This window comes from Loxodonta africana, chromosome X, assembly GCF_030014295.1.
Source record: "Loxodonta africana isolate mLoxAfr1 chromosome X, mLoxAfr1.hap2, whole genome shotgun sequence".
Taxonomy (NCBI): Eukaryota; Metazoa; Chordata; class Mammalia; order Proboscidea; family Elephantidae; genus Loxodonta; species Loxodonta africana.
Window position 1 is genome coordinate 70,662,157 of NC_087369.1, and position 144,179 is coordinate 70,806,335.

Sequence of the window (144,179 nt, forward strand, 5' to 3'; positions counted from 1 at the left end):
TTCTACTTTTATGGCTTTATGGTCAGACAAGATGCTTTGTAATATATTGGATTCTGTTAAGGCTTGCTTTTTGACCTAATATGTGGTCTAGTCTAGAGAATGTTCCATGTGTGCTAGAAAAGAAAGTATACTTGGCTGCTGTTGGGTGGAGTGTTCTGTATATGTCGTGAGGTCAAGTTTGTTGATTGTGGCATTTAGATCTTCTGTGTCTTTACTGAGCTTTTTTCTGGATGTTCTGTCCTTCAGCAACAGTGGTGTGCTGAAGTCTCCTACTATTATTGTGAAGCTATGTTGCTTTTCAATGCTGTTAGTGTTTATGTTTCTTGAAGCCCTGTCATTGGGTGCATAAATATTTAATATGGTTATATCCTCTTGGTATATTGTCCCTTTTGTTATTATATAGTGTCCTTCTTTATCCTTTGTGGTGAATTTTGCTTTAAATTTTATTTTGTCAGAAATTAATATTGCCGTTCCTTCTCTTTTTTGATTGTTGTTTGCTTGATATATTTTTTCCATCTTTTAAGTTTTAGTTTGTTTGTGTCCTTAAGTCTAAGGTGTGTCTCTCGTAGGCAGCATATAGACAGATGGTGGTTTTTTTTTTATCCATTCTGCAACTCTGTCTTTATTGGTGCATTTAGTCCATTTACATTCAGCATAATTACGGATTGGTATGAATTTGGTCCTGTCATTTTGATGTCTTTTTTAATGTGTTGTTGAGAGTTTCTTTTTCCCACTTAATTACTTGTGCTGAGTAGCTTTTCTTTATATATTGTCTTTTCCTCTTTTTTCATTTTTGTTGATTTTGTTTTTGCCTAGTCTACATGTTTTTCTTTCATTTTATTTTGATGTGTAGGATTGTTAGTCTCCTTTGTGGTTATTTTTTTTTTTTTGTGGTTACCTTAATATTTACCCCTATTTTTCTAAGTTTAAACCAAATGTTTATTTCATTATATCGCCTTGACTTCCTCTCTATATGAAAGATCTATGACTACATTTTTAGTCCCTCTTTATTGATTTAATGTTGTCATCTTTTACATTATGACATCACTGTTTCCCTGTTTTGCGCATTTTTTATCTTGATTTATTTTTGTGATTTTCCTATCTGGGTTGATATCTGTTTGCTCTGTCCTGTGTTCTAGTCTTTGGTTGATATCTGATGTTATTGATTTTCTTACCAGAGAGCTCTCTTTAGTGTGTTTTGTAGTTTTGGTTTCGTTTTTGCAAATTCCCTGAACTTCTGTTTATTTGGAAATGTCCTAATTTCACCTTCATATTTGGGAGACGGTTTTGCTGGATATATGATTCTTGGATGGCAATGATTTTTCCTTCAATGCTTTATATGTATATAATCACATTGCCTTCTTGCCTGCTTGGTTTCTGCTGAGTAGTCCACGCTTATTCGTATTGACTCTCCTTTGTAGGTGACTTTTCATTTATCCCTAGCCGCTCAAAAAATTCTTTATCTTTGGTTTTGGCAAGTTTGATTATAATATGTCTTGGTGTGACTTTCATTTGGGATCTACCTTATGTGGGGTCCAATGAGCATCTTGGATAGATATCTTCTTATCTTTCACGATAACAGGGAAGTGTTCTGCCAACAAATCTTCAACAATTCTCTCTGTATTTTCTGTTCTCCCTTCCTGTTCTGGTACTCCAATCACTTGTAGGCTATTTCTTTTGATAGAGTCCCACCTGATTCTTAGGGTTTCTTCATTGTTTTCAACTCTTTTATCTGATTTTTCTTCAAATATATTGGTGCCAAGTGTTTTATCTTCTGTCTCACTAATTCTGACTTCCATTTCCTCAATTCTGCTCTTGTCACTTTACATTGAGTTGTCTAACTCTGTAATTTTATTGTTAATCTTCTGAATTTCTGATTGCTGTCTCTCTATGGATTCTTGCACTCTTAAATTTTTCATTATACTTTTGAATAACCTTCTTAATTTCCTCCACCACTTTATCTGTATGTTCCTTGGCTTGTTCTGCATTTTGCCTGATCTCCTTCCTGATCTCTTGAAGAGTTCTGTAAATTAATCTTTTGTATTCTGCCTCTGGTAGTTCCAAGAAGATATCTTCGTCCGGAAGATTCCTTTATCCCTTGTTTTGAGAACTTGTTGAAGCGAACATGGTCTGCTTCTTTGTGTGATTTGATATTGACTGTTGTCTCTGAGCCATCTATAAGTTATTGTATCAATTTATTTTATGTTTGCTTACTGTATCCTAGCTTCTTGCTTTGTTTTGTTCTGATATGCCCAAATAGACTGCTTGAGAGAGCTAGTTTGATCATTTGCACCTTTGAAGCTCTAACATCCTGTCACCAGATGGCTAGAGCTATTATCAGGTATATGAGCCTAGAAGTCCATTCACTCTTCTTGTATGTATTCAGCTCAGGTGTCCAGGCAGCTGGTCATCAAGTGCATAGTGCCAGCTCTGTCCTACAGTCTTAGAGTGTTAGGGGTGATTCCTGTAGGTTTAGGTATCTGGATGCAGCAGGGGGTGATGCTCTGAGTAAGGCAGGGGCCTGACAACTGTCCCCTGAGTGTCTTTGAGGAAAGTGCATCCCTATTCCCTAGAGCACACAGTGGGTAGGTTCTACAGCCAGACCATTGGCACCAAATGCTTTTGGTTGTAAGGACTGGGAGGCACTACTTATTTTTGGACCCCTGTCATGGGTTGCTAGGTGGCATGGGTGGAGCCATCAGTCCTCAGGCCCCTGATATGGGTAGGTGTAGACCCTGTTTAATATGGTGTCAAACATCAAAAACCCTCCTCTTCACCACACAGCTGAAACAGTTGAAGTCAGATCTCAGGCACATACACTGTTGCAGTCTGCCAACCAGAGCCTAAGCTCCTGAAATGGGCCCACACAGGTCCATGCAGGGGTGAAAGGCATTCAGTGTCTGTGGACTGTTTGTGCCTGGACAGGAGCCAATTCTGCCCTGATTTCCTAGCTTAGGGAAGCCAGCAGATTATCTTTTCCCCCCAATTGTTAATTTATTCCTTCTCCAAGGCAAGGAGAATGGCTCAGAGCACACAGGAGGACCTATCTCAGGCCCAGGGAAATCAACCACCACTGAAGCTGGCTTGGGCCCTGGGGCCATGGTAAATTAGATGCAAGTACTCAGCTTTGGCTGAGAGTGCTGTTCTCTGATTCTGGAGGCATGAGTAGACTGTGTGGCTCGCTGTTTCTCCCCAAGGAACTCGCGTCCTGAACACTGCCAGCCCCCGCCACAGTCGTGCCAGGGATCGTGCCTCAGGGGCTCCGGTTCCCACCTAGTCAGTTCTGGCAACTCCTCACTGCTTCTGAACCGTCTCTCCCTCCCTCTCCTGCTCAGTCTGATTTCCTAACTTTGCCTTCGATGTTCAGGGCTCATAACTTGTCATGTATATAATCTTTTCACTTGTTTTTTTTTTTTTTTTTTTGGTCTTTGTTGTAAGAGGGATCACCAGAAGTGTCTGACTACTCTACCATCTTGGCCCCACTTCAGTTTTAGCTCTTATAGTTAGGTCATTTGTCCATTTTAAATTAGTTTTCATATATGGTGTAAGTTAGGGGTCTAAATTCATTCTTTTGCATGTGCAACTCTAGTTTTCCCAGCACCATTTGTTGGAGAGACTGTTCTTTCCCCACTGAATGGATTTAGCACTCATCAAAAATCAATTGGCCACAGATGTATGGGTTTACTTTTGGATTTTCAATTCTATTCTACTGATCTATATGTCTGTTCTTATACCAGTACCACATTGCTTTTAATTACTGTAACTTTGTAGTACATTTTAAAGTCAGGAATTGTGAATATTCCTACTTTGTTGTTTTTTTTCCCCCCCAGGATTGTTTTTGCTATTTGGTGTCCTATGCAATTCCATATGAATTTGAGAAATGGCTTTTCCAATTCTGTATAAAAAGACTGTTGGAATTTTAAGGAATTGAATTGTTTCTGTAGATCACTTTGGGTAGAATTAATATCTTAACAATATTAAATCTACCAATCCACGAACTTGGAAATTTTTTCCATTTATTGAAATCCCCTTTAATTGCTTTCTGTAGTGGCTTACAGTTTTCAGTTAGGCATTTTATTCTTTTAGATGTTTTTGTAAAAGGAATAGTTTTCTTAATTTCCCTTTCTGATTGTTTGTTGCTGGTGTATAGAAAACAACTGAGTTTTATGCATTGACATTGAACCCTGCAACTTGGCTGAATTCATTTATTAGCTCTAGTGGCTTTCTTGTGGATTGTCTGTGATTTTGTATATATAGTATCACACCATCAGCAACTAGAGATGGTTTTACTTCTTTTCTGATTTCAATGACTTTTATTTCTTTATCTTGCCTAATTTCTGTGGCTACAACCTCCAGTGCAATGATGAATAACAGTGGTGAAAGCAAGCATCTTTGTTTATGATCTTAGGGGGAAAGCTTTCAGTCTTTCACCATTGATTATGAGGTTACCTGTGGGTTTTTCACATGTCCCCTATCATATTGAGGAATTTCCCTTCTATTCCTAGATTGCCTTGTACCTTGTACCTTTATCATGAAGTATTTTGGATTTTACATCAGTTGAGATGATTATGTAGTTTTTTACTTCATTCTATTAATGTGGTGTATTATAGGGTAGCTATGAGTCAAAAGGAAGCCCTGGTGGTGTAGTGGTTAAGTGCTACGGCTGCTAACCAAAGGGTCGGCAGTTCAGATCTGCCAGGTGCTCCTTGGAAACTCAATGGGGCAGTTCTATTCTGCCCTACAGGGCCGCTATGAATCGGAATCGACTTGACGGCACTGGGTTTGGTTTGGTTTTGATGAGTCAGAATCGACTCGATGGCAATGGGTTTGGTTTTGGTTTATTACATTGATTTTCTAATGTTGACCCACCCTTGCATTCCTGACATAAATCCCACTTGATGATGGTGTTTAATCCTTTTAATATGCCATTGGATTTGGTTTGCTAGTATTTTGTTGAGCCATTTTTCATCTATATTCATAAGGGATATTGATCTATAGTTTTTTTTGTGTTATCCTTATCTGGCTTTGGTATCAGGGTAATGCTGGCCTCATAGAATGACATAGGAAATATTTCCCCCTCTTCTATGTTTTGGAAGAGTTTAGAAAAATTGGACCTAATTCTTCTTTAAATGTGTTTGGTAGAATACACCATTGAAGCCGTCTGGTCCTGGACTTTTCAATCTCTTAATATGGAAACCCTGGTGGCAAAGTGGTTTAGAGCTATGGCTGCTAACCAAAAGAAAAGCAGTTCAAATCCACCAGGTACTCCTTGGAAACCCTATGGGGCAGTTCTACTCTGTCCTATAGGGTTGCTATGAGTCGGAATCGACTTGACAGGAATGAGTTTGTGTTTTTACTTGTCATAGATCTGTTGAGATTTTCTATTTTTTGTTGAGTCAGTTTAGGTAGTTTGTATGTTTCTAGAAATGCATCCACTTCATCTAGATTACCTAATTTTTTGTATACAATTGTTCATAGTATTCTCTTAAAATTATTTTATTTTCTATAAGGTCAGTAGTAATGTCGCCATTTTCATTTCTGATTTTTAGTTACTAATGTCTTCTTATTTCTTTGTCAGTCTAGGTAAGGAGTTTGTGGATTTTCTTATTTTTTCAAAGGACCAACTTTGGTTTCATTGATTCTCTCTATTGTTCTTCTATTGTCTATTTTCTTTATCTCTATTCTAATCTTTATTATTTTCTTCTTTCTGGTTGCTTTGAGCTTTGTTTGTGCTACCTGTTCTAGTTTCTCAGGTGTAAATTTAGGTTATTATTTGGGTTCTTTCTTCTTTTTCAATGTAGGCATTTATAGCCATAAATCTCCCTCTGAGCACCGCTTCACTGCATCCCATAGATTTTGGTATGTTGTGCTTTCATTTTCATTCATCTCTAAGTGTTTTCTGATTTTCTTTATGATTTCTTCTTTGAATCACTGGCTGTTCAATAGTATGTTGCTTAATCAGCACATATTTGGGAAATTTGCAGTTTTCCTTCTATTACTGATTTCCAGTTTCATTCCACTATGGTTGGAAAATATACCTTGTACGATTTCGATATTTTAAAATATTGAGGACTGTTTTGTGACCTAACATATGGTATACTCTGGAGAATGATCATGTGCACTAAGAAAGAATGTGTATCCTGCTGTAGTTGGTGGGGGGAGTGTTCTATAAATATCTTTTATGTCTAGTTGGTTCATAGTGTTGTTCAGATCCTCTATTTCCTTGTTGATCTTCTGGATGCTCTACCAATTGTTAAAAGTGGTGCGTTGAAATCTCCAACTATTATTGCAGAACCCTTTATTTCTCCCTTCAATTCTGTGTTTGCTTCATATATTTTTGGGCTCTGCTATGAGGTGAATACCATATTTTTTATGCAAATGTGTATTATATATGCATATATATATATTGCCAACTGAAATATCTCAAAGATTGATCTGTCTAGCAGATTATCAAGCAGGGTCGTTATGAAGCCCCTCAGTTGAAGTCAGGTAAAGTGTTCACCAAAAGTCTGGGACAGAGAGGAAGCAGGAATAGCTGAGGTCTGGGGAGAAAAAGAAGTGAGCCATCCCTTTGGAGGAGGAGGTGAAGGAAGGTATGACCTCTCTCAGGTTGGCTGGCCCCAACTCTAAAAGGAAAGGATGCAGGGCAGAGGCTGGAATGCTTAGGGCTTGGCTGATCTATTCCCCCACTGACTTAAAGACTCAGAATGATAAAGCTGGAAGAGCCCCCAGAGACCATGGAGTCCACTTTTCATGTTACAGAGGTCAGAGAAGGGGAGAAACCTGACCACGTCTCACAGCAAATCAGTGGCAGAGCTGGAGCTAGAGCCTAGACCTTCGGGTTCCAAGTCCAGTGTTCTTTCCACAATACCAGGCTGCCCTAGCAACTCAAGGTAGGGAAAAGAAAATGTCCTACTAGCTTGGAAAGGAGTCTGGCTGAGATTCCATGTTCCACCAAAGACACATGAGACTGGGTCACTCTGGCTTCACCAAACTATCATCTCAGAAAGCATAGCCCATAACCACTAGTATTATAATTTGGGAACTGTTTGTAAAGAGCTTCAGGAAGTGTTCTGGGATATCTTGCTCTACCTCCAAAGCCACCCCTGAATGGCTTTTTCCTCATGTGGAAGTTCTACTCTGTCCTATAGGGTCGCTATGAGTTTGAAATGGATTTCACAGCAGTAGATTTGGGCTCTTTCAGTTTTGCCTCAGCTTTTTCGAATAGCTCTTCTAGAGAGCCCCAGGCATGCTGAGGTAATGAAGCTGGCTTCACCCTCCACCCAAGTCCTGCTAAATCTTCTGAGACTTGGGGGTGAATGGCCTGCCTTGAAATCTCTTGACCTGAGTTCTCATTAAGGAGAGTCCCCACCACCAAGGAAAGGCTTGGGCTCTACCCTCCTCCACCGCACTGCCTAGTCAGAAATGGTATTGAACAGGGGTCCAGAGAGCAGAAGATGTAGAGCTGTAGCCCTCAGTCTAGTGACAGAAGGCAGCCTGCTCTGACTTCCTTGCTCAAAGATGGCTCATTTCTGGCCTTTGGGAAAGAAAGTTGAGTGGGACAGAACTGATCCCAGGGTCAAGAGTCTCCTGTGAGGGAGAAGGATGACTCTTCTAACTTAACTACTATTGGTTAAGTTTCTTTTTGCTTTCCAGCAAAGGTTTTCACAGAACAGTGAACAGTCCAACCGTTTGTGCTACAAGAGGAAAGAGTGAGGCCCTACCTAAGGGAGGGTACTGGTGGGTAGCTAGCTAAGCCCAGACTGGAATCTTACCCTTCTGCTGCAGCATTATAGTATAGAGAACAGCCCTTCCAGGGCACATAGATGGGAGTTTTTCTCAGGGTCATCAGAGAGCATGCCCAAACAGCCACCAGGTACCCTTATCTTGGTGAACTTCATGGTATGCTAGAGAGAAGGAGATACAATCTTTCCAGCCTTAAGATGGCAGAGTGTTGAGACCCCACAACTGGGCAACCATGTAGAGTTAGACTGGGGCACTACTAATGACGTAGGCATTATCTCCAGAAAGATTAATATTCGGGTGGTATGCACATATACAGCTGTATGGTTACGAAAATATTTTAAAAAACCTCTGTACTGATTGGTATTGTCCTTCTCTTCCATGACTACCACCCTGACCCCTTTCTTGGGACCTCTCCTTCTTCAGACCTCCTCACAATCCAGCAACCAAAGGGTTAATGCTTGGCATAGCAGGGGGACTCTAAGACTCTGCTCTAACACTAGGGTCACCAAAGGTTACGGTTGGTCAGAGTCCCTGTCAGGCGTTAAATATCACCTGATTATCTCCATTTACCCTGGGAAGAAACAGAGGTTCAGAGAGGTAAATGACTTGCCCAAAGTCACACAGCTAGAAAATATCAGAGCCAGGAATTCATTCCAGGTCTATTTGCCTCCAAGGCTCATGCTCTGAGCAGCTCTTGCTTTCCCTGTTTGTACAGTGAAGACAGTAACCTCTTAAGATAATCCAATGAGGGAATGGACCTAAAAGGATCTTGAACAGTGTCAAGAGATATGACTCATCCAAGGTTATTCTTATTTGCCAGGAGCAATCCAAGAGTAGTGTTTTGTATACATTAAGTGCTCATGGAATGTGTGTTGAACTAAATGAGGGTGCCTCTCATCACAGAGCCTGGAAGGGGGAAATAACAAGTTTTCTAATTCTAGAGTGCCCATATTCTAGAGATTGGCACTGAAAGAAATTTGGTGGGATGTCTTAACTAAGAGATATGAAGTAAGAGGTATAACTGAGGTTGCCCAAGTAACCCCCACGAATTAATCCTCCATACACCCACACTCACATGTACCAACACATGCCCTCCCTACCCATACCCACACACACTCACCACAAACTCTAACATTCAATCTCATTCACATATAGATACTCCCAAAGCATGCATAGACTCCCATAGATATATACCCTATTCCCCAGCTTACTCTTTGACACACATATCCCCCATAGTCTTCCATCTTCCAAAAGTCTTACCACCCATATGTGTATGGAAACCCGGTTGGCGTAGCGGTTAAGTGCTACGCCTGCTAACCAAGAGGTTGGCAGTTCAAATCTACCAGGCGCTCCTTGGAAACTCTATGGGGCAGTTCTACTCTGTCTTATAGGGTCGCTATGAGTCGGAATCGACTTGACAGCAGTGGGTGGGCGGATTATGTATGTATGCATGTACACACACACAAACACATAAAACCTTCCAGGCACCACAACATTCATCCATTCACATATATTCCACTTACTCACATATCCATTACAAACTCCCATATTTTCATATATATTCACTTTGTTCACATACACACATACTCTCACATGCATATACATGAATATTTGTACATACACAGAAAATGGTGTAGCAGGCTGCACCTGAGACCATTCACCATGGTTATCCATAGGAAGTGGGTGTGAATGGTGGACATTCTATATTTACTTCAATCACTTCTCTATTGTTTGAATTTTCTTTCAATGAGCATATGTTTCTTTTGCAATTAAAAAAATAAAATGTTGAAATAACTCAGTGTAATCTAAATTCCTAGTGCAGTATTTAAGGACCTCTAAGATCAAGATCTGGCCCCCACAAGATTTAAAAATCTATCTCTCTCATCTTTCTTATCTCACTTGATCCTCACAACAGCTCTTGGAGACAGGCAGAGCAGTCCTCAAGATCACACTCAAACCTAAACTCAGTCTCTCAAATCCTCTGACTCCAATTCTCTATCCACTTTTCCTTCTCCTCCATGTTTTACCACTGCCCTGCCTTTGCTTATACTGTCCCGTTCATTTACATGGTGTGCCTTCTTCTCCATCTCCATCAGTCATAATTCTAACCATTCTTTAATGCCCACCTTAAACACTACTTCTTTCATGAAACCTTCCCTGACATTCAGAGATGGAAACTGATTTCTCCATCTTCTGTGCTGCTTCTGGCCTCTTCTACAGCACTTAGATTCTGCCTTGATTTCTAGTTATATAGGAAACAAGGCCCAGAGAGATTAAAATCACTTCCCCAAGAACACACTACTAGTAAGAGATAAACACCTGGGTGGGGGAGGTGCTTATCTCATTGAGGGTAGGGACTCCATCTGATCCATTTTTTTTTCTTTGTGCCTAGCAAGGATCCTGGTACATAGAAAGGGCTCAGTATATTTGTTGAGCGGATGGAAAGGAGGGAGGGAGGGAAGGAAGAGGAGACAAAGAGAAAAAGCAAACTTGTTTCTGAGCTTGGTGCTAGTTACCTGCCTTGCCTCCTGCTCTAGGATGGTGTAAGGCTCCAAGGGGAAAACTGGAAGACAGACTGGCATTTTGCAACAGATCATAAAATTAGACCACATAAGGCATTCCCATCATAGTCAAACTGAGGAAATTGAGGAGGAGTTGGCAGTGAAGGAAAGTGGAGGAGATTATGAGAGAAGCAGAAGGGGTCAAGGAGTGCCTGGGAACAAGAAAAAGGCAGAAAGAAGCCTGAAATGCAAAGACAGACTTGTCCAGGGGGTCCAGTAACAGGCCTGGGTGGGGGAGGGGGATGAAGAGTAGGGAAGGGCCAAGTTTCAGCCAGACTCAACACTATAGCTGAAGAGTTCCATGACAAACTTGAGAAGGGAAGCACCAGCCCGGCCTGCCTGCAGGCACCCATGGGGGAATGCAGAACTCATCCAGGGTATCAGTTGGTAAAGGTAAGAGGAGAGAGAGTGAGGGAAAAAGTAAGGTCCTGAGCCTCCCAGTATTTTAGGCCCTAATCAGGCCTATGAATCGACTCGATGGCACTGGGTTTTTTTTTAAGTGCCTTAGGCCTGACTGGTCCCCTGAAGCTAAGAAGGGCCTCACCCATCCCACTGCCATCAAGTCAATTCCAACTCAGAGCAACCCTATAGGACAGAGTAGAACTGCCCCATAGGGTTTCCAAGGGGCACCTGATGTATTCGAACTGCCGACCTTTTGGTTAGCGGCTGAACTCTTAACCACTGTGCCACCAGGGCTCCAAGAAGGGCCCCAAAACCAAAACCAAACCCAGTGCCATCAAGTCGATTCTGACTCTTAGTGACCCTATAGGACAGATTAGAACTACCCCATAGAGTTTCCAAGGAGCGCCTGGCAGATTTGAACTGCCGACCCTTTGGTTAGCAGCCGTAGCACTTAACCACCATGCCACCAGGGTTTCCAAGAAGGGCCCAGGTGTCTTTTTTTTGGAATAAATGGCAAGAAGGGCCCAGGTGTCATTTATTCCAAAAAAAAAAAAAAAACCCTCGAGATAGGCTCAGGGACATGATCAACTCTCAATTATACATATGTGAATAACCAGTGGATTATCCACAGGGCTTTTTTGTTTGTTTGTTTTGTTTTTAATTAAAACCCTAGTTTTAACTACTTCTGTACACCACCTTCTCCCTCTTCCTACCAACTCCCCCTAGGCATTCAACACCTTCTGCGAGTCTAACTGTGACTCCTCCTGGGCCAGGGAAGTCTTGCCAGGCATATACACAGGATGTACTCTACCTCACTAGAGTCAGGGTTTTCAAAGAAGAAGCCTAGGAGCCCCTTGCCCAAGTCCTCTATCATCTGCCTATACAGAACCTGGCAGGGAAGGAAGGAGAACAAGCTATGGAGTGGCTAGGGTGCCAGGCTGTCAATAGAGTGACTCTAGGTGTGGGATGGGACAAGGGCACAGAAAGAGAAAGTCCATTTCTTGAGTTTCTGCTAGATGCCATACACACATTCTCTCTTTTCAAGCTTTCCTCACAAGCCATCCTAAGAATTAGCATGTATTAACTCCATTTTTCAGGTGAGAAAATTGAGATTTTAAAAAAACCAAACCATTTGCCGTCCAATTTTGACTTATGGCAACCCCATGTGTGTCAGAGCAAAACTGTGTTCCATAGGGTTTTCTTTATTTCTTTTTTTAAATTAAAATATTTTATTGTGTTTTCAATGGAAGTTTACACAGCAAATTAGGTTCTCATTTAACAATTTTACAATTTGTTCAGTGACGTTGGTTACATTTTTTACAATGTGTCAACTTTTTCATTATTTCCATTCTGGTTGTTCTGTTTCCAGTAATCTAGTTTCCCTGCCCCTTGCCTTCTCATCTTTGCTTTTGAGTAAATGTTGACTGTTTGGTCTCATATAGATGATTTTTTAAAGGGGCACAGTACTCATGGATGACACTGTTTATATTATGAGCCAGTCTGTTATTTAGCTAAAAGATGACTTCATGATGGAATAGTTTTGGTTCAGCGTTTAAAGAGTACCTCAGGGCAGTAGTCTCGAGGAGTCCTTCAATCTTAATTGGTCCAGTAAGTCTGGACTTTTTAAAGAATTTGAGTTCTGTTCCACGTTTTGCTCCCGTTCTATCAGGATCCATCTATTGTGTCCTGATGAGGATGGTCAATAGTGGTAGTTATAGGGTTTTCAATGAATGATTTTTCAGAAGTAGATCACCAGGCCTTCCTTCCGAGTTGCCTCTGTGTCAGTTCGAACTGCCAAACTTCCAGTTAGTAGCCAAGCAATTAACCATTTGTACCACCCAGGGACTCCAAGACTTAAAAGGAGAAGTAATTTCAGCCAAGGTAATAGAGCAGTTAAGTGTGAGGTAAATTCTGAACTGAAGTTTCTCACAGTTGGTGTTCTTGCAAATACATCTGCTGCTTCTGAAAGGCCTTTGAAACCACAGAGAATCCGCTCTTTATTCATCTCAGATATCAATGTATATTCTTTCTTGTTCCCTTTATTTTCCTTTCCCTTTATTTTTTTCCTAATGAGGTGCCATTGAGTCCATTCCGACTCATGGAGACCCCATGTGTTGCAGAGTAGAACTGCGCGCCACAGGGTTTTCAAAGCTGTGACCTTTCAGGAGCAGATTGCCAAGCTTTCTTCCAAGAAGCCTCTGGGTAGGTTCAAACTGCCAACCTTTCGCTTAGTAGTTGAGCACTTAACCGTTTGTACCACATTCTACTTTTTTCTTCTTGCCTGCTTTCCATTCTCTTTCTGTCTTCTTTCTTCTTTTACTTTCCATATACACTAACTTCTACTCCAGGGTCCTACAGAGGATCCTGCTATAAGAATTCTGTGACTCAGTCAGCTCATAACATCTGTTCTCCAGCAGTTCCCAGTGTAGTGCCCACAGATACATGCCCATATGTACACAGAATCACATAAGATACAAGTAAACGCACCCCCCTGCTTCTAGCACAACATAAGCCTCTCACCAAGAACTCCCCCTTTCCTTCTCCTCACTCCCTGCCCCAGGCACAGACGACAGAAGTACCACACGGGGCTCATTAAGTCTATATTTGAGCATAAAACTGAAGCACTCCCTAGGATCCTGTCCATTTCCTCTTCTACCTCCCTGCCACCCTCACCTCAGGAAAGACCTCACAATCTCCTAAAGTCACATTTCCGTGAAACTGGTCCTTGTAAAGCCTCAGTCACAGAGACTGGGAGAATCTCTCTCTACCCCTGCAAGCATATTCCAGAGACAGCCAGGGCAAGGCCCCAAACTCCATAGGGGTCTGAAAGAGCTGGTCAGCCATTCACTCAGTCAACCCTCCCTGACTCAAAGCAAGTTTGTCAGTCATTCCTACCCTCGGTCAGCTAATTAGAGAGTTGTTTTGTTGGAGAGGTTGTTAGTTGGTTAGCCAATCAGCCAGGGTCAGTTGATCAATTTATTGGTAAATTAGTTAGGCTTGCTGAGTCAGGTTTTAGTAGGTCAGCATCAGTCAGTTAATTGGACAATAAATTTCAGCTCATCACTCTGTACTATCAGTTGTTGTTGTTGTTAGGTGCCATCGAGTCAGTTCCGACTCATAGCGACCCTATGCACAACAGAATGAAACACTGCCCGGTCCTGCACCATCCTTACAATCATTGTTATGCTTGAGCTCATTGTTGCAGTCACTGTGTCAATCCACCTCGTTGAGGGTCTTCCTCTTTTCCGCTGACCCTGTACTCTGCCAAGCATGATGTCCTTGTCCAGGGACTGATCCCTCCTGACAACATGTCCAAAGTATGTACGACGCAGTCTCATCATCCTTGCCTCTAAGGAGCGTTCTGGCCCCACTTCTTCCAAGACAGATTTGTTCGTTCTTTTGGCAGTCCATGGTATATTCAATATTCTTCGCTAACACCACAATTCAAAGGCATCAGCTCTTCTTCGGTCTTTCTTATTCACTGTCCGGCTTTCACATGCATATGATGGGATTGAAAATACCATGGCTTGGGTCAGGCGCACCTTAGTCTTCAGGGTAACATCTTTGCTCTTCAACACTTTGAAGAGGTCCTTTGCAGCAGATTTACCCAATGCAATGCGTCTTTTGATTTCTTGACTTTTTTCGCTTCCATGGCTGTTGATTGTGGATCCAAGTAAAATGAAATCCTTGACAACTTCAATCTCTTCTCCGTTTATCATGATGTTGCTCATTGGTCCAGTTGTGAGCGTTTTTGTTTTCTTTATGTTGAGGTGTAATCCATACTGAAGGCTGTGGTCTTTGATCTTCATTAGTAAGTGCTTCAAGTCCTCTTCACTTTCAGCAAGCAAGATTGTGTATCTCCATAACGCAGGTTGTTAATGAATCTTCCTCCAATCTTGATGCCCCGTTCTTCTTCATATAGTCCAGCTTCTCGTATTATTTGTTCAGCATACAGATTAAATAGGCATGGTGAAAGAATACAACCCTGACGCACACCTTTCCTGACTCTTTTTATAGTAGCAATCCAAAATTAATACTTAGGTAATTCTTCGTATTTTGTTTCTGAATGCCTTTCCAATCTTTCCAACCTCTCTCTTTCTCTCCATCCCTACTGACACTGCACTAGGCTAGACATTCATCACCTCCTAACCTACTTTCCTTCCTCCTTTCTCTTTCCAGTCCACCTTCCTTCACTGCCCTCACACTTCTCTTTTGGGAACATATATTTGATCATGTTACAACCTTGCTTAAAAACTGCCAATATGTTCATCTCTTAAAACTAAAAACCCATTACCGTCAGGTTGATTCCAACTCATAGCGACCCTATAGGACAGAGTAGAACTGCCCATAGGGTTTGCAAGGAGCTGGTGGTGGATTCAAACTGCCAACCTTTTGGTTAGCAGCCGTAGCTCTTAACCACTGTGCCACCAGCCTAGCCTAAATTACCCGACTTGCCTCATTTCCCACCAATCCCCTCCTCTACCAGGCACAAGGCTCCAGCCACAATTAGCCACTCCACATCCCCAGGCACACATGCCCACTCTGGCTTTGGAACCTTGACATCAGCTTTTCTTTCAGCTTAATTTCTCCTCCTCCCATCCCTTATCTACTGAGTCAATTTCCACTCATCTTTCTAGGTCCAGCTCAGATGTGATTTCCTCTCACAACCTTCTTAATCAGTCTCTCTCTTCTTGCCCCCAATTGAGTTATTGATCCCTCCTAGTTCTCCCACCCAAAACCAAACCCATTGCCGTTTAGCTGATTCCTACCCATAGCGACTCTATAGGACAGAGAAGAACTGCCCCATAGAGTTTCCAAGGAGTGCCTGGTGGATTTGAACTGCCGACCTCTTGGTTGGCAGCCACAGCTCTTAACCACTATGCCACCAGGGTTTCCAGTTCTCCCACAGGCACCTGAAATCCCCATTATCACATCATTTAATAACACTGCAGTTTACTTGTCTGTCTACCTTGCTACTACTGTGTGAGCTCCCTAAGGACAGGAATTGGGTCTGATTCATCCCTGTATTCCCAGGGTCTGACACAATGTTTGGCATGTGATAAGCCTCAATAAATGTTTGTTGAATTATTTTTTTTTAGTGAATGAATATGACAGCTCCAGTTTTACAAACCTGGTCTGAGAATGTGAAACCTCCTGAGACAGAGGTGCGGGTGGCCTCCATTGTATAACCAAAGCCATGGAAAGGAAGAGAGCTTTCTGGTTCAGAGTGAGCCTGGGTTGAGGTGAGTGCCCATTAGTCAAATAGAAAACCGAGTACCATAGCGGGAGACAGGTCAAAACAAGGGATTTCTGGCTCATCAATCTCCTGAAACTCAGAGGAATGGAAGTGGTAGGGTGGGGAGGGAAAGGAGAGAACTAGCCCAGTTTCTGGAAGTAAAACCCAGTGCAGGAGGCAAGGTGGTCAGTCAATGCTGAGCAGTTGTCCTGGAGGCCTGCTACCGATGTGGCCATAGCAGAACAGCAGGGTGCAGCTGGCCCATTTCTGCTAAAGATCTTTGGAGCCCTGTGGGGACAGGCCTGAGTGAAGGCTTCTGTTGTAATGTCCCCGATCTCATTTCTTATTCGGGTTATATGCTTCCTCTCTTGTTTTTCTTTTGTCAGTTTAGCCAACGGTTTGTCAATTTTACTGATCTTTTCAAAAAACCAACTTTTGGTCTTGGCAAGTCTATTTTTTTTTCCTCTATTTCATTTATTTCTGCTCTAATCTTTATTATTCCTTTCTTCCAGTACCTGTGGGCTTCTTTTGCTGTTCTCTGTTTCTTTAATTGTAGTACTATCCTTTTCATTTTTGGCCCATTCCTCTTTTTTGATGTGTGCATTTAGTGCTATAAGTTGACCTCTGAGAACTGCCTTTGCTGGTATGGTGTATCTTCATATTCATTTGATTCTAGGCATTTTTTGATTCCCCCTTGACTTCTTCTATTAACACCTTTTTAAGCAAGGTGTAATTCAGTTTCCCTGTATTTGACGATTTTTTTCTTCCTAGCTTTTCCCGTTACTGATTTCTACTTTTTGGCATTGTGATCAGAGAGAATGTTTTGTATTATTTCAACGTTTTGAATTTTATTGAGGGTTGCTTTGTGGTCTATTCTGAAGAATGTTCCATGTGCGTTGGAAAAGAATGTATAATTTGCTATTGGGTGGAGTGTTCCATATGTGTAGATGAGGTCAAGTCGGTTGATTGTGTCCTTTAGATCTTCTGTGTCTTTGTTGAGTCTCTTTCTAGATGTTCTGCCCTTTACCAAAAGTGGTATGTTGAAGTCTCCTACCATTATTGTGGAACTGTCCATTTCTCTTTTCAGTGCTGTTAGAGTTTATGTATTTTGGAGCCCTGTTGTTGTGTGTGTAGATACTTATTAAAGTTATGCCTTCTTGGTGGATTGTCCCTTTAATCATTACATAATGTTCTTGTCTTTTATGGTGGATTTTGTTTTAAGGACTATTTTGTCTGAGATTAGTATTGCCAGTCCTGCTCTTTTTTGGTTACAGTTTGCTTGATATTTTTTCTCCATCCTTTGACTTTTAATATTTTTACGTCTTTGTGTCTAAGGTGTGTCTTGTAGACATTGATGGGTTGTGTTTTTTTTAATCCATTCTGCCACTCTCTCTTTCTTTATGGGTGCATTTAAGTCATTTATATTCACTGATAGGTATGAGTTTATTGCTCTCATATTGTTGTGCCTTTTTTTTTTTATTATTTGTGTGGTTCTTTGTTCCTCTTACTTTCCTGTGCTGAGTTCCTTTTGTATGTGGATTTTCTTTTCATTTCATTATTATAGATTTTGTATTTACTGAGTCTTTATGTTTTCCTTTTTTTATTTTGATGAGTATGTTTGTTAACTTTCTTTGTGGTTACCTTGAAATTTACCCTTATTGTCCCAAGTTTGAACCAGCCTTTATTACTTGATTTTGCCTTGACTTCCTCTCCATATGCAAGTTCTATATCTACAGCATTTATTCCCCTTTTTAATGTTTTGACATTGTCATCATTTAAGGATTGACATCTCTGTTTCCCTGTTTTAAGTCTTTTAGCTTTTTTTATTATTGAGAAATCTTTACCTAGGTTGCTTTCTGGCTGATGCTGTCTTGGGTCCTAGACTCTGCTGTTGTCTGATGTTGTTGGTTCTCTAACTGATGGACTCCTTTTAGTATTACTTATAAATTTAGTTTGGTTTTTATGAATTCCCTTAATTTCTGTTTATTTGGAAATGTCCTAAATTTGCCATCATATTTGAGAGAGTTTTGCAGAATATATTACCCTTGGTTGGCAGGTTTTTTTTTTCTTTCAAGGTTTTATATATGTCACTCCATTGCCTTCCTGCCTGCATAGTTTCTGACGAGTGATCAGAGTAAACAATTAGTCTTGTTTCCCCTCTGTCGGTGGCTTTTTGTATTTCTTGAGCTGCTCTCAGGGTTCTTTCTTTACTTGGTTTTGGCAAGTGTAATTATGATATGTCCTGTTGACTTTCTTTTGGGGCCTATCCTATATGGGGTTCGTTGAGATTCTTTGATGGTCAGCTTTTTGTCTTCATGGTATTTGGGAAGTTTTCTGCCAGCAAATCTTCAACAACTTTCTCTATTTTCCATTTTCTCCCCGTTTTGCAACTCTGATCATGTATAAATTTTTGCTCTTGATTATGTCCCACATAATCCTTAGGTTTTCTTCTTTTCTGATTTTTCCTCAAAGTGATGTCCATGGAATTGTCTTCAACCTCACTGATTCTGTCTTACATTGTTTCAAATTTGCTCCTAAAACCTTCTATTGAGTTGTCTATATCTCAAATTCTATTGTTCATTTTCTGGATTTCTAGTTGCTGACTTGTATGATTTCTAATGCTTTATTTAATATGATGCTTTGTTCTTGTATTATTTTCCTGAATTCCTCTATTGCTTTGTGTTTTTCCTTAAATTTTGTTATGTTTTCATTGGTTTTGTCTGTTTTCCTTGATCTCTTTCCTAATCTCTTGGAGAGCCCTAAGTATTAGTCTTTTGAATTCCCTATCCAGTAGATCCAATGCCTTTTCTTCTATCAGAAGCTTATCTGATTATTTTGGTCACTTGCTGGAGCCAGCTTGTCCTGCTTTTTATATGTTTTCATATTGTCTGCTGTCTCCAAGACATTAAATTATTATTTTCTTTATTTATTGATTGTATGTTCATTTGTTTTGTACTGTTTTGATAATGTCACGGTGGATGGGTCAGGCATGCATTACTGCTTGCTTGTCTGTGGGCATGATAGCTCTCAATACCTTATCTGGGTGGGCAGGGCAGCAGCAGGCAGGGCGAACCCACTTCGTTGTACAGTGGTTTGGAAAGGTGGTTGAGAGTGGACTGAGCAGGTACCATTTGCCTCTTGATGTTGGTCTAGTGGTGTTGGAGTGTTCATAGCCTCTCTCCAGACAGGCAGGGGTGTTACACAGGCTCTCTTCCCAACATTCAGCAGCTGATCAAGTGGTGGGAGGGGAGGATCAGTGTGGGCCCAGTGCAGTGGTGGGCCTCAGTGCTGGAGTTACTGTAGCCATGGTGGCATGGCAGGGCTAGCAAGAAGGGGGAGAGGTGGTGTACTTGGCTTCTTGGGAAGAAGAAAGAAAGGAGAGGGAATGAAAAAAAAACACAGGAGGAAGGGTGGCATGGTGGAAGCCAGTGTGTGGGGGCTGGGAAGACCTGGGGGCTGGTGGGAAGGGGTGGGATGGCATATGGGGCTAGGTGGGAGGGAGAAAGAAAAGAAGGAAAGGAAAGGAAAAGAAAAATAGAAAAAATGGTGGCACATTGGGGGCTGGTGAGTGGGGCAGGGCTGACCAAGGGCAATGGTGGCTGGTACTCCAGTGGCACTCTATCCATGGCAGTGCTGCAGGGGTTGGCGTGGGGGGGGGAGATGGCATATGGGGCTAGGTGGGAGGGAGAAAGAAAACTAAGAAAGGAAAAAGAGAAAAAAATGGTGGCATGGTGGGGGTCAGTGTGTGAGGTCGGGGTGGACCCTGGGGCCTGTGTGAAGGGAGGAGAGGTTGTGTACAGTGCTAGGTAGGAGAAAGAAAAGAAGGAAATTAAAAAAAATAGCAGTATGGTCGGTGTTGGCGGGTTGTGATAGGGCAGACCCAGGAAGGTGGCAGACCAGTGGCTCTCTAGCCATGGCGGCATGGTGGGGGCCAGCAGGAAGGTGGAAGTGGCGTATGTGGCTAGGTGGTAGGGAGAAGGAAAAGAAGAACAAGAAAAAATGGTGGCATGGTCGGGGTTGGCAAGTGGGGGTAGGGTAGGCCCGGAGGGGGACGGTGGGGAGGGAAGGTGGCATATGGGACTAGGTGGGAGAAAGAAAAGAAAGAAAAAAAACAGCAGTGTGGAGAGAGCCAGCATGAAGGGGGGGAGTGGTGTAAGGGGCTAGGTGGGTAACAGAAAGAAAATTTTTAAAAAGTCATGTGGCAGGAGGAGGTTGAGGTGCACCTGGGGTAGACACATATTGTGAACTCCAGTGGTGGGGAGTGCTGGGATTGGGGCATTTCTTGCTTCTACTCACCAGAAAGAAGGGTGAATGATGGGAAAGTGTGTTTCTCTGGTTACCGGTTGCTCTGTCTCCTGCTGAGAGCTCCCTGAATTTGCCTTCCCATACTCCCTGTTTGGGGTCATTGCTGGCTGTGTTTCAAGATGGCAAGCCTGTGCTGTGTTAGTTGGCAGGTGACCTCCACTCTGTATCTCTCCTCATTCTCTGTCTTCCATCAGTTTCTTCTTCCATTCTTCCATTCCATTTGACCTAGTCCTTTATCCCTTCATTTGTTTCTCAGGTCTCCAGGATTGATGTTTGTATCTGTTTTACTTACTTTTTCGGATCTTTGTTGCAGAGGATCGACATGGTGCACTGTCTAGGGCACCATGTTGGCTCTGCCTCCTCTCAACTGACTTTTGAGAAGAGTACTGTCTTAGTTTTCTAATATTGCTATAACAGAAATAGCACAAGTGGGTGGCTTTAACAAATAGAAATTTATTTTCTCATAGTTTAGGAGGCTGGAAGTCCTAATTCATGGTGCTGGCTCTAGGGGAAGGCTTTCTCTCTCTCTTGGCTCTGGCAGAAGGTCCTTGTTTCTTTCAGCTTCTTCCTCAGCAATCTTCAAATGGCTTGCCACTTATCTTCCCCCATCTCCCCATGCTTGCTATGCCTAATCTGCTCTTTTTATATCTCAAAGGTGATTGGTTTAAAACACACTCTGCACTGATACAGCCTCTTAACGTAACAAAGAAAACCCATTTCCAAATGGGATTATAACCATAGGTATAGGGGTTAGGAGTTAAAATACATATTTCTTGGGGGGGCGACACGATTCAATACATAACAGGTGCTAAGTCCATTCAATGGGAAAGGAAGAGTCTCTTCAATAAATTGTGCTTGGAAAATTGGATTCCATGTGCAGAAGAATGAGCCAGGATATATGCCTCACATCATACATAAAAAAAAAAAAATCAGAATGGACAAAGGATCTAAATATGAAAACTAAAACCATAAAACTTTTAGGAGAAAATATAGGAACGAGGTTGTGAGGCCTGGTTTTTAATGACAGAGTATCAGATATGACAACAAAAGCTCAAGCAGCAAAACACAAAATAGATCAATGGGGCCTCATAAAAATTAAATACTTTCATATATCCACAGACTTTATCGACAAAGTGAGAACAACCTAAAGATTAGGAAAAATTTTTCAAAAGCCATGTATTATTAGATAAGGGTCTAATATCCAATATATATATAAAACTTTATCACTTAAAAACAAAAAGACAAGCAACCCAGTCAAAAAATGGGCAAAGGACTTGAACAAACAGTTCATCAAAGAGGATATTCAGATGGCTAACAAGCATATGAAATGATACTCAGTGTCATTAGTCATTAGAGACGGAAATCAAAACCACATTGAGATACCACCTCACACCCATTAGAATGGTAAGGATCAAAACAATGCAAAACAGATGTTGGTGAGGTTACAGAGAAATTGGAATCCTCATTTATTGCTGATACTGATGGGAATGTAAAATAGTGCAGCCACTACGGAAAACAGTTTGGCGGCTCCTCAAAAAGTTGAACATAGAACTACCATATAATCCTACCCAGAAGAAGTGAAGGCGGGAACACAAACAAATCTGTACACAAATGTTCACTGCAGCACTTTTCACAATAGCCAAAATGTGAAAACAACAGAAATGGCCATCGATAAATGAATGGTTAAACAAAATGTGGTATATGCACATTTATATGGTGCTGTAAAGAGAAATGAAATGCTGGTGCATGCCACAACATGATGAACCTTGAAAACATGCTGAGTAAAATAAGTCAGTCGTAAAGGACAAATACTGTATGATCTCACTTATATGAAATAAGCAAATATATTGAAACCAAAGGTTACTAATGGTTATCAGAGGTGGGAGAGAGGAAAAGGGGGAGTTTTTGTTTGGAGGGCATTGAGCTCATGTTCATGGCGGTGGGATGTTTTGGAAAAGAATATCAATAATGGTTGCACAACATGAAAAATGGAATCAATGTCAAAATCTGGAAGTTGTCATATTGGTGAATGTTTTGGCGTCTATATACATTTTCACCACAATAAAAAAAAAGAAGATATTTTTAAAGAAAAAAGAACCATGGGCAGACAACATCTTAGGGGAAGCTGGATGGAGAGGGAAGCAGATAAGGAGAATGGATTTGTTGCTGCAAAGTGTAACACTAGCCACTCACAGCAAGGCTACTAAGATTGCCAGCAATAACTCTCTTTTAAGTGTTAGACTGGAAAATAACTTCTATGAGAAGAAAAACAAAACAAAACCCATTGCCATTGAATCAATTCCAACTTATAGTGACCCTATAGGACAGAGTAGAACTGCCCCATTGGGTTTCCAAGGAGCGCCTGGTGGATTCGAACTGCCGACCTTTTGGTTAGCAGCTGTAGCTCTTAACCAGTATGCCACCAGGGTTTCTAGGACAGTCCTAAACACCCATGGAAGCAAAAGCAGTCAAGAAATCAAACAATGTATTGCATTGGGCAAATCTACTGCAAAAGACCTCTTTAAAGTGTTAAAAAGCAAAGCTGTCACCTTGAAGCTAAGGTGCACCTTACCCAAGCCATGGTGTTTTCAATCCCCTCATATGCATGTGAAAGCTGGATAATGAATAAGGAAGACTGAAGAAGAATTGACACCTCTGAATTATGGTGTTGGTGAAGAATATTGAATATACCATGGACTGCCAGGAACACAAACAAATCTGTCTTGGAAGAAGTACAGCCAGAAAGCTCCTTATGAGCAAAGATGGCGAGACTACGTCTCACATACTTTGGACACGTTATCAGGAGGGATCAATCCTTGAAAAAGAACATCATGCTTGGTAAAGTAGAGGATCAGCGAAAAAGAGGAAGACCCTCAACGAGATGGCTGCAACAATGGGCTAAAACATAACAATGATTGTGAGGATGGTGCAGGGTTGGGCAGTGTTTCCTTCTGTTGTGCACAGGGTCTCTGAGTCAGAACCGACTCCACGGCACCTAACAGAAACAACAACAAACACATTTTAGCCAACCTGTAAAATCAGAAGGGCTTCATAATACTGCTTTCCTCCAGAACTCTGAAATTCCAAGGAATCACTTAGAAAAACATCCTTTGTGGATGTTGAAACCAACATATAGCAGTGGGATGCTGGCAGAGTAAAATCCCACAGTTTTCAACTAGGGAAGAGAACTTACCAGACCATTCAGTCTAAGTTCCTTACTGTACAGATGGGAAAACTGAGACCCAGAGAAGGGCAGAAACTTGTCCAAAACCACACAGTTAGTGGCAGAACTCCGAGTCTTCTACGCCCAAGATGACTTTCACCCCAGTCATTCAGGCCTCAATTTGGAAGGCAAGGTCCCTGAGTACCTACCACGAAAGCAGATTTTCCAACCCGATTTGAGACACTTGGTCTATAGTCCTGCTTCAGTGTCCACTTCGTTTACTGGGTAAGGTCCTGATTCATGACAATAAAAACATTATACTTACTAGCGCGTTCCACGGACCCGCCCCGCCCCGCCCCGCCCCGCCCGCCAAGCGGCAAACTGAAATTCCTCGCGCAATTCAGGCACTCCCTTCTGAGTCTGGGAAGAAGACAAGTAGCAGCCAGGAAATTTGCGGAACCTTGAGGCTGAACATGTGCAGCTGGTACGGTTGCTTTATGACAAGAACATTTCCGGTCCCGTGAGGCCCCAGCCCCACCGGTGGTTTGGGAATCCCAGCTCTCGCGTTCCGATTGGCAGCGTAAACGCTAGGAGGTGGGCTTGCGTCGCCGTCACGCTCTACCATTGGCTGCTGTCGCGGCGGCGGTTTGGAGGATAGCACGTTGAGCTGAAGGTGTGCGGAGCGCCGCGGCAGTGGGCCTGGCGTCGAGCCCAGTGTCTGTGTGGGAGTCTGGGGCCAGGTCAGTTCTGGGGATCCCAGGGGGATGGACCGTGTGTGGAGTGCGTGGTGCGGCAAATGCGCCAAAGGGAAAGGGTCGTCGCCCCTTTGGGCTCAGCGCATCGTGGTGGCCTGGCTCAACAGAGCCGAGTGGGACCAGGTGATGGTGTATCTGTTCTGTGAGGACCATACGTTGCAGCGGTACGCGCTGAACCGTATCACCGTGTGGAGGAGCAGGTAAGCCAGTGGACGCAGCCCTCCTGCCTGCGTGCTGGTAGCATCTCACCTTCCCCTTTGTTGCGTTCCTATAAGGCCCTATTCTCCAGTCTTCCCCTAAGTTGCCAAATGATACCTTTATGAGCGGTTTGGACCTTGTTCCTCTTCCAAGTTCTGAGGGGAAAGTCGCAGCCAAGCTCTTGCAGTAATCCCATCTGTGGAAAGAAAGAGGGTGTGCCTCAACACTTGTCTATCTGCGAGCTTTAACTTCTACTTGGGAAGGGTCCTGGAGGGACCAGTGGCTTAAAGAGCAAGTTAGAAACCTGCAGTTGATTTTCAATTCGAATTTGTGGGGAGCGGTTCTTGCCGTGTTTGAATGGGGCGTCCCAGTCCAGTTCATAAGATTGAGTTGGGGGCAGACTAAGGAGGAATAAAGGTTTTCTTTAGCTGACTTTTTTGAGGGTTTCAGGGTGAAAGAAAGGCTGTGTCCACACTTAATTGTTAGTTGATCTGTCCTGTAGGGTCGCTATGAGTCGGAATCGACTTGACAGCGCTAGGTTTGGTTTTGTTTTGTTTTACCTAACAATTAGGTGTCCTGTGTATACCCAGCTAGCCCCTCATGCCCTGTATACTGTTAAGTCCCAGGGATATTACCCTCCCCTCCCACCTTCTTATTTTGTGTCTGTTATTGTGCTCTGAGCCATTATATAATGGGACTAGCCTACAACAACCTGTGTTCTGAGGTGGAGGGTGGACCATTGTAAGGGCGCATATGATGGTGCTGGACTGTGGCCTTTTAGGTTAGGCAACGACCTTCCCCTGGCAGTGGCTTCTACCGCTGACCTGGTACGCTGTAAGCTCATGGATGTGACTGGTGGCTTGGGCACTGATGAACTTAGTCTGCTCTATGGCATGGCATTGGTCAGGTAAGACCTGCATGGGGTGGGAGTGGGGTGACGGGCGGCTTTGGGGTAGGGAATAGCATGTGATAAGCAAAGCTTGGCCTCAGGTGCTACCTCCCAGTCAGCAAAAAAAAAAACAAAACAAAAACAAAAAACCCTCTGAGTCCCTGTGCGGAGGTCATCAGCCTGTGAATGTCTTACTTGATAGCTTTTGGTACCCCCTGTCAACGTGCATTCCCATTTTTCTTCCTTTTCTCAAGAACCCTGTATCTTCTATTTTTCTTTCCCTCTCTTTCTTGGACTGTGGGGTGGAGCTGGTTCCGACTAGGTAATTTCTTTGGGTCTCCTCCATCATTGACAGTCTAATTTTTTTTCTTCCCCTTTACCTCTTCTCATCTAGAGGAACTTTTCTGAATAGTTCAATGTTCTTGGCCATGATTTAATGTTCACTTTCCAACCCTACTCCCATCTAGACCTAGTGCCGCCCTTTTGCCCTTTTCTCCCCTGTGAACACTGAAAAGGTTGCTGAGTTTTGGAAATGGAGACATGGATTGGAGTTCCTGACTTACAAAGTGACTCATAGTGTTTCTGGCTGTTTCCTACACATCAGGGAAAAAGGCTAACACTGAGTTTTCTCATCTGTCAAAGCCTTTGCTCATCTCGTCACGTTCCCCTTGCCTGCCTTGAGGTCCTCCCTGGCTCTTCTTACCTTATCCGTCTTCAGCTATGCTACTCATGTCCTTTGATGTAGTCCGTTTTTCTAGCACTTATATTGTGCTCTAACATAATATGTTATGTCATGATTGTTTATCGTAGACCAAACTCTTCAAGGCCAGAACAGTGTCTTATTCATCTGTATGGCTCTAGTACTGGGCAAACTCTCAGTAAATGTTGGATTGGATAGAGCTGTCCCTGCTCTGACAGTCAGTGGAAAGGTTGTGGAAAATGCAAGTAACTCAGCAAGGTGTTTTGAAGCCCCACTGCTTTGAGTAAAACAGTTACTTGGGCTGTGCCACTTATTTCTCCCCCAACCCCAGGTTTGTGAATCTTATCTCGGAGAGGAAGACAAAGTTTGTCAAGCTCCCCCTGAAGTTCCTGGCTCAGGAGGTGCGTATGATAAAGTGGCCTTGCTCAATTATCTCTCCCCAGGAGGGCTTACTAAATGGGATAAAGTGGGCATACAGTTAGACTAGCTCATCCCATCACTACCAGCCAAGCCCAGACAGAACCCAAAAGCCTCAGCTTCCAGCTCAAAGGAAGTAGATTCACTCTCTTGCTCATGACTGGTGTCTTAGTGGACTTGGCCTGCTCAGCTTCCTTGGAGTGGCCCAGTGAAGCTGAGGAGCCTGAATGGAATGCACCACTAGGTGGGGACAGGAAAGAGGTGGCAGTCACAGCGCTTGTCCTTAGGGAGCTGACAGTTGAGGAGACAGCTCAGCCAAGCAGCACAAAAATGCCAGACATTCCTGCCGAGTGAGTGCGTGAGGTGTGTAGAGGCCCAGAGGGCAAGCATGTTCTCAGTTGTAAAGAGAAGCTTCATGGAGGAGATGTGGGAGGGAGTAGTAAAGGGTACCTAGGGAGAAGGGACTGGTGCAGACAGGTCAGAGGGAAGCTGGAAGTGATTGTTAATGCACATTCACAGAGATCTCTTTGTTGCAGGAGAATGGTTGGTTGTCTTTTCTAATTTTCAAGGCCACCTCCATAGACCCATAAAAAGAATTGGGAGAACTGGATTCTAATCTTGACTCTGCCACTAAGACTGGAACCTTCTCTTAAGACCTTAGTTTCTCTATCTGTAAAATGGGAGGAGACCAGGCAAATTCATCCCTGGTCCCTTCCAGCTTTAATATTTTCTAATTTCTGTGCCCATACTTCCCCCCAAATCAGGTGAACATTCCAGATTGGATTGTTGAACTTCGTCATGAGTTGACCCACAAGAAAATGCCCCATATAAATGACTGCCGCAGAGGTGAGTCCTCAGGTCAGAGGGTATACCTATCACAGTTAAGCTCAGGGGCCTAGGCTGGGTGGCGGTGGCACTGGGACTAGAGGGGTAGGGAGGAGGGTCTCCACCTGGGGTCAGGGCCAGAACTAGGGTGAGGCAAATGAGGCATCCACCTTGGGCACAAAATTTAAGGGAGCGCCAAAAACCCGATAATCAAGATAAATAATATTTAAAAAAATTTTAATGCAGAAAAATATAAATATCTTTTAAAAAGATAGGATTAGTATAACTGATTTTGTCTTTTGTCTCAGGCTCCCATATGGCTTGGCTAGGCACTGTTCTGATCTTGATTGTTGAGTTTTTGGGGCCCCCTTAAATTTTGTACCTGAGGCACCTACTAGCCTCACCTACCTCACACTAGTCACTGCCCTGCCTGGGGTAATCAACTCAGATGTCTACACAGCAGCAGGCAGGGTATAAGAAAAGTTATTCTTGAACACATGGCCTTAGTATAATTTTCATTTTCCCACTTTTGATAGAGGCATAAATATAAAAAACTAGTTAACTTTCCACTATAACAAAACCAACAGTGCATGCTCAATGATAAATGGCCCCTGGTTCTCTGCCCCAGTGCATGGTAGACAAATAGGGATGATGGGCAGACTTTTTTGAACTGTTAAAGGAAGCAGATGCTATTCCATTCCACTAAATGTGGACATGTGTGGGACCCTTGCTGCCAGATCTTCCAAGTATTCAAAAGAATTTGGATTTTTATATAAAATCTCTTGAATTTTAAATGTTGGCATCTACATACTTCAAGTATTTTTTCAAATACCTGGGAGTTAAACCTCAGGGCCAGAAAAAGCACATCTAGGGACCTGATTTGGCCAGTAGGCCTCTAGTTTACAATTCCTGCTTTCGAGAGAGATTCTTTCCCTACTTCATGTTGGAATCCCTCTGGAGTTGGGGGATCAAATACAATATTGCCAGAGGAGAGAGTTTAAAGGTAGGTTTATTTAGAACTCCCGGCCTAGTTTTCCTCTCTTGTCAGGACATGAGGTGGATGAAACAAGGGTAGGTTGATTAAGGTAATAAAGTCTACCTTTTACTGAATGTTTACTCTGTCCCAGACACTGTTCTAAGAGCTTCACGTGTATTTACTGTTTTGAATCTCACAACAACCTTTGAAGAAGGAGGCTCAGATAGGTTAAGTAACCTTCCTCAGGTTACACAGCTAGTAAATCTTAGAGACACGTTGTTAACCCAGGTGGTCTGACTGGTTTGGACCTGCGCCCTCTTCCTTCACCTTCCTGTAACTTTTCAATTAGGCAAAGCAAGAAAACCTGAGAATTTCTCGTTTGACCTCCTGGGGTGGGGGACAAAAAGTGTAGCAAGAAGAATGCATGTTATTTCATTCAGTCAGTCAGCAAACAATGACTGAGGCCTTGTGTTAGGTGCTGGGGATTCAGATGTGAAAGACACAGTCTCTGGTCTTAAAGACCTCACAGACGTGTAAGAAGGGGAAACTAAGAATTGTCACGTGATGTGTTTTGGGATATGTCCTAGGTGTCTTGATGGCATGAAGGGGAGTCGGAGGAGGCTTCACAGAGGAGGTAGTGTTTGTGCTGAGCGTTAAGAAGTAGTTCACTAGCTCCTTGAGTGGGGCAAGAAGGGTATTCCAGGCAGAAGAACTAGGAAGTGCAAAAGTGTGGGTGGAAGACAGGGAAGGAATGGGACTTGTAAAACAGCGTGGCAGCCTCAAGGAACTGGAAGCAGATTATCAGGGCTTGAACCGCAGGAGCCTGGGTGGCAGTAGCTAAGGATAAGTTTGGGGCGGTAGCCTGAGGTCAGATCATGGGCGTGTATAGGGTATACACAGGAGTCATCTTCATGGAGGAGTGGCTAGATCCTAAAGTAAGCATGTTAGACTGAGATTATATTTGGTTAGCATTTCCCTGGAATTACATGTAGTGAGTGAAAAGGCTTACAGTCTTAGGAGTACTTGGGAACTGAGGATTTCCTAGAATCCATTGAGAGAACAGCAGATTCACGTTTCCTATCTCATACACCTTCTAGAACATGTTTTCAGGTCAGAACCACTTACGTTATTGAAGTACCTACACAGTTAATTTTTTTCCCACCCAAAGCACAGGTCAAATTTGTGTTTAATTTCAAAGTTCAGTTATTAAGGATTCATAGTGTACTTAGAAGTTTTGAAGGACTCTAGCAGGTAGTGAGCTCAGCAGAAAGCTCTAGGCAGGAGGTACCAAGTGGTAGTAAAAGTTCAGAGTACAGGTGAAATGTTCTCAGTGTATATGTGCGGAGTGGGAAAGCAGAATGTTGAGGACAGACCCTAGGAAAACCCCAGGATTTGAGGGGCAGGCAGAGGGGTAAGAAGACAGGTAGGAAGAGTGGTGGTGTCTTCGGAGCCAAGGGAGAGGAGTTTGAGAGGTGTGAGCATCAGCAGTATCATGATGTAAAGATGGCAAAAATGATGAAGAGTGAGGATAGCTCATTAATTTGGGCAATTGAGAGGTTATTAATAAGGCTCTGTAGATTTACTTAAGGTCCCTGGGTGGCGCTAATGGTTTATGCTCAGCTACTAACCTAAAGGTTAGCAGTCCAACCCACCCGGCAGTACCACAGAAGAAAGGCCTGGTGAAATGCTTCCATGAAGATTACAGCCAAAAAGACCCTATGGAACAGTTGTACTCTGTAACACATGTGGTCGCCGTGAGTCAGAATTGATTCAATGGCACCGGGCTTGGGCTTGGTAGGTTTAGTTGGGTTATCTATCTCCTTACTTTGCTTCTTTCATTTTTTCTCCATAGCACTTTTCACTGTCTGACATATTTGTTTTTGTCTTTCTCCTGCACCAGAACGTAAGCTTCATGAACACAGGAACATTGTTTTGATCACTGTTGTGTTTCCAGTGTTTTAAATAATGCCTGACACATACTAGATTCTAAATAGAGATTTGTTGACTGACTAAAGAGCTGCTGGATTAGATACTCCATGGCCCCTTGTTAAAAAGAAATGCCTATGTGTAAGATTTACAAGCTTCTTGACACCCAGAAGTTCTTTGGACACCCAGGCCGTACTAATAAAGAACCTTCCATTTATCCTAGCCCCTTCATGATAGGGAAACTGAGATCTAGAAAAGGAAAGAGACTTGTCCAGGGCCATGTAACTAGCTAATGGGTCTGGATCCCAGTTCTCCCACTGCCAGCTCCTTACCGTCTTCAGCATCCCATCTCCAACTAGTTCTTTCTAGAAACGTGCTGGTGAGTGAGAGGAGAGGCAGAGAACAGGTGAGAGAGGCTCTCTCTGGATATTTGAAATTCGATCCTGCTTATAGCCAAGCCTCTTCCCTGGGGCTTTCCCATAATGCTCACAAGATGAGGATGGTGGCCAAGAGGAGATATGGGCCTGTTACGAGATGCCTGCCTGTGGCTGCTCCTATGGCACTGCCTTCCTTCCTTCCTTCAGGCTGCTACTTTGTCCTGGATTGGCTTCAGAAGACCTATTGGTGCCGCCAGTTGGAAAACAGCCTGAGAGAGTCCTGGGAGTTGGAGGAGGACAGGGAAGAAACAGATGAAGAAGACCAGGAGGAAGATAAAAACATTGTTGTTGATGACATCACAGAACAGAGACCGGAGCCTAAGGAAGATGTGAAAGGTGCAGAGCTGGATGTCCAGGCTGATGGAGACAGCAAAGAGGTGGATTCACATTCGGAAAAGGCTCTGAGGCGCAAAGAGCTGTATGGTATGTGCCTTTGAGAGCCAGATAAAAGCTTGTGAGCCTGGAATGTTTAGGCTTCGGGTTGGCACTGGTTGTTTTCTTTGGCTGAGCATATTTCCTCTGGGGCTTTGGTGAGTCGTAGCTTAAAAAATTGCTGTCACAAACCATCTTCCTTGAGCTCTGTGATGTAGGAGGGGGCAGGAATTCTAGTTTCCAATTTATAACTCAAGAAATGAGGTGCCAGAGGCTCAGAATTCCATCAGAAGCAGAGAACTGGGCTGGGTGCCCTATCCATCTTGCCATTCTGTTTTCAGAAAGAGTCCGAGAACTGTTGGTGTCTTACGAAGAGGAGCAGTTTAAGGTAATTAAATGCCCTTGATCTGGTGTGTTCTCCATTTCTTTCCTCTTCCCAGCTCCCTGGGAGAAAAGTCCTGAGAAGGCATTTGAAAGAGAAGTGGCAAAACTTGGGGAAACTGCTTAGAAAGAGAGAAGGGGGGAACTAAGAAGGAGGCAAGAGGAGCAGGTTCCATTTGGCTGATCTTCCACAACTGCGGAAGGAAGCAGATGATGGAAGTTTGTGCATAATCTCCCCCACTGGGTGGTGGGGAACAACTGCGCATAGATGACCAGCAGATGGGGCCCAAGAGCTTTTCTAGAGCAAGTGAGGTTGAAGGGTGCTGTTTTAGTAGGAAGGGAGGTAGCTTAGAAACCATCCAGTTCAACCCTTTCTTTTCACAGATGGGTAAGTGAAGGGATTGGCCGAAGGTGACATATGCACCTAGTGATAGAACTAGGATTAGAACCTGAGTCTCTTGATTCCCTTCCATACCCCACTGCCTACCCTACCCTTTGGCCTAAGGGTCTCTGTGTATCTCCAACCAAATGTCCCCATTGGATCTCTCCATATTGGGGTATCTTCTGATTGGGAGCCACAGGGGATTCAGGAGTAGTGGAAAGCCTGGCATTTGAAGGACAGGTTATTTTTAATAGGTGGTTCTCGGGTGACCCCTGCATGCCCTACCCTGTCCCTCGAAGAGAAGTGCCAAGCCAGGAGGTCCTATGAGAAAGGATCCTGGAGGGGTGGGGGTGGGTTACCTGGCTGAACCAACCTTCTGATGGGATCCTTTTGGCTGGCAGGTGCTGGAGGAATTTAGGCATTTACCTCAGGCTGTAAAGGTGTGGAATAACTTGTCCCCACGTGTAGAATGCATCCTGGCAGAGCTCAAGAGCATTACACGGGAGAACAGGTATGTAACTAGGTAATTACGCTGCCTACTCTAGGCTAGAAGGTAGCAGCCTTATTGAACTCAGTTTCCATATCCAAGCTTGCCAACCAGCCTCTGCTATAGGAAATCTCAGGGTTAATCCTGATTCCGCACAGAGTGACCCTGTGTTCTGTATGACCCTCTACTCCTGGCTCTGCCAGCTACCAGATAGGGGTTGTCTACTCTGAGTCACTGGAATGGCCAGAGGAAGAAATGTCCGCTATTCGTCCATCTTCTGGCCAGCCTTGTTTCTTTCTGTTGGGTGGTATGTGGAACTCTTGGCAACTAGGAAAAGCCCTTCATCCTTACTACCTCTCTGCCTAGCCCTTGTCCACATTTGGGGAAAAAGATAAATGGTGGGCACTGCAGAGGAGGGTCCATTTCCTAGCCTGGCTCCTCAAAAGATTAAGTTCCTCCTCCTCCCTCAGTATGGCCATGAGCCTTCTACTTTCCAAAAAATAGTGTCCAGTTAAATCTAGAACAGTAGTACCCCTGTCCATTCCACTCTCCTCCCTCTTTCTTGGAGGCTTTCTGCCTAAATTCAGCTGGAAAGGGCTTTAGAGAACCTTCTACTAAGAACCTGTGGAGGCAATGCTAGACCTTCTCAGCTTGGGAGAGGTTGGAAGGAATCTGGGATGGAGCAGAGTATAGGTAGTAGGGTAGGTTGGCAGAGCATGCCTGGGTAAGAGCCTGCAATGTAGGCTGGGATTGCCCCCTGGAGTCTTATATTCATTCCTAGGATGGTACTAGTTCCAAAGGTGTTTTCTCAGTGTCTGCCCAGCCTAGGTTTCTTGGCTCCACCACTGAGCAAGGGGGTGGGTGGCGGCCCCCTTGGCAACTAGAAAAACTATCCTTGTGTTCCTATATAGTAGCATCTGCTTGGCAGTACTGAGCAGGAAACTGGCTGGCTGGTCTAAATACTCTTCCTGGGTACTGACCTGAGGACATAGGATGAGGATAGAAGGACAACTATTTCCCCCTCAAGCCTGGTCTGGGCTAGAGAGAGGAATGTGAGCATGCCAACCGTCTAGGCATTAGGACACTTTGGGATCTGTTCAGCCTGGTTGGCTGGGGAGCCTCTCTTGGGGAACCAAATGCTGGCTCTTGAGGAGACAGCTTGCTGTTACTTGTTTAGGCTTGAGCTAAATGAGGATCAGAGATACCCATATAACCTACTCCTTCAACCCCTCTTTGTTCTGAGTTCTTAGGGGTCCCCAGTAATAAGGCCTACAGATCATATTTGGTCCGGCAATTGAGTCCCCAGAGTTTCTACTTCTAGGATCCGAAAGAGGGCAACCAGGGATAAGGGAAGGGATAGGGACTTGGGAATTGTCAAGAGATACAAAAAGACTGATCAGAAACTGAATCCAGAAGCCCTTCACCCTCTTCCCCCAGGCATTTAACTTTTCATCAGTGGGCCTGGAACTTTCTCCATCTGTGTTTTGTGGCTTGTTCAGCCACTACTGCCCTTATTATGGGCACTGGATCAGGATGCACTTGGTAAACATTCATTCAAAATGATTGATTCCACTGATTCCAGCCTCCACCCCAGCCCTTGCCCCAGGAGGCTGAGGTCAGGTCTATCATCTGCCTTCTCCCCACCCCCTACCCCTGCCCAAGCTGCTTTTGTCACTTCCTGCCAGAGCCATTGGCTTCCTTGTGGGTGGATGAGGGAGTAGGCAAGGGTCTTCTGCCTATTCAGCTTACTAAACTGGTGTTCTCTTGCTCCAGTGATGCTGTGCTGGATGCTTTTCTGGATGACGGCTTCCTCATCCCCACATTTGAGCAGTTGGCAGCCTTGCAGATAGACTATGAAGGTAGGATCCCTGGGGGCTCACTGTAGCCTTGGAATACTGTGTTTCTTGGGTGGGAACACCAGGGATGGGCTGGGTAGCCCTGGGCTGGAGGATGAGGGCTGCTTTCTACCACTCTGTGGCCTCAGGAAGCTCTTCAGCCCTTCTGGCTGAACAATACAGGTAGCCCCGCTGATATGCAGTTGTGGTTGTGGGGCTATCCTTAAGTGGCCTGGGATGGGGTAGGGCAGGGTGGGTCTGGGGGGAGTTTTAATGCCATTATTGTGCTGTGTTAATTGTGATTTAGCCACTAGCTAGAGAGCTAGAACAGCAGAACAAGAAGGGCCTTGTGAGGTCATCTAGTCCAACATCCTCATGTTACAGATGGGCAGACTGAGGTCCAGAGAGGGGAAGGTACTGATCCAAAGTCACACAGTGAGTTATTGACAAAGTTGAAGCTAGAACCAGAGCTCCTTTTCTTCTATACTTTGTTTTATGTCAGTTGTTGGGTGCCAGATACTAACTGGTTTCTCTCTCCCCTGCTGTTCTGCTCTCCTCTTCCCTCCTGTTCTGCGTTGGCAACTCTGTTGTTGGTGGTGGGGCTTGCTCTCCCTCCCATTGGTCCCCACCTCCCCTTCCCCTGTCAATGGTGCCCCTTACAAACCAGAAAACGTGGACTTGAATGACATCCTGGTGCCAAAGCCATTTTCTCAATTCTGGCAGCCCCTGCTTAGGGGCCTGCACTCCCAGACCTTCACGCAGGCCTTACTGGAAAGGATGCTCTCTGAGTTGCCAGCCTTGGGGAACAGCGGGATCCGACCCACCTACATCCTCAACTGGATCATTGAACTGATTGTGGCCAACACCAAGACTGGTGAGGGAGGCTAGCCCTAGCCCAGGGCCTAGGGCAGCCGAGGCAAGTGCATCTGCCCAGAGAAGCACCAGGCGGACACCTTCTTTATTAAAGGTTTAGGTTTGCCCAAGAGGTCCGTGGCAACAATGGACAAATCTCCCTCTACCTTTTTCTTCTCAGAGCCAACTAAACTGGGCTGGGACAAAGGGCCCTGAATACTTTGAGTGGATGGGAGGTATAGGGTTGGGAGTCTGGGGGATGGGGAGGGACAGAGCCAAGATTTTTGAGGTAAAAGGTTGGATGGGGGCTTTACTAGTTCCTTCTCCTCAGGACCTCTCTTCTGTTTCAGGACGAAATGCCCGCCGCTTTTCTGCAAGCCATTGGGAAGCAAGAAAGAGCTGGAGACTGTTCAGCTGCGCTGCCTCCCTTGACTGGCCCCGGGTGGTTGAGTCCTGCTTGGGCTCACCTTGCTGGGCCAGCTTCCAACTCCTTCAGCTGTAAGTCTCATGAATTCCATCTGGTAAGAGGGTGAGAGGTCACCAACAAGCCTCAGGGCCACAGAGCCCTAGAATACTAGAGCTGGAAGGACCCTTTCAAGAACATCTAACCCAACCCCCTTCCCATTGACAGATGGGAAAGCTGAGTCCCAGAGAGGTGAGGGGCAGGGCATTCTGCCTAAGATTACACAGCTAAGACCTGGCTGAACTGAGTCTGGCATGAGAATGATGAGGCAATCCCCCTAGAGTGCTTAGCACAGTGGCCTGCACAGAGTAAGTGCTCAATAAATGGTAGCTGCTGCTCATTATTGAACCCAGGTCTTCTGACTCTAAGCCCAGTGCTGTCTCCTTCATTATCGTCCCAAAGTATACCTCTGATAGTTGTTCAACAATCTTCAGTGGCCCCCTATTGCCTTCCTGATGAAGTCTAGGCTTCTTGGCCTGGCATTCAAAGATCTTTCTGATTCACCTCAATTTAGGATTAACCATACCTCCTGTGATTCCTCTTTACCGAAACCATCCTGGGTTTATAGTCAAACTGAATATTATGCTGGTTCCTGTAAATACCTGTGGTTGTCTCCCTTTCCTTTTCTCTGTCATTTTCTGACCCCAAGTCACTTGCCTTATACTCACGGAAGCCTTTAGCACCTGATTCCCTTCCTCCTTTCACTTGGGTGATCCATATAACACTCTACAACTCCTCAACCCCAGTGACCTTCATTTTCCACTGTACTCAGCAGCCCATTTCCACCACCCAGAGCTGCTTTTCATTTCTGAAAGCTGACATCCTAACATCCCTCTCGGTGTCTACTACCTCTTGTCCTTCCAGTTCACATCTACATTCCATGACATCTGTTCTTTGCCTCTGTTTAGACCTTTATCCCTCCATGTCGTACCTTTCTCGATCTTGCTTCCCCTTGATCCTGTCTGGTCAATCACTTCAGCCTCACATCTGCCCATCCTTTGGCCATATCTGACTTGCAAACCCCAAGGTGGGATTGATTTTCCCCACTCTGCTTCCCCTGTTCTTCAGCCTGGCTGGCTGAGCTCTGCTGGAGAAAACCACATAACCCAGGGGATTGCTGCCACTGCAGAGGTATGCTTCTTAATTTGGGGCCAGGCCTCAGTTCTGCTTGTCTGAACTTTTGTTTTCTGACCACTGTCTCTCCCACTTCCTGACTATTCTAAACCCTTATCATGTACCTGAAGTTCCTCCCCCTCTTCCATTTCACCCTAGCTTCCTGGAACACATGGAGGCATCCAGCAGGGCCCCTCGACTTGAGGTCCAGCCCTTGTGGACAGATCTGCGGCTGCACTCAACCCTTTCGCCAGTCTCGGGATGAGGTGGCCTTGCCCTGCCTCAGAGTCTGCTCCTCCACCTATGCTCTGGAGCCACCTCTGCCAGCATTGCTGGGGCCTCACCCCAGCCTCTCCCTTGCTCTGCTGGCTCTTGCTCTTCAGCCTATGAATGTGCCTGAATTTTTCACATCTTGAAACAAAACGACAATAACAATAACAAAAGCACAATGTCCTTTGACCCTGCATCCCTCTGTAGCTACCAGCTTATCATCCTTACCCTCCCATCCAAACATCTCAAAAGCGTAGCCTACACTCAAACAATCTCAATTTCCTCACTACCCTCTTGCTTCTCAACCTCCTGCAATTTGACATTCACCCCCAGTGCTGCTTTGACTGCCTAATTACTGAATTCAGTGGGCCCTTGTGAGCCTCACTGTCTGCTGCGTTGGTGCTGTGTACCTCTCCCTTCAGGAAAGGCCTGTGCCTTTTACTGGTTCCTATAAAGTACTGAGGCCAAGATGTCTTTATCTAGCTCAGGCCTTTCCCCCAAGCTTCAGCCTCCTGTAATCACCTGCATGTTAGACATCTCCCCTTGAATGGACCAAAACAGAATTGGCCATTTTATTCCCTACCCCAACCCCCAAAGTGATCTTCCTCCTCTGGTCCCTGTCTCACTTGGTGGTGACACCATCTACCCTGTCGTGTTAAGTCTCTCAAATACTTCCGAAATCAGATTATTTTGTGTTGCTGTGTCTACTTCCCCTAGTGTCACCTTCCCTTTATCAAACTGTAAGATTTTCAGGGCAAGGGCTGTCCATTAACCATCTGTGTCCCAGCATACCACACAGGTACAGGCACCAAACAGGCCTCAGTAAATGTGGTTGAACTGGACTGTGTTCTGCTGTCTCATTGCCAATGGTGCTTCACTTGGTGAGAGCTGACTCAGTGCGTGGGGAATGAATCAAATGGGAGTCTGGGTGCCAAGACTCTCTTAGCACCCTGATTGCTCTTTGGAGTCTGAGATCTAATAATATTTGGGCTGCAGTAGTGTTTATATAAGAGAAAAAAGGTGGCCTCGTAGACAAAGCCAGCCAGGGCAAAGGCTTCAGGAGATAGCACTGAACCAAAAAGCCGTATTTTCAGATGTATGCGCTCTAGACTTGGAGTGATATGGATGGGTGGGAAACTGGGAGAACCAAAAGGGCCTGGAGTAGTCAGGAAAAACATTACAGAGGAAACATTTGAGCAATTTAAGCAAGAAAGGAAGTTTCAAAGTCAGAAGGAACATAATATGTATATGTGATGGGGGAGGGAGTGAAAAGAGCAGCATGGAAAGGTTTGGATAGGTGGCCTTCAAGGTACTTTCCAATCCTAAGTGTCTACAGAGTGGAAGCTGCTGGTATTGGAGAAGTTTGGACCACAGAGATCTTCTCCCAACCCAAGCATACCAGAGGGATGCGACACATGCCAGCAGTAACAGCGCCTCACTTGGGTACGAGTCCTTATGCACAGATCCTGCCTTCCCCAGATAGTTAATCTAGTCTAATCACCCCATTACACAGATTGGGACACAGATGGAATTTTTCTAGGTACTGTGCTGCAAGTCAGTAGCAGAGCTGGGGCCAGAATGTGGATATCTTGTCCTTAGTCCTGTATTCTTTCTACAGTGCTTCATTATATTGTACTATTGCAAAAAGCATCCATTACTTGACTCATACAGAACTTGGTTTTTTTCCCCCCGGAGAAAAAATGTTTAGGCCTTGGAAACCTGGACCTGAACAGCTGTTACAAGTTCTTGAACCAGGAATAACAAAAAGGAGGCAAATAGGTCTGTCAGTAAAGAAGTACAGAGTATTGGGACACAAGAGTCCTTGGGGCCATCCAGCCCCTGTGCTGTCATTTAACAAGAGAAATCGAGACTTAGAGAGGGGAAGGAACTTTGCCGGGGTTACCCAGTGAATAAGGGGACATAAAAATAAGAAGATAACACTGCAGTTAAATGCCAGGCGTGGTACTATGTATTTTTGGTTGAAGTCATTTCATTTAATTGACACAGCAGTCTTTGAAAGTGGAGTATTATTATACTCTTATTTGACAGGACACCAAGACGCTGAGGAGTGAAATGACTTATTCAAGTCCCATGGTTCATTGATGGTGGGACAGGGATTTGGGCCCAGGTCTTGTGAGTCCAAAGTCCACCTTCTGTCCATCAACCTGAACCTATGACCTTCTCAGCTTTGAGTTGTGACCAGGCAAATCCAAGGAAGGAATTATTTTAAGATTCATATCACTCTTGCGCCTTAATGGTCAGACTAGACAGCTTTTGCGATAGTGGATGGGTAATAATAAATAGCAGGGATAAGCCATCTTGACTGTATCAAGGTTCTAGAATATTTAGTATTAATTATACTAATGGACCACAGTGAGAGGGAAGAGAATTTCTGTCTGGCTTTTCCTCTAATAATGTTGGAAGCTTTTCAAGAGCATCCTTCAGCCAGCCAATATCAATTCAGTTTGAGTTAGTGTCCTCTTGGAATGTGAAATTAGTCCTGCAGAGAGTGTCTCCCAGTCTCCCAATCGAGTCACTAGTCTCCAGCCTTGCCCCCCACTGGCAGTGGCTATGCATATATGTCTGCATGTGGGGCCCAGAGAGAAAACAGCCCCCTTGAGCATAGGGTCCCTCCTTGAACTGCCCGTAGTTCAAACTCAATACACCTAGAAGGAACCCATCCATCTATCCATCCCACCCATGCATCCAGCAGTGACCGAGTGCCTGTTAGGTGCCAGGTTGTACGTGAGGCTCTGCAAGGGGTGCATGCACGCCTCTTCCCATGAGCTCTCCTTCTCAGTGGCTGTGTATCTGTTGGTGGTTTTGCTGTTAGTGTGGTCCTTTGTATGCACATTGCCATCATCGTTTACTCTGCCTGGCGCCTGCCATTTGGTCACCAATCTCTGCTCTCTATCTGTCCTTCACAGTTTCCCTCCCCTCTCCACTGTTAATGCACTAGGTTAGCCCTCTCCGTCTCTTGGCCTGGACTGTTTTAACAGGCTCCTCCCTGTTCTCCCTGCCTCCAGGGTGCCCTCCACATGGTCACCAGTGATCTTCAGAAATACAGCCTTCACCTGTTCTCAGCATTGTCAGGTGACCTCCCTCCAACACACACACTCACGCACAAACACACACACACAAACACACACACACACACACACACCCCTTTCCAGCCTTCTCTTTGTCCCCCAGCTCCTCAGCACAGACCTTACTTCTATCCAGGTTATCGTCACCTCACCCAGCCCTGTGTGCTCGTTCTTGGTCCTCTTGGGCCCCTCCTCCTGCATGAAGTCCTCTCGATTTCTCCTGCTCTCCTTGTGCTCTCTGCATCCCCCCAGCTCCTGTAGTGCCCGTGGTCTGCAGTGTTCATCTGGCCTCCCTCCCACATCCTGTCTTGTCAACTGCTGCTTTTTTTTTTATTATTTTCCTCCATTCCAGGCTGGGCTGTGGCTACTCCCGGAAAGGGATCACACTTTGTGTTCCATCCTGAAGGAGCCCAGTACACTTCCAGGCATATCCTTGGTGCTTAGGACAGATTGCTCAGCTAGGCCACAGGAAAAAAAGGATCTGCCATTCTCATTTCCAACCCTGCAGGTCTATTGGCTAGTTTATGTATTTATATAGCATTTCTAGCAGACTACAATAGCTATCATTTATTGTATGCCCACTATGTGCCAGGCACTGTGCCAGGCATTCTGTATGAGCTGTCTTATTTGCTCCTTCCATCAACCTTATAAGTTAGATGCCATTATTGCTTTCATTTTACTGAGGATGGAACTGAGGCACAGAGCTTATTCAGAATCTATGGTCCTATTGTTTCTGTTCTTTCTGCGCTACCACACTGCCTTTCAGAGGCAGATCTGGAAGCTCAAAGACCAAGTTCAAACTCTGGAGTGTTGGGATGTGAAGTGACTTTAGATTTTGAATCTTTCCTACCCCATCCCTCCCTTTGCTCAGCATCTTCAAAGCCATGGGATCAATCCTGCCAGACGAGGATCAGGAGAAGCTGCTGCGCATCTGCTCCATTTATACCCAGAGTGGAGAAAATAGCCTGGTGCAGGAAGGTTTAGAGGTCTCCACCATCGGGAAGTCTCCATATACACTGGACAGCCTGTGTTGGAGCCTAAAACCAGCTGGCTCCAGCTTTGCGTCCGAAGGAAAGGCCCAGGAGCAGGGTAGCCTTAATGATGACAAGGAAGATGAGAAAAATGAGAAAAAGGTCTTGGAAGACCAGATGGAGGAAGAAGAAGAAGATGACCAGGAGGATGATGAAGAAGATGAAGATGATGAGGAGGAGGACAGAATGGAAGTGGGGCCTTTCTCTCCAGGGGAGGAGTCCCCCACTGTTGAGAATGCCAGGCTCCTAGCCCAGAAAAGAGGAGCTTTGCAGGGCTCTGTGTGGCAAGTTAGCTCGGGTAAGAAGCCTGTATCCACTTTCCTCCCCACGCCAGTTTCTTCTTCCCTGGCTGGGTGTGAGTCTTTACTCCACCCTAGGGAAGGGGCGCAAATTAGTTGGAGGTAGCCAGCCTAGGAGACAGCTTGGTGTATAAATGGCAGCTGGTTTCCCTCCACCCTAAGACTTAGGCACCCTGATAGCTGCAATGAAGCATGTAAGTGCCAGGGGCCTAAGTACTATCGTGCTGCCAGCTGCTTCAGGCCTTTGCTGTCATCTCTGACTCGTGTTCATCTGCCTAGAATGTGCCACATCAGCTGCCAGGAGCACCTAGGTCTTGTCTGCTGGCTTCCAGGCATACCAAACCCCAGGCATGTTTTGGGGTTTGAAGGAAACCCTGGTCGCTGTGTTGTCTTATTCCCAGAAGCCCTAGCTTTAATGAGAGTGCACCCAGGGTACCCAGAGAGCACTGTAGCTATTCTGGAGGTGGGGTTTGACACTAAAGGATATGGGGGCCAGGGACTTCAGAGACAAGATTCTATGTTGAACAGAGTTAGTGCAGGATGTGGAGTAGGATAGGTTCTATGTACATGGGTTAGTGAGCAGCCAGGAAGACATAGGCACTTATGTCTGCCAGGGTATTTAGCACCAAATGACAGAGTGGTGTATGTATGTAGGTGTATGTGTTTGAATATGTGTGTGAGAGAGGGACAAGTGGTGTGGTGTGCTTTTAGACAGTAGAATGGAGCTCCCTGTGTACATGTGTGTATGGGGGGTAGGGGATAGGAGAGAAGGGAGGCAAAGAGGGTGGGAGGAGCCTGTAATCAAACCCATCTTAAGAGGATTTATGTTTGGAGAGAGGGATTGGGGTAAATAGTGGTGTGTGTGTGTAAACATTCCCATGAGATGAGCAAGGGCCCAACAGGGGACTTGAATAAGATAGCAAAGCCCTTGTTGCAAGAGGGCTGTGGGTATGTGGGGTATGTGCATGTGTGTTAAAGACCTAGAGCCCCAGGCTAATGAGACTCAGAAAGCTGCATGGCCCTAGTGGTGAGGCAAATGTGTGTGAAAAGGTTGGGCAGGTGGAGGTGTAAGGCATGGCTGGGAGGTATGTACAGGTGAGCAGTGAGGTACAGAGACAAGTGGAGTTATGTGGGAGTTGGGGAGCAGGGAACCAGCAGCAGCCCTCTTAGTGGAGTCCCGAGCTTTTTTTTCTGCATGTCTTCTGTACACATGGGAGGGCAGAGAGTACTCTGTATGCTTTGAGAGCAGGGATGTATGCAGGTATGCAGGCATCCCATGTGGAGATGGTGTATAGGAGCATTGGAACCCAAGGGAGACAGCAGGTTTATAAGAGGGAGAAGTGAGTCATCAAGAGGGAACTCATCCCAAGAGATGCAATGGGTGTGGGATTGTGTTCTAAACATGTTTTTGAACATGGAGAACCCAAGAACATTGAGAAATAAGAGCCACAGGGTGGCAGAGGTGGTGAGATACTGAGAGTACCCTATGAGTGTCTGTCTGGGTGAGCATGCAGGCTGGCATGGACAGGGGCACAGATCCAGACAGGCAGGGGTATGGGTGTTGAGAGAGGCTGCGGCGGAGGGGGCCTGTAGCATAAGATGACGCACAGGATGCACCAGCCGGTGTAGTTGTGGGACATGATGGCAGGGAACTGGGTGCAGTAGGCATTAGAGTGCTGGAGGATGAGACAGTTTGTAGGAGGTGGTGAAACCGAGAGGGCTGGACCCAATAGAAGTGAGTTGCAGAGTGCTGGATGTGGATGGGAGGGAAGCTAGGGAGGCCTAGGAACTGGAGGGATTGGCCTGTGTATATGTGTTGGGGGGTTAGGCTTGGAGACAGGCAGTGAGCATATTTAGAGAGGATGGTGTGGGTGTGGGTACTGAGCAGCAAAACACAGGCAAGAGAAAGTGAGAGTTGGGGGCTCAGGAGGTATGTGTGTATGATTCTGCACATATTTATTGGGTGCAGAGTCCCAGGGGCAGTGAGACAAAGGAAGCACTTCCTATGTATGTGTAAAACTACATGTACACTTGGAGGTTAGGTGGTGAGAAAGGATTTGCTGTGCATATTAGGAAGCAGGAACCTAGGGGGCATTAAGTCAGAAACTGGAAGTGAGTTAAGAGTGAGAATAAGGAGTGATATAGCTTTTAGGTGAGGAGGCAAGTTAGACCAAAGCCGGGGGTGGGAGGGTGGGGGTCTTGGTTGGTGATAGGAAGGTAGGGGAACATTGTGAATCTGCTCCTCCTAAGGATGGTCAGATGGTTTTTCGAGTGCCCTTATTTAGGTTAGGGAGCAGGAACCTCAAGGCAGAGATATACAGAAGAAATGACAAAAGGGTCTAGTGTCTGTGCATGAGCATGTGTGTATGTGTACACATTGGAGGCAGGGGTAGATGTGCACAGAGTATATGACAGTCCTGAGGGAGGGGACAAAAGAGCATCCCAGAACAGAGCTAGGCCTGGGTATGGTGTAGGGCGGGGCATAATTGGGGGAGCAGGAAAGAGAGAGAGGAGGTAGTGATTGAGCTCATGTATGTGGGAGGGGTGGAGCATAAAGGCCCTGACTGGAAGGGGTAGTGGAATGTGTGCTTGGGTATGTGCCTGTGTATGCTGGACAAACCATGGCACTAAAAAAACAACAGAGAAGTCGCCTCTTAGGGCAAGGAGGGCTGTGTTTGGACATCTTTGTATATATGGAAATGGAGGAGCATTGAGACAGATTGTGTATGTGTGTGTGCGTGTGCATGTGAGACAGAGAAGTAAGGGCAGTGAAATAGGTCGTTGTGGAGTGGCCTGTGTGTTAAGGTGTGCATACGTACATTCATGGTCATGTATGTTTTTGGAAGAAGCCACAGGGTCACCCTGACTCATGAGGATCAGGAGGTGTTTGAGTGTATGGGGGGTGGGTTATGAAGAAGAGAAATACCAACAGTGAGAGGTGGCGATGTATGGAGGAGTATGGAAACAGGGAAAGAGGCAGTCATCCAGAGGTAGCCTGTGTGGTGTGTCCATGCTGTCACTGAGGGAGCATGTATAAGGTTTTTGGACTAGAGAGCCAAGGGTAGTGATGTAGACAGGGCTGGGAATGTTAGTGATGGGGAGGGTGTCAGTGACAAAACCCATGGGGTGAGTGGCCCTTGTGTATCATGGTATCTTTGTGTAGGGAGATGCAGGGCATGAAAACAGGCACAACTTCCTATAAAATAGCAAGAGGTGGGGGTGGGCAGGCAGAGGAACAGCCCTTGCTGGGTTCTATTCCATACCCATTGCCGTCGAGTCAGTTCTGACTCATGGCAACCCTATAGGACAGAGTGGAACTGCCCCATAGAGTTTCCAAGGAGCCCCTGGAGGATTCGAACTGCCGACTTTTTGGTTAGTAGCCATAGCTCTTAGCCACTACACCATGAGGGTTTCCCTGGGTTCTATAAATAGGTAACATAAAAAGTTGATCCAGGGTTACTTAGGTGATGGGGTGGGGGAGGGATATGCAGTGAGACAGAGCCCTTCCCTTTGTGCGTCTGGGGTCAATACGACATTGTGGAGAGTATGTGTGTGGGGGTGGTGGGGGTTGTATACCTCTCAAGGCAAGGCCAGTATGTAATCACATGGCATTCAAGCATGTGTAGATATATAGGAACTCTAGGTCATTCAGGTAGTCTGAGGTTTCTGTGGGTTTGGAAGGGATGCTGTGGGAATTCTGAGGTGATTAAGACCTTCCAGGATGTATGTATGAATATGTGTCTCCATACAAATGTGGAAGTAGGGATGTGGATGAAAGGTTGGGGCAGTGAGAAAGGTTGGGGCAGTGAAATAGCCAAGTCTCAAGAGAATATTGTTGTCTCTGTCTGTGTGGGGACATGTCTGGGGAAGTGGCAAGAGAAGAACAGAGCAATAAAAATTTCTGTTTGTAATTGTGTGCACAGAGTATTGTGTGTACATATACAGGGGAAGAAGGACCATAGGGCGTGTGGTGGGGTATGGAAGGCATTCGGAGCATTGAGGTAGAGAGGAGCTCATGAAAAGTGATGCAGACAGAAGTGAGGCTAGAGACACCCAGAGAGCGGACTAGTTGGAACAGGTGGGTGAACAGGCAGGTAGGTAGGCCTCTGTACAAATCTAAGAACCAGCTAATCAGCCTGCTCTGACCACTTACCTTTGCTCCACAGAAGATGTGCGATGGGGCACATTCCCCTTAGGCCGGATGCCAAGTCAGACTGAGGACCCAGCAGAGCTTATGCTGGAGAATTATGACATCATGTATCTTTTGGATCAGCCTGTGCTAGAGCAGCGGCTGGAACCTCCAATGTGTAAGACTGGGTGAGTGCCCATGACAGCAGGATTTCTTACCCCCTTTTACCACTCGTAGGAGGGAGTAAGAGAAGTGCGCTGAGTGGGGAAGGTAACCATCCCTAGTGAGGGCCTAAATGAGTGACGTATAAGCTTGAGTCCCTCGTTGGGCCCTTGCCATGATTCCCAGCCCCAAGTTGGGGGAGCCAGTGAGGCAGCCATGCAGAACTGGCCTGGCACCCCTCTTAAATGGCATCTAACGTGAGGGTGGTTATGTGTGTGTATGTGTACATTTTGAGGGGGAGGAGGGTCCATAGTTTTCAACAGATCCTCAAAATGGTCTACCAGCCCCAAATGGTCAAAAATGGATGCTCTAATCCAGCTTCCTTAAGTTCCTGAGGAGAAAACTGAGGCCTAGAAAGGGGAAGGGATTTGTCCAAAGGTACACAGAGAGTAATCATTAGGCCTCCCCACATTGTCCAGGCATCTTGATAGCAAGGCCTGCGCAGGGCTCCATGCTCTGCCTCAAAACTCCCCTCTGGATCACAGGTGTGGGAGCCCTTGGGTCATCAGGGAGCCAGAGAGGAGAGTGGAAAGAAGAGGGAGAGGGAGAAGGAAAAGGAGAGGGAGAGGGAGAAGGAGAAGAGGAGCTGTTAAATCAAGAAGGAAGTGGATTTGGCCCAGTTCCTGCACTCCCTATAGTAGGGAAGCTTCCTCTGCTGGGACAGGGCATCCCCAACCCTGCTTCTTGTCCCATCTCCACCCCTGACTTGGCTATGTGGCCCTTCCCATCTCTGGGCCTCAGTTTCCTTCTCTGTAAGATTGTGGGCGATGGAAGGGGATGGGACTAGATCATCTCTAAGGGTTTTTTTCAGCTGCAGTAGTGTAGCCATGGATCTGCCTGAGGGGAAGAATGATGGCTTTGCTCTTAGCTGTCACCGTCATCCAGCTGGAAAGGCCTGTGGGAAGGAGGGGAAGCAAGAGTGTTCTGAGTAGGCAGGGCTGAATGGGGGAGAGGGGAAACAGTCGTCTTTCTAGAGCAATCTACATTCCTGGAGGGGAACTGGGCCTAGCCCTGTAGTACCAAGCCTGGCCCCAGATTCCTTTAACCAGCTGTTGTGGGGAGGGGCAGTGTCCAGCCCAGGGTCCTCTTGGCCACCAAGTTCTAGGGCCTTGGAGGAAGGCCATGTTAAGGAAGCTACTTTGAATATCTTCCTGGGGGTGGGACGGTACAGGGTCGGTCCCTTCCTGTACCTCAACCTAAATAGCTCTGCTTTAATCTGCTTTACATATTGGGGCTCTGAATAAAGTTTCATTTGAAAAGTTCCACTCTGCCTTCTCTTCCTCCCTCAACTGAAGTGAGGGCAGAGCTATCCCTAGGGCCCACCTGAAGTGGTTTCTCAGATTTGCTCCAGTCTCTCTCAGTAAAGCCAGGCAGAAAGGTGGGGGCCTCTGCCATAGACTTATACTCATCAAGCACCCTTGGCTCATGCAGAGCCTAAAGCTTCCTCCTTCCCTGACTGACCCCCAACTCTGTCTGCAGCATCCTGGGCCTAAGCTGTGGTGTCAACAGTGCCAACTGCAGCAACAGCGGCAGCAACTTCGAGGGCTTTCTCTGGAGCCAAGGGCAGCTGCACGGGCTCAAAACTGGCCTGCAGCTCTTCTGATGTGAGCCCTGGTGCAAGTGTGCATCCAACCCTGCCAGGGCAACAGCCCATCCCCCAGTGTGCCTGATGCTTCTTGAAACAACCTGGAAGACAACCTGAATCAGCTCATCTTTCCACTACAGTGGAATTTTTTAAATGTGTTTTGGGGGTTTTGTTTTGCTTTGAAAAACAATAAACAGGCAAATATAGTTTTGATGTTTAGGTGTTTGTGAGGTGAGGTGGTGTGTGCTGGGTCAGATGAATGTCAGTTTCCCTTCTTTATTCTGGGGGCTGCAGAGAAGGTGGAATCATAACAGGGCTTTGACTGGGAGGTGGATCCTGAGGTCCTTTGGTCCTACTGCCCGACTACTCCCACCACCAGGTTCCACCCATACATTCTGCTTGATTCCTCAGACCATCTCGCTCTCCTCAGCTCTAGCATGGAGCCAGCTCACTTGGAAGCATCAAACCCCACAGGAGAGAAATTGCTGTCCACAGTGCCTAGCCAACAGCTGGGCATCTGCTTAAAGCCTCACAGTGGGAAGACCCAGGCCTTCCTGCTGCTGCCTAGCAAGCTTCTGGCTCATCCTAAGGGCTTATCCTCTGGTTGAACAGCAACGAGACATAACTGACATTTGTAAAGACTCCACCCAGGTTATACATTTTTTTCAAGTGTATATAAAACATATACCAATATAGATCATATTCTGAACCCATTAAAAAAAAACAGAAGTTGAAAGCCAAAGAGAAGCTTTCTTTGTCATTTTTCCACCAATTTGGCTTAGAAAAGATAGAGTGGCCTTCTCTGTGGTGGGCACTGGAGCCAGAGAAATGTCTTAGGTATTGGCCCAGAGCCCCTTCTCTATGATAACCCAATTCCTTCAGATACTTAGAGTGCCTACCCTGTGTCAGCCCTGAGCTGCCGAGAGACAGATGAATAAACCATGTTCTCACCCATCAGAACTATCAACCCAGTGAGAAAGGACAGTCACCAACTATGATAACCTTAAGTGCCTTAAGGGAGTTCTGGTATGCTATGGGAGGGTTTGGCTGGGGTGATGTTTTCAGGGGCGTGGGTATGGAATCAGGTCAAGTCTGGCTACAACATCCCCCATCCACTCCCTGGGGAGAGCGATAGCTGCATGAGAGTGAGCATCTCTGTAGGGCCATGTTTGGGCCAAGGCAAGGGAAAGCAAGGGACAGAACCAGGCAGCACTCCAGCCAACAAAGTGATTCAGGAAGTGTGGCTGAGCAAGGAATGATGAAAGGAAGGAGAGGGCTATAAAAATGCCAGGTAGAACTGCCGTACCAGGGCACTGTCAAGGGTTTTAACTTGAGGACTTAGGACCCATAAGGAGTCCACAACACCTCTGAAAGTATATACTAAACATCTGTACCCCCAAAACCCACTACCATTGTGTCGATTCTGACTCATACTGACCTCATAGGGTTTCCAAGGCTGTAAATCTCTACGGAAGCAGACTGCCACATCTTTCTCCTGCAGAGCTGCTGCAGGTTTAGAACCGCCAAGCTTTCAGTTAGCAGTTGATCGCTTTAACCACTGCACCCGTATGCCATCATTTTTCTAGGGAGCTGGTCCACAGATTTTATTAGATTATCAAAGGGGTCTATGAGCCCAAAAGAGTTGAGATTTCCTGGCCTGTGTGGACCCAGGCATTAGGCATGGGCAAAGCAAAGAGACTTGTGTACTGGTTAACACAAAGTCAGTTTCCCTCCAACTCTTCCCTCTCCCCATACAAAACATAGATTGGTGGGCAGCAAACTTTGTTAACAAACCTTTCAAGGTGATTCTGATGCACACTAAAGTTTGAGATCCACTGGTATAGAGGAAAAAGCTGCCCAAAGATCTGGGATTTAAGCAAGTTCTACCACTTAATGGGAACAACCTTACAGTTTATCTTCTGGTTAGAGAAAATCTTTTAACTGCACACATTTAACTGGAATAGAAGGGGGAATGGAACATAGATTATAATGGCTATGCAACAGTGGTAATTGAGAGTCGCCCATCTGGTAGGCAATAATTCATCGGTGATGAAAAACATGGTTCCTGTCCTCAAGGAACTCCCTGTTTTGTGGAGGAGATGGCATACAAACATAATTGTAACACAAACTGGCGAGTGCTAAGATAAAGGTTCAAGACAGCTGCAGGGCCTAGTAGGAGGAAGGGACTAACATTGCCTGGACAAGGAGGTGAGACAGCTTAATAGAGGAGGTGACATTGACACTGGGTCTTCCAAGGCAAGAGTTTACTAGTCAGAACAAGGAGTAGAAGGAAGGTAAAAGTCTGGAGGGGTTGAGAAAGCTTAGCATGCTGAGGTCCAGGATAATTGGAACATGAGTTAAGTGAAGGACTTGGTAGGTCATGAGGTTAGAGAGGCAAGCTGAAGAGTAATACGGTCAGATTAGTTGATTTTTCACCAGTGATTGGGGAATGGCATTGGACAATGAATGGTTCCTTCTTGGAATTCTACATGTTCTTACCACTCCCCTAGCTTCACGCTACCACTACCCTCCAAAAAAGTCTTTATTAATTCATTCTCTGAGTGTACTTCATTCCGCCACTAGAGTGCCAGTTCCCCAAGACAGGAACCGTTTCCCCCTCTTCCAGCTCCCTAGCCCAGCATAGGCCAGACCTTATTTGGTACTCAATAAGAACTTGATACATGTGTATCTGAAGAATGTGAGAGGAAGCAACAAGAGTAAAAGAAACAGAAGGGGAAAGGGGGAGGGAGAGAGATGAACACTCAGTCCCATGGAGGATGATAAAAAGGAAAAAGATATTCTCAAATTCACTAATAGCCCCTTTCCAAAGGCTCCTAGGCTAAGCTCTGCTGCAGCCACTGTGGCCACCTCTGCCTTTAAAATGAGACTGACCGGGGAAGGAAGATCCAAAGAGGCCTGAGGGAAGAGCAGATACCACTGTGATAAAGGGTTCACTGGCCTGGGAGTCATGAGGCCTGGGCTTCCAGTCCTGGCTTTGCCACTGACTCGCTGTGTGGCCCTGGCCAGATCTCTTCAGCTCTTGAAGCCTCAATTCCTGCACCTATAACCTTAAGGGATTGAAGCAGCTGAGCACTACCCAAGTGACTTCTCTATATACAGTACTAGGCTCTGATATTCTAAGGCCCAGCAGGTAATGTCCCTGTGACTCTGAGGCTATTTGGGGGAGGAACTATAGGTTATATACAGAAATAAGCCTGGACCCTAAGCCCCTCCACCTTGTTCTGACCCACCAATGGAGGCCCAGTTCAGTTCTGTGGGGAACACTTATTTGACTAGCACTTGGGGCTGTGTTAATACCCCAAAATTAGCGAGCATATGCTTTCTGTGATAAAATTCAGATGAACTCATTTGGGGGAGATCCCTGTCCTTATATCTTATCTCAAGATGCAAATCCCAAGGGGAAAAAATTAATTTTTTAGGAGCAAACTGGAATGTGTGGTATGGCTTTTGTTGTTGATGTTCTTAAAGAAACAGAGCCATTAATGGTTATTATACAAATAGTTTATGCAATAAATAAGTGTGGTTACAGTTTATTGTCAACAATACAGTATTTTCCATCACAATTTTAAGTGAGACAAATTAAAACCTCGTGAAGTATTCATAGCACATTCATGCTAATGAGAGCATGTTGCTGACATCAGGCAAAAAAAAAGCATTGCACGTGCACTATACGGACAGACAAAACTGGGGATGGGACATATTTCACTCACCTCTAGTGGTTTTGTTTTTTGTCACTGAGACTTACATTATGTTTGGGTCAAACAAGAAACCCAAAGAGGTTTTATAAAAGGTTACAACCATTAAACAGTATTGTTTAATCCCACCAATGGATAAAGCAAACTACTACAGCTCAAAGATACACAAACCAGAACTAAAAGTAGTCACTCTGCCTATGTATACAATAGATACTGAATATGCTGAGTTTTTACAAAGGCATTGACTACTTCAGATAAGCAGGTTCCAGGAATCTACTGGTTTGGTTTCCAATGAGTACTAACTGTAGTGCCATTTTGTTTGAAGACTATGCATTCCTCAGTGTCAGGCCTGAGGAGATGCAAACTAGGGGGAGGCAGAGAAGGATTAGGAGGAGACCTGAGCAGGGCTCTTTGGACAGCTCTGCATTACTTTCCCTGTGCAGCTCCAGACCTGTTTCACAGAGTAAAACAAAGTGTATTGAAATTGTTGGCCCTCAAAAAGGGCATTTGTACAAAGTCCTATAGATAAAATTGTCATTGAGCGCTTCTCAAGATGAAGTCTTCTATGTTAGAGGAAAACTCAGTGCCAAAGGTTAATGTATATCAATGTTTGAATTGCTGTATAAAGATAATTTATTCCAAAATAGAAAAATGAAGTTTAGAAGTATTCTTCTGGAAATTAGTAGAGAGAAAGATATGTATGTATGTATGTATATATATATAAACCCAAACCAAACCGGTTGCTGTAGAGTTGATTCTGACTCATAGCAACCCTATAGGACAGAGTAGAACTGTCCCATAGGGTTTCCAAGGAGCTGCGGCTGGTGGATTTGAACTGCTGACCTTTTGGTTGGCAGCCAAGCTTTTAATCACTGTGCCACCAGGGCTCTATGTGTGTGTGTGTATATATATATATGTATATATTTCATGCTATGTGTTTCATTACTTTGAAGAAAAAAGTTTTGTAGACCATTTCCATAAGGCATCTGTCATTCTCCCTTTCCATACCTTGCACCTTAAGAGAGTGCAATGGCTTTGTTACCTTTTTAAAGACTCCTTTTCTTTTGAGCAGTCTTACAGAAAAGGTACCCTGGATTTACCATGCCACTCCAGGGTGACAGTTCTCCTTCAAGTCAAAATAACAACAACAAATCACAAAAAGAAAAAAAAAATCACAAAAATCTACAAAATCTAATGCCTGAACAGACACAGACTTGCTATGAGGTCAGAAAATCAGTGAAAGAATTAAAATTATAAAGCACCTCTTGCAAAATACACTGCTTTTTTGAAAACCACACAAAATACTGTGCAGTAACCACTGCTGAGTGCTTGGAGGTGAGTATACTGAAGGACACATGCTTAGCCCCATAAAGGAAGCTTGATTTTATTATCAAGGGAGCCAAGGGACCCCAATGCTTCTTTGTATTTGTTGTTCTATAATTACAGGCAAAAGAGAACGTCAAGAAGTGTGCAGACCTCAATTTAAAGAAAATGTTTTTTCTTTGATAACTAAAAACGAAGCAGGATTGACGCATTCATAGGTGTACAGTTCGATTTATAGATATTTGCAGATCATTAACACTGACATTTTTTACACAAAATCTCTTTTGCAAAGGACATATTAAGTGTAATGGGCTAAAGAGAACTTAGGCAATATAATGCTTGAAACTGTACACATAATAGCTGTGCATGTGGCAATAAAGAAGCCTTGAAAAACCATCTTTGTCTGTAAACTACCACTGCCCTTTGGAAATAAAAGCCACTTCATGACCCTGGGCTCCTTCCCTGTGACACACAGTGCCACAAACGTCATGGAGAAAATTCGGTGCCAAAGCTAGTTTAAGATGAGTTTTGTACATTTGTTTCTATACAATCAAGAAAAAAAAGAGATACAGTTTGTATCAGCAAAAGGTATTTCTGGTTATTTGAGGCATTGCTCCTAGCTGCTTTGGTTCATACACATTTTATGAGAGAAGAAAAATGATAATTATTTTTAGGAAATAAATGTATATGCTGCCTTGGAAATAGTTCTGGATTGGGAGAAGCTTACAATTTTCTTTAAGTACTAAATATAAGCATGTTCAAAATGAATTGCATCAAACAAGATCAATCTTAGGCCTGCCTGTAAATTGTTCAGCTAGTGGACACTGCAGTGCCTTTGATGATTTTGGATTAGAGTGTTCGGAGATTGTCAAATACCCTGATTTAGACATAGGGAAGATTTAGAAGGTCCAAGAAGTTGACATGGTGTTTGTGTGAAATAGCAAGCACTTCAGTGGCAAGTGTCACTCTCTATGGACCTACCTGACAGAAAATACTTTTATGCATTATCAATATGCTGGAGGATAGGAAGATTAGACAGTAGGAGATGAATGGGAAGCTGTGGTCACTTGAAGAGAAACGTTGGTTGAAATGCAGTTTTGATCAACTGAGACAGAGACAAAAAGCCAGAAAGCAGCATGCAAGCCATTATCAAACCACTAGAAACAACCCTGCTACAGCCTGACATTCAGTGTTTCACAGTAAGAAACATTTATAGGCAGTGTCACGCCTTCTCATGAAGAAACAAAAGGCCAAGAACAGGCCTTCTCAACTTTCATGAAAAAACAACCACATAAGTTAGCAAGTTTCAGCTCAAGAATAATGAGCTGACCATGGTTCAAAATGTTGAAATATACAATGGATTCAAAAAGGGGCTTCATTTAGTGCAACCTTAAAAAAAAATCTCATCTAGAGACATTTAGCTACAAAGTTTCCCACCCTGAGCAAGATGCAAGTTGCCCAAATGGTGTCCCCCAACCCAAAAGTCTTACCTTCTTTAGTAACTCATCTAAGAATGATCTAATAGCAAATGTACCCTCTTTGTGTCAATTTGAAGTGCATAATTGAACTAGCTATTAGCAAAGATGCAGCATCCCTTTTTGAAAGCCACCTTTTTCCACCTAGAAATTCCCCAGCTTGGTTTCCTAAAGAAATTCTGCTCCACCAATGATCAACCTTATTGCCCAAAAGGCGAACAGCAGGAAAAAGTGGATCACATGGCTACGCACTGTCCTCCATTACTTTTCATCCTTGTGATGCTGAATACTGCATAAGTCACAAGTCCAAAAAGCATCCATTATTCCCTCATTGAGTGAAGTTTTTCTGTTCATCATTTCAAGTCACATGAGTTTGGCCACCGGTTTTTCTACTAGTAGTAAGTCCCTTGGTTCGGATCGAACTCTTCTGTGCTCGTGCAGCCCATGCGTATTATACTTGGAGCTTCAGCTCCTCTGCAGAAAATGCTGCTACCTGATACCTAGTTTGCTGAGGTGAAGAGATTAAAAGCTAAGAACGTCAACAAATGTTGAAAAGTAAAAAGTGCAAAGGAAATAGAGAGTTTGCTCTGGTGCCTAAGAAAGCAATGTTCAAATATTGGCATGTAATTTCACTTTCAAAACTAGTTGAAACTTTGAAATGTGACATAAAATTATCAAGTCAGATTTGTGCAGAGCCTGCCTTCTCATTATCGCTATATAAAAAGTTTATACGGAGACACACACATCTTGAACTGAATATCTGTGCATGCAGTTATCATTGATAACAATAGGTTTGAAATATAGCTTTAGAAGCTTCAATGTGACCCTATGGCTTGGTTAATAAGGATAATGAATAATCAGATATCCATGTGATAAAATACGAATTGACTTTTAAATAGCTTTAAATATTTCTGTTAAAAAACCTTAGAAGGTTAATTCGACATACAATCTAATCCTGATGCTCTTGCTCTCTAAATTAGCTATATCGTTGGTACTTTGTAATATAAGATGTGTGACTAAGGAAACGCCGTAATGGAATCCCATGGGGTTTCTTGTATTTAGATCTCTCCTCCCTGGGTTTTGTCCTCCATTCTTGCGTGGTGCAGTGCAAGAGAGCATGAACTTGGAGTCAGAGGATTTAGGTGTGAGTCCTGCTCAGACATTTGCTAGCAGTGTGGTCTTGGCAAGCTACTTAATCTCACTGAGTCTCAGCTTCCTTCTCTATAAAATTGTTACACACTTAAATGATATAAACAGTAGGAAACACTCTGTAACTTGTAAAGCACAATGCAAATATTAGTTACTATTATCATAGTGCATTATGAGGATATTCATATTAGCATAAAGAAATAAGTCCTATATCGCGTCAACGTGCAGCCCTAAGCTTAGCAACAATCAAGGCTGCCAATTGCTGGGCATCTGCTGTGTGGGGGTTCTTCTCCATCACTGCAAGGACAATATTTGAAGGAAAAATATTGCAAAGGTTCTTGTAAGTTTGATACTGGTGCTCTGGGATCGTATGTTCCCTGGAATCATTGCACATACCAACCCAAGGATTTCTCCAAAGCTGCTCCATCTTTTCAGGTACACTCCGGACCATGACTGGCTCATAGCATGGCTGCATGAGGCTGTTATTCAAGGGATAGGAGTGGTAGTCATAGGAGTCATTTGCACAGGGCAGTGGGTCCCAACTGGCATGTTGTTCCCGGCACAGAGGAGGTCGTCTTTGCCTCGTGGGATTGCTCTCATAGAGGCGGGAATCAGAAATGCTGTCCATTCGAGTCATCACCAGGGCACGGCCTGGCTGGGGGCTCGCCCCAGGATGGATATTGGGAGGTACAGTGTAGTCTCCAAGACAGCTGGAGCGCGCTCCAATTGATGCGTGCTGGGCGTGCAGAGCTAAGTGGGGAACTGATTGCTTGTGAGGGGCTTGCTTTGAATCATCTGGGCCATAGCTCTGCACTCGTGTTAAGGCTTCATGGTAACTGTGAGAAAAAGGCTGAAGACGATTCTGGGATGCTGAGCGATGCAGCTTCAAACTGCCTTCAGGATGGGCATCAGCTACAGCCAAGTACAGGTTGCTATAGGAGGAATAGTTGTCGTTCCTGGTATGGCTCATACGGCTATCAGGACAGAGGTTGGGATTCCGAGCATATATTCCCTGGTCTGCTTCAGCCATGTAGTACTCTCGATTATGTATATTGTTGATGTTCATTTTGGAGAAGTCACCTAATATTGAGTAGTAGCCATGGTCCCCCAGTGACTCAAATTTTGGGTATTGCTCAGCATAGCTAATAGGGTTCCCATGGCTGTTGGTAACCAGAATGGGGGGGTACTGCATACTGGCCATGTGCTCCAAGGAGGCCTTCTGGTGGGGGAAATGGGAGGACCCTGGTACTGGACTGCTGGCTGAACGGGTGTTCAGTGCACCCACTGCATGGCTTTTGGGGGCTGGGATTGTGGGGACACTTAGGGCAGTCACAAGTGAGGGGACAGAGCTGGCCTCAGGCTTACGGGCAATGGGCAGCCATTCCTCAGGCTCCACAGCCACAGAGCGGATGCTGGGATCTGATTGGCGCTTTGGGGCCACACGTTTGACCTCTGAGGTTATCTCACCTTTGGCACTAGATATCCCTGTGCCACTCTTGGCCAGGGTGCCTTCGCTCATGGTTTTCACTGTGGACAGTTTGGCACTGATGCGGAGCTCATCAGCCACCGAACGCTGGGGTTGGTTGGCCCGCTCTGGGTGGTAGTATTTGCACTTGTGGCCGTACGTACATTTTTTGCCTGAAAAATAATGCCTTGGAGTAAGACTCTTTCTCATAGTGGTGCAACCCTCTGTGCCAGAAACTGTTTTAACAATCTGATCACTCAGGTTAGGGTTTTACTGTTTGGGTGAAGGTAGAAAAATAACGATCCACAAAGATGAGTGACAAACAACACCAAAGAGGCATCACACACTGTGAGGGGCAAGGGAGGAAGCGGAGAGCTGGAGAGGAAAGTACAATATGAAATATAAGAGTTGAACTATTGAACGGCCTACATCTTCCTGTAATTCGCAACCTTGCCTAAGTATAACCTGCATACTGAAGAGGTATATAGTAGCAAAAGGCAGCATAGAGCAGTGCAAGGAGCACAGGTTTGGAGGCCAGTCAGGCTGGAGTTTCAATTCCAACTATGTCATTTACTAGCTGTTTGACTTTGGTAAGTGGCTATTTTCTGAGCCTCATTTTACTCTTATGTAAACAAGGTTCATGTCTATAGTAAAATATAGGGTCATTGTGAGGATTAAATGAGAGAATGAACTTCAAAACACTCTGTGACTTCAATACGTTAATGGAAAGCAAAAACCAAAACTCTTCATAAAAACAAGTGACTATCCAAAAAGAGCAAAGACCCAAAGTAGCTTCAGACCAAGTAGCCCATGTTACACTGCTCTCAAACTCTATATCAGAGGGACTTGAGTAAGAGCATGAAAACACTCTTGCCGTTGCCGTCGAGTCGATTCCGACTCATAATGACCCTATAGGACAGTAGAAAACTATATTTTAAGAGCAAATCAAATGAAAATGAAGTTTGGAGAGAAACTGAAGAACAGAAGAACAGAGTATTATTAGGTGACAAAATGCAGTTAGCTGCCTAAAAGACATGCTTTTCTTAGGGCCAAAACCAGTTTGGTATTGCTCTCTGCTTCCATAAGCCATCTGGGATTCTGCATTGTTCTGTCCCCAGCAACATCACTCAGGGCTTAGGCAGCTAGAGCACATGGGTCACTTTAACAAGTGACAACTAGGCTTCCCTTCAATTCTAGTTACTTTTCTTCATGCAGTTTCTAGGTTTTTCTTTAAATACCTAACTGAGAATACATGAAGACAAAAACTTTAAGTCACAGAAAGTGGACAAGCCAGGATTTCCTATTCAAAAGGGAAACACTGAAAAGTATTCACAGAGTCTTTGTGTTTCCCATAGTTCTACATAGAGGTACTCACCATAAGGGCATGGTTGCTTCTTATGCTCAGGAACAATGGGTCTCTTTCTTAAGAAATTTTCAAGACTTGGCCCATGGCGTCCTAAAGGATCATCTGGAGGCATAAATCTGAAAGTAAGCAATCAAGATATGAATGTGACCCCACTACCCCCAACCAGGAACTCAGACCTTCATCACATCTTGCCAATACTGTTGACACAGCCTTCTAATTGCCCTTCCTGCCTCAAGTCTATCTTCTGCTAATTTAGCAGTTCTTCCATTTGTTCCCTTACCACTCATCTGTCAATTTGTTGTGTTGTGGTGGCTTGAGTGTTGCTGTGATGCTGGAAGCTATGCTACCAGTATTTCAAATACCAGCAGGTTCATCCGTGGTGGACAGGTTACAGCAGAGCTTCCAAACTAAGACAGACTAGGAAGAAGGACATGGAGATCTACTTCTAAAAAAATTGGCCAGTGAAAACCTTATGAATAGCAGCAGAACGTTGCCTGATATAGTGCTGGAAGATGAGCACCTCAGGTGGAAAGGCACTCACAATATGACTGGGGAAGAGCTGCCTCCTCAAAGTAGAGTCAACCTTCACAATATGGATGGAGTAAAGCTTTCGGAACCTTCATTTGCTGATGTGGCATGACTCAAAATAAGAAGAAACAACTGCAAGTATCCATTAATAATCAGGACATAGAATGTACAAAGTATGAATCTAGAAAAATGGTAAGTTGTCAAAAATGAAATGAAACACTTGAAGATTGATATCCTAAGCATTAGTGAGCTGAGATGGACGGGTATTAGCCATTCAGAATCAGAAAATCATATGGCCTATGGTCTATGGTCATTTGGTCTACTATTCTTGGAATGACAAATTGAAGAGGAACAGCGTTGCACTGATTGTCAAAAAGAAAATTTCAAGATCTATCCTGAAGTACCATACTGTCAGTAATAGGAAAATATCCATATGCAAACAAGGAAGACCAGTTAATGCAACTATTATTCAGATTTAAGCACCAACCACTGCTGCCAAAGATGGAGAAATTGAATATTTTTACCACCTCTGCACTCTGAAATTGATCAAACATGCAAGCAACATGCACTGATAATTACAGGTGATTAGAATATAAAGGTAGGAAACAAAGAAGAAGGATCAGTAGCTGGAAAACATGGCCTTGGTGATAGAAATTATGATGCATATCACATGATAGAATTTTGCAAGTCCAATGACATATTCATGAGAAATACATTTTTCAACAACATAAATGGCAACTATACATGAGTACCTGGCCAGATGGAATACATAGGAATCAAATCGACTACGTCTGTGGAGAGGATGGAGCAGCTCAATATCATCAGTCAGAGCAAGGCCAGGGGCCAGCTGAAGAAAAGGCCATCAATTGCTCATATGTGACAAGTTGAAGCTGAAAAAATTAGAACAAGTCCACAAGATCCAAAGTATGAGCTTGAGCACATCCCACTTGAATTTATAAAGACCATCTCAAGAATAGATTTGATGCATTGAACACTAATGACAGAAGACCAGACGAGTCGTGGGATGACATCAAGGACATCATACATGAAGAAAAGAAAAGGTCATTAAAAAGACAGGAAATAAAGAAAAGACCAAAAATGGATGTCAGAAAAGACTCTGAAACTTGCTCTTGAATATAGAGTAGCTAAAGCGAATGGAAGAAGTGATGAAATGCGAATGGTAGAAGTGATGAAACAAAGGACTGGAACAGAAGATTTCAAAAGGCAGCTCGAAGAGACAAAATAAAGTATTAGAATGACATGTGCAAAGACCTGGAGTTAGAAAACCAGTAGGGAAGAAGACACTCGGCATTTCTCAAGCTGAAAGAACTGAAGAAAAAATTCAAGCCTCGAGTAGCAATATTGAAGGATTCTATGGGGAAATTTTTAAACGATGCAGGGAGAATCAAAAGACAACGGAGAGCACACACAAAGTCACTGTACCAAAAAGAATTGTTTGATGTCCAACCATTTCAGGAGTTACCATACGATGAAGAACTGATGGTACTTGTTATGGATTGAATTGTGTCCCCCCAAAATGTGTCAACTTGGCTAGGCCATGATTCCCAGTATTGTGTGATTGTCCACCATTTTGTCATCTGATGTGATTTCCTATGTGTTATAAATCCTACCTCTATGATGCTAATAAAATGAGATTAGAGGCAGTTATGTTAATTAGGCAGGATTCAATCTACAAAATTAGGTGTGTTTTAAATCAATCTCTTTTGCAATATAAAAGAGAGAATCGAGTACAGAGACATGGGGACCTCATACCACCAACAAGCAAGAACCAGGAGATAGCACCTCCTTTGGACCCAGGATCCCTTTGCTGAGAAGCTCCTTGGCTGGGGAAGATTGATGACAAAGATTTTCCCCAGTAATGGCAGAGAGAGAAAGCCTTCCCATGGAGCTGGCACCCTGAATTCGGACTTCTAGCCTCCTGGACTGTGAGAGAATAAATTTCTCTTTGTTAAAGCCATGCACTTGTGGTATTTCTATTACAGCAACACTAGATAACTAAGATACCACTGAAGGAAGAAGTCCAAGCTGTACTGAAGGCCTTGGCAAAAAAACAAGGCTCCAGGAATTGAGAGAATACCAATCGAGATGTTTTAACAAGGAGATGCAATGCTGGAAGAGTTCACTCGTCTATGCTAAGAAATTTGGAAGATGGCTACCTGGCCAACCAACTGGAAGACATCCATATTTTTGCCCATTCCAAAGAAAGGTGACCCAACAGATGCGGACATTATCAAACAATATCTATTAATACCACACACAAATAAAATTTTATTCAATATCATCCAAAAGCAGTTGCAGTAGTACATCGACAGGGAGCTACCAGAAATTTAAGGTAGATTCAGAAGAGGATGTGGAATGAAGGATATCATCGCTGTTGTCAGATGGATCATAGCTGAAAGCAGAGAATACCAGAAACATGTTTACCTGTGTTTTACTGACTATTCAAATGCACTCAACTACATGGATTGTAACAAATTACGGATAACATTGCGAAGAATGGGAACCTCAGAACACTTCATTGTGGTCATGTGGAACCTGTATATAGACCAAAAGGCAGCCTTTCAAATAGAACAAGGGGATAGCTCATGGTTTAAAATCAGGAAAAGTGTGCATCAGGGTTGTATCTTTTCACCGTACTTTTTCAATCTGTATGCTGAGCAAATAATCTGAGATGCTGGAGAATGCAGCATCAGGATTGGAGGAAGACTCGTCAACAACCTGTGATATGCAGATGACACAACCTTGCTTGCTGAAAGTGAAGAGGACTCGAAGCATTTACTGATGAAGATCAAACACTACAGTCTTCAGTACGGAGGCAATTTCAACATAAAGAAAAAAAAATCCTCACAACTGGACCAATAAGCAACATCATGATAAATAGAGAAAATATTGAAGTTGTCAAGGATTTCATTTCCCTTGGATTCACAATCAATACCCATGGAAGCAGCAGTCATGAAATCAAATTGGCACTGGGCAAATCTGCTGCTAAAGACCTCTTTAAAGTGTTAAAATGCAAATCCACGTGTCTGTCGCTTTGTCCTACAGTGGGGGCTTGCCTGTTGCTGTGATGCTGGAAGCTATGCCACCAGTATTCAGATACCAGCAAGGTCACCCATGGGGGACAGGTTTCAGCTGAGCTTCCAGACTAAGACAGGCTAGGAAGAAGGACCCAGCAGCCTACTTCTGAAAAGAATTAACCAGCGAAAACCTTATGAATAGCAGCAGAACTTTGTCTGATATAGTGCTGGAAGATGAGCCCCCCAGGTTGGAAGGCACTCCAAAGACAACTGGAGAAGAGCTGCCTCCTCAAAGTAGAGTCAACATTGATGACGTGGAAGGAGTCGAGCTTTTGGGAACTTCATTTGCTGATGTCGCACTACTCAAAATAAGATGAAACAGCTACAAACATCCATTAATAATCAGAACTTGGAATGTATGAAGTACGAATCTAGGAAAATTGGAAATCATCAAAAATGAAATGGAATGCATCTCTATCCTAGGCCTTGGTGAGCTAAAATGGACTGGTATTGGCCATTTTGAATCAGAAAATCATATGGTCTGCTATGCCGGGAATGACAACTTGAAGAGGAAAGCCGTTGTGTTCATTGTCAAAAAGAACATTTTGAGATCTATCCTGAAGTACAATGCTGTCAGTGATAGGATAATATCCATAAGCCTGTAAGGAAGACCAGTTAATACAACTATTATTCAAATTTACACACCAACCATTAAGGCCAAAGATGAAGAAATTGAAGATTTTTGCCAAGTTCTGCAGTCTGAAACTGATCGAACATGCGATTGGGATGCATTGAGAATTAATGGTGATTGGAACGTGAAAGTTGGAAACAAAGAAGGATCGGTAGTTGGAAAATATGGCCTTGGTGATAGAAACGATGCTGGAGCTCATATGATAGAATTTTGCAATACCAACGACTTCTTCATTGCAAATAACTTTTTTTTCACCAACATAAACAGCAGCTATACACATGGACCTTGCCAGATGGAATACACAGGAATCAAATCAACTACATCTGTGGAAAGAGACAATGGAAAAGCTCAATATCATCAGTCAGAACAAGGCCAGAGGCTGACTGTGGAACAGACCATCAATTCCTCATATACAAGTACAAGTTGAAACTGAAGAAAAATAGAACAATCCACAAGAGCCAAAGTGTGACCCTGAGTATATCCCACCTGAATTTAGAGACCATCTCAAGAATAGATTTGATGCATTGAACACTATTGACCAAAGACGAGATGAGTTGTGGAATGTCTCCAAGGACATCATACATGAAGAAAGCAAGAGGTCATTAAAAAGACAGGAGAGAAAGAAAAGACCAAAATGGATGCCAGAAGAGACTCTGAACCTTGCTCTTGAACATCAAGCAGCTAAAGCAAAAGGAAGAAATGATGAAGTAAAAGAACTGAACTTTTCAAAGGGCGGCTTGAGAAGACAAAGTAAAATATTGTAGTGATATTTGCAAAGAGCTGGAGATAGATAACCATAAGGGAAGAACACGCTCACATTTTTCAAGCTGAAAGAACTGAAGAAAAAATTCAAGCCTTGAGTTGCAGTAGTGAAGGATTGTATGGGGAAAATATTAAACAACGCAGCAAGCATCAAGAGAAGATGGAAGTAATACACAGAGTCATAATACCAAAAATAATTAGTTGACGCTCAGCAATTTCAAGAAGTAGCATATGATCAGGAACCAATGGTGCTGAAGGAAGAATTCCAAGCTTTACTGAAGGTATTGGCAAAAAACAAGGCTCCAGGAATTGATGGAGTATCAACTGAGATGTTTCAACAAACAGATGTAGCGCCGGAAGTGCTCACTTGCCTATGCCAAGAAATTTGGAAGAGAGCTGCCTGGCCAACCAACTGGAAGAGATCCACATTTATGCCTATTCCCAAGAAAGGTGATCCAACCAAATGCGTAAATTATTGAACAATATCATTAATATCGCTCAGAAGCAAAATTTTGCTGAAGATCATCTAAAAGCAGCTGCAGCAGTATATTGACAGGGAACTGCCAGAAATTCAGGCTGGATTCAGAAGAGGACATGGAACCCGGAATATCATTGCTGATGTCAGATGGATCCTGGCTGAAAGCAGAGAATACCAGAAGGATGTTTACCTGTGTTTTATTAGCTATGCGAAAGCATTTGACTGTTTGGATCATAACAAATTATGGATAACATTGCTAAAAATGGAATTCCAAAATACCTAACTGTGCTCAGGAGGAACCTGTACATAGATCAAGAAGCAGTTGTTTGGAGAGAACAAGGGGATACTGCATGGTTTAAATTCAGGAAAGGTGTGCATCAGTGTTGTATCCTTTCACCATACCTATTTGATCTGTTTGCCGAGCAAATAATCTGAGAAGCTGGACTATAGGAAGAACAGACATCAGGATTGGAGGAAGGCTCATTAACAATCTTCCTTATGGAGATGAGACAACCTTGCTTGCTAAAAGTGAAGAGGACTTGAAGCACTTACTGATGAAGATCAAAGACTACATAAAACCTTCAGTATGGATTACTTGTCCACATAAAGAAAATAAAAATCCTCACAACTGGACCAATAAGTAACATCATATTAAATGGAGAAAAGATTGAATTTGTCAAGGATTTCATTTTACTTGGATCCGCAATCAACACCCGTGAAAGCAGCAGTCAAGAAATCAAAAGACTCGTTGCATTGGGCAACTTTGCTTCAAAGGACCTCTTTAAAGTGTTGAAAAACAAAGATATCACCCTGAAGACTCAGGTGCATCTTACCCAAGCCATGGTATTTTCAATCGCATCATATTCATGTGAAAGCTGGACAATGAAGAATTGAAGCCTTTGAATTGTGGTGTTGGCGAAGAATATTGAACATACCATGGACTGCCAAAAGAATGAACAAATCTGTCTTGGAAGAAGTATAACTAGAATGCTCCTTAGAAGTAAGGATGGCGAGATCCCATCTTACATACTCTGGACATGTTGTCAGGAGGGATCAGTCCCTGGAAAAGGACATCATGCTTGGAAAAGTACAGGGTCAGTGGAAAAAAGGAAGACCCTCAATGAAATGGATTGACACAGTGGCTGAAACAATGGGCTCAAGCATAACAAGGATTATAAGCATGGTGCAGGACCTGACAGTGTTTTGTTCTGTGGTACATAGGGCCTCTATGAGTCAGAACCGACTCATCTCCACCTAACAACAATAAGATGTGCCTGACCCAAGTTGTGGTATTTTCTATTGGCTCATATGCATGCAAAAGCTGGACAATGAATAAGGAAGATTGAAGAAAAATTGATGCCTTTTAGTTATTGTGTTGGCGAAGAATATTGAATATACCATGAACTGCCAGAAGAAAAAACAAATTTGTCTTGGAAGAAATTCAGCCAGAATGCTCCTTTGAAGCGAGAATGGTGAGACTTAGTCTCACGTACTTTGGACAAGTTATCAGCAAAGACCAGTCCCTGGAGAATGGCATCATGCTTGGTAGAGGGTCAGCAAAAAAGAGGAAGACCCTCAACGAGATCGATTGACACAGTGGCTGCAACAATGGGCTCAAGCACAGCAACGATTGTGTGGATGGTGCAGGACTGGGCAATGTTTGGTTCCGTTGTACATAGGGTCCCTATGAGTCAGAATCAGCTCAACAGCACCTAACAACAACTCCCTTTATTCCCGCTTTATCATATAGGAAGGATGATTTTCTCTGTGTATTATTTTTCCAAGGACTATATCTTTCAGCCATACTTGCATGCTTGCTGGTTCCCTCAACCTGCTGCCCACTTTCACACCTTCATAGCTTTAATTCATGATGTCCTCTTCACCTGCAACGCCCAGCACTCCTTTTCCTCTGCATCTCAAATGTCATCTCTTCTCTGAGGTCTTTTCCTACCACTTCAAGAAGATGGAGCAATTAAAAATACCTCTAGTATAGCACTTATCACAATGCATTTTGTCTTTTCTCTGTCTTCTCTACTAGACTTTGATTCCCTTAATGGTAAGTTTCTGTTTCTTATTCAGCCTCTTATTTCCACGGCAACCAGTATGATTCATGGTACCACAGTTAGTACTCAGTAAATGCCTGTTGAAATGAAATGAAAACTATCCCTAGTGGTAGCTTGGGTATAGGCTATTCAGAGCCTACTGGAAAGGAACGTACTTGTCATTCACAAAAGAATACATCAGCAACCTCTCCTCTATAAACTTCTTCCATTCTGGCTTTTCAACTTGAAGGTCTCGGTAGTTATCATTAGACACAATGATGCCGTCAGAATCAAAAGCCAGTTTGACTATGAACCGGTCATCATAGCAGACAACTCTCCTGCCCTGGACCCTTCGGGATGGAGTGAAGACGAGAATTTTTTCCTTCTCCAGTTTACGTAGGATATCTTGATCTGTCAAAATATGGATTACATGCCAGAGAATATAAATCATCTTTGAAAATCAATAGCATTTTCTCAATATTACAGATACAAAGTTGGTATTAGACGAATATATTATCTGCCCTTATAGAGAAAGTGGGCTCTATTCCTGGCTATGGCACCAAATTGGATTGTGACTTTAGTCAAGACACCTTCTTTTTGGATTTCAGGTTTCTTTTCAATAAAATGAAGGAACTGGATTCAATGACATATAAGTTTTAAAAACTTCCATGCAGAGTGAGACATAATGCTAATACCCTAGCATTCTTGATGCTTGTTTTGCCCTTTGGCTGAAGCACCAGCTTTTGGCTGTTGAAAACAGGGCGGTAGGCAATAGTCTGTCAGGAGGAGAAGAAAGCATCTCTCCTAGGGACACACATTTTTGGCTTTTGCTGGAAGGAAGGCCAAAACTAAGGAGAAAATCAAGCTCAAGCATGTAAATATGGACCCCCTTTACTTTTTTATTTACTTTTAGCTCCTGAATTGCTGAGGAGAAAAAGCTTATGGGCTGAGCTTGAGCAGGGCCAGGGTCCACTCTCACACTGAGACAGGGCGCCTGTGCAGTTGCTGGCAGACAGCTCCACACACAGCTCTGACAGCCATTCACTGGATTTTCCAATCAGGCATATTGGGCAACAGCTTATACTCAGAGGACTCGAGTCTGTGTGCTCTCAAAATGCTGAAGAGAGCTAGCTTCTTACACTATTGTAAGTGAATATAGTGACCCTATTGCCCTTAAGGTGGCATTATGACTTTTTTGGGCCTTCAGCACTTTTGCCTTCATGGACCCCTTTCTCCGTAAAGAAATATTAAAAATTATATTTTATGACTGCGTTGGTATAAAGACAAATATAATCTAGCTAGAATCATTATCAAACATTCATTATTATTATATTCTCTTTTTTTCTTTTGATTTTAAAAGAAAATAATATTGAAATATTCCTGTGGTCTTCTAAAAGTATCATGAACCTTAGGTGCTGGGCTTACTATGCCTCATGGATAAGTCAGTTTTGACTGCCATGAGATTTTTCTCTCTACACTATATTTTATGCCCTAATTTGTAAACGTCTACAACCACTTCTCTGGTACAGAATGAGGTCCATTGTTTATCATGGTATCTTTAGTCTTTTGAAAAATTCAGTCATGCCTATAACCAGATTCACCTCCCCTTTAGTCTGAAGTTGAATATAAAAGCACTCCTTTTTTTCAACTATGTGCTGAATTGAAGTCTCTCTTTAACCGCCTTATGCCTCAAAGCAATGATAGTTTTATCTGGATCAGGAAAAATGCTCTTTTAAAAATACACTTAATGAAAAATTAAATATACTTAATCACTTAGAAAAAGAATTATTTCAACTGTGATCGTCAACCTTTCCCCAAACTATATTCTAGCTTTGCCTCTGGATGAGAAGAAATGTCATATTTGAGCTAGTACCTGTAATTGGTGCATCAGGGCGGGATTGCTCCTTTCTCCATGCAGGCACAAATACAGTAATATCTTTATGGCCTTTATCTAGAAACCAATCCACAGCAAGTTGTATTCCTCTGCAGGAGAATCCTTCTTTATTCCCATGACTTTAAGATGATAGAGTATGAGAGGAGATAGGATTGACAGCAATTAGCAAAGAAATACCCGTAACAGACGTTTTCTTAGTACCAAGGGATTAAAAACAGGCTTTTTTTTCCCTTGATGAAGCAAATGAATATGTTTTTAGAAAAGCAAATCAAATTTTTCTTACTCAATCATTATAAATATTGCCATTATTATTTATAATTTCATTAGAGTTCGGGGATAGTTAATTACGATTCCCAATTTAGAGCAGCTCTGGTGGCTATTTCCTATCACTAGTTCCATTTTTTCTTTCTGTTTCTACTACCACCTTCTTTTCAAAAGCTCAGATGTTCATAACTTTTGCAGGTGAAAATAGAAAAGTTGTCATCAGAGGCTTATATAAAGGGTATATGACAGATTATTTGGAGATGAGACTAACATATATTTCTAGTGTTTTTTTTCTAAGCTGATCGAAAATGCCTATTACATATTACACATGTTGATTTAATTAAATACAATGCACCAACAAAAGTTACATTCTTTAAAATTCATGCATAATATGTTAAAAGAGAAAAGATACAAACTATATATAACCCCAATTTTGTAGAATAAGACCTATGTATAAACTTAGAAAAAAACTAAATAGTTACATCAAAATATTAATAATTGTTATTCTCTATGAGAGTGACTTATTTTCTTTCTCTAATTCCAAAATTTCTTAAAAATCAAGTATTACTTTTATAATCAGAACATGATGTTAAAAGAGAAGAAATTGTGTCACAATTACTTGTAGGAATGAACACTGTGAAAATTTTAAAAGCCAAGCGTAATTCATTTGAATGGAAGTCGGAAGGGAGAAAATCAGTAGATGAATTGTAAAAAGATATATTTATTGCCATTATTTTTTTTAACTGAAATTGAAAGGAATTTATTTATATTGGTATATAGGGAAAATATTTTTATCATTATTATTTATTTATAATTATTACTTATACTAGCACATCTAAAAATCCAAGTGAAATATTTATATGAGCTACCAGTACCAATTGCCGTCAAGTCGACTCCAACTCATGGCAACTCCGTGTGTGTTGTGTCAGAGTAGAAAAGTGTCCTATACAGTTTTCTTTCCTTATTTTCATTTTTAATTTTATTTATCTATTAAAATTTCTTTTCTTTTTTAAAATTGTGCTTTAGGTGAGAGTTTCTGACTCACAGCGACTCTAAGGGCAGAGCAGAACTGCCCAATAGGGTTTCCAAGGAGCACAACTCATAGCGACCCTATAGGGCAGAGCAGAACTGCCCGATAGGGTTTCCAAGGAACACCTAGTGGATTCGAACTGCCGACCTTTTGGTTAACTGCCGAACTCTTAACCACGATGCTACTCAAGTTAATTTCTCATTCAAAAATTCATGCACATATTATTTTGTGACATTGCTTGCAATCCCCACAATGTGAGCGCGTGCTCCCCCTTTCCACCCTGGGTTCCCTTTGTGCACTGGTCCAGTTCCTGTCCCTTCCCGCCTTCTCGTCCTGCTTTTGGACAGGAGCTGCCCATTTGGCCTCCTATATTTGATTGAACTAAGAAGCACCTTCCTCACTTGTGTTATTTTTTGTTTTATAGGCCTGTCTAACCTTTGTCTGAAAAGTAGACTTTGGGAATGGTTTCAGCTCTGGGTTAGCAGGAAGTCCAGGAGCCATAGTTTCAGGGGTTTCTCCAGTCTCTATCAGACCAGCAAGTCTGGTCTTTTTACGTGAATTTGAATTCTGTTCTACAGTTTTCCCTTGCTCTGTCTGGGACTCTCTGTTGTGATCCCTGTCAGGGCAGTCCTTGGTGGTAGACTTAGTTCTGGTCTCAGGCTGGTGGAGTCCCTGGTTCATGTGGTCCTTTAGTCCTTAGGGTGAATATTTTCCTTGTGTCTTTGGTTTTCTTCATTCTCCTTTGCTCCGGGTGGAATGGGGCCAATAGATGTATCTTAGATGGCCGCTCTCAGGCTTTTAAGACCACAGATGCTACTCACCAAAGTGGGATGTAGAACATCTTTATAAAATATGTTATGCCAATTGACCTAGATGTCCCCTAAGACTATGGTCCACTGGCCCTAGCCCCAGCTACTTGGTCGTCAAAGTGTCTGGATGTGTCTGGGAAACTTCTGTGCTTTTGCTTTGGTCTAAAACCAAACTGCCAACCCTTTGGTTAGCAGCCGTAGCACCTAACCACTTAACCACTAGGCCACCAGGGTTTCCTGCTTTGGTCTAGTTGTGCTTATTTCCTGTATATTGTGTGTTGTCCTTCCCTTCACTGAAGTTGACACTTGTCAACTATCTAGTTAGTGATTTCCCCTTGCCCTCCCTTCAAATTCTTATAATAGTGGTCTCATACAATATTTGTCCTTATGTGATTGACTTCTTTCACTCAGCATAATGCCCTCAGGATTCATCCATGCTGTGAGATGTTTTGCAGATTCATTATTGTTCTTTATTGTTGCATAGTATTCCATTGTGTGTATGTACCATAACTTGTTTATCCAGTCATCTGTTGATGGGCATTTAGGATGTTTCCATCTTTTTCCTAATGTGAATAGTGCTACAATGAACATGACTGTGCATATGTCTATTTGTGTGATGCCTCTTATTTCTCTAGGGTATATTCCTAGGAGTGGGATTGCTGGATCACATGGTAGTTCTATTTCTAGCTTTTTAAGGAAGCACCAAATAGATTTCCAAAGTGGTTGTACCATTTTACGTACACCAGCAGTGTATAAGAGTTCCAATCTCCCCGCAACCTCTCCAACATTTGTTATTTTGTGTTATTTTTTTGGATTTGTGCCAGCATTGCCAGGGTGAGACGTTATGTCAATGAAGTTTTGATTTGCATTTTTTTTAATGGCTAATGACTGTGAGCATTTTCTCATGTGTCTGTTAGCCCCCTGAATATCTTGTTTGGTGAAGTGTCTGTTCGTATCTTTAGCTCATTTTTTAATTGGATTATTTTTCTTTTTGTTATTGAGGTGTTGCAGTATCTTGTAGATTTTAGAGATCAGACCCTTATCGAGTATGTAGTAGCCAAAAAAATTTCCCCAGTCCATAAGTTCTCTTTTCGCTCTTTTGGTGAAGTCTTTTGATGAGCATAAGTGTTTGATTTTTAGGAGCTCCCAGTTATCTAATTTCCCTTCTGGTGTTTGTGCATTGTTAGTTATTATTTGTATACTAGCTAGGCCATGTATTAGGGCCCCTAGCACTGTCCTTATTTTTTCTTCCATGATCTTTACCATTTTAGATTTTATATTTAGGTCTTTGATCCATTTTGAGTTAGTTTTTTTTTTCTTTGTATGGTGTGAGATATTGGTCCTGTTTCATTTTTTTTTACAGGTGGATATCCAGTTATGCCAGCACTATTTGTTAAAGAGACTCTTTTCCTCATTTAATGGACTTTGGGCCTTTGTCAAATATCAGCTGCTCATACATGGATGGATTTATGTCTGGATTCTCAATTCTGTTCCATTGGTCTATGTGTCTGTTGTACAAGTACCAGGCTGTTTTGACTACTGTGGCTGTATAATATGTTCTAAAATTAAGTAGTGTGAGGCCTACTCCTTTTTACTTCTTCAGTAGTCCTTTACTTATCCGGGGCCTCTTCTGTTTCCATATAAAGTTGGTGATTTGTTTCTCTATCTCGTTAAAACATGCTGTTGGGATTTGGATCAGGATTGCATTGTATCTGTAGATCGCTTTGGGTAGAATAGACATTCTCACAATGTTGAGTCTTCCTATTCATGAGCATGGTATGTTTTTCCACTTATGTAGGTCTCTTGGTTTCTTGCAGTAGTGCTTCATAGTTTTCTTTGTATGTCTCTTTTTTGGTTTCTTGCAGTAGTGCTTCATAGTTTTCTTTGTCTCTTTTGGTTTCTTGCAGTAGTGCTTCATAGTGTTCTTTGTATAGGTCTTTTATATACCTGGATAGATTTAATCTTAAGTACTTTATTTTCTTGGGGTTATTGTAAATGGTACTGATTTGGTGATGTCCTTTTTGAAGTTTTGTTGTTGGTGTAGAGGAATCCTATTCATCTTGTATTTTAATCTTGTATACTGCTACTTTGCTGAATTTTGGGGGGTTTTCTGTGCATAAGATCATATCTTCTGTGAATAGGGATAATTTTATCTCTTCCCTAGCAATTCGGATGTTTTTAATTTCTTTTTCTTACCTTATTGCTCTAATCAGGCCTCCAGCACAATGTTGAATAAAAGTGGTGATAAAGGGCATCATTGGCTGGTTCCCATTCTCAGGGGGAATGCTTTCAGTCTCTTTCCATTTATAATGATGTTGGCTGTTGGCTGTGTATAAATGCCCTTTATTATGTCAAGGAATTTCCCTTCTATTCCTATTTTGCTGGGAGTTTTTATCAGGAATGGGTGTTGGACTTCGTCCAATGCCTTTTCTGTGTCCATTGATAAGATCATATGGTTCTTTTGTTTTATTTATATGGTGGATTATGTTTATTGATTTTCTAATGTTGAACCATTCTTACATACCTGGTATGAATCCCACTTGGTCATGATGTATTTTTTTTTTTTGATATGCTGTTGAAATTCTATTGCTTAGAATTTTGTTGAGGATTTTTGCTTCTATAGTCATGAAGAATATTGGTCTGTAGTTTCTTTTTTGTGGTGTCTTTGCCTGGCTTTGGTATCAGAGTTATGGTGCCTTCATAGAATGATTCGGGAGTATTCCAACCTCTTCTGTGCTCTGCAATACCTTTAGTAGTACCGGTGTTAGCTCTTTTCTGAAAGTTTGGCAGGATTTTCTAGTGAAGCCATCCAGGCCAGGGCTTTTTTTGTTGGTTTTTTTTTTTTTTTTTTGGTATTACCTCTTCAATCTCTTGTTATGGGTTCGTTCAGTTTTTCTACTTTGGTTTGTGTTAGTTTAGGTAGGTAGTATGTTTCTAGAAATTTGTTCATTTCCTCTAGGTTTTCAAAATTGTCGGAGTACAAATTTTCGTAATATTTGGTTATGATCCTTTTTATTTCAGTTGGGTCTGTTGTGATATCACCCATCTCATTTCTTATTCCAGTTATTTGCCTCGTCTCTTGTTTTTCTTTTGTCAGTTTGGCCAATGACTTGTCGATTTTGTTGATCTTTTCAAAGAACCAACTTTTAGTCTTATTGATTCTTTCAATTGTTTTTCTATTCTCTATTTCATTTATTTCTGCTCTAATCTTTATGACTTCCTTTCTTCTGGTGCCTGAGGGCTTGTTTTCTACTCTCTTTCTATTTGTTTAAGTTGCAGGGTTAATATTTTGATTTTGGCCCTTTCTTCTTTTTTGATATGTGCACTTATTGCTATAAATTGACCTCTAAGCACTGCTTTTGCTGTGTCCCAAAGGTTTTGGTAAGATGTGTTTTCATTCTCATTTGATTGTATGAATTTCTTATTCCAACTTTCATTTCTTCAATAACCCAGTAATTCTTAAGCAGGGTGTTCTAGTTTCCATGTATTTGACTTTTTTTCCTTGCTGTTCCTTTACTGATTTCTACTTTTATGGTATTATGATCAGAAAAGATGCTTTATATTATTTCAATGTTGTGGATCCTGTTAAGCCTTGGTTTGTGGCTTAAAATGTGGTCTACTCTGGAGAATGCTCCATGTGCATTGGACAAGAATGTATACTTTGGTGTTCTTGAGTGGAGTGTTATGTATATGTCTATGAGGTCAGGTTGGTTGATTGTGACATTTAGATCTTCTGAATCTTTATTAAGTTTCTTTCTACATTTCTGTCCTTCAGCAAAAGTGGTGTGTTGAAGTCTCCTACTATTATTGTGTAGTTTTCCATTTCTCTTTTTAATGATGTTAGAATTTCTTTTATGTATTTTGGAGCCTTGTATTTGGGTGCGTATATATTTATTATGGTTATGTTCTCCTGGTGTATTGACCCTTTAACCATTATATAGTGTACTTCTTTATCCTGTATGGTGGACTTTGCTTTAAAGTCTATTTTATTGGAGATTAATATTTCCACTCCTGCTCTTTTTTGGTTGTTGTTTGCTTGATATATCTCTTTCCATCCTTTGAGTTTTAGTTTGTGTCTTTGAGTCTAAAGCGTGTCTCTTGTAGGCAGCAGATAGACAGATCATGTTTTTTATCCATTTTGCCACTCTCTGTCTCTTTATTGGTGTTTAGTCCATTTACATTCAGCGTAATTATGGACAGGTATGAGTTTACTGCTGTCATTTTGATTTTGTGTGTGTGTGGTGTTGACAGTTTCTTTGTTCCACTTAATTTTCTGTGCGGAGTCATTTTTCTTTATGTATTTTCTTTTCATCTTTTTCATTGTTGTTGATTATGTGTTTGCTGAGTATGTTTTTCTTCTTTTTTATTTTCATGGGTAGGTTTGCTAGCTTTCTTGGTAGTTACCTTAAAATTTATCTTTAGTATGAGTCAGAATCAACTTGACGGCACTGGGTACTGGGTTTATTCTAAGTTTAAACTGATTTTATTTCTTTGTATCACCTTAACATATTGATGTCTCTGGCTCCCTATTTTCAGCCTTTTAGCTTCAACTTCCATATCTGGAGTGATAGATAACTGGTTGATCTCTCCTGAGTTCTAGTCTTGGGTTGTTGTCTGATATTGTTGGTTCTCTAATTGGGGTACTACCTTTAATACTTTTTGTAATTTTGGTTTGGTTTTTATAAATTCTGTTAAATTCTCTTTATCTGAAAATGACCTTATTTTGCCATTGTATTTGAGAGACAGTTTTGCTGGATATATAATTCTTGGCTGGCAATTTTTTTTTCCTTCAAGACTTTATATATGTCATTCCATTGCCTTTTTGGCTGCATGGTTTCTGCTGAGTAGTCAGAGTTTAGTCTTATTGGTTCTCCTTTGTAGGTGACTTATTGTTTATCCCAGTCACTCTCAAGATTCTATCTTTGTCTTTGGTTTTGGCATGCTTGATTCTGATATGTCTTGGTAACTTTCTTTTGGGATCTACCTTGTGTGGGGTTCTTTGAGCTTTTTGAATAGAATCTTCTTATAATTGATGGTATCGGGGAAGTTTTCTGCTGGCAGATACTCAACAATTCTCTTCATGTTTTCTGTTGTTCCCCCCTCTTCTGGTACCCTGATCACTTGTAGGTTTTTCCTCTTGATAGTGTCCTACATAATTCTTAGGCTCTCTTCATTTTTTTTAATTCTTTTTTCTGATTTTTCCTCAAATAAATTTGTGTCAAGGAATTTATCTTCAGTCTCAGTAATTTCAACTTCCATTGCCTCAATTCTGCTCCTATGACCTTGTATTGAGTTGTCTAATTGTGAAATTTTATTGTTAATCTTTTGGATTTCTAGTTACTGTCTCTTTATGGTTTCTAGCAACCTGTTAAATTTGTCATTTTGTTCTTGTATTATTTTCCTGTATTCCTCTATTGCTTTGTCTGTGTGTTCCTTGGCTTGGTCTGAGTTTTGCTTGATCTCCTTCCTGATCTCTTGGAGAGCTCTATCTCAGGTAATTCCATGACCTTATCTTCCTCCAGGAGGTTTCCTGGTTCTTTATTTTGGTCGCTTGCTGGAGCCATCTTGACCTGCTTCTTTAAGTGATTTGATATTGACTGTTGTCTCCAACGCATTAATAAATTATTATATTTATTTATTGTATGTTTGTTTACTGTGTCCTAGCTTTTTGTTTTGTTTTGATATGCCCAAGAAGGCTGGCATGTGAGCTACTTTGGTTTGGGGCATCTTTAAAGTTCTCACGTTCAGTCTTCAGGTGGTTAGAGCAGCTACTAGGTGTGTAAGCCCAGGAGTCTGTTCACTTTTCTTGTGTAGGTGCAGCACAGGTGTCCAGGTAGTCGGTCACCAACTGTGTGGTGCAGACTCTCTCCTACAGTCCTAGATGGGCAGGGCTGCATAGGGGGTGTTTGGAGAAGGCACAGGTATCTGTCTATAGTAGAGGGCTATGTGCGGAGTAATGCAGGGAGCTTATTGCTGCCCCCGGCTGCCTGGGTGGAGGGCATGTCCCTGTCCCCTAGAGTGCGTAGTGGGTGGGATAATGCATCCAGTCCTTGGGCAGCTGGTGCTGTTGGCTAGTGGGACTAGGATGCTCCACTTATCCTCAGCCCCCAGTTGTGGGTGGCTAGATGGGGTGGGTGGTACCACCAGCTCTCAGGTCTCTGATGTGGGTGGGTAAGGACCCTGCTTAATTGGCAGGGCATTGTCAATTGTCACAAATCTGCTGCTCCCCCTTGGCTGCTGCAATTGGAAATGGGCTTCAGGTGTATGCCCTGTTTTATGCTAATGAGGACATGAGGTATTGAATTGGCCCAAACAGGTCTAGGCAGGGGTGAATGGCATTGCAAGTCTGTAGACCCCTTATTCCAGTGGCTGGATGAAAGGGCAGGGCCTCCCAAACCACCCTGAGTTCCTGGTTCGGGGGTATGGCATTTTTTAAAGCGATGAGACTGGTGTGGGTGTGGATAGCCCTGAGTTCTGGCTTAGGGGTGCAGCAGTTGTTGAATACTGCTGGACTGGTGTCAGAATGGATCAGGGTGCATGGTGAGTGAGGGGAAGGAAGCACTTTGCCATTGTGAAACTTCCAAAGGCGGAGGGGTTATTTTGCCCCCACACAGTAGGTTAGATGCTTGCACTTAACTTTTGCAGGTCCAGGCTGCTTCCACCCACCTCCAGAGGCTTATGCGGATTCACCACCACCCAACCTCACCCAACGTGGTGAGATATGTCCCAAATGCTGCCGCTCGCCTCAGCCCTCTTTGGCCAGCTGACCCAGCACCAGCAGGTTGTTGGCAACCTCTCAACTGGCACTTCTTCACTGCTTTTGAATTGTCTCTCTTTCCCTCTGCCACTCAATCTGACTCTTCAGCTTTGCCTTTGATGATCAGGGCTTCCAGATTGTCAAGTATAATTGATTCCCTTGTTTTTCTTGGATCTTTATTATGAGGGATGACAGGAAGCATCTGACTATTCTGCCATCTTGGCCCCACCTCCCTGTTGGCATCATTGAAACTGTCACATCCTGTCTCCGAGTGGTCAGAGCAGCTACTAAGTGTGTGAGTTCAGGAGTCTGTTCACTGTTCTTATGGGGATGCAGTTATTCAGGGCATAGTTGTCCAGGCTGTTGGTCACCAAGTGTTTGGTGCAGACTCTTTCTCCTACAGCTCTAGGTGGGCAGGGCTGTGTGGGGGTGTTTGGAGCAGGCACAGGTCTCTGGTTGTAGTGGGGTGCTACGTGTGGGGCAAGGCAGAGGGCTGACAGCTTCCCGTGGGTTACTGGATGGAGTGCATGTCTCTGTCCCCTAAAGTGCAGAGAGGGGTGGCTTTAGTGCAGCTGGTCCTTGGGAACCCAGTGCTGTTGGCTGGAGAGATTGGGAGGCACCATTAATTCTCAGACCCCTCTCATGTGTGGTTAGATGGAGTAGGTAATACCACTGACATTTAGACCCCCAGTTTATGTGGATGAGGCCCCTTCTTGGGGGTGGGAAAGTGTTGAATGTCACAAATCTGCAGCTTCCCCGTGGCCGCTGCGGGTGAAAATGGGCTTCAGATGTGCGCGCCCTGCTGTTCTAGGCTAATGTGGGTATGTGGTGTTAAACCGACCCACAAGGGACTGGGCAGAGGTGAAGGGCTCTGCAAGTCTGTGGACCCTGTATGCCAGTGGCTGGATGAAGGGCAGGGTCTCCCGACAGGCCCTGAATTCTTGGCTTAGGGGGTGTGGCTTCATTGAACACCATGGGACTGGTGTTGGAGTGAGGCGGGGTGTGGGTGAGGGGATGGGAGTGTTTCTCCATTGTGAAGCTCTGGTGGGGAGGTGTTATTTTGCCAGTGCATATGGTAGGTTGGGAGCTTACACTTAACTTTCACAGGTCTGGTGTCACTCCTGTTTTGTTCTGGAGGTGTGTGTAGATTCACTGCTGCTTGGCTGCACCAATGTGGTGGGCCTTGACTTGGGATGTCGCTGCTTGCCTCAGCGCGTGTGTGCTGTGCAGACTCAGCTAGCAGGGCACTGGTGATCCGTGATCTGTAGTTTCCCATTTCCACTCCTTTTGTATTGTCTCTCCTTCCACCTGCCACTCAGTCCAATTCTTCAGCTTTATCTTTGATGATTAAGGTTCCTAGAATGTCATATATATTCCATTCACTTGTTTTTTCAGGTCTTTCTTATAAGAGGGGTGACAGGAAGTATCTGACTATCCCACCATCTTGGCCCCACCTCTCTCTATTGTCATCATTTTAAAAACCAAAAAATGTGTACTAGACTTGTGCCTAGATCTGGTGCTCTGACATATCCATTTTTTTTTTAGACCATACTAAATTATAGTTAATTAAACAGCTGGGATAGTAAAACAAATTATTGTAATAAAATGAATATTGATTGTTAAACAAGACTGATAAGAAGAAAAGCACAATTTTGTTAGAAAGCTAGTTAAGACCTACATTGTGATGAGATTCCGCGCTCTCTCACTGGCACTCGCTCACTCAACTACAACAGATATTAGCTCCAACTATATTGTTCCCTTTGGATGAACTTAAAAAAAAAAAGGCTCCATCAATACAGGCAATGCATGACTTTCCACTGTCTCATCACTCTTGAGGCACATTGCAAAAATTTATTTGATGCCTTTGTTAACACTGAGGCATATGCTAATCACATTTAAAAGTCCCACGCATATGCTAATCACTTTTAAATTATTCACATTTTTAAGTGTGATAATTAAATTCAAGAAATAGAAAACAGCGTATAATTTTTGATGATTCCATTCTTGCATTCAATCTCAATTTAAATGTATGTATATGTTTAAATTTGATATTTATCTCCCATATCAAAAGTTAACAAACATCAGCAACTAGCGGGAAGAAAATCAGTGTTTCAATTGCGATATACCGTTATTTCACTGAAAACAACTTGATGGCATCACTATGAGTGAGATTTTTCTTCAAAAGTTGATGGATAAATGTACGAGAATGTTGTAAAGTGGAACTTCGAATGGAAGAAATCAGCAAACCCTGTGAATGTAAAATCAAAGTTATTCCCATTTTTCTAATATATTGATGATACATGGCTAGAAACATTTTAATAGTACCAGCTGTAATTCATTTCTACAAATGTATTTATGCATTCTATTCACTTTATGTTGTCAAAGTCTGACTTGTTTTTACTGCAACTTAATATAAAAAAAAAAACCAAAACCCGTTGCTATTGAGTCGATTCCGACTCATAGTGACTATAAAATATTCCCTAATGTTAATATTGTTTCTTATCCCTTGAATTCTAATATAGGATGAGCTGGAGAAAATCCATGTTGGGAATTTTTCAAGTATGAAAAGATTGAAAATGAAAGCATGGGTAACATTTGCAATACAGATGTGGTTGGAGGCCATGCAGGAATTTAGAGAGGACCTGAAGCGTTGCTATACAGATGAATATGATGCAGTGCAAAGTAAGAAGACAGAAGATTGAAGTGTCAGAAGTGTTCTGAATAAGCAACAAAAAACATTAGAAGAGTTTGCCATTCCAGAATGGATTAAGGTGAAATCAGATAAACAATTGTCTATGCGCATGTTGAATTAGTTACTGTTAATGGTTTTTCATTTGAATTAAGTGAATATTCAGGATTCTGTAAAATTTTAAATCCAATTATTGCTTCAACTGGTCAAAATTTTTCAATCAACTCAGAGAATATTAGGGAAATTATACCTCACTTGTCCTTAAAACTTAGCTTCAAAATTAGTAGTAATCTAGAAAAATGGATGTCCTCTTTGAAAGTGGATGTTGCCAGCAGTTGAGTTGGTAAATTCTAGGATTAATGTTCAATTTGCAGAAGATGGTAAGATACATCTGTTGACACTGGAAATAAAAGAATTAAAAGAAAGACACACGGGTCTGTACATTAAAAAAAACACTGTGTATCAAATTTAAGCACATTGATTTACAACAGATTTATTCTGTAACCATGGCTCCAATATGATTAAGTTTGCTGCTTTGCTCAGAAATGATAGTGAAATCAAATGGCAAAAGTCAGGGCAAAATGACAATATTGAAGACTCTGACTTAGTGCACTCTGACTTGCAGACATTAACCATCGTGGTGTGGTGAAAGCAACAAGGTTTATAAGAAACGATTGGCTGGTATAAAGTGCACTGCAAGCACACTTCAATTAGTTATTAAAGATGCAATAAAGGATGCTCAACTGGAAGAATTTTTAGGAGAATGTCGTGAACTCTTTCAAATTATTCATATTGTGACATTTTCTACCAAATTTTCAGAAAATAATTTAAGAAAACCTGTACTGGATTGCCCAACAAGATGGAATAGTATATACACCGTGTTAGGATGCAAAAATCTCTCCAATGTATTAGCTGAGAATAATATGAAATATTACTTTTCTAATGACAAATACACATATGTGAAATTAATTTTGGAAACTTAAAAAGCTTTACAAAAAGTTACAGTAAAATTGCAAAATGAACAATTAACCATGAGTGATGTTTTTGGTATGTGGGTGGAAACTAAGCTAAAATTAAGAACTCTTAATAATACATTTGGAAACACATTGATAGAAAAGTTTAATGTCAGGAAAAGTTAACATTGAAAATAATAATGTATTAGGAGCAGTTTATCTAGATACTTGTTATCAAATTCTAATTAATTCTAAACTTAGACTGAAGACCATATTACATTTAAAAAGCATTTGGAAAATTATAGAAAATCTGAAAAAGAGCAATACTGAAAGTGTAACAAAGGAAAGCAATTCAGGAAATATTCTCGTTTCAGTAACAATGTTGATGAGATGAAATTGTTTCTCAGAATGAAAGAAAAAAGTTAGAGGTCAAATGACTGTACTGCTAATAAAAATAGACTCTATATTAATAAGCTTTGATGGTGTACAAAGAGTTGAAATAAAAGTGTTCTTGAATTTTGGGGAGAAAACCATTCACAGTATCCCCAGTTATATGAAATTGCTATAGTACTTTTGGGTGCACAAGTTAATCAGGTCAGTGTTGAAAAAGCTTTCTCAGGTTTGAAATTCATCTTGTGAAACAACAGGCATAGCTTAAATCAAAAACTATTAGAGGACTTTCTTTTAATTAGGTGTAATTATGATTATTGCAATGATGTTTTCTAAATGAACTATATAATTGTGCATAGATTAAATCTATACTTGTAATAAAATGTTTATTTCATGGCAATTCTTCAGCTTAGAACTGGTGTGAATATTAATGTATTAAATATTTTATTGTGCTTTGCCTTTATGTATTAATGTATTAGATATGATAGCACACTTTGTATTTCTAGAATTTCATGAATAAATTCTTATCAATTTTGCATGACTAAGTGTTAGTAGTGAAATGCCACCTACATCAAAATTTAAGTTTGTTTTAAGTATATTTTATAGTATTAAGTGGATAGTCTCCTACTAAGAAAATATTTTTAATCTTCAATTTAATATTTATGCAGTATGTTAGGAGTGTTTTTATCACAATACCATTTTTAAATTGACTCAGTGCTGCAGTGAATTCTAGTATATTTTTAAAAATAGAATAAAAATATATCTTACATCATGTTTTTCTTTGTATTGAAATGCTTTCAAACAGTGATTAAAACTGAACATCATCGTCACTTTAGGTTTAATTAATTAAAGAATGTGTAGAAAGGAGGCGGGGCCAAGATGGCAGAATAGACGGACGCTTCTGAGAGCCCTCTCACAACAAAGACCAAAAAAAAAAACAAGTGAAATGAGTATATTTATGATGAACTAGGTGCCCTGAACATCAAAGAAAAGTTAGAAAATGAACTGAGTGGCAGGAGGAAGAAGAGAGAGTTCAGAAGTGGAGAGGAGTTACCGGACCTGAAACACCGGGAGCCCTCAGGCACCATTCCTGGGAGCTGCTGTGGCAGGCTGATACTAGCGTTCGGCCGCAGTTTCCTCAGGGAGAAGTAGCCAGCCACACAGCCTACTCACACCTCCGGAACCAGAGAAGAACGGCGCTCTCGGCAAAAGCTAAGTACTTGTGCATATTTTACTGTACCACCCACTCCCAAGCCGGCTTCAGCAGCTGTTGATTTCCCTGGGCCTGAGATAAGTCCTGTTGAGTGCCTAGAGCCTTCCTCCTGGCCTTGGAGAAGGAATAAATTCACAGTGGGGGGAAAAGATGATTTGCTAGCTCCACTAAACTGGGGAGCTCAGGACAGAAGCGGCTCCAGTCCAGGCATAAATGGTATATGGACTTTGAGCACCTTTCCCCCTGCATGGACCTGGATGGGCCTATTTCAGAAGAATAGGCCCTTGTTAGCAGACTACAACTGTTTCAGCTGTGTGGTGGAGAGAAGTAGGTGCTTGATCTTTGACACTGCTTTGCCTGTTAAACAAGGTCCTCACCTTCCCACATCAGGGGCCTAAGGACTGGTGGCTCCACTCAGGTCACCCAGCCACCCATGATAGGGGTGTAAGGATAAGTGGTACCTTCCAGTCCCTACAACCAAAAACTTTGGGTGCCCATGGTATGTCTCCAGAACCCACCCACCTGTACACTGTAGGAAAGAGGGATGTACTTTCCCCAGAGACACTTGGAGGATGATTCTCAGCCCCCTGACTTGTTCAGAGTGTGACTCCCTGCTGCAAACAGATACGGGTACCTACACCAATCACCCCTGTCTTCTAAGACTGTAGGACAGAGCCTGAACAACACATTTGATGAGAAGGCACCTGGACACCTGAGCTGAATCCATACAAGAAAAGTGAATAGACTCCTAGACTGATATACCTGATAACAGCTCTAGCAATCTGGTGACAGGACATCAGAGCTTCAAAGGTGAAAATGATCAAGCTAGCTCACTCAAGCAACCCATTTGGGCATATCAAAACAAAACAAAGCAAGAAGCTAGGATACAGTAAGCAAACATAAAATAAACTGATACAATAACTTATAGATGGTTCAGAGACAACAGTCAATATCAAATCACATAAAGAAACAGACCATGATCACTTCAATAAGATTTCAAAACAAAGAATCAAGGGATCTTGTAGATGAAACTGCCTTCCTGGAATTATCAGATGCAGAAAACAAAAGATTAGTATACAGAACCCTTCAAGACATCAGGAAGGAAATCAGGCAATATGCAGAACAAGCCAAGGAACACATGGATAAAGCAGTTGAAGAAATGAAAAAAGTTATTCAGGAACATAATGAAAAACTTAATGAGCAGGAAAAGTGCATAGACAGAGAGCAATCAGACATTCAGAAGGTCCACAATAAAATTACAGAATTATGCAACTCAATAGAAAGTCAGAGGTGCAGAATTGGGCAAGCAGAAGGCAGAATTAGTGAACTTGAAGATAAGGCACTTGGCACCAACTTGTTGAAGAAAAATCAGATAAAAGAATTTTAAAAAATGAAGAAAACTTAAGAATCAGGTGGGACTCTATCAAGAGAAATAACATATGAATGATTGGAGTACCAGAACAGGGAGGGATAACAGAAATTACAGAGAGAATTAGTGAAGATTTGTTGGCAGAAAACTTCCCTGGTATCATGAAAGATGAGAAGATATCTATCCAAGATACTCATCGAACTCCATATAAGGTAGATGTTAAAAGAAAGTCACCAAGACATATTATAATCAAACTGGCCAAAACCAAAGATAAAGAGAGAATTTTAAAAGCAGCTAGGGATAAACGAAAAGTCACCTAAAAAAGAGAGTCGATAAAAATAAGCTCACACTACTCGGCAGAAACCATGCAGGCAAAAAGGCAATGAGATGACTTATATAAAGAAATGAAGGGAAAAAAATGCCAGCCAAGGATCATATATCCAGCAAAACTGTCTCTCAAATATGACGGTGAAATTAGGACATTTCCAGATAAACAGAAGTTTAGGGGATTCGTAAAAAACAAACCAAAACTAAAAAAATACTAAAGGGAGGTCTTTGGTTAGGAAATCAATAATATCAGGTATCAACCCAAGACTAGAACACTGGACAGAGCAATGAGATGTCAACCAAGACAGGGAAATCACAAAGATAAATCAAGATAAAAAAATGCTCAAACAAGGAAACAGTGATGCTATCGCGTAAAAGAAAACAACATTAAAAAAATAAAGGGGGGGTAAGAAATATAGCCGTAGATCTTTCATATCAAGAGGAAGACAAGGAGATATAAAGAAATAAGAATTAGGTTTAAATCTAGAAAAAATAGGGTAAATACTAAGGAAAACACAAAGGAGACAAACTATCCTACACATCAAAATAAAATACAAGAAAAAAATAGAGATTCACCAGAAACAAAATCAGCAACAACGAATAAGAGGAAAAGGCAACATATAAACTATTCAGCACAAAAAATTAAGTTGGAAAAAGAAACTGTCTACAACACACAAAAACAGACATCAAAATGACGGCACTAAATGCACACCTACCCATAATTACAGTGAATGTAAACGGACTAAATTCACCAATAAAGAGACAGAAAGTGGTAGAATGGATTAAAAAACATGATCTGTCTATATGCTGCCTACAAGAGACACACCTTAGACTTAGAGACACAAACTAAAACTCAAGGGATGGAAAAACTATATCAAGCAAACAACAATCAGAAAGGAGCAGGAGTGGCAATACTAATTTCTGACAAAATAGACTTTAAAGTGAAATCCACCAAAAAGATAAGGAAGGACACTGTATAATGATTGAAGGGACAATATACCATGAGGATATAACCATATTAAATATTTATGCACTCAATGACAGGGCTGCAAGGTACATAAAACAAACTCTAACAACACTGAAAAGTGAGATAGACAGCTCCAGAATTATAGTAGGAGACTTCAATGCAACACTTTCGGTGAAGGACAGGACATCCAGAAAGAAGCTCAATAAAGACATGGAAGATCTAAATGCCACAACCAACCAAGTTGACCTTATAGACATATATAGAACACTCCAACCAAAAGCGGTACAAGTATAATTTCTTTCCCATTGTACCTGGAACATTCTCTAGAATAGACCACATATCAAGCCATAAAGCAAGCCTTAGCAGAATCCAAAACATCAAAATATTACAAAGCCTCTTCTGGGACCATAAGGCCATAAAAGTAGAAATCAATAACAGAAAAAGCAGGGAAAAAAAAAATCAAACACTTGGAAACTGAACAATACCCTGCTCAAAAACGATTGGGTTATAGAAGACATTAAGGATGGAAGAAAGAAATTCATAGAAACCAATGAGAAAGAAACTGGTTCCTATCAGAACCTTTGGGACACAGCAAAAGCAGTGCACAGAGGTCAACTTATATCAATAAATGCACACATACAAAAAGAAGAAAGGGCCAAAATCAAAGAATTATCCCTACAACCTGAAAAAATAGAAAAAGAGCAACAAAAGAAGCCCTAAGGCAACAGAAGAAAGCAAATAGTAAAACTTAGAGCACAATTAAATAGAGAAAAGGAAAACAATTGTAAGAAATAACAGGAACAAAAGCTAGTTCTTTGAAAAAAATCAACAAAATTGATAAACCATTGGCCAAACTGACAAAAGAAAAACAGGAGAGGAAGCACATAACCCGAGTAAGAAATGAGATGGGCTATATTACAACAGACCCAACTGAAATTAAAAGAATCATATCAGATTACCATGAAAAATTGTACTCTAACAAAGTTGAAAACCCAGAAGAAATGGAGGAATTCCTAGAAGCACTCTACCTACATAAATTAACACAAATAGAGGTAGAACAACTAAATAGACCCATAACAAAAGAAGAGATTGAAAAGGTAATCAAAAAATTCCCGACAAAAAAAGCCCTGGCCTGTACGGCTTCACTGCAGAGTTCTACCAAACTTTCAGAGATGAGTTAACACCACTACTACTACAGGTATTTCAGAGCATAGAAAAGGACAGAACACTCCCAAATTCATTCTATGAAGCCACCATATTTCTGATACCAAAACCAGGTAAAGGCACCACAAAAAAAGAAAATTACAGACTTATATCCCTCATGAACTTAGATGCAAAAATCCTCAACAATATTCTAAACAATAGAATTCAACAACATATCAAAAAAATAATTCACCATGATCAAATGGGATTCATACTGGGTAATGCAGGGATGGTTCAACATTAGAAACACAATTAATGTAATCCATCATATAAATAAAACAAAAGACAAGAATCACATGATTTTACCAACTGATACAGAAAAGGCATTTGACAAAGTTCAATACCCATTCATGATAAAAACTCTCAGCAAAACAGGAAGAGAAGGAAAATTCCTCAACATAATAAAGGGTATTTATACAAAGCCAATGGCCAACATCATCCTAAATGGAGAGAGCCTGAAAGCATTTCCCTTGAGACTGGGAACCAGACAAGTTTGCCCTTTATCACCACTCTTAAAAAAAAAAAATTTTTTTTTTTATTCAACATTGTGCTGGAGGTCCTAGCCAGAGAAATTAGGCTAGATAAAGAAACAAAGGGCATCCAGATTGGCAAAGAAGTAAAAGTACCTCTATTTGCAGATGACATTATCTTATACACAGAAAGCCGTAAGGAATCCTCAAGAAAACTACTGAAACTAATAGAAGAGTTCAGCAGAGTATCGGGATACAAGATAAACATACAAAAATCAGTTGGTTTCCTCTACACCAACAAAAAGAACATCGACGGGAAATCGCCGAATCAATGCCATTTACAGTAGCCCCAAGAAGATAAAATACTTAGGAATAAATCTTACCAGAGATGTAAAATACTTATACCAATAAAACTACAGTACACTTCTGTAAGAAACCAAAAGAGACGTACATAAGTGGAAAAACATACTTTGCTCATGGATAGGAAGACTTAACGTTGTAAAAATGTCTATTCTACCAAAAGTGATCTATAGATACAATGCAATTCTGATCCAAATTCCGATGACATTTTTTAATCAGATGGAGAAACAAATCACCAACTTCATATGGAAGCTCAAGAGGCCCCGGATAAGTAAAGCATTACCGAAAAAGAACAAAGTGGGAGGCCTCACTCGACCTGATTTTAGAACTTATTAAACCACCACAGTAGTCAAAACAGCCTGGTACTGGTACAACAACAGATACATAGACCAATGTGAGCAGTTGATATTTGACAAAGGCCCAAAGTCAGTTAAATGGGGAAAAGACAGTCTCTTTAACAAATGGTGCTGTCATAACTGGATATCCACCCGCAAAAAAATGAAATAAGACCCATACCTCACACCATGCAGAAAAAGAACAAAATGGACCAAAAACCTAAATATAAAATCTAAAATGATAAAGATCATGGAAGAAAAAATAGGGGCAATGTTAGGAGCCCTAGTACACAGCATAAACAGTATATAAAACATTATTCACAATGTAGAAGGGAAACTAGATAACTGGGAGGTCCTAAGTAGCAAACACCTATGCTCATCCCAAGACTTCACCAAAAGAGTAATGAGATTACCCACAGATTGGGAAAACGTTTTTAGGTATGAAATTTCCAATCAGCCTCTGATCTCTAAAATCTGCATGATACTGCAAAAACTCAACTACAAAAACACAAATAAAAAATGGGCAAAGGATATGAACAGGCACTTCACTAAAGAAGACATTCAGGTAGCTAAGCGATACATGAGGAAATGCTCAGGATCATTAGCCATTAGAGAAATGCAAATCGAAACTTCAATGAGATTCCATCTCACTGCAACAAGGGTGGCATTAATCCAAAAAACACAAAATAATCAATGTTGGAGAGGTTGTGGAGAGATTGGAACACTTATACACTGCTGATGGGAATATAAAATGGTACAACCACTTTGGAAATCATTTTGGCACTTCCTTAAAAAGCTAGAAATAGAACTACCATACAATCCAGCAATCCCACTCCTCGGAATATACCCTAGAGAAATAAGAGGCTTTACACGAACAGATACATGCACACCCATGTTCATTGCAGCACTGTTTACAATAGCAAAAAGATGGAATCAACCAAGGTGCCCATCAACGGATGAATGGATAAATAAATTATGGTACATTCACACAAAGGAATACTACGAATTGATAAAGAACAGTGATGAATCTGTGAAACATTTCATAACATGGAGGAATCTGGAAGGCCTTATGCTGAGCGGATTTAGTCAGTTGCAAAAGGACAAATATTGTATAAGACCACTATTACAAGAACTCGAGAAATAGTTTAAACAGAGAAGAAAATATTCTTTGATGGTCACGAGAGTGGGGAGGGAGAGAGGGAGGGAGAGAGGCATTCACTAGGTAAGAAATATTTTAGGTGTAGGGAATGACAACACAAAGTACAGGAGAGGTCAGCACAACTGGACTAAACCAGAAGCAAAGAAGTTTCCTGAATAAACTGAATGCTTCAAAGGTCAGCGTAGCATGGGCAGGGGTTTGGGGGCCATAGTTTCTGGGGACATCTAAGTCAATTGGCATAATAAAATATATTAGGAAAACATTCTGCGTCCCACTTTGGACAGTGGCATCTGGGGTCTTAAACACTAGCAAGTGGCCATCTAAGATACATCAACTGTTCTCAACCCACCTGGATCAAAGGAGAATGAAGAACATCAAAGACACAAGATAATTATGAGTCCAAGAGACAGAAAGGGCCACATAAACCAGAGACTACATCAGCCTGAGACCAGAAGAACTAGATGGTGCCCAGCTACAACCGATGACTGCCCTAACAGGGAACACAACAGAGAACCCCTGAGGGAGCAGGAGAGCAGTGGGATGCAGACCCCAAATTCTTGTAAAAATTCCAGACTTAATGGTCTGACTGAGACTAGAAAGACCCTGGTGGTCATGGTCCCCAGACCTTCTGTTGGCCCAGGACAGGAACCATTCCCAAAGCCAACTCTTCAGACAGGGATTGGACTGGCAATGGATAGAAAATGATACTGGTGAAGAATGAGCTTCTTCGATCAAGTAGACACATGAGATCATGTTGGCATCTGCTGTCTGGAGGGGAGATGAGAGGGCAGAGAGGGGTCAGAACCTGGCTGAATGGACATGAAAAGAGAGAGTGGAGGGAAGGTGTGTGGTGTCTCATTAGGGGGAGAGCAATTAAGAGTATATTGCAAGGTATGTATAAGTTTTTGTATGAGAGAGATTGACTTGATTTGTAAACTTTCACTTTAAAAGCACAATAAAAATAAAAAGAATGCATAGAATGAAATGGTTTAATATTGCTACTTTCAAAATTACAAAATCTTGAGATGAACAAAATTTGAGTTAATAGAACAATGCAATATAATTTGCAATATGAGGAACAAATTTGGTAGCCATATTTATTTAAATGAAATTGCTCCAAGTTATCCATTGCAGAATTTAAACTTGAGACTGGAGAGTAAAAAACAGATTTGAACCAGTTCGAACTGCCTCAGTCATCGTCAATGAAGCAAAACTGGAACAGAACCAGTATTTTTTTTTTTTTAATTTTGGTGAACCAGAACAGAAAAAATTACATTTCGAAGTCTTGGGGTAAATTGGGCAAGCCCACAGACCTTAATGGGTTAATATTGAATGAACCCAACATGAAAAAGGCAGGTAGAGAATATGTCCAGCTGTGATTTTTCCTATTTCTACAGTGCTGGTAAGTATAAAGAATAATATGAACTTGGGAAGATCATCACAATTGCCATTAGAAGGGGTATTTGGATGAAGCAAACAGAATTTCATTCTCTTGGCTCTATGAGTCCTCACAAACACAATCTAAGTCCAGAAATAAATACAAAAGTAACATTTGCTATTGGATACCCCAGCTTTATGTTTTAGGTAGACAAATTCTTAGTTTAAAATATTTTTTATCATTTCAAAAGTAATATATGCTCATAGTATAAAATGTGAAAAATATATTAAAAAACACATATACATATATGTGTGTATATATATATTATATATATATATACATAAAACCCAACTGTTTTACTACCACCCAGACACAAACACTGTTAATATTATGATGTCTTTGTTTTCTGGCATCAACTTCTTAATATACAGAGAATTATCATATCAAGAAAAAATGTAGCATATCTATAACAGTCCATGAAACATGTGTTAAAATCATAACATTGGAGCATTCCGTGTGCAACACCTAATGCCCAATAAGGATCAGAAAGCACTTTCAACACTTATCAAGGTGGCAGTGAAAACCGATATAAGGACTCGGTATGCAAAGTTTAGTGCTCAGTAAATATTAAAGGAATGAATAAATTTTTGTAAACAAGAAACTAAAGCAATGTTTGCAAGATGACCTATTTTTGTCCAAATCCACAAATTGTCCTTTCGCAATCTAAAAAGGCTAAAATGCGTAGGACCTGCGAGTCACACAGAATGTTTGATGATGCTGTGGCCAATTTTTTCCTGTAAACTGGCTTGGAAAATACCATAAAACAGATTCCCAAGCCAAATTTTGCCTAGCAGATGGGTCACTAGACTCTCCTTCTGCATTTTTTTTTTAAATTAGGATTCAAATGTTTGGGTTTCTCTCAGAATATACAAAGAATATGGTGGTATTTACATTTGAAAGCCTTAATTCCTTGAAATGGATTTTCCCTCCAAAGAAGACAGCTCCCAGAATGATGTACCTTTTAAGGATTTTGTCATATATTAGCATGTCAATCATAGCTACACCACTCCTGCAAATGTTAAACAAATGCCATCAGTGACAAACAAGGTATGATTTCATGGCAGGCTCATCCAACATGCTGAGGAATAACAGATGTTAACATGTAGCCTGTCTAGGGTATACCAATCTCCTGACAAATTTATAGCTAACCAATGGGGACAACAAACCAAAATTAGATTAACAACAAGAACAAATTCATAAGCAGCACTGTAGCTCTGAACTTTGACCACATGAAATGTGAATGCAGAACAAATAGGACTCAACAGAAAATTACCCAGTCAGACGAAATAAAAGAAGAGATACTAACAAGGACACGGTTGGCAAAAAAAAACACATGTGGTCCACTATGCACTTTTTTTAAAAATAATATTTTATTGTGTTTTCAGTGAGAGTTTACACGGCAAATTAGGTTCCCCTTTAAAAATTTCAACACACATTACTCAGTGGCATTGACTACATTTTTCACAGTGTGTCAACATTGTTCTGGTTGTCACGAGCTCTTTTCTTTTTCTTCTAAATTTTATTTATTTTGTTGTTGTCGTTGAAAATATACACAGCAAAACATACACCAGTTCAACAGTTTCTAGATGTACAATTTAGTGACACTGACTACATTCTTCCAGTTGTGTAACCATTCTCACCCTTCTTTTCTGAGTATTTTCTTCCTCATTAACACACACTCACACACCACCCCCTAAGGTTTCTATCTAATCTTTTGAGTTGCTGTTATCAATTTGGTCCCACATAGATAGTTCTTAAAATAGCATAATGCTCAAGGCAGATCTTTATTACTAGTTGAGCTAAACTGTGGTTTTAAGATGACTTCAGGTGATATTTTTGGTTTAAGGTTTAAACATTATCTCAGGGCAATAGTTTTCACAAGTTCATCTACCCTTCATGGCTCCAGAGAATCTTGAAATTCTGTTCTACATCTTCCCCCTTCTGATCAGGATTCTTCTATGGAATCTTTGATCAAAATGTTCAGTGATGGTAGCCGGGCACCGTCCAGTTCATCTGGTTCCATGGCAAAGGAGGCAGTTGTTCATGGAGGCAATTAGCCACACATTCCATATCTTCCTCCTATTTCTTACTCTTCTTCTTCCTATGTTGCTCTAGGTGAATAGAGACCAATTGCTGTGTCTTGGATGGCCACTTGCAACCTTTTAAGACCCTAGGCACTATGCAAAGAACTAGGAGGTAGAACAGAAGCACTAAGCACTTTATTAAGCTAATTAACTGGGATGTCCCATGAAACCTTGACCCTAAACCTCCAAACCAAAAAACCAAATCCCATGAGATGTTTGGCTGTATATAAGCAGCCTCAGCAGCTACTCTTTTTTTTTTTTTGTCATCATTGTAAATGTATCTATCACAGAACTTTTACTAATTCAGCTTTTTACAGGCGCACAACATATTGACAGTAATTACAATAAATGGTCTGTGCAATCCTACCCTTAATCAATGTGTTCGCTGCATACCGGTTTAATATGCTCCTAAAAATAAGGTTGATTTTTTGCTTTGTTTAGACCATGTGAGTTACCTTCAATTTAGCAAAACAGCTCGTACAGGAGACAAAATTTGAGCTTCCTGTGAGTGTGACAGTTTGCTACTGACAGACTAGATATTTGGAAACTGATTACCTTAGTATGTAATCTATTTATTATTCCTTACAAAGCAAATGGACCATAGAGAGTGTCCTTCATAATCAGAGATCCTCAAACAGAAGTTAGAAAACATGGAAAATCCTGTATCTTCACCATGAAGACAAAGTCCCCAGGGAAGTCCAGGGCTCTTCTCATCCCCATCTCCAAAGCACACAGTCATTGAGGAAGCTTAGGCCTTGGGAAACTGGTCCAGTCTAGGGTATCCGGTTTGGTAAGAGACTGAGTTGGGAAGATCTAATACCTCTTCTCTGCAAGAATCAGTCTAACTTATGCAGATTAGGAAAGGAAGAGAGATATTGTTGGCCCTTTGAACGTAGAAATCACCCTCTGTCTTTCACTGGCTCCCCGCATCATTCTGATTGCTGTATTGTATGCAGATCATTTGATTTTCTTGTTACTATTCTTCTGGTCCCCCTCATTAAAACAGGGAAGATGTCTAGCCTGTTTTACCTACCTTGTGATGACATTGTCATGATTTTTAAAAGATTTGAAAAAGGAAATCTGTAAATATATTCTCTGTTACTAAGATGTCAAATATTCTTAATAACACTAATAGACACATAATATTGCATGACATTTTTGAAAGAGCATTGGAGTCAGATTCAGGTTTAAATCCAAGCTTTGTCGTTTATTACCTGTATAACCTTGAGCAATTCGGGAACTCCATCTTTCTGAATTGGAGTCTCCTCATCTGCAAAAATGAGGCTAAATAGCTTATTCTTGTAAGGTTTTTAGTAAGGATTAAATCACACACGCAAAAGTACCTGGCATGAAGAGTAGGTATTTATAAATGTTAGTTTCATTTCATTTATTTGAAGCCAGAATACTTGAGTTAAAGTCCTTATCTTTTTATTAGCTGTGTAACCTCAGGGAAGTCACTCAACTTTGCTAAGTTTGTTTTCTCATCTGTAAATTAAGGTTGCTCTGAGGATTAAACAGGGATATATATATATATATATATATATGTATGTATACGTATATATATTTTTTAACCATTTCATTTCTTTATTCTGTATTTTGGGAGAGGCAGTAGCTGCAGTTCCCTCCATGACAAAGTGAAAACCTTGTCTTGCAAATAATTTCCTTACTAACGTTGCAAACCCAAACAACAAGAGCTAGATTCCTGAAAGGGTCAGAGCATCCAGTTCCCCATTTTAGCTTCCTTCGGCCCTGCCATAGCAACACCATGATGAAGCTGCCAGAGAGGTGTGGTGTTAGAGCACCCCTCTCTTGAACTTGACCTTCCTCCTGAGCCACGGGGCACCAGTTTCAGCTTCTGCTATGCACTGTTCTCCAAAGTGGCCAAGAATTGGCTTCTTCCTGCCAAGGCATAGATAGTATTGCTAAACTGGGCTATATATTAAAATGTATCTCCAGATAACCTGCTAGGCAACTCATGCATATCAGCAATGGTATGGTTCATAAGACTTGCCCCAATTCCTGTTCCCTTGTGTCTTTGTGGGTGTGCCTAATACTGTGCTATGTGCTGTGGGGAAATAAGGGATGCATAAAAAAGGTCCCTGTCCTCAAAGACAATGAGATGATCAAATTAAAAACTTCGCTAGTCCAAGGCTTTTTACTTTGTTTTGATTGCTCAAGGTATAAGAATTCCAGTGACTCCATCAAGCAATGGTGGACTCAATAGAAAGCGAGCTCCTGATCACCGGGAATGTTCAAGCCAAGGCAACTCAGTGAATTAAAAGAACAGATTCTTAAGGCTCTCTGACATGAAATAAAAAACTATATGAAAGAGAACGGAATGAAGTACGAAGGCACTGGTGGTACTGTATTGGTTTCCTATTGCTGCTGTAACAAATTACCACAAATCTAGGGGCTTCAAATAATACAAATTTATTTTCTTATAGTTTTGGAGGTCAGAAGACTAAAATTAAGGTGTTGGTAAGGCTACATTCCTTCTGGGGGCTTCAAGAGAGAACCTATTTCCTTGCCTTTTTCAGCTTCTAGAGGCTGCCCACATTCCTTGGCTCATGGCTCCTTTTTCACATCACTCCAACTTTTTGCTTCTGTTGTCATCTCTCCTACTACTTCCTCTGATTCTACTTATATCTTGTGATTACATTGGGCCCATCTAGATAATCCAAAATAATCTTCATTTCAAAATCTTTACCTTAATCACACCTGCAAAGTCACTTTTAGCATGTAAAGTAACATGTTCACAGAATCTGGGGATTAGGATGTGAACATCTTTGAGGGGGGCATTATTCAGTCTGCTACAGGTACCAAAGCTCAGAGACAGTAAAAATCCAGGAGGTCTTTGTGGAGGGGGTGTATTTTGAAGGTTATGAAGATAATATCATATTTTCTAGATTGGGAAATGACATGAACAACGTGATTTACATGGAAACTGTTAAAGAGAGTGACATAAATGCAATAAGCGTGATAAATATGATCAAACGGGAGGAGGGAAAGGTCAGATCACAAAGAGCCTGAAAGTTAGGCAGAGAGGTACAAAGTTGGTAGAATAGGATTTGGGAGTTACTGCAAGTTCCTAAGTAACCACCCAAGTGATATTATGAAAATAAGCATTTCAGGATGATTAGACTAGCCAAGTAAGTATAAGGGGAACAAAAGCTGAATGGGTATGTTACCTTGGAAACATCACTGATATCTAAGCTGCTTTCAGAACGCCTGAAAACAAACTGGCAACAACTTCAAAGGAGAGAGATAAGGCAAACGCAGGATCGTTTTAGCCTCTGTCCACCTGCATTTAAAACCACCAGTGGGTCCATGGGAGAAAGATGTGGCGGTCTGCTTCTGTACAGAATTACAGCCTTGGAAACTCTATGAGGTTGCTATGAGTCAGAATAGACTAGATGGCAGTGGGTTTGGTTTTTTAGTTTGGTCCACCTACAGGGGCACAAGTCACAGACAACAGCCAAGGTAATCTTATAGCATTTTGCAAAGAAACACTATTTCCACGTGCTTAAGAATTTTTTTTAAGAGAGAACAAATATACCACTTACCTCATTGCCACATTGCTTCCATCAATGACAACTGGTCTCAAGTTGTCACTGTTGTCTATTTCATCTTCAAGAGATAGTTCAGGACATGCAGTCTCTCTGGAGCTGGGTCCACGAGGCACTAATAGACTCAAATTGATCTGTCCTTCTGAATCACCTTTGTTCCCAAGTCTGACAAGTTCTGCCAATATATCATTAATAAGTGATTCTGGGCCCAGCTTGTTCAGCACTGATTGAATCTGCTCCTCTGTATATCCCAGCTTTAGAGCAAAGTCTATCTTGGCTTGATATTCCTTTTCCAGGTCAAGCTTCCCATCCTTTAGAATGCTGCTCTGGGAGAAGCTTGGATGATCCAGGCAGGGTGATCGACAGAGCTGGCGATGTGGCTTGGAGGGGATCTCCTTTTTCTTCAACTGAACATTTCGAGGTTGGCAGCTGTTGTTGATGTTTTTGCTGCTCTTAAAGCTCATCTGTTCTGGGTCACTCTCAGAGCTTGTCCACTCTTCAGAATCGGCATTGCCCTGCTCAGTGCTGCCCTGCTTAGGCTGCTGCTGCTTCTCCTTGGAGGCACTCTTCTTCATTTTTGGTGTTCCCACCACAGCTGTGGCCGTCATCCCGTTCAGTAGACAGTCTGATGTCTAATCAAATCTTTCACTTTTTAGCCTGCTAGTAATCTGTGTACAGTGGCTTTCTTCTGTGGTAAAATGCAGTGGTAGTGTAAGAGTTTGTCCGCTTGGGTTGATCTGTTCAGATATTCCCAACTCCTAGAAATGAACACACATACCACAATCATGTTTAGTGAAATTCTGGAAAAGAAATTTAGAATACAGGGGATTCTTCCTAAGAAACCACAGATTCTTTGGTGTTTGGTTTTCCTGCTTAGAATGATTGCCCTCAACCTTACATTAAAAATAGATCACATCTCTAATTCTTTAATGGAAATCCTGGTGGCGTAGTGGTTAAGTGCTACGGCTGCTAACCAAAAAAGTTTTGGCAGTTTAAATCCACTAGGCCCTCCTTGGAAACTCTATGGGGCAGTTCTACTTTGTCCTATAGGGTCGTTATGAGAAGGAATCAACTTGACGGCAATGGGTTTGGTATTGGTTTTTGGTAATTCTCTAGTAATTCTAGACAAAAATTTCAGTGATAGCAATAATGTTCCCACAACACACACACACACAAACCACAGCTGAAGTTAACATCTTATCACAACAGCTTTTAAGAAAAAGAAGCATATATCTACATCTATAGATATCTATATACATATATATACATAGATACACACACATATATATATAGAATATTTCAAAGGGTGGCTAGAGAAGGCAAAGTAAAGTATTATAATGAAATGTGCAAAGATAGAAAACCAAGAGGGAACACGCTTGGCATTTCTTAAGCTGAAGGAACTGAAGAAAAAATTCAAGCCTCGATTTGCAATATTGAAGGATTTTACGGAGAAAATACTAAACAATGCAGGAAACATCAAAAGAAGATGGAAGGAACACTCACAGTCACTGTACCAAAAAGATTCGTCAACATTCGAACATTTCAGGAGGTAGCATATGATCAAGAACCGATGGTAGTGAGGGAAGAGGTCCAAGCTGCACTGAAAGCATTGGCCAAAAACAACTCTCCTGGCATTGACGGAATACCAATTGAGATGTTTCAATAAAAGGATCCAGCACTGGAAATGCTCATTCGTCTATGCCAAGAAATTTGGAAGACAGCTACCTGGCCAATCAACTGGAAGGGATCCTTATTTGTACCCATTCCAAAGAAAGATGATCCAACAGAATGCGGAAATTATAGAACAAGATCATTAATATCACACACAAGCAAAATTTTGCTTAAGATCTTTCAAAAGCAATTACAACAGTACATCGACAGGGAACTGCCAGAAATTCAAGGCAGATTCAGAAGAGGATGTGGAACAAGGGATATCATTGCTGATGTCAGGTGGATCATGGCTGAAAGCAGAGAATACCAGAAAGATGTTTACCTATATTTTATGGATTATGCAAAGGCATTCGACCATATGGATCATAACAAATTATGGATAACATTGTGAAGAATGGGAATTCCAGAACACTTAATTGTACTCATGAGGAAACTGTATTTAGGCCAAGAAGCAGTCATTCAAACAGAACGAGGGAATACTGTGTGGTTCAAAGTCAGGAAATGTGTGCATCAGGGTTGTATCCTTTCACCATACTTATTCAATCTGTATGCTGAGTAAATAATCCAAGAAGCTGGATTATATGACGATGAATGGGACATCAGGATTGGAGGAAGACTCATTAACAATCTGAGATATGCAGATGACACAACCTTGCTTGCTGAAAGTAAAGAGGACTTGAAGCACTTACTAATGAAGATCGAAGACTACATACAGCCTTCAGTATGAATTACACCTCAACATAAAAAAAGAAAAAAAGAAAACAAAAATCCTCACAACTGGACCAATAAGCAACATCATGATAAACAGAGAAAATATTGAGGTTGTAAAGGATTTTATTTTACTTGTGTCCAAAATCAATGCCCTTGGAAGCAGCAGTCAAGAAATCAAAAGACGTATTGCGTTGGGCAAATCTACTATAAAAGATCTCTTTAAAGTGTTAAAAACCAAAGATGTCACTTTAAGGACTAAGGTAGGCCTGACCCAAGCAAAGGGGTTTTCAAACGCCTCATTTGCATGTGAAAGCTGGACAATGAATAAGAAAGAGCCAAGAAGAATTGATGCCTTTGAATTATGGTGTTGGCAAAGACTACTGAATATACCGTGGACTTCCAGAACAAATAAATCTGTCTTGGAAGAAGTACAGCCAGAATGTTCTTTAGAAGCAAGGATGGCAAGAGTTTATCTCACATACTTTGGACATGTTATCAGGAGGACCAGTCCCTGGAGAAAGACGTTATGCTTGGTAGAGTAGTGAAAAAGAAGAAGACCTTCAGTGAGATCGATTGACACAGTGGCTGCAATAATGGGTTCAAGCTTAACAGCGATTGTGAGGATGGTGCAGGACTGGGCAATGTTGCATTCTGTTTTACTTAGGGTCACTGTGAGCCGGAACTGACTTGATAGCACCTAACAACAACACATCTCTCTCTCTATATATATATCCTTGGAAGGACTGTCTCTCTTCCTTTCTGCCAGGGAAGTATTTCCAGGTCCCACATCAGTTCCTTCTTGCTAAGACTGACAAGCACAATCTCCTCAGCATTACTCTTTGCAAAATATTAGAGATCCCATCTACTGGGGAGACTGAAAAGCCATTATGCTTGCTTTGAAGCAATTGAAGCAAGCTCTAAGGATAACAAGTAGAGAGATGTGTTCCAGATAATAAGGAAGAAGGTGTGTGTACACTCATTAATGTATCTGCAGCCTAGTTATTTATATTATTATTATTTTTATGAATGGAATTCTTTTTTTTTATTGTGCTTTAAGTGAAAGTTTACAATTCAAGTTAGTTTCTCATACAAAAACATACACACATTGTTATATGCCTCTAGTTGCTTTCCGTACAATGCGACAGCTCACTTCTTCTCCTGACCTTGTATTTCCCATGTCCATTCAACCAGCTCCTGTCCCCTTCTGCCTTCTCATCTAGTCTCCAGATAGGAGCTGCCCACATAGTCTCATGTGTCTACTTGAGCTAAGAAGCACACTCCTCACCAGTATCATTTTATGTTTTATAGTACAGTCTAATTTTTGTCTGAAGAGTTGGCTTCGGGAATGGTTTTAGTTTTGGGCTAACAGACAGTCCGGGGACCATGGGCTCTGGGGTCCCTCCAGTCTGTCAGACCATTAAGTCCAGTCTTTTTATTAGAATTTGAGGTCTGCATCCCACTTTTCTTCTGCTCCATCAGGGATTCTATTTTATGTTCCCTGTCAGGGCAGTCATTGGCGGTAACTAGGCACCATCTAGTTCTTCTGGTCTCAGGCTGATGGAGGCCCTGGTTTATGTGGCTCTTTCTTTCTCTTGGGCTCATATTTTCCTTGTGTCTTTGCTATTCATTCTCCTTTGCTCCATGTGGGTTGGAAAAAATTGATGCATCTTAGATGGCTGCTTGCTAGCTTTTAAGACCCCAGACGCGACTCACCAAAGTGGGATGCAGAACATTATCTTAATATACTTTGTTATGCCAATTGACTTAGATGTCCCCTGAAACCATGGTCCCCGGACCCCCACCTCTGTTACTCTGTCCCTGGAAGTGTTTGGTTGTACTCAAGAAACTTCTTAGCTTTTGGATTAGTCCGGTGGTGCTAACTTCCCCTGTATTGTGTGTTACCCTTCCCTTCACCTAAAATAATTCTTGTCTACTATAATTTAAAAAAAAAAATTTTTTTTTAATAATTAGTATATATTAGTGAATGCCCCTCGCCCTCCCTCCCCTCCCTTGTAACCATCAAAGAATGTTTTCTTCTGTGTTTAAACCTTTTAACGAATTCTTATAATAGTGGTCTCATACAATGTTTATCCTTTGGTAACTAATTTCACTCAGCATAATGCCTTCCAGATTCCTCCATGTTATGAGATGTTTTACAGATTCATCATTGTAGTATTCCATTGTGTGAATATACCATAATTTGTTTATCTATTCATCCGTTGATGGGCACCTTGGTTGCTTCCATCTTTTTGCTATTGTAAACAGTGCTGCAGTGAACATGGGTGTGTATATATCTGTTCATGTGAAGGCTTTTATTTCTCTAGAATATATTTCAAGGAGTGGGATTGCTGGGTGGTATGGCAATTCTATTTCTAGCTTTTTAAGGAAGTGCCAAATTGATTTCCAAGGTGGTTGTACCATTTTACATTCCCACAAGCAGTGTAAAAGTATTCCAGACTCTCCACAACCTCTCCAACATTTATTATTTTGTGGCTTTTGGACTAATGTCAACCTTTTTGGGGTGAGATGTTATCTCATTGTAGTTTTGATTTGCATTTCTCTAATGGCTAATGATTGTGAGCATTTCCTCATGTATCTGTTAGGTGCCTGAATGTCTTTGGTGAAGTGCCTGTTCATATCTTTTGGCCATTTAAAAAAAAATTATTGTGCTTTAAGTGAAAGTTTACAAATCAAGTCAGTCTCTCATACAAAAATTTATATACACCTTGCTATACACTCCTAATTGCTCTCCCCCTAATGAGACAACCCGCTCCTTCCCTGTACTCTCTCTTTTCGTGTCCATTCTATCAGCTTCTAACCCCATCTGCCCTCTCATCTCCCCTCCAGATAGGAGATATCTTTTGGCCATTTTTTAATTGTGTTGTTTGTCTTTCTGTTGTTGAGGTTTTGCAGTGTCTTGTAGATTTTAGAGATTAGACGCTGGTTGGATTGGCCATAGTCAATTTTTTTTCCCCGTCTGTAGGTTGTCTTTTTATTCTTTTTGTGAAGTCTTTGGATGAGCATAAGTGTTTGATTTTTAGGAGCTCCCAGTTATCTAGTTTCTCTTCTGGCAATTGTGCATTGTTAGTAATGTTTTGTATACAGTTTATGCCATGTATCAGGGCTCCTAGCATTCTCGCTATTTTTTCTTCCATGATCTTTACAGTTTTAGATTTTATATTTAGGTCTTTGATCCATTTTGAGTTAGTTTTTGTGCATGGTGTGAAGTATGGGTTTTGTTTCATTTTTTTGTAGATGGTTACCCAGTTATCTGCAGTCTATTTTTTAAAATAATTTTTTATCGTACCTTAGATAAAGGTTTACAGACCAAACTAGTTTCTCATTAAACAGTCAGTATACTCATTGTTCTATGACATTGGTTAACAACTCCACAACATGTCAACATTCTCCCTTCTCAACCTTGGGTTCCCTATTACCAGCTTTCCTCTTCCCTCCTGCCTCCTAGTCCCTGCCCCTTGTCTGGTGTGCCCCTTTAGTCTTGTTTTGTTTTATGTGCCTGTCCAATCTTTGGCTGAACGGTGAACCTCAGGAGTGACTTCATTACTGAGCTGAAAGGGTGTCTGGGGGCCATACTGTCAGCATTTCTCCAGTCTCTGTCAGGCCAGCAAGTCTGGTCTTTCTTTTTTGAGTTAGAATTTTGTTCTACATTTCTCTCCAGCTCTGTCCAGGACCCTCTATTTTGATCCTTGTCAGAGCAGTGAGTGGTGGTAGCCGGGCACCATCTAGTTGTGCTGTACTCAGTCTGGTGAAGGCCGTGGTAGATGTGGTCCATTAGTCCTTTGGACTATTCTTTCCCTTGTAGCCTTAGTTTTCTTCATTATTCCTTGCTCCCGAAGGGGTGAGACCAGTGGAGTATCCTAGATGGCCATGCACAGGCTTTTAAGATTCCAGATGCTACTCACTGAAGTAGAATGTAGAACATTTTCTTTATGAGCTATGTTATGCCAATTGAGCTACATGTTCCCCAAGACCATGGTCACCACAGCCCTCAGCCCAGCATTTCGGTCCTTCAGGGAGTTTTGATGTGTCTTTGGAGCTTCTGTGACCTTCCCTTGTACAAGTTGTGCTGGCTTCCCCAGTATTGTGTACTGTCTTACCCTTCACCAGTTACCACTTACCTATTGTTTATTTTTTTTTCATCCCACCCCTCCCCTCCCTCGTAACCTTCAAAGATTGTTTCTTTTTGTGTGTAAACCTTTTCACGAGTTTGTATTGTATGAGTCGTCTCATACAATATTTGTCCTTCTGTGATTGACTTATTTCACTCAGCATAATGTCTTCCAGATTCATCCATGTTATGAGATGCTTCACAGATTCATTGTTCTTTATCATTGTGTAATACTCCATTGTGTGTATGTACCATAGTTTGTTTATCCATTCATCTGTTGGTGGGCATCGAGGTTGTTTTAATTTTTTTTTGCTGTTGTGAACAATGCTGCAATGAATATGGGTGTACATATGTCTATTCCTGTGACGATTCTTATTTCTCTAGGATATATTCCTAGGAGTGGGATTGCTTGATCATATGGTATTTCTATTTCTAACTTTCTAAGGAAGGGCCATATCATTTTCCAAAGTGGTTTATCACTTTGCATTCCCACCAGCACTGCATAAGTGTTCCGATCTCCCCGCAGTCTCTCCAACATTTGTCATTTCCTGTTTTTATGATTCGTGCCAGTAATGCCGGGGTGAGACGTATTTCATTGTGCTTTTGATTTGCATTCCTCTAATGGCTAGTGATTGTGAGCATTTCCTCAGGTGTCTGTTGGCTGCTCGAATGTCTTCTTTGGTGAAGTGTTTTTTCATTTCCTTTGCCCATTTTTTAATTGGATTTTTTGTCTTTTGGTTGTAGTGGTGTTGGATTTTCTTGTAGATTTCAGAGATTAGAACTTTGTCTGATCTTTAATAGCCAAAAATTTTTTTTCCCAGTGTGTAGGTTCTCTTTTTACTCTTTTGGTGAAGTCTTTTGATGAGCATGCGTGTTTAATTTTTAGAAGATCCCAGTTATCTAGCTTATCTTCTGGAGTTTGTGTGTTGTTGGTTGTGGTTTGTATCTTGTTAATTTGTGTATTAGGGACTCTAACATTGATCCTATTTTTTCTTCTATGAACTTCATAGTTTTGGGCTTTATATTTAGGTCTTTGATCCCATTTGTGTTAGTTTTTGTATATGGTGCCAGGTATGAATCCTGTTTCATTTTTTTTTTTTTTTTGCAGATGGACATCTGGTTTTGCCACACCATTTGTGAGAAAAATTGTCTTTTCCCCATTTGATGGACATTGGGCCCTTGTCGAAGATCAGGTGACCATAGGTGGATGGATTTACATCTGTCTTCTCAATTCTGTTCCATTGGTTAATGTATCTGTCATTGTACCAGTACCAGGCTGTTTTGACTACCATAACTGTATAGTAGGTTCTGAGGTCAGGCAGTGTGAGTCCTCCTACTTTATTCATCTTCTTCGATACTGCTTTACTTATCCGGGCCTTCTTCCCTTTCCATAAGAAGTTAATGATAAGTTTCTCCATCTCTTCAAAGAATGTTGTTGGTATTTGGATAGGTATTGCATTGTATTTGTAAATTGCTTTGGGTAGAATTGTCATTTTCACAATGTTGAGTCTCCCTGTCCATGAGCTTGGTATGTTTTTCCATTTATGTAGATCTCTTTTGGTTTCTTGCAGTAGCGTTTTGTAGTTTTCTTTGCATAGGTCCTTTACACTCCGGGTTAGATTTATTCCTAAGTATTTTATTTTTTTAGGGGCTATTGTATTGTTTTTGTGATTTCCTTTTCGTTGTTCTGTTTATTGGTGTATAGAAATCCAACTGATTTTTGTATGTTTATCTTCTATCCTGATGCTCTGCTGAATCTTTCTATTAGTTCCAGTAGTTTTCTCATGGAGTCTTTTGGTTTTTCTATGTGTACAGTATCATATCATCCACAAATAGGGGCAGTTTAACTTCTTCATTACCACTTTGGATGCTCTTTATTTTTTTTCTTGCCTTATTGCTCTAGCTAGAACTTCCAGCACAATGTCAAATAGATGTAGTGATAAAGGGCATCCTTGTCTTGTTCCTGTTCTCAAGGGGAATGTTTTCAGTCTCTCTCCATTAAGAATGATGTTGGCTGTTGATTTTGCTTAGATGCCCTTTATTAGTTGATAAATTTCCCTTCTATACTGATTTTATTGAGAGTTTTTATCAGGAATGGGTGTTGGACTTTGTCGAATGCCTTTTCTGTGTCGTTTGAGATGATCGTGTGATTCTTTTATTCCTTTTATTTATGTGGTGGATTATATTGATTGATTTTCTAATGTTGAACCATCCTTGCATACATGGTATGCATACTACTTGGTTGTGGTGTATTTTTTTTTATATAATGCTGAATTCTATTGGCTAGAATTTTTTGAGAATTTTGGCATCTATATTTAAGAGAGATCGTGGTCTGTAATTTTCTCTTTTGTGGTGCCTTTGCCTTGCTTTGGTATCAGGATTATGCTTGCTTCATAGAATGAATTTGGAAGTATCACTTCCTTTTCTATGTTCTGAAATAGTTTGAGTAGTACTGGTGTAATCTCTTCTCTAAATATTTCATAGAATTCTCCAGTGAAGCCATCTGGGCCAGGGCATGTTTTGGTTGGGAGTTTTTTTAATTACCTTTTCAATCTCTTCTCTTGTTATGGGTCTGTTCACATTTTCAACAACATTTTGTTTTAGTTTGGATAGGTAGCGTGTTTCTAAAAATTTGTCCATTTCCTCTAGGTTTTCAAATTATTTTAAGTATAGTTTTTCATAATACTGTTATGATCCTTTTTATTTAAGTTGGGTCTGTTGTAATGTCCTCAACTTCATTTCTTATTTGGGTTATTTGCATCCTCTTGTGTTCTTTTGTCAGTTTGTCCTGCGGTTTGTTGATTTTGTTGATCCTTTCAAAGAACCAACTTTTGGTTTTATCGATTCTATTATTTTTCTATTCTCTATTTCATTTATTTCTGCTCTGATCTTTATTATTTCCTTTCTTCTGGTGGCTGTGGGCTTCTTTTCCTGTTCTCTTTCTATTTGTTCAAGTTGTGTAGCTAATGTTTTGATTTTGTCCTTTTCTTCTTTTTTGATGTGTGCATCTATTGCTATAAATTTATGTCTAAGCGCTGCTTTTGCTGTGTCCCAAAGGTTATCATGTGTTTTCATTCTTGTTTGATTCTAGGAATTTTTTTATTCCATCTCTGATTTCTTCTTTTACCTAGTGTTTTTCAAGCAGGGTGTTATTCAGTTTCCATGTAATTGATTTTTTTACTTGCTTTTCCTGTTGTTAATTTCTACTTTGATGGTGTTATGGCCAGGGAAGATATTTCGTAGTACCTCAATGTTTTGGATTTTGTTGTGGGTTGCTCTATGGCCTAAGATGTGGTCTATTCTGGAGAATGTTCCATGTGCATTGGAAAATAATGTGTACTTTGCAGCTGTTGGGTGGAGTGTTCTATAGATGTCCATGAGGTCAAGTTGGCTGATTGTGCCCTTTAGCTCTTCTGTATCTTTGCTGAGTTTCTTTCTAGATGTCCTGTCCTTTACTGAGAATTATGTGTTGAAGCCTCCTATTATTATTGTGGAACTGTTTCTCTTTCCATTGCTGTGCAGCCTACTTTGTTTATTGTAATTAGTAAACGAAAGGAGAAAACCTGCTCAACTTTCATGAGAAATCAGAATATTTAAAAAACAATATTAATTACAGGAGACGATTAGGAACAATTTTATTTTTAAACTCCTCCTCTCTCCTTTGTCATATGTTCCCATAGGTTTGAGTCTGGCCAAAAGAATCATCTCTTTTAGTCTTGGTTTCCTCATATTTAAAGTGAGGATATTGAGAGCTACTGCTCAGGGTAATTATTAGGATGACAGGAGATGAGTAGGGAAAGGGCTTAGAACCATGAACAAGACATAGTACCCCCCCAAAAAAAAACACCAAACCTGTTCCTGTCAATTCCGACTCAGAGTGACCCTATAGGACATAGTAGAATGGCCCTATAGAATTTCCAAGGAGCACTTGGTGGCTTCAAACTGCCATCCTTTTTGTTATAGCAGCTGTAGCTCTTAACCACTATGCCATACTTTCTCCCAATATACATAAAGCTTGAAAAGACACCACATATGAGTTGGAATTGACTCAACAGCAACAGTTTTTTTTTAGGTTTTTTTTTTTAAACTCACAGTGTGGTAAGGCTATAGGCCAGTGAGCACTGACAAACCCTTCAGGCAGCAGCTGTGCTCACTAACCTAAAAGCAGATTACCTATGTAACCAGTGTATAAGGAATTTCCAGTTACACATCAATTCTTTTTATACAAGCAAGAAGAAAAACACCAAGTAAATGTATTCAAGAATATTATGGATAACGGCATGTTTACTGTATGAGAGTCACATTTGGAAACATCATATTCACACAGAACTGACATCTCAGAACTGGCAGCATATACTGACTTCTGCGATGGTTACATCACTACTTATGACTTCAAACATTCCCTTTAAGAATTAGCCAATGCCTAGAGACCCATTTATTTTCACTTCTACATTAATCTTTATTTGAATTTTAAAACCCATTTCCTTTTTAAGTTCCACATTTACTATCTCACATTTTATTGTCTTCAAAATAATTTCTAGTGTACTCAGACATACCCCCCCATTTATTCCAAATCACACAAACTGTTGATAAAACTAAATGTGTATTTTATTGGCAAACGAGAGATATGTGAAAAGACAAATTTGACTGCTCTTAGCTAGTGGGCCATAGAATGTTTTTCTCCTTTTCTACTCTCTGATATTTAAATTGACAGTGTTCTGAGCACCTTCACCATGTTTATGCAGACATGTGATGGCAAATTTAAATACAGGGGAAATCCCACATCATAGAAAACCCTAATTGAAATTACTAGCTATTGTGAAAGCTTCCTACTCAATAGGTTAAAATAGAAGGGCAATAAATTACTTAGCAGAAATAAACTTAGGTTGACCTTTCAAAACCATAAGCAAAATTATTGAAAGAAAAATGTTAATTCTGTCCTAAAATCTGTGTAGGTTTTTTTTTTTTTTTTTTGGTGTGTGTTTGTTTTGTTTTAGAATGCAAATTTCTTGAGACAAAGATAACAAAAATGCCTTTTCATTCAGAAGAACAGTTACTGAGTGCCAGATACTGTGCTAATCCCTGGGGCTAAAAAGAGAAACCAGAACTGATCCTATCTTCAAGAACTCAAAAAGTAGTAAAAAATTGGCTAGAAGTGTTCCTAATCCAAAACAAAACCGTTGCCTTCAAGTTGATTCCCATTCATAGAGTAAAATCTGCCCCATACGGTTTCCAAGGCTGTGAATCTTTACAGAAGCAGACCGTCACATCTTTCTCATGGGGAGCAGCTGGTGGGTTTGAACCACCGACCTTTCAGTTAGTAGCTGAGCACTTCAACCACTTTGCCACTAGGAAGTGCTAAAACCCAGTTTTATTGGGTGGTGGTGGTGACCATCTCATTTATTGTCCAAGGTGGGACATTTTTGAAGGTGAAAGGAAGTGTTACTAATAATTATGCCAAAACAACAGGCATAAACTGGGGTTGTCCCAGGCAAACCAGGATGTACGGTCACCCAAGTTACTTATAAACTTCCATAAATATACAGAAGAGGAAATATTCAATTCTACCAGCAGGGTGGGAGATGGGGAGAGGTGGTGATTAGGAAATAATTCAATAAGAATTTAATGTTTGAAGTCATTTACTGACTCATTCATTCATTCAAAAACATTTACTTAGTGTCAACCATGTGCCAGGCAATATATTAATGACTGGGGATAGAAAAACAGACCCAGAACCTAATCTCATGAAGCTTATAATGGTGGTGGTGGTAGGGCTGGGGGTGGACACAGACTATAATCAAATAATTATACAGTTCAAGACACAAACAGACATATGCACACATATGTCCATTGAAGCACTGTTTACAATAGAAAAAAAGATGGAAACAACTTAAGTGCCTATCAACAGATGAATATATAAACAAAATGTGGTACGTACACACAGTGGAATACTATACAGCCATAAAGAATAATGATGAGTTCTTAAAATATGTTATAACATTGATAAATCTAGAGGACATTATGGTGAGTGAAATAAGTCAATCACAAAAGTACAAATACTTTATGATCTCACTCTTATAAAAAGATAAGAATAGGTACACATACTGAAACCAATGTTCACTAGTGGTTACCAGAAATAGGTGGTGGGGGGGTCACTCTCTAGATGGTAGATACTTATTATTTTTGGTGGTGGGAAGAGTTTAAAACCAAATGTGGGTGAAGTGTACAGAGCTAGACCAAGGTAAATGATGTCATTAAGAAGTACACAAGACAAAAGGATGTTTTTTGACAATAGCAGCAACAAAGAAAAAATATGAATGTGGTTACATGTGTATGTATGTATGCATACAAGTGTATAGGTACATATATGTGAACATATACCGATGAAGCTATATGCAGGCACATGTAATTGTATGCATCCATATATATTCACATATATAATAAAACACATAAAAAACCCACTGCCGTTGGAGCACAAACATGGATACTTCTTAGACTTAACCAAACACCTTCTGGGATTGGTTTACAGGGTTTGAAGACTCAAGGCCATAGTGTCGTGGGACAACTTGGTCAGTTGGCATAATATAATGCATAAAGTTTATGTTCTACATTCTAGTTTGGTGAGTAGTGTCTGGGGTCTTAAAAGCTTTCAACCAGCCATCTAAGATACAACTATTGGTCTCTATGCATTCGGAGTAAAGAAAGGGAAGGAAACCAAACACTTAGAGAATAAACTAGGCTACAGGACTAATAGTCTACACGAACCACAACTTCATCTATCCCAAGATCAGAAGAAGGAGATGGTGTCCAGCTACCACTACTGACTGTTCTGATCAGGAACACAATAGAAGGATCCTGATACAGTGGGAGCAAAATGTGAAACAGAACTCAAATTCTTAAAAAGTCCAGACTTACTGGAGCAGTTGAAACTGGAGGACTCCCCAAGACTATCATCCTGAGATACTCTTTAAACCTTGAACCAAAACTATTTCATGTTGAGGTCATCTTTTAGCTAAATAACAGATTGGCTCATAAACAATATCACCTGTGAGTACTATGCTCCTTTAAAAAAAACATCTATATGAAACCAAATGGTCGACATTTGCAGTAAAGCAAAAATGAGAAGGCAACGGGGCAGGGAAACTACATCACTGGGAACAGAACAACCTGAATGGAAATAATGAGAACGTTGACACACAGTGAAAAATGTAATCAATGTCACTGAACAAACTGTTACATGGTAACCTAATTTGCTGTGTAAACTTTCATTAAAAACACTATAAAGTATTATTAAAAATAGTTATACACTTCATAATTATAAACTTTGACTAATATTAAGTTTTTAAGTTTTTAAAAGTATTGGGGGCTATGAATTGAACCTTATAGGAAAGACTAGCAATTTGTCAGGGAAGAGTTTTAAAATTATAGATATATATTGAGATTAATATGATATAGTGCCTTAGTCAATACCTCATGCCTAATATTGCTGGTGAGGAGTGATAAATGAAAACATGGCTAAAGTAAAAGAGTCACTTTTGCCCAAAAAGGAAGGGAAGTGGGGAGAAAATTTTCAAAGATGATGTTTTATCTGCTATTTATGACAGGTGTTGAAAAGAGCTGTTATCTTTCATCACTGTTGGTTGAAAAAAATCGCAAATGAATGCATTAAAGACTGGCATTCTTTGGTAAATCACATTAGTCAGATAAAATTGTAGAACTGGATATAATTTGCTTTAAGAAACTAAGATCTTTGACATTAGATAGCCACGTTATAGTTATAGAACTTGCCAATAACTTGCTTAAGAATGTGATCAAGCAAAAAATTGCAAAATTGCATCTGAATCTAAAAAAGCAGAGAAGCAGGTGCAGGCAAAAGCTGCCAAAAGTGACTGTTATGGATTGAATTGTGTCCCCCTCCTCCAAATGTGCCGTAAATCCTCACTCCTATACATGTGGGTTTACATGTGGGTATAATATCATTTGGGAATAGAGTCTTCTTTGTTATGTTAATGAGGCTGTATCTGTGCAAGATGTGTCTTAAAACAATTATTTTTGAGATATAAAAGGAGCAGTTTAGGTACAGAAGCAAGCAAGCACAAACAGGGGAAGATAGATGCCACATGAAGATTGCCAAGGAACCAAGGACTTTCCCCCAGAGCCTACAGAGAGAAAAAGCCTTCCCCAAGAGCCAGAGCCTAAATTCAGACTTCTAGCCTCCTAAACTGTGAGAAAATAAATTTCTGTTAGTTAAAGCCACCTACTTGTGGTATTTATGTTATCGCAGCTCTTAGAAACTAAGACAGCAACCTCAAGGAATTCCTAACAAGTAAAAAAAGATCAAAGTCTTCTCCTTTACCATTCAGTCTACTTTCTTTCTTTCCCCTCTCCCCATCCATTTATTATGAAATTCATTGATTCTGCATTTGCAAGGAGGAAATTTTCAGCATCAGTCTTTATATTCTACTAGAAACCTGACTTCACCTTTTCCAAAATCTGTCAAACAACACTCTATATGGAGGATGGAAACATCTGGCCATGTCTACTGAGCCAAAACCATTGAAAATGTTCAAAAAAGCCAAGTAGCCACATAGGAAAGAACTACCCAGCAGTAGCCAAGTCAAGAACAGAATAGTAAATTCTTGATTATCTACATGTGGCTAAGCCACCTAATTGTTGAGTTGTTAAAGCCCAAGATGTGCTATGAAAATGCACGTTTGGATAAAGGCTTTTTTTTTTAATTAGACAGCTGCCCTTCCCTTTCCCTTACAGCAATTTTTTCTTCATAAAAGGCATCCTCAAAGGCAATACACATATCAAATATTTTATTTGCTGTGTGGAGTTTTTGGTATGGCCCTGATAATTGAGAAGTGGCTCTAGTTTAGTCATCATAAAGCAAACAAGTCCAAATCTGTATTATATCAAACCACTATATTTTACTTTAAAAGTGTCAAAGTTATTATGAAACTCCAGTAATGGTAATAAAATATGAACAATTATTTACATTTGCATTGTATCTTAGAGTTGCCTCAGTGCTTTCACATATATGTTCTCAATCTATAGAGCCACATCATTACCTACACAACTCAAGTTTCGGTTATTATGACTTACATAGCCCACAATTCTCTGTGTCAAGCAGGTCAGCTAAAGAAGTTACACAAATCATAGAGACAAATATAAAGTGAAGGATTTCTCACATGTTTGGAAGGCAAAGGGGTTTGAAACTTTTACTGATTCTCAAAAATGAAAATGGTTCACATGAAGATAATCTGACAAAATCCAAAATGCAAATCTTCACATTTATATTAAATGAATCACATACAGCAATTATATCATAAAGGAGACAAAGATTTTCTTCATTGCTTCCTCAACTTCCTACTACATCCACCTGCTTATACACTCTTGGATGGCTTATAGGTAGTAACACTTATCAAAGAAATAGCACATTTTCTGTGGATTGTAAAAATGGGATTCCTCTCAAGCAGTGAGAGCACTTCTTGTCAGCCTGTGTGTTTTTATATTGCTCTCTAAATAAAACTGGCTTTTTCTTTCTTTCTTTTTTAACTTTTTGTCACAGTGTATTTTCAATATGAATTATGTCACAACCAAAACTATCAAGGCCAGAGCTAAATGCAATTAAGTGCATTAAAATTTTAATATTTTAATTTCAAAGGACACCCAAAAGCTTTGCATGATTACACTGCTTTGGTTCTTGTCTCCTCCTCCCCCTTATCAAATGTTGAAGCTTTAGACAAAATGTTTATAGGAAAGTAACAGTCTGTTCACTTCGTTACCTATTCATCCCTGTAGGATTTCACACAAAAATAGACCCACAATAATTTTATTTCAAAACCTTTATCTTCAAGTTTTGAACTGGGGCTCATTTTTCTGCTACTTATATATGTTCAGTGCCACTTATCCTATTATAAAGAACCTCAGCTGCTAACCAAAAAGTCAGCAGTTCAAATTCACCAGCTGCTCCTTGGAAACTCTACGGGGCAGTTCTACTCTGTCTTATAGGACTGCTATGAGTTGGAACCGACTTGACAGCACCTAACAACAACAATATACCATGGCCTGCCAAAAGAATGAACAAACCTGTCTTGGAAGAAGTGTGGCCAGAATGCTTCTTAGAGGCAAGGATGGCGAGACTGCGTCTTACATGCTTTGGACATGTTGTCAGGAGGGATCAGTCCCTGGAGAAGGACACCATGCTTGGCAAAGTACGGGGTCAGCAGAAAAGAGGAAGACCCTCAACAAGGTGGATTGACACAGTGGCTGCAACAATGAGCTCAAGCATAACAATGACTGTAAGGATGGCGCAGGATCAGGCAGTGTTTCGTTCTGTTGTGCATAGGGTAGCTATGAGTCAGAACCAACTCGATGGCACCTAACAACAACAGCAACATGTCTAAAGCACATCTAAAACATATTTACTACACACATTTTGTTATCCAAACTAATTAAAACCACATTGATTCAATCTCTACACACAAAAACATTTCTAATACTTAGCATTCCAGAACAAGAAAGCTGTGGGTTACACACTTATTTTTTCTGTTCTCCCTATACAAGGAAGGTCTAGAGAAAGATCAGTTGGAATTCATGTGGGGAAGCTGCATCATGTGCTACAGGGGATGGTCTCTGCTAGAGTAACTGTGCAGTGAATATCTGTTCTCTGGCCACTAGTGATGGTTGCGAGATGTTATGAAAGTGGTTTCTCCAGAGAACATTTCCTTTTCTACTACACATTGATGAAGTTTCTTCTCTCTCTCTTTCTTTCTCTCTTCCCTCTCCCCTTTTCTCTCTCCCTCACTTTTTGTCTCTGCATCATCTACTCCCACCTTAAGACTCTTTCAGTCAAAATCTGTAGGGAAGTGTGGCTGTGTCACTCCACTGTACAGTAAATTGAAAAGAAAAAGTGTCATTACTTTAATAGCAATAAGTATATTTTGGACATCCCATTCAATTAATAACATTGGGTTTGATCTTTCTTGATCCTCTCCAACTCTATTGCATCCTATTTCCTGTCTTCATATTCAAATCGCTAGACTAAAATGACAAAGGACACAAAGAGTAGGCCGATTCTGAGAGGTAGCTGGTTAGCTGCAAAGATCTCCAAGAAGCAATTTGACATGTATTGGGAGGCAAGTGGGAGCAGGAAGAAAAGGGGGAGTAGAAGAACTCTAGAGGTTACAAGACTTTCATAGGTTTTTATTCTCCTTATTTCAACCAACATGCTATTTGTTTTCACTTCCTTCCTCAGTTATGTATTGCCTCTTTTCCAACAGCTGCTCTCTTTTATCTCAGCAGCAGATGCACTTCTGTGGCAAGTGAAGTTCATAAAAAGCATAGTTTTAAAAAATATTTAAGAAGCTTTCAGAAAGAAGTAGTGATTAATAATGCAATGTATGTTATATTAAATAATATGCCACCATGCTATGACCCAGACACCCTCTTAGCACCCTCCGTGAGCTTAGAGTGCTGGTGACCCTGGAAGGCCCCATGCAGGAACAGCCGGGGGGGACTGGGTAGAATGAGAAGTGAGAGTCAGGAGATATGGCTTCAAAAATTCCCTCTACCACTTAGTAGGGCTGTGTGAATTTATGCAAGTTATTTCACCTCTCTGAGTCTCAGTTTGCTCACCTGGAAAATGGGGATACTGAGAGGGTTGGTGTGTGGATCATATCAGAAAACTGATGCTGGAAATACTTTATATGCTTTAAAATTATACGAATGTAAGATATTGTTACTACTGGCTACAGCAAAGAGAGGAGTGAGCCACTTAAGAAAAAGCTGCAGTAAATACAGTGGAACTAGAGTCAGGAGACCTAGGCTCTAGTCTCAACTCTATCATGACTTAATTGTGTGACCTTGAGCAAACTATATTGCCTTTTTTTAGGGTCCGGATATTAATCAAATGCTTGCAAATATCCAGAAAGCATTATTAAAAAAAAAAGGACAGCTTCAGTAAGAACAGTGAACTTAGTGGCATTTTCTATTCCTAACCCTCTCTACCCAGCTCTGTGGTGCCCTTGAAAACCAACAGCCTCACAATCATATTAGCTGTGAAAACCAACAGCCTAGCAGCCAATAGAGGGGGAAGAATAGGCTTAGAGTTCACCAAAAGTACCATTATCAGAGAATTGTTATTTTCCAACTTGTGTGGTAGTTCCTTAGTAAACCCAACTCCAGGGCTTTTCTTTATTTGGCCTGATTGTGAACAGCTTTTGCGCCATTTGTCAAAAACAATTAGAAGTAATTGTTTAACGTCACAGCTGCCTGAGGAGATGAAAACAGGGAAACCAAGAATCTGATCAAAAAAATGAAAAGAAAGGAAGGCTAATTGTTTAGGACTGATTTGGACTGGGATTGTGATGCTGCTCTTGATGGAAAAATGATAAACATGTGAAAGAACCATGATCAAAAGACCAGGGGTGAATTGTGATTCCTGAGAGCTGGACTACACTACAGGCCAATGAGTGGGGGCTGACCAGACCAAAAGGGACCCCTTGGGGATCAGTGTTGGCTAAACCTAGGGAGGCATAATGTAATCTATTGGGTGATGAGGTGAGGCCAAAAAAGGCCCGTGAATATGGAGGCTAAATGGAGTTTTCTGGGTGGAAAGAGTGAACATTTGCTCTCAGGGAGGTAAGCTCATCCCCTGAGAACATGAAAGCTCAGTGCCAAGACTCCCTCCCAGGCATATTTGTATCCTTTTTTCTGCTAGAGTAAATATAGCCCTTTCCCTGGGGTTTCTGAGTTGTTCCAACTTATTATTGAACCTAAGAAACAGCCCCCATGTGTCTGTCAGTTTGTTGTACTGTGGGGGCTTGCACGTTGCTGTGATGCTGGAAGTTGTGCCACCAGTATTCAGATACCAGCAGGGTCACCCGTGGTGGACAGGTTTCAGCTGAGCTTCCAGACTAAGACAGACTAGGAAGAAGGACCCAGCAGTCTACTTCTTAAAAGCGTTAGCCAGTGAAACCTTATGAATAGCAGCCAAACATTGTCTGATATAGGGCTGGAAGATAAGCCCCCCAGGTTGGAAGGCACTCAAAAGACGACTGGGGAAGAGCTGCCTCCTCAAAGTAGAGTCAACCGTAATGACATGGCTGGAGTAGAGCATTCAGGACCTTCATTTGCTGATGTGGCATGACTCAAACGAGAAGAAACAGCTGTAAACATCCATTAATAGTTGGAACCTGGAATGTAAAAAGTATGAATCTAGGAAAATTGGAAATCATTAAAAATGAAATGGAACACATAAATATCGATATTCTTGGCATTAGTGAGCTGAAATGGACTGATATTGGCCATTTTGAATCAGACAACCATATAGTCTACTATGTCGGGAATGACAACTTGAAGAGGAATGGCGTGGCATTCATTGTCAAAAAGAAAATTCCAAGATCTATCCTGAAGTACAACACTGTCAGTGATAGGATAATATCCATATGCCTACAAGGAAGACCATTTAATATGACTATTATTCAAATTTACACACCAACCACTAGGGCCAAAGATGAAGAAATAGAAGATTTTTATCAGCTGCCGCTGTCTGAAATTGATGGAATATGCAATCAAGATGCATTGATAAGTACTGGTGATTGGAACGCGAAAGTTGGAGACAAAGAAGAAGGATCCGTAGTTGGTAAATATGGCCTTGGTGATAGAAGCAATGCCAGAGATTGAATGATAGAATTTTGCAAGATCAAAGACTTCTTCATTGCAAATATCTTCTTTTACCAACATAAATGGCGACTATACACACGGACCTGGCCAGATTGAACACACACGAATCAAATTGACTACATCTGCGGAAAAAGACGATAGAAAAGTTCAATATCATCAGTCAGAACAAGGGCAGGGGCCGACTGTGGAACAGACCATCAATTGCTCATATGCAAGTTCAAGGTGAAACTTAAGAAAATCAGAGCAAGTCCATGAAAGCCAAAATATGACCTTGAGTATATATATCCCACCTGAATTCAGAGACCATCTGAAGAACAGATTTGATGCATTGAACACTAGTGACCGAAGACCAGACGAGTTGTGGAATGACATCAAGGACATCATCCATGAAGAAAGCAAGAGGTCATTGAAAAGACAGAAAAGAAAGAAAAGACCAAGATGGATGTCAGAGGAGACTCTGAAACTTACTCTCTAACACTGAGCAGCTAAAGCAAAAGGAAGAATTGATGAAGTAAAAGTACTGAACAGAAGATTTCAAAAGGCCTCTCGAGAAGACAAAGAAAAGTATTATAATGATAAGTGCAAGAGCTGGAGATGGAAAACCAAAAGGGAAGAACATGCTCCGCGTTTCTCAAGCTGAAAGAACTGAAGAAAAAAATCAAGCTTTGAGTTGCAATAGTGTAGGATTCCATGGGGGAAAATATTAAATGACCAGGAAGCATCAAAAGAAAATGGAAGGAATACACAAAGACATTATACCAAAAAGATTTAGTCGGTGTTCAACCTTTTCAAGAGGTAGCCTATGATCAGAAACTGATGGTACTGAAGGAAGAAGTCCAAGCTGCTCTGAAGGCATTGGCATAAAAAAAGGCTCCAGGAATTGATGGAATATCAATTGAGATGTTTCAACAAACAGATGCAGCACTGGAGGTGTTTATTCATCTATGCCAAGAAATATGGAAGACAGCTTCCTGGCCAACTGACTGGAAAAGATCAATATATATGCCTATTCCCAAGAAAGGTGATCCAGCCGAATAGAACAATATCATTAATATCACACGCAAGCAAAATTTTGCTGAAGATCATTCAAAAGCAGCTGTAGCAGTATATCAACAGGGAACTGTCAGAAATTCAGGCCGGTTTCAGAAGAGGACGCGGAACCAGGGATGTCATTGCTGATGTCAGATGGATCCTGGCTGGAAGCAGACAATACCAAAAGGATATTTACCTGTGTTTTATTGACTATGCAAAGGCATTCGACTGTGTGGATCATAACAAACTATGGATAACATTGTGAAACATGGGAGTTCCAGAACACTTAATTGTGCTCATGAGGAACCTTTACATAGATCAAGAGGCAGTTGTTCAGACAGAACAAGGGGATACTGATTGGTTTAAAGTCAGGAAAGGTGTGCGTCAGGGTTGTATTCTTTCACCATACCTATTTAAACTGTATGCTGAGCAAATAATCTAAGAAGCTGGATTATATGAAGAACAGGGAATCAGGATTGGAGGAAGGCTCATTAACAACCTGCGTTATGCAGATGACACAACCTTGCTTGTTGAAAGTGAAGAGAACTTGAAGCACTTACTAATGAAGATCAAAGACCACAGCCTTCAGTATGGCTTACACCTCAACATAAAGAAAACAAAATTCCTCACAACTGGACCAATGAGCAACATCATGATAAATGGAGAAAAGATCGAAGTTGTCAAGGATTTCATTTTACTTGGATCCACAATCAACACCCATGGAAACAGCAGTCAAGAAATCAAAAGACACATTGCATTGGGTAAATCTGCTGCAAAGGACCTCTTGAAAGTGTTGAAGAGCAAAGATGTCACCCTGAAAACTAAGGTGCACCTGACCCAAGCCATGGTATTTTCAATCCCACCATATGCATGTGAAATCTGGACAATGAATAAGGAAGACCAAAGAAAAATTGATGCCTTTGAATTGTTGTGTTGGCAAAGAATATTGACTATACCATGGACTGCCAAAAGAATGAACAAATCTGTCTTGGAAGAAGTGCGGCCAGAATGCTCCTCAGGGGCAAGGATGGCGAGACTGCGTTTTACATACTTTGGACATGTTGTCAGGAGGGATCAGTCCCTGGACAAGGACATCATGCTTGGCAAAGTACAGGGTCAGTGGAAAAGAGGTAGACCCTCAATGAGGTGGATTGACACAGTGGCTGTAACAATGAGCTCAAGCATAACAACAATTGTAAGGATGGTCCAGGACCAGGCAGTGTTTTGTTCTGTTATGCATAGGGTCGCTATGAGTCAGAACCGACTTAACAGCACGTAACAACAGCAAGAACAAGAAACAGAGAAGGGGCTGTTACCCACTGACCTAGCCCTGAGTGAATGGGGATGAGAGAGAAAAGGCTGTGTGGAGCAGCTGGGGTCTGGACTGACCAGGGAAGGGAAGCTGAGATTCTCATAGGATGCAGCAGGTGTTTGTTGTGGGATTTGTTATCCAACACACAACTTGGCACTGAGGTGGGTAATCTCAGTTTCTTTGGACAAGTTTGCACAATTGGTGCTGTATGCAGATTCGCTAGAGAGAAACCTGACTGATCAACAGCGGAATCAGATGTCCTTAGGGGACTTTGAAAAGCATATTGCTAGTTATCTAGAAGCTCATGTACATGTGCAGGGCTATGCACATGCCCAGGAAAGACCGAAGAAGTCCCTAATCTCTCACTCTCTGGCTGACCTTAAAGCTCTGGGCAGCAGGAAGTGAATGCTAAGGAAAAGTTGTCAAATGCCTTCCAGAGTATTGAAGGTGTGCCCCAACATGCACACAAAACCACTTGGCAAAAGAAGTGAAACTTACCAGTTAAAGGCATTTAAGGAAATCTGTGTTGAACCCTTAGCTTACAACTAAGGCATTCCTGTCAGAGACTTTAGTGGGCACACACAACAAAGCATACAGACCTTACAGGATTACTTCAGAAAAGTCACTAAACAAACAACAACAAACCCTGTAGAAAGAAGGGAATCTGATTTTCAGAGTTGTCACATTACATTATTGAAAATGAATGGTTTTCAACTAAAAAAAATTATGAGACATGCAAAGAAACAAGAAAGTATGACCCATAAATAGGAAAAACAATCAAGAAAAAGTCTTTGAGCAAGATCAGATGTTTAACTTACTAGATGAAGACTTTAAATACATTATTTTAAACATGTTGGAAGAACTAAAAGAAATCATGTAAAAAGAATTAAAGGAAAGCATCAGAATGATGCTTTACCAAATAGAGGATATTAATAAAAAGATTTTGTTGTTAAACCAGAGACTACATCAGCCTGAGACCAGAAGAACTAGATGGTGCCTGGCTACCACAGATGACTGCCCTGACAGGGAACACACCAGAGAACCCCTGATGGAGCAAGAGAAGATTGAGATGCAGACCTTAAATTCTCATAAAAAGACCAGACTTAATGGTCTGACTGAGACTAGAAGGACCCTGTAAGTCATGGTGCCTGAGCGCTCTGTTATCCCAAGACTGGAACCATTCCCAAAGCCAACTCTTCAAACAAGGATTGGGCTGGACTATAAGACATAAAATGATACTGGAGAGGAGTGAGCTTCTTGGCTTAAGTAGATGCACGAGGCTATGTGGGCAGCTCCCGTCTGGAGGCACGATGAGAAGGCAGAGGGGAACAGGAGCTGGTTGAATGGACACCGGGAATACAGGGTGGAGAGGAGCAGTGTGCTGTCTCATTAGGGAGAGAGCAGCTAGGAGCACATAGCAAGGTCTGTATAAATTTTCATATGAGAGAATGACTTGACTTGTGAACTTTCACTTAAAGCATAATTTTTAAAAAGTGTTGTTGTTAGGTGCCATCAGGTTGGTTCTGACTCTTAGTGACCCCATGTACAACAGAAAAAAACACTTCCCGGTCATGTGCCATCCTCACAATCGTTGCTATGCTTGAGCTTGTTGTTGCAGCCACTGTGTCAATATATCTCATTGAGGGTCTTCCTCTTTTTCACTGACCTTTTACTCTACCTTGGTGTTGTAATGGTTAAGAGATACATCTCCTCTACTCTACCTTGGTGGTGTAATGGTTAAGAGCTATGTCTGCTAATGAAAAGGTCGGTAGTTCGAATCCACCAGGTTCTCCTTGAAATCTCTATAGGGCAGTTCTACTCTGTCCTATAGGGTCGCTATGAGTCGGAATAGACTCGATGGCAATGGGTTTTTCATGTTTTTCCACTCTACCAAGCATGATGTCCCTTTCCAGGGACTGGTTCCTCCTGATAACATGCCCAAAGTATGTGAAACGTAGTCTTGCCATCCTCAATTCTAAGGAGGCTTCTGGTTGTACTTCTTCCAAGACAGACTTGTTCGTTCTCCTGGAAGTCCATGATATAGTCAATACTCTTCACCAACACCATAATTCAAAGGCACTGATTTTCTTTGGTCTTCCTTATTCATCGTCCAGGTTTCACATGTATAAGAGGCAACTGGAAACACCATGGCTTGGGTCAGGCACACCTTAGTCTTTACAGTGACATCTTTGCTTTTTAACACCTTACAACTCTTTTGCAACAGGTTTGCCCAATGCAATGCGACTTTTGATTTCTTGACTGCTGCTTCCATGAGTGTTGATTGTGGATCCAAGTAAAATAAAATCCTTTACAACTTCAATATCTTCTCCATTTATCATGATGTTGCTTATTGGTCCAGTTGTGAGGATTTTTGTTTTATGTTGAGGTGTAATCCATACTGAAGGCTGTATGTAGTCTTCGATCTTCATCAGTAAGTGCTTCAAGTCCTCTTTACTTTCAGCAACCAAGGTTGTGTCATCTGTATATCTCGGGTTGTTAATAAGCCTTCCTCCAATCCTGATGCCCCGTTCTTCATATAATCCAGCTTCTCAGATTTGCTCAGGATACAGATTGAATAAGTATAGTGAAAGGATACAACTCTGATACACACCTTTCTTGACTTTAAACCACACAGTATCCCCTTGTTCTGTTAGAATTACTGCCTTTTGGTCTAAGTACAGGTTCCTCATGAGCACAATTAAGTGTTCTGGAATTCCCATTTTTCGCAATGTTATCCATAATTTGTTATGATCCACACAGTCGAGTGCATTTGTATAGTCAGTAAAACCCAGGTAAACATCTGGTATTCTCTGCTTTCAGCCAGGATCCATCTAACATTAGCAATGATATCTCTTGTTCCACATTCTCTTCTGAATTGGCTTGAATTTCTGGCAGTTACCTGCAACTGTTTTTGAATTACCTTCAGCAAAATTTTACTTGTTTGTGATATTAATGATATTGCTTGATAATTTCTGCATTCTGTTGGATAACCTTTCTTTGGAATAGGTACATATATGGATCTCTTCCAGCCGGTTGACCAGGTTGCTCTTTTCCAAATTTCTTGGCAGAGATGAGTGAGCATTTCCAGTGCACATCTATTTGTTGAAACATCTCAGTTGGTACTCTGTCAGTTCCTGGAGACTTGTTTTATGTTAATGCCTTCAGTGAAGCTTGGACCTCTTCCTTCAGTACCATTTGTTCTTGATCATATGCTACCTCCTGAAATGATTGAATGTCAACCAATTCTTTTTGGTATAGTGACTGTGTGTATTCCATCTTCTTTTGATGCTTCCTGCATCGTTTAGTATTTCCTCCATAGAATCCTTCAATATTGCAACTTGAGTCTTAAACTTTTTCTTCAGTTCTTTCAGCTTGAGAAATACCAAGCATGTTCTTCCCTTTTGGTTTTCTATTGCCAGGTCTTTGCAAATGTCATAACAATACTTTGCTTTGTCTTCTTAAGCTGCCCTTTGAAATCTTCTGTTCAGTTCTTTTAGTTCATCATTTCTTCCTTTTGCTTTAGCTGCTAGATGTTCAAGAGCAAGTTTCAGAGTCTCTTTTAACATCCATTTTGGTCTTTTCTTTCTTTCCTGTTTTTTTTTTTTAATGACTTCTTGCTTTCTTCATGGATGATGTCCTTGATGTCATTCCACAACTTGTCTGGTCTTCAAGTCATTAGAGTTCAATGTGTCTAAAATATTCTTGAGATGGCCTCCAAATTCAGGTGCGATATACTCAAGGTTGTACTTTGACTCTCGTGGACTTGTTCTAATTCAATTTTACTTCAACTTCAACTTGCATAGGAACAATTGATGGTCCATTCCACAGTTGGCCCCAGCCTTGTTCTGACTGATGATATTGATCTTTTCTGTCGTCTCTTTCCACAGATGTAGTTGATTTGATTCCTGTGTATGCCATATGGCGAGGTCCACGTGTAGAATCACTGCTTTCGTTGTTGAAAAAAAGTATTTGCAATGTAGAAGTTTTTGGTCTTTCAAAATTCTATCATGCGATTTCCAGTGTCATTTCTATCACGAAGGCCATATTTTCCAACTACTGATCCTTCTTCTTTGCTTCCAACTTTTGTATTCCAATTGCCAGTAATTATCAATGCATCTTAATTGCATGTTCGATCAGTTTCAGACTGCAGAGGTTGGCAAAAATCTTCAGTTCCTTCATCTGTAGCCTTAGTGGTTGGTGTGTAAATTTGGATAATAGTCGTCTTCTTTTTTAGTGTATAGATATTATCCTGACGCTGACAGAACTGTACTTCAAGATAGATATGAAGTGTTCTTTTTGATGATGAACACATCATTCCCCTTCAATTTGCCATTCCCAGCCTAGGATATTGATGTTTGTGAGTTCCATTTCATTTTTGATGATTTCCAATTTTCCTCGATTTATACTTCATACATTCCACGTTCCTATTATTAATGGGTGTTTGCAGCTGTTTCTTCTCATGTTCAGTCGTGCCACATCAGCAGATGAATGTCCTGAAATCTTGACTCCATCCACATCATTAAGATTAACTCAACTTTGAGGAGGCATTTCTTCTCCACTCTTCTTTTGAGTGCCTTCCAACCTGAGGGGCTCATCTTCCAACACTATATCAGACAATGTTCCTCTGCTATGTAAGGTTTTCACTGGCTAATTTTTTTCAGAAGTAGACTGTCAGGTCCTTCTTCCAAGTCTATCTCAGTCTGGAAGTTCAGCTGAAACCCGTTCACCATGGGTGACCCTGCTGGTATTTGAATACTGGTGGCATAGCTTCCAGCATCACAGCAACACGCAAGCCTCCACAGTGCAAGAAACTGACAAATGGAAGGGGTAATAAAAATATAGACATTACAGAAAAGAATCAAATAGAGTTAATGGGTTGAAATGGACAATATCAACTGGAGGAGCTATTAAAAAATCACTGCAGGGGCTCAACAACAGATTTCAGCTGGCAGAAGAAACAGTAAACTTAAACATAGGTCAATTGAGATTATCCAGCCAGAAGAACAGAAAGAAAAATACCTGTGGAACACCATCAAGAGTACTAATATACACACTGTGATTGTTAATGTTGTGTGTTAAGTTGGCAGGGCCATAATCCTCAGTGGTTTAGTACCTAAGATGCAGTATGGCAGTTGTATAATGATGTGATCACCTCCATGATGGGATCTGCTGTGCGTAGCCAATAAGTTGAAAAGGAGTTTCCTTGGGGGTGTGGTCTGTGTCCAATATAGGTGGGCTTTCTGGAAAGGCTCATGGGCTTTTGCTTGCTCTGAATCCTGCAGCTGACTTCTGATAATCTGACCTCTTGTTCTTGGGACTTGAGCTAGCAGCTTACCTGGCATCTTACCTGCTGATCTTGGGATTCATCAGCCTCTATAGCCTGTGACCAGGAGAAGTTTCCATTCTGACCCAACTACTTGGGACTTTACAGCCTCTACAACCACATGAGCCATTTCCTTGATATAAATCTCTCTATATATATTTATGGGGCCCTGGCGGTGCGGTAGTTAATATCTCAGCTACTAACCAGAAGGTCAGCAGTTCGACTGTACCAGCGACTCCTTGGAAACCCTGTGGAGCAGTTCTTTTCTGTCCTATAGGGTTGCTATGAGTCAGAATTAACTTGATGGCAATGGGTTTGTTTGTTTTTTATATATGTTTATAGGCTCTACTATTTTTGCTTCTCTAGAGAACTCCATCTAAGATAAATATAATGGGAATCCCCAGTGAAGAGGAGAGAAATAAAGGGACAGAAAAAAATGAACAAATAATGGCTGAAAACGTCTAAAAAATTTGAAGAAAAACATTTATACATTCAAGAAGATCAAAGAACTACAAGTTGGATAAACAAACAAAAAAAAAAGATAACATACCTAGGCACGTCATAATCAAACTGTCAAAAAGCCAACGACAAAGACAGAATCCTGGAAGTAGCAAGAGAGAAGTGACTCATCATGTACAAGGGATCTTCAATAATATTAATAGGGCTTCTCATTGGAAACCATAGAGCCAGAAGGCAACACACTCTTAAACAATCAATGGATCAAAGAAGAAATAATAAGGGAAATTAGAAAATACTTTGAGATGAATCAAAATAAAAAAAAAACAACTTATCAATACTTACACAATGTAGTAAATCAATAACCTAATCTTTCACCTTAAGAACCTAGAAAAAGAAGATCAAGGTAAATCTAAAGGAAGCAGAAGGAGAGACATAAAAAAATAGTAATAATAGCAGAAATAAATGAAATAGAGAATAGGAAACAGTAGAGAAAATCAACCAAACTAAAAGCTGATTCTTTGAAAAGATTAACAAAATTGACAAATCTTTAGCTAGAATGAACAAGAAAAAAAGAGAGAAGACACAAATTACTAAAAAATGATCTCTCAGAAAAGAGAGAGGGAATATTATTACCAAGTTACAGAAATAAAAACGATTATTAAGGAATACTATGAACAATTTTATGCCAACAAATTAGGTAACCTAAATGAAATGAACAAACTCCTAGAAAGACACGAACTACTGAAACTGACTCAACGAGAATAGGAAAATAGGAACAGACCTATAACAAGTAAGGAGATCAAATTAGTAATAATAATAAATAAAAAATTCTCACAAAGGAAAGCCCAGGACCAGATGCCTTCTGTGGTGAATGCCAAATATTTTCAGAAGAATTAACACCAGTCATTCACAACCTCTTCCAAAAAATAGAACAGGGAATATTTCCCAACTCACTCTTTGAGATCAGTATTTTCCTGATATCAAAACCAAAAACACTACAAGAAAAGGAAATGACAGACCAATATCCTTTATGAATATTGATGCAAAAATCCTCAAAAAAATATTAGCAAACTGAACCCAGAAACATATTTTACAAATTAAATTATAGACCATGACGAAGTGGGATTCATCCCAGCAATGTAAGGTTGGTTTAATGTATAAAAATCAATTGATGCAATGCACCATATTAATAGAAAAAGAACAAAAACACATGATCATCTCAATAGATACAGTAAGATAATTTTATAAAATCTAACAATCTTTCGTGATGAAAGTGCTCCACAAACTAAGAACAGACCTGAGCTTCCTCAACCTAATAATGGTATCTACAAAAAACTCAAAGCTAGCATCATAGTTAATTGTCAAAGACTCAAAGCTTTCCTCTAAGATCAGGAAGAAGCACTTACTGATGAAGATCAAAGACTACAACATTCAGTATGGATTACATCTCAACAAAAATCCTCACAACTGGACCAATAAGCAACATAAGGATAAATGGAAAAAATATTAAATTGTCAAGGATTTCATTTTAGTTGGATCCACAATCAATGCCCACGGAAGCAGTAGTCAAGAAATCAAATGATGTGTTGCATTGGGCAAATCTGCTGCAAAAGATCTGTTTAAAGTGTTAAAAAGCAAAGATGTCACTTCGAGGACTAAGGCGCGCCTAATGCAGGTAACAGTATTTTCAATTGCCTCATATGCATGCGAAAGCTGGGCAATGAATAAGGAAGACCAAGAGGTATTGAAGCATTTGAATCATGGCATTGGTAAAGAATATCGAATATGCCATGGACTGCCAGAAGAACAAACAAGTCTGTCTTGGGAGAAGTACAACCAGAATGCTCCTTAGAAGTTAGGATGGTGAGACTTCGTCTCACATCCTTTGGACAAGTCATCAGGAGGTACCAGTCCCTGGAGAAGGACATAATACTTGGTAAAGTTGAGGATCAGAAGAAAAGAGGAAGACCCTCAACAAGATGGACTGACACAGTGGTTGCAACAATGGGCTCAAGCATAGCAACAATTGTGAGGATGACACAGGACCAGGCAGTGTTTTGTTCTGTTGTATATAGGATCACTATGAGTCAGAACTGACTCAATGGCACCTAACAAAAGAAGATCTGGAGCAAAACAAGGATGCCCACTCTCACCACTTTTATTCAACATCATCGTACTTGAAGTTCTAACCAGGAAAATTGGCAAGAAAAAGGAATAAAATGCATCTAGATTGGAAAGGAAGAAGTAAAAATCTATTTTCAGAAGACATGATATTTTATGTAGAAAATTCTAAGGAATCCAGTTATTAGAATTAATAAGAGTTAATCAATGTTGCAAAATATGCAATCAGTACATAAAAAATAATTATATTTCTATACACTAATAATTCATTTCCTCTGAATATGAAATTGAGGAAACAATTCCATTTACAATAGTAACAAAAAGAATAAAATGAAGAGGAATAAATTTAACAAATATGGGCAAGATTTTTACAATGAGAACTACAAAACTTCATTAAAAGAAATGAAAGAAGACCTAAATGAATGGAAAGACATTCCATGTCCATGAATTGGAAGACGTAATATCGTTGAGATTGAAATATTCCCCAAACTGATATATAGATTCATTGCAATTCCTATTAAAATTCCAGATGTCTCTTTTGCAGAATTTGACCAGTTGATCCTAAAAGGTGAATGAAAATGCAAGTCAGATTACTCAGAACAATCTTGCAAAAGAGAACAAAGTTGGAGGATTCCTACTTAGTGAATTCAAAAATTATTATAAAGCTACAGTATTTAAGACTGTGGTATTGGCATGAGGATAGGCACGTAGAACAATGGAATAGAATTGAGAGCCCTGAAATAAACTTATACATCTAATGACAATTGGTCTTATTTTATCTTTTAGTCAATTCATTAATTTCTACATGTATATTTCAGTGACATCGATTACCTTCTTCATGTTGTGCAGCCAATATTGCTATCCTTTTCCAAATCATTCCACAACCATTAACATAAACTCGACGTCCACTAAAAAGAAGCTCCTACTTCCCCTCCCCCCCCCCACCCTGATAACCACTTTGGTTTCTGTATATTGGCTTATTTCATATAAGTCAGGCCATACAGTATGTGTCCTTTTGTGCTGACCTATTTCACTCAGCATAATGTTTTCAAGGTTCATCCATGTTGTGGCATGCATCAAGACTTCATTTCTCTTTATGGCTGACCAGTATTCCATTGTATGTATATACCACGTTTTGTTTACCCATTCATGTGTTAATGGACATTTCATTTGTTTCCACATTTTGGCTATTTTGTAAAGTGCTGCAATAAGCATTGGTGTACAGGTTTCTGTTTGCATTCCTGCTTTCACTTCTTCTGAATGTATACCTAGAATTGGGATTTCTAGGCCATATGGTAGTTCTACGTTCAACATTTTGAGGAAATTCCAAACTGTTTTCCCCAGTGGCTGTACCATTTTGTTTGTACCAACAATGGGTAAAAATTGCAGATTCTCCATAACCTCGCCAATACTTATTGTTTTCCGTTTTTTTTTTGAACCACTGTCATTCTAATGAGTGAGAAGATACCCCTTGTGGTTTTAATTTGCATCTTCCTAACGAAAACCCTGGTGGTCTAGTGGTTAAGTGCTACAGCTGCTAACCAAAAGGTCGGCAGTTCAAATCCACCAGGTGCTTCTTGGAAACTCTATGGAGCAGTTCTACTCTGTCCTATGAGGTCGCTGTGAGTCAGAATTGACTTGACAGCAAGGGGCTTGGTTTTTGGAATGGATAATGATGTTGAGAATCTTTTCATGTGCTTGTTGGTAATTTAAATATCCTCTTTGGTGAACTGTCTGTTCAAGTTCTTTGCCCATTTTTTGATTGGGTTGTTTGTTTTTTAGTTGCTAAGTTGTAGAAGTGGTTTATATGTTCTGGATATTAGATTCCTATTGGATTTGTGTCTCTTGAAAATTTTCTCCCAATCAGTAGTTGTGTTTTAACTTTTTTGATAGTCTTTTGATGAACAAAAGCCTTTTATTTTTATGAAGTCTCATTTATCAATTTTGTCTTTTGCTGCTTGTGCTTTTGTTCTCATATCTGAAAATCCATTGTTAAAAACTAGGTCCAGCAGATATGCCTCTATATTTCCTTCTAAGAATTTTATGGCTTTAGTTTTCTCATTTAGGCCCTTGATCCATTTTGAATTGGTTTTTGTGTATGGTGTGAGACAAGGCCCTAATTTGTTTTTCTGCATGTGGAAATCCAATTTTTCCCAGCATCTTTTATTAAAAAGGCTCTTCCTTCCGTACATAATGGATTAGCATCTTTGTAAGTAATCATTTGATCATAGATGTATGGGCTTATTTATGGACCCCTAATTCTAATCCATGGTCTATATGTTTACATGGAATGCTTGAAGATTGATATCCTAGGCATTATTGAGCTGAAATGGACTGGCATTGGCCATTTTGAATAGAAAAGCCATATGGCCTACTATACTGGGAATGACAAATTGAAGAGGAACGGTGTCATCACAAAGAACATTTCAAGATCTATCCTGAAGTACGAAGCTATCAGTGATAGGGTAATATTTATATGTGTACAAGAAAGACCAGTTAATACGACTATTATTCAAATTTATGCACCAACCACTAATGCCAAAGATAAAGAAATTGAAGGTTTTTACCAACTTTTGCAGTCAGAAATTGATCAAACACGCAATCGAGATGCATTGGTAATTACTAGTGATTGGAATGCAAAAGTTGAAAACAAAGAAGAGGGATCATTAGTTGGAAAATATGGCCTTGGTGATAGAAATGGCGCTGGAGATTGTATGATAGAATTTTGCAAGACCAATGACTTATTGAGTGGAAATACCCTTTTTTCAACAACATAAGCAGTGGCTATACTGTGGACCTCATTAGATGGAACAATCAAGAATAAATTGACTACATCTGTGGAAAGAGAGGGTAGAGAACTTCAACGTCATCAGTCAAAACAAGGGCAGGGGCCAACTGTGGGACAGACCTTCAATTGCTCCTATGCAATCTCAAGTTGAAGGTGAAGAAAAAAAAAAAAGTCGACAAGAGCCAAAGCACAACCACTTGAATTTAGAGACAATCTCAAGAATAGATTTGACACATTGAACACTAATGACAGAAGAGCAGACAAGATGTGGGATGACATCAAGGACATCATACACGGAGAAAGAAAAAGGTCATTAAAAAGACAAGAAAGAAAGAAAAGACCAAAACGGATGTCAGAAGAGACTGTGAAATTTGCTCTTGAATATAGAGTAGCTAAAGTGAATGGAAGAAATGATTAATTGAAAGAGCTGAACAGAGATTTCAAAGGGCAGCTGGAGAAGACAAAGTATTATAATGAAATGTACAAGACCTGGAGTTAGAAAAACAAAACCTGGAGTTAGAAGAACGTTGTCAGCATTTCTCAAGCTTAAAGAACTGAAGAAAAAATTTGAGCCTCGAGTTGCAATATTGAAGGTTTCTTTGGGAAAAATATTGAATGATGCAGGAAGCATCAGAGGAAGATGGAAGGAATACAGAGTCACTGTTATCAAAAAGAATTGTTCGATAGTCAACCATTTCAGGAAGTACCATATAATTAAGAACCCACAGTACTGAAGGAAGAAGTCCACAAACAGTGAACCCATTGGTGAAAAACAAGTCTCCAGGAATTGAAGGAACACCAGTTGAGATGGGACCCTGGAAGCGCTCATTCATCTATGTCAAGAAATTTGGAAGACAGCTACCTGGCCAATCAACTGAAGGAGATCCATATTTGTGTACATTCCAACAGAGTGCGGGAATTATTGAACAATATCATTAATATCACACACAAGTAAAATTTTGCTGAAGATAATTCAAAAACATTTGCAGGAAACTGCCAGAAATTCAATTTGGATTCAGAAGAGGATGTGTAACAAGGGATATCTTTGCTGATGTCAGATGGATCATGGCTGAAAGCAGAGAATACCAGAAAGATGTTTACCTGTGTGTTATTGACTATGCAAAGGCATTCAAATGTGTGGATAATAACAAATTATAGGTAACATTGTTAAGAATAGGAATTCTGGAACATTTAATTGTGCTCATTAGGTACCTGTACACAGACCAAGAGACAGTCATTGTGGTTTAAATTCAGGAGAGGTGTGTGTCAGGGTTGTATTCTTTCACCATACTTATTCAATCTGTATGCTGAACAAATAATCTGAGAAGCTGGACTATATGAAGAAGAACCTGGAATCAGGGTTGGTGGAAGACTGATTAACAGCCTGCAATATACAGATGACACAACTTTGTGGAAAGGGAAGAGGACTTGAAACACTTACTGATGAAGGTCAAAGACTACAGCCTTCAGTATGGATTACACCTCAACATAAAACAAAAGTCCTCACAACTAGACCAATAAGCAACAACCAATAAATGAAGAAAATATTGAAGTTGTCAAGGATTTCATTTTTCTTGGGTCCAAAGTCAATGCCCATGGAAGCAGCAGTCAAGAAATCAATAAATACTGCATTGCGTAAATCTGCTGCAAAAGACCTCTTTAAAATGTTAAAAAGCAAAGATGTCACTTTGAGAACTAAGGTGCACCTGACCCAATCCATGGTATTTTCAATTGCCTCATATGCATGAGAAAGCTGGACAATGAATAAGGAAGACGGAAGAAGAATTGACGACTTTGAATTGTGGTGTTGGCAAAGAGTATTGAATATACCATGGACTACCAAAAGAATGAATAACCTGCCTTGGAAGAAGTTGGAAACCCTGGTGGCGTAGTGGTTAAGTGCTACCGCTGCTAACCAAGAGGTCGGCCGTTCAAATCCGCCAGGCGCTCCTTGGAAACTCTATGGGGCAGTTCTACTCTGTCCTATAGGGTCGCTATGAGTCGGAATCGACTCAACGGCAATGGGTTTTTGGAAGAAGTACAGCCAGAATGCTCCTTAGAAATGGGGATGGTGAGACTTTGTCTCACTTACTTTGGGCATATTATCAGGAGGGCCAATTCCTACAGAAGGGCATCATGCTTGTAAAAGCAGAAGGTCAGCAAAAAAGAGGAAGACCCTCAATAAGATCATCTGACACAGTGGCTGCAACAATGGGCTCAAACATAGGAACAACACTGAGGAAGGTGCAGGACCTAGCAAAGTTTTGTTCTGTTGCACATAGGGTCATTATGAGTTGGTACTGACTCAACAGCACCTAACAACAACAATGTGTGTCTATTATTATACCAGTACCATGTTATTTTAATTACTGTGGCTTTACAGTATGTTTTGAAATCAGGAAGTGTGATTCCTCCTAGTTTTTTCTTCTTCAAGATTGCTTTAGTTATTAAGGCTCCATTGCTGTTCCATATGATTTTGAGTGTTGGCTTTTCCATTTCTGCAGTGAATGCTGTTGGCATTTGATGGGGATTTCTAGGAATTTATAAAACCACTCTTGGTACCAAAATGTCTTAGGCAGGGTTCTCTAGAGAAACAGAACCAGTGATATCTCTCAATCTTTCTATCTGTCTGTCTATCTATCCATTTATTTACCTACTGTCTATCTCCCTGTAGGTAGATAGATATACATATTTAATGGAAGAAATGGTTCACACAATTGTGGAGGGATGGAAAACCCAAAATTTGTAGCTCATGCTACAAGCTGGAGACTCCTGTAGGCTTGCATTCCAAGATCCATTGGACAGGTAATGTAAAAGTGTAGAGTGGGCGGAGCCAAGATGGCGGACTAGGCAGACGCTACCTCGGATCCCTCTTACAACAAAGACACGGAAAAACAAGTGAATCGATCACATACATAACAATCTACGAACCCTGAACAACAAACACAGATTTAGAGACGGAGAACGAACTAATACGGGGAAGCAGCGATTGTTTCCAGAGCCTGGAGCCAGCGTACCAGTCAGGTACGGCACAAGCACAGAGACCTGCTCCACCCTCCTGAACTAACCCCGGGAGGGGGACCAGCCGGTTCCACGGGCGGCGTGGGATGCAGCCGGTAGGAGAAGTCCCCGGGAGGCAGTGACTGGTCTTGGAGCAGAAAGAGCAGCATCCGAGCCAGGGAACCGTCCCGCAGGGATTTGGACTGGACGCAGGTACGCCATAAACACGGAGAGTTGCTCCACCCCCCTGAACTAACCTCGGGAAGGGGACCAGCCGGGTCATGCGGGCGGCGTGGGACGCAGCTGGTAGGAGAAGTCCCCGGGAGGCAGCGACTGGTATTGGAGTGGGGAGAACAGCGTCCCAGCCGGGACACTCGGTCACGGCACAAGCACGTGGACCTGCTCCACCCATCTGAACTAACCCCGGGAGGAGGCCCAACTGGTTCTCGGGGGCGGAACGGCCACGCGGCTGGAGGGACGAGAAGTCCCTGGGAGGCAGCGACTGATTTTGGAGTCGAGAGTGCACCGTCCCAGTAGGGGAGCCTTGATGCTGGGCGTGGGGCTGGAAGCGGAGGATCTGACCGTGACTCCAGCGGGCCAGACCCCCCGGGGGCAATCTCCACACAGCCAGCACACATAGGCCACGCGCCCGTGGGAATCTCAGATATAATAGTCATTCCAAGCAAGACAAGCAACTCTGGCTATATTCTGAGGTGCTACTCTCCTATCTCTCTGTTCCCTCCCCCACCCTCCCCAGGCAGCTTCATTAACATCTGAATAGCCTGAGCCAGAGGGAGAACTCTGATAGGGATCTGACTGCATTTTTTTTTTAGCGGATTTTCTGGAAAAACTAGTTTCCCAGTGATGGCTCGGAGACAACAATCCATATCAAACCACTTAAAGAAGCAGACCGTGACAGCTTCTCCAACCCCCCAAACAAAAGAATCAAAACCTTTCCCAAATGAAGATACAATCTTGGAATTATCAGATACAGAATATAAAAAACTAATTTACAGAATGCTTAATGATATCACAAATGAAATTAGGATAACTGCAGAAAAAGCCATGGAACACACTGCTAAAACTGTTGAAGAACTCAAAAAGATTATTCAAGAACATACTGGAAAAATTAATAAGTTGCAAGAATCCATAGAGACAACATGTAGAAATCCAAAAGATTAACAATAAAATAACAGAATTAGACAACGCACTAGGAAGTCAGAGGAGCAGACTCGAGCAATTAGAATGCAGACTGGGACATCTGGAGGACCAGGGAATCAACACCAACATAGCTGAAAAAAAATCAGATAAAAGAATTAAAAAAAATGAAGAAACCCTAAGAATTATGTGGGACTCTATCAAGAAGGATAACCTGCGGGTGATTGGAGTCCCAGAACAGGGAGGGGGGACAGAAAACACAGAGAAAATAGTTGAAGAACTCCTGACAGAAAACTTCCCTGACATCATGAAAGACGAAAGGATAGCTATCCAAGATGCTCATCGAACCCCATTTAAGATTGATACAAAAAGAAAAACACCAAGACATATTATCATCAAACTCACCAAAACCAAAGATAAAGAGAAAATTTTAAAAGCAGCCAGGGAGAAAAGAAAGGTTTCCTTCAAGGGAGAATCAATAAGAATATGTTCTGACTACTCAGCAGAAACCATGCAGGCAAGAAGGGAATGGGACGACATATACAGAACACTGAAGGAGAAAAACTGCCAGCCAAGGATCATATATCCAGCAAAACTCTCTCTCAAATATGAAGGCGAAATTAAGATATTTACAGACAAACACAAGTTTAGAGAATTTGCAAAAACCAGATCAAAACTACAAGAAATACTAAAGGATATTGTTTGGTCAGAAAACCAGTAATATCAGATACCAGCACAACACAAGGTCACAAAACAGAACGTCCTGATATGAACTCAAATAGGGAAATCACAAAAACAAACAAATTAAGATTAACTAAAAAAAAATAATAAAAATACACATAACAGGGAATCATGGAAGTCAATAGGTAAAAGATCACAATAATCAAAAAGAGGGACTAAATACAGGAGACATTGAACTGCCATATGGAGAGTGATACAAGGCGATATAGAACAATACAAGTTAGGTTTTTACTTAGAAAAATAGGGGTAAATAATAAGGTAACCACAAAAAGGTACAACAACTCTATAACTCAAGATAAAAACCAAGAAAAACGTAACGACTCAACTAACATAAAGTCAAGCACTATGAAAATGAGGATCTCACAATTTACTAAGAAAAACACCTCAGCACAAAAAAGTATGTGGAAAAATGAAATTGTCAACAACTCACATAAAAAGGCATCAAAATGACAGCACTAAAAACTTATTTATCTATAATTACCCTGAATGTAAATGGACTAAATGCACCAATAAAGAGACAGAGAGTCACAGACTGGATAAAGAAACACGATCCATCTATATGCTGCCTACAAGAGACACACCTTAGACTTAGAGACACAAACAAACTAAAACTCAAAGGATGGAAAAAAAGTATATCAAGCAAACAATAAGCAAAAAAGAAGAGGAGTAGCAAGATTAATTTCTGACAGAATACACTTTAGACTTAAATCCACCACAAAGGATAAAGAAGGACACTATATAATGATAAAAGGGACAATTGACAAATGTTGGAGAGGCTGCGGAGAGATTGGAACTCTCATACACTGCTGGTGGGAATGTCAAATGGTACAACCACTTTGGAAATCTATCTGGCGTTATCTTAAACAGTTAGAAATAGAACTACCATACAACCCAGAAATCCCACTCCTAGGAATATACCCTAGAGATACAAGAGCCTTCATACAAACAGATATATGCACACCCATGTTTATTGCAGCTCTGTTTACAATAGCAAAAAGTTGGAAGCAACCAAGGTGTCCATCAACAGATGAATGGGTAAATAAATTGTGGTATATTCACACAATGGAATACTACGCATCGATAAAGAACAGTGACGAATCTCTGAAACATTTCATAACATGGAGGAACCTGGAAGGCATTATGCTGAGCGAAATTAGTCAGAGGCAAAAGGACAAATATTGTATAAGACCACTATTATAAGATCTTGAGAAATAGTAAACCTGAGAAGAACACATACTTTTGTGGTTACGAGGGGGGGAGGGAGGGAGGGTGGGAGAGGGTTTTTTATTGATTAATCAGTAGATAAGAACTGCTTTAGGTGAAGGGAAAGACAACACTCAATACATGGAAGGTCAGCTCAATTGGACTGGACCAAAAGCAAAGAAGTTTCCGGGATAAAATGAATGCTTCAAAGGTCAGCGGAGCAAGCGCAGGGGTCTGGGGAACATGGTTTGCGGGGACTTCTAAGTCAATTGGCAAAATAATTCTATTATGAAATCATTCTGCATCCCACTTTGAAATGTGGTGTCTGGGGTCTTAAATGCTAACAAGCGGCCATCTAAGATGCAGCAATTGGTCTCAACCCACCTGGAGCAAAGGAGAATGAAGAACACCAAGGCCACACGACAACTAAGAGCCCAAGAGACAGAAAGGGCCACATGAACCAGAGACCTACATCATCCTGAGACCAGAAGAACTAGTTGGTGCCTGGCCACAATCGATGACTGCCCTGACAGGGAGCACAGCAGAGGACCCCTGAGGGAGCAGGAGATCAGTGGGATGCAGACCCCAAATTCTCATAAAAAGACCAAACTTAATGGTCTGACTGAGACTGGAGGAATCCCGGTGGCCATGCTCCCCAGACCTTCTGTTGACACAGGACAGGAACCATCCCCGAAGACAACTCATCAGACATGAAAGGGACTGGTCAGCGGGTGGGAGAGAGACGCTGATGAAGAGTGAGCTAATTATATCAGGTGGACACTTGAGATTGTGTTGGCAACTCTTGTCTGGAGGCGGGATGGGAGGATAGAGAGAGAGGGAAGCCGGCAAAATTGTCAAGAAAGGAGAGACTGAAAGGGCTGACTCAAGAGGGGGAGAGTAAGTGGGAGTAGGGAGTGAGATGTATGTAAACTTATATGTGACAGACTGATTGGATTTGTAAACGTTCACTTGAAGTTTAATAAAAGTTATTAAAAATAAAAAAATAAAAATGTGTAGAGTGAATGGTGACAGTGAACGTTCTGCCATAATACCTGCACCCACTCCTCACTTATGAACATGGTCCAAAGATCAGGTCATTATGCAAAAATTGGTGTTATGCAAAAATGTAAGATGACCACATCAGATTGCAAAATGGAGGTTGACTACGTTATTTCATAACTGCAAAATGACATCATAACTGCCAAACCACTGAGAATCATGGCCCAGTCAAGATGACACATAACCTTAATCATCACATCCAACATTACTCTTGTCTCACACCTTGGCATTTGTTACTACACAAAATAATCAGTGAATTTTTTACTACTGTTGTAAATGCAAAATTTTGGATAATGACATGGTTGATAAGTGAGGAGTGGGTGTATTTACCATCTGGAGGCAGAACACACTCTAAAGAAACTGCCTTTTCAGCTGACTGGTTAATTACATCACACCAGATTACTTTATGGAAAGTGATTACATTACATTATATTGCATTACAGTGTGGAAGGTAATCTAATCTACCTAAGGTCAACGGATTTCATAACATGTAACTAATTGATCACAACAATTAGACTAGTGTTTAACCAAACAACTGGGAACCATAGTCTATACAAGTTGACGTAAAATTCACCATCACAGCAGTATACTATTATTTCCACTTCATTGATAAAGAAACTGCAATTCAAATCTCAAACATGGAGGTAAAAGAATTCGTATGGTTATCTGACTCAAATTTGTTCTTTCCACTAATATCACGCTTCATGGAAGGTGCCCAAGTTGGGGAACAAATGCACAACCTTGAGGCTAAGAGTCTCACACTGTGCTAATAATGTCAACATTTATTCAGAGATATAAACTGAACTAGGAAACGTGACACTCAGGGCAAGATTTTCAAACTATATTTTCACCTTTGACCCTGCCACTTCCGACCTGACATTTGCTTCTTCTTTTCTTCCATCCTCCCCCCTGCTTGATCTTCCAGAGCTTTCTATGTCTCCTAAGTTCCAAGTATCAGTGAGGCAATTGCAGCAGTGGGAGATTGTTGTCAAGTCAGAAGTCGTGCTCTAGACTTCTTGATGATCTCTACTGGAACCATCTCCCTGGCCTCCAAGCCCATTACCTACCTGGAGAACTAAAATATTAAAACATACTGTGGTCTGCAAAAACTTTTGGGACTCAGCATATTTTCTTTTAAATAGATTAAAAAAAAAACCAGATGTGTAAGTACACTTTGAAGGAAGAAAAGGGCCTGAATTTAATGAGTTAAGTTTATGTTTTTACTCTTATTGCACCTTGCTATATAATCAAATAGTAATACACAGTTTGTGAAATACTTAAAAAAATTCAAATGGCTGGGTAAAAATATTCCAATATTAATGCACACATGAATTCTTCCCCTTCCCCATCTCAAGATTTGAAGTATTTTGAGTCAAATTCTGAATCCACCATTTGCTAGTTGTGCAACCTGTAGCTTTAGGCTCCTCATCTGGAAAACGGGAATAATGAAACCTAAATTAAAAGGTTCTTTTGAGAAGAAAAGGAGATAATGTATCTAAAGGAACTAGAACATTGACGAGAGCACAATAGACAGTATATGTTCTTTCTCTTCCTTTCTGTTTACAATCTCAGTGAGAAAATTAATAACCACAAAGATCTCAGAGAACAATTCAGTCTATTGCATGATATTGACTCTACATAATTAAAATCTCAGAAAAGACAGACCAGCGAGGATTACAGTGAGCAGGGAAGGATTCCTGAAGGAGATGGATTTGACTATGCCGTTAAGGGATGGATACCCTTTGAGTCTCAAATTCCTCCAATATAGCCCTGGGATTCTGCACATTGGATCACAGTGTTCCACTATTTAAATAGAAAAATAGTGATTTTTCTCAATTTTCAAAACAATTAAGCTAGTATTCTCTCAATTTGAAGTTTCCCTTCTATGCATTTCTTTAATTCTTTGCTACGGATTCTTAATATTAAAATACAGAATAATATAGTAATTAATTTAGCACAGTTTTATATACTTAGCTATTTTATGTTTGATAAATCTCATTTCATGATATTCTACAAATAGAATCATGAATTCAGGGGTTTTGCCACCTGGACAAATTTGAGACCCACTGGGCTGGGTGAAAGAGATGAAGTAGATGGGGTTCTGCATGAGTTTTGCATAAAGAAAAGTATTATATGGTACAGCGAGAAGATCCACCTGGAGTGGACATCATGTGTTGAGGATTAGTTACAATTTACAATGCATTTAATGGAACAAATGGGTAAGCATTTGACTATTAGCCAAAAGGTTGGCAGTTCAAACCCAACCAGAGGCACCTCAGAAGACAGGACTGGAAATCTGCTTCCAAAAGGTCACAGCCTTGAAAACCCTATGAAGCAGTTCCACGCTGCACTGTCGTGGAGCCCCAAAATTATAAGACACTTGACCAAAGTAAAATGCCTGATCCAGAGTTAAGTATCATAACCTATTTTAAATTCTGCTTCTGGCTGACAGGTTATTAATCTTTTACACAAATCCAACCCTATCACTAAGGAAATGTTTTCTTTGTAACCAAGCAATGCAAGCCACTCCCAAGAATCTACATTGTATGGGAAAGCTATGCTTCCAGAAGGGAATACCTTGCAGTTACTTTGTGACCGCCCTATGAGCCTGCTGCAGTTACCAAGCAGTAACTAATCAACAAAGCGCACATATCACTAAGTAGTAACTAGTCAGCAAAGACTCTTTAAACCAATCATGTAAACCCACGTATGCTGTGTTCACCAAAGATTGTAAAGACTCCTCTTTGAATGTCCCATCCTTGACAATGATGTATAAATGAATAACCAATCAGAATTTTTCTTAACTTTGCTTCCTTCTGTAATAGTATATTAGAGACTCCATGACTGTAATTCAGTGGATTCTGGTAGACTCTTGTGCCCAATGCATGCTAGCAGATTGCTCACTCAAATGATTGTATTTGCCTTGGCTTAATAAAAATCTGTTTCAATTAAATTTGAGTCTGGGATCTTTTCTCCCTACCACATTTTGGAGTAGTCGGCAGGAGCCAAAGACTACAGTGGGACCCCCAAGCGGTTGAGGACTGGAGCACGTGGTAGGGACAGGGTCCCTTGTGTCTGACCATTTCCACAGGCCCTGGAGATCCTGCAGAGGTAAGCGCTCTTGGATTTGAGTCCCGTGATTTACAGCTTGGCCCTCCAAGACTTTTTTTAAGACTTTGGTTGTGTTTTTCTGTTCAGATTCTCCTGGACGTCTTGGTATGTTTGACTTGTGTTGTTTAAATTAGAGCATCTCAGACAGTACAGAAGTGAATCTACTTTCAAAGAGTCCTGAAATTTCTTTGTGGTTTGAATAAAAAAGTGGAAGTCATTCTCTGTTTGGGCGGTCTGTCTCTGAGATTGCTCAAAGGTGAAGTTTGAATGTCATCTAATGATGCTTGGTTGTATTTGCAGATATCTAAATTTTGAGTCATGTGTTCTAGGCTTTGGTAAGATGAGGAATGCCACTTCTAAAGACCAGAACAAACTCCCTTCTGATACTTTGGCTGCCTATATTGTTAGGAATTACAGGCCAAATTCAGTTCAGTTTTTTGAAAGAAGACACGTGCTTACCAAAGGTAGGATTTTAGAACAGTGGTGGGTCTGGGGGAGTTTTGAGCTCAAGAAGTTGATTTTCTTTTCTTTTTTTTAAATAATTTTTATTGTGCTTGGAGTGAAAGTTTACAAATCAAGTCAGTCTCACATATAAACTTATATACACCTTACTACATAAGGAGTTGATTTTCTTGCATAGCAAATGAAAAGACAAAGGATCCAGAACTAATCAAAATCAGTGAGAAGTGTTCATTTAATTGGTATTTAGAAGCCTCTAGGAGATAACAGGCAGCCTTGGTGGTGGAGTGGTTAAGAGCTCGGCTGCTAACCAAAATGTTCGTAGTTTGAACCCACCAGCTGTTCCTTGGAAACCCATAGGGCAGTTCTACTATGTCCTATAGGGCCACTACGAGTCAGGATCAACTCAATGGCAATGGTTTTAGGAGATAATAGAATAATAAATTTACATCTCTACTTCCCTACAGGACACTGGAAACCTTGGTGGTGTAGTGGTTAACAGCTATGGTTTCTAACCAAAAGGTCGACAGTTCGAATCCACCAGGCACTCCTTGGAAACTCTATGAGGAAGTTCTACTCTGTCTATAGGATCATTATGAGCTGGAATTGACTCAATGGAAATGGGCTTTTTTACAGGACACTGTAGCTGAACAGTCTAAACAGATAAAGAGAATTACAGTGTCAAACCCAATCTACCCCAGTGTCTCCTCCCTCTTCTGATCTTCCAGAAGTTGCGCCTCTCTACCCTACTCTGCCTTCCCCTCCTTCTAAAGAAACTAAGATTTCTTTATCAGAATTGCCTTACTTTCCTAAGGATTCTCCAGATGTCTCAAAAGCTCTTCCTGAGATCCCTTTTAAGATTTGCCCTGCTCCACCAGAAGTGGACACTAGGGATAGTCCTAAAGAAGCTGGTGTAATTTTTGTCCCCTGGACTCATAGTGAGTTACATAGCATTGTTAATGATTTCCCAGATGTCCAGAAAGATCCATACAAATTTGCTAGAGAATTTAAAGTTTTATGTTCAGATTTACCACCTTTAAAATTTTTACAAGGCTCAATATTACTTCAATATGTGGATGATTTACTAATATGTTCCAGTTCACAAGTGGCATTGAAAAACATTGCCTTGTTACAACACCTGGCCACCAGAGGGTACAAAGACTCTAAAGAAAAACTTCAATTTGCCATGCCCTCAGTGAAATACCTGGGCCATATTATTTCAGCTGAGGGAATTTCAATAGACCCTAAAAGAAAAGAAACTATTTTCGCTTTCTCTCCCCCAAGTACTAAGAAACAACTTAGAGGATTTCTGCATCTTTGTGGTTACTTTTGGACTTGGATCCCCAACTTTTCCTTAATGATGCAGCCCCTTTACCTGTCCTTAAAGGGCTCAGCTCCTGATCCTTTCCAGCTGTCTGGGGACTGGCTACAAATTATAAATGAATCAAAAGAAGCCTTATTCACTACTCTCACTTTGGGTTTCCCTAATTATAAGCTGGAGTTCTCTCTGTTTGTTCTTGAGATAGCTGATAACACATTGAGAGTCCTCACCCAACACCATGGGGATAACACCTTCAAAAATAACCTTCACTGGAATAGCAGCATCACAGTACTGTTTCCAAAAGGGAAGTGGAGGTCGAAGACAATCCTATAACAGATAGGCCTGGGTGGGGATGGTTGTTCTTGTGAGATTTTATTCCCACTTATAGGATATTTGAATTAGAAAGGTCAATCAGGACCCTGTCAGTCACTATGGCTCAAATAGCTGACGGTGTGGCTGATGGTAGGCGCTGAACAGAAATCACTAAATTCTTTGGTTAAAGTAGTTTTGGATGATAGATTCATTTTGGATTTCTTACTAGCCCAACAAGGGATGTCTGTGCTACAGCCAACACCTCTTGCTGTTCATGGATTAACACCACTGGAAAAGTGGAAGAAGACATAGTAAAACTACACCAAAAGGCAGTTTAACTGCATTCCATTGCACCAGTGGCTGTCCCATCATTTTCTGATTTATTTAGCTGGTTACCCCCAAGGAACTGCCTCCTGATTAAGGTTTATATTACAAACTGGATTGACTATATTGATTTTATTGTCATTATTGTTGCAATTGTTCAGTGTGTTTTTGAATGTGTGTCCAACATAGGGAATTCATCACTCCCAAAGAAACTTGTGTATGTAAATTCTGCTGCTTTTTGCAACAAAATGAGGGGATCCTGCACCCTGAACTAGCCAGAAGAAATGGTCGAGTATTCCTACAATTCAGCCTGACTCCTAATTTCCCTTATTGAATGCTTATGATGTCCTATGCCTGGTATGGCGAAGAAAAGCAAGACCAACCCATGGTGAAGAACAGGTGGTGTTCAGTTTCCAAATGGAGAAGAGTCAAAATGTCACAATCCTGATTGTGTTCAGAGAAATTTACACAAAGGTAACTCCAAACCTAAAAGCTCAAAAGGAGCTGCTGTGTACACCAATAAGTCCGTGATGAATTCCATCCTAAGTTCATACAAGAATAAGACATCAGAATCTGAGTGATCAAGTGATGTTCTTTGAAATCCTTGATCAAAAAGAGGGAATGTCTTGGAGCCCCAAAATTATGACACTTGACCAAAGTAAAATGCCTGATCCAGGGTTCAGTCTCATGTCCTATTTTAACTTCTGTTCCTTGCCGACAGGTTGTTAATCTTTTACACATATTCAACCCTGTTACTAAGGAAATGTTTTCTTTGTAACCAAGCAATGCAAGCCACTTTCAAGAACCTACATTGTATAAGAAAGCTATGCTCTCAGAAAGGAATGTTTTGCAGTTACTGTGACTGCCCTGTGAACCGGTTGTAATCACCAAGCAGTGACTAATCAACAAAGCACATGTCACCAAGCAGTAACTATCAACAAAGCACACATATCACTAAGCAGTAACTAGTCAACAAAGATTCTTTAAACCAACCATGTAAAACAGCATATGCTGTGTCCACCAATGATTGTAAAGATCCCACTTTGACTGTCCCATCTTTGACAATGATGTATCAACGAATAACCATTCAGAGTTTTTCTTAACTTTATTTCTTTCTGTAATAGTATATTAGAGACTCCATGATTGTGATTAAGTGGATTCTGCTAGTCTCTTGTGCCAAGTGCATGCTGGAAGATCCCTCATTCAAATGATTGTCTTTGTCTTGGCTTAATAAAAATCTGTTTCGATTAAATCTGAGTCTGGGACCTTTTCCCCCTAGCAAAGCACACATGGGGTTGCCTTGAGAAAGAATCAACTTAACAGCAACTAACGACAACAACCAAATTAATCCTCATAACAAGCCTGTGAAATGGAAAGGGCAGGTAATAATGCCACCATAAATAATTTCAGCTAGTGGAGTACTTATCATGTGCCAGACAGCATTGCTAGATGCTTTGGATATATTATCTCTAATGTTCACAGAAGCCTTGTAGTATAGGTGTTATTATCCTCATTTTACAGATGAGCAAACTAAGGCTCAGAGAGGTTAAGGAACTTGCTTAAGGCCATATAACTACAAAACAGCAGAAGCTTGGATTTGAACCCCAGACCTTCCTGATTGCAACTTCGTTATTCTATTCTAACAGCATGAGAAGAAGAGAAAAAAAGAAGTGAAAAGGGAGAGGAGAATAACAAGTGCGTGTCATTGCAGCTTACTTACAATAACTCTAAAGTTGTCTCTTGCAGAAAATCAGCTAAAATAACTTTTGCAGTCTATTTCATAAAAATAGATTCTCTGCCACCCTGAATATCAATAGAGCCCAAACTGGAAGACCCAGTTGACACACTGCAGTACTTGGGGGGAAGTGGTTTTAGAGCTCAGGCTGCTAACGAAAAGCTCGAATCCACCAGCTGCTCTTTGAAAACCCTATGGGAAGTTCTACTCAGTCCTATTGGGTCACTGTGAGTTGGAATCAACTTCATGGCAACAGTTTTTTTTTCCAGAGGGGAGAGGTTTACTTTGAGTCTCTTGATGGCACAGTTAATGTCTCAGCTACTTACGGAAAGATTGGCTGTTGAACCTGTCTAGAGGCGTCTAAAAAGAAATGCCTGATGATCAGCTTGAAAACCTATGGAGCACAGTTCTACTCAGCAACAAAAGGCGTCATGACTCAACAGCAACTGTTTTTTATAATCATTATCATAGGTGCAGGATGAGGCTGTCGGAGGGATTTAGAGATCAACCCAGGCACTGGGAATATAGGATAAGGGAGGAGGAGAGGCAGTCACATCTGCCTTAAGACTTTCTCTGTCTCTGATTGCCACCCTGTCATGTCACTGAAGAACTGGGGCTTTGGGCAAGGAGGATATGGTGCAGGAAGAAGTAAGAGTGACTCCAAGCAACAGTGAAATCCACATAGTGAAGGAGAAAAAAAGGGGATGTGGTAAGCTATGGCATGTGGGAACATTAGGGAAAGGAAACTTCTTATGTTTTCTTGGTTGGCCATTCACCTGTGGGTGAGAGAAACTACTCGTGATAATGAAGTGTGGATGCCTATCTTAATAAAGGAAGCTCCACAGGGAATGTGGCTTGCAGAGATCTAGAAAATTGTCTGTCTAGCTTCTTTGCTTGAGCTTTTTTTCCACCCCTATAGAGAAAGCAGAATGATATGAAATGGAGTCACATGAACCTAGGTTCAAATCTGGCCCCACGACCAACTAACTAGTTGTGTGACTTTGAGCAATTTAATTGGCTTCTCTGAACCTTAGTTTACATAGTTACCTAAACATCATTTAAATAGTTATCCTTTATGAAACAGTGATAATATCTGTCTCAAAGGATTATTGTAATAAATGAGAACAATTAACTTGCTTTTTAAATATTAGATATTGTTATTACCACCTTTGGGTTGCCTGAGCTCTAGTTTTAGAAAATCCTTATTTATCTTGCATCATCTGGAAATGATACAGCAGTTTTCAAAATGAATTTGTCAGACAACTTAAGCATCAATGTTTAAAAATGGACCCTTGATAGAAATATTTCTAAAATATATCGTACAATTATATAACTGCTTAAACAGTAAATTGAATAAAATTAAACCCCTTTGGTGACTGGTGGTCATTACTAATGAACATCCATTGTTCCACATATAAAATATAATGATAGCCCTCAAGGACTGGATGCCATGGGGAGAGTGGCAGGGTTGAGGCACATAAAATTTCTTGTACTTACATTCAATAGCCTTAGAAAAATGATTGTTTATTTATGTCAGCAGTTTACAGTTTCTGTTTTTCCCTCTTTCTTAGCCTGTCAGATGTTGCTTCTTGCTGCTATTGATATATCTGCCTCTGACTACTCCCTTTCCAATGTTCCTGCTAATCTAGATTGGGAAACCAGGTAGCTAAACTTGTTACAACCATGTCTAATGCAGTGATTCTCTTATTGTGGTACCCAGATTCTAGAAACTTGTTAGAAATACAAAATCTCAGACCTTTGCTCCATATTCATTGAAACAGAAACACTGGTGGGAGCCCAGAAATCTGTGTTTTAATAGGCCTTCTAGGTGATTCTGATGCACACTCAAGTTTGAGATTTACTGACCTAGTACATTTGTTTTTAACATATACTCCCAGGCCCCACTCACAGAGATGTGATTTAATAGGTCTGCGGTAGGGATCAAGAATCTTAATTCTTTAACTAGTATCCCAGATGATTCCGAGGCAAGCAGTCAAATGACACACTTGGAGAAACATTGCCCAAGCCTAGACCAGTGCTTCTCAAACTTACCTGTGGAGCTTGTTAAAATGCATATATTGATTCAATAGATCTGGGGTTCAGTATTCTAATTGGTTCCCAGGTGATACCTATGCTGCCATCAGTGGACCACACTTTAAGTAGTA

General features: G+C 41.1%; 2 protein-coding genes across 7 annotated transcripts; one reads left to right on the forward strand and one right to left on the reverse strand.

The window, feature by feature from the left end:
• Positions 1 to 23,914: 23,914 nt before the first annotated feature.
• On the forward strand, positions 23,915 to 47,796 carry LAS1L (LAS1 like ribosome biogenesis factor). Of its 6 annotated transcripts, none has more exons than XM_064278372.1 (14): positions 23,924 to 24,368; positions 25,148 to 25,273; positions 26,287 to 26,356; positions 27,137 to 27,218; positions 30,684 to 30,959; positions 31,250 to 31,296; positions 32,073 to 32,182; positions 33,932 to 34,017; positions 34,378 to 34,428; positions 34,661 to 34,867; positions 35,196 to 35,343; positions 40,649 to 41,106; positions 45,277 to 45,424; positions 46,938 to 47,796. In XM_064278372.1, the coding sequence occupies exons 1-14, from the start codon at positions 24,178 to 24,180 to the stop codon at positions 47,059 to 47,061; spliced, it is 2,124 nt and encodes a 707-aa protein (XP_064134442.1). In that variant the 5' UTR covers positions 23,924 to 24,177; the 3' UTR covers positions 47,062 to 47,796. The 6 variants fall into 6 exon arrangements, with proteins under 6 accessions (XP_023407233.1, XP_064134445.1, XP_064134442.1 ...); XM_064278371.1 differs by having other exon boundaries at positions 23,926 to 24,368; positions 45,274 to 45,424; positions 46,938 to 47,788; XM_023551465.2 differs by lacking the exons at positions 45,277 to 45,424; positions 46,938 to 47,796 and adding an exon at positions 38,019 to 38,134 and having other exon boundaries at positions 23,915 to 24,368; positions 40,649 to 40,873.
• Positions 47,797 to 54,748: 6,952 nt separating this feature from the next.
• ZC3H12B (zinc finger CCCH-type containing 12B) lies at positions 54,749 to 95,234 on the reverse strand. The gene is made up of 5 exons (XM_003412746.3): positions 94,351 to 95,234; positions 66,950 to 67,089; positions 65,253 to 65,487; positions 57,547 to 57,653; positions 54,749 to 56,344 (listed from the first exon to the last, which is right to left on the reverse strand). Exons 1-5 carry the CDS (start codon positions 94,959 to 94,961, stop codon positions 54,924 to 54,926), a joined length of 2,514 nt encoding a protein of 837 aa, XP_003412794.1. The 5' UTR covers positions 94,962 to 95,234; the 3' UTR covers positions 54,749 to 54,923.
• Positions 95,235 to 144,179: the final 48,945 nt, after the last annotated feature.

Bases quoted from the DNA above. Each gene is read 5' to 3' on its own strand.
- LAS1L (XM_064278371.1), top strand. From the start codon at position 24,178: ATGGACCGTGTGTGGAGTGCGTGGTGCGGCAAATGCGCCAAAGGGAAA. The intron at 25,274-26,286 runs GTAAGACCTGCA...CCCCAACCCCAG, and splicing joins TATGGCATGGCATTGGTCAG to GTTTGTGAATCTTATCTCGG. The intron at 32,183-33,931 runs GTATGTAACTAG...CTCTTGCTCCAG, and splicing joins AGCATTACACGGGAGAACAG to TGATGCTGTGCTGGATGCTT.
- ZC3H12B (XM_003412746.3), bottom strand. From the start codon at position 94,961: ATGACGGCCACAGCTGTGGTGGGAACACCAAAAATGAAGAAGAGTGCC. The intron at 65,488-66,949 runs GTACTAGCTCAA...ATATTTTGACAG, and splicing joins CCCTGATGCACCAATTACAG to ATCAAGATATCCTACGTAAA. The intron at 57,654-65,252 runs GTACGTTCCTTT...GCTTACTTTCAG, and splicing joins TATTCTTTTGTGAATGACAA to ATTTATGCCTCCAGATGATC.